The following is a 144,179-nucleotide window of genomic DNA, read 5'->3' as shown; positions in this document are numbered from 1 at the left end:
GGGTCGAAGCCTCAAGGCATATAAAGTCATTTGAAAAAGACTTTCTTATTACTCCACAGAGAGCTTTGCTCTCTCTGGACTTGGATGGAATAACCCCCAAAACAAAATACATAATTATATACTTTTTTTGGTAATAAAGAATGAAATAGCACATTGGTGGAAGAAACAGGACTCTCCCAGATTTGTCGATGTTCTCGAAAAAATACACCAACATAGCAATATTGAGTGGAGATTAGCTATCAGTAACAACGGTATCGAGAGATACCTCAAGAAATGGAAAGTGAGGAACGATCAATTCCTGACCGGCTGATCCTCCTGTATGAATAGACGATAAGCAGACTGGTTCTTTTGATGTGATTTGTTTTTCTCCAGAATATAATTTGACATCACGCGTATCATTTCTGTCGATCATATAATAACTTGGACTAATTGTTATTTTGACCAAATAGGTTTATTTGAAAATGTTATTTTGGTTTTCTAGTTGTTATCCCCCTCTTTTTCCCTTTCTTCTCCCGTCTCCTCCTTTCCCCTTCCTCCCTCCAGTCCCCCCTCTCTTTCCCTCAACCTTTCCAACTAATATAATGAAAAATCCAATAAAAACTATTTAAAAACAAAATGTGTGGCCTGTATTTTTTTTATTTTTTTGAGAAATACTGCTGTATATAAGGACAGTGACACCCAGGACAAAGAAAGAAAACTGCCGTAAACTGGCCAAACTTTGAGCATGCACAGATATGAGTTGGCACGGAGATACCACACCGAAAAATGTGTGGCCTGTATTTTTTGGCTAAATACTGCTGTTATAAGTATAGTGACACCCAGGACAAAAAAAGAAAACTGCCGTCAACTGGCCAAACTTTGAGCAGGCACAGATATGAGTTGGCACGGAGATACCACTACGACAAATGTGTGGCCTGTAATTTTTTTATTTTTTGGCTAAATACTGCTGTATATAAATAGAAGAGACAGAAGATTCGGCACTGCTCCTTAACCCCTAAGCAGTTCTATGACTGCTATTCAAGTCCAAAATCATACACCTGGACCGGCCGTCAACCTACCGTCCGAACGGGTGCTCAATCCAGGAAAGCAAACATGTAATCTGATTATGTACAAAAGAGAAAAAAAGTGATGGCACTCACCGTTCTGTCGTGAAAATTCTTTATTGATTAAAAGGCATTGGCATGGGAGGAACGTACATAGAGTGGACGACGGCCGTTTCACGCACTTGCGCTTCAACGGGCTCAGGACCAGGGATGGGATAGTACATCACAGCGATCACCGGCACCTACGTGATGAGCGCCGCTGATCGCAGCCGGGTGTCAGCTGATTATCACAGCTGACACCCGGCACAATGTGTCAGGGGTGGTCACGGACCACCCCCGACATGTTAACCCCTTGCACACCACGATCAAACACGATCGCGGTGTACCAGGGGTTAAAGGGAAGCATCGGCAGGGAGAGGGCTCCCTCCATGCTTCCCTGAGCCCCCCACAGCAGCGCAATGTGCAGCGCTGCTGCGGGGGTCTCCTTCCCTGCAGGTTCCCGAATCCAAGATGGCAACAGGGACCTTTGGGGGCCTGCATGGAGCTGGCTTCCTCAGTGCCTGCAAAGTGCAGGCAAGAGGAAGTCTTTTCAATGCCTGTGACAGATCGCTGATCCGTCACAGTGATCTGTGATGTGACAGATCAGCGATCTGTCACAGGACAGTGATGTCCCCCCTGGGACAACCTAATAAAGTTAAAAAAAAGAAAAGTGTAAAAATAATTTTTAAAAAATCGCTAAATAAATGAAAAAAAAAAATATTCCTTAATAAGTTCATTTTTTAGAAATAAAAAAAAAAACAATAAAAGTACACATATTTGGTATCACCACATCCATAACGATCTGCCCTATAAAACTGTCCCATTAGTTAACCCCTTTAGTGAACCCCTTAAAAAACAAAATAAAAAACGAAGCAAAAATAATGTTTAATTATCATACTGCCGAACAAAAAGTGCAATAACGCGCAATCAAAAAGACGCATGTAAATATCCATGGTACCGCTGAAAATGTCATCTTGTCCCGCAAAAAACGAGCTGCCACACAGCATCATCAGAGAAAAAATAAAAAAGTTATAGCTCGCAGAATAAAGTGATGCAAAAATAATTATTTTTTATATAAAATTGTTTTTATTGCATAAAAGCACCAAAACATAAAAAAAGACATAAACGAGGTATTTCTGTAACCATACTGACCCAAAGAATAAAATCGCTCTATCAATTTTACCGCACGCGGAACAGTGTAAACGCACCACCCAAAAGAAATTCATGAAACGCTGGTTTTTGTTCATTCTGCGTCACAAAAATCGGAATAAAAAGCGATCAAAAAATGTCACGTGCCCGAACATGATACCAATAAAAGCGTCAACTCATCCCGCAAAAAATAAGACATCACATGACTCAGTGGGTCAAAATATGGAAATATTATAGCTCTCAATATGTGGTGATGCATAAACTATTTTTACAATAAAAAGTATAAAAAAATATAAAAACCGCCATAAATAGTAAATCAAACCCCCCCATTATCACCCCCTTAGTTAGGGAAAAATAATAAAATTGAAAAAATTTATTTCCATTTTCCTATTAGGGTTAGGGCTAGAGTTAGGGCTAGGGTTAGGGCTAGGGTTAGGGCTAGGGTTAGGGCTAGGGATAGGGGTGTGTTCGGGTTAGGGTTGGAGTTAGAATTGGGGGGTTTCCACTGTTTGTGCACATCAGTTGCTCTCCAAACGCAACATGGTGTCTGATCTCAATTCCAGCCAATTCTGCGTTGAATAAGTCAAATGGTGCTCCTTCCCTTCCAAGCTCTGCTATGCGCCCAAACAGTGTTTTACCCCCATATATGGGGTATCAGACTACACAGGACAAATTGCAAAACAACTTTTGGGGTCCTATTTCTCCTGTTGCCCTTAGGAAAATAAGAAATTGGGGGCAAAAATATCATTTTTTGTTGAAAAAAATATGATTTTTTTATTTTCAAGCCTGGGCGTTATAAACTTCTGTGAAGCACTTGGGGGTTCAAAGTGCTCACCACACATCTAGATAAGTTGCATGGGTGGTCTAGATTCCAAAATGGGGTCATTTGTGGGGAGTTTCAATAGTTTAGGCACATCAGAGGCTCTCCACACGCACGACACCCGCAGACCATTCCATCAAAGTCTGCATTCCAAAACATCACTACTTCCCTTCCGAGCCCCAACGTGTGCCCATACAGTAGTTTTCTCCCACATATGAGGTATCAGCGTACTCAGGATAAATTGGACAACAACTCTTGGGGTCCAATTTCTCCTGGTACCCTTGGGAAAATAAAAAAATTGAGGACTAAATGATCATGTTTGCGGAAAACTATGATTTTTTTATTTTCACGCCCGGGCATTATAAACTTCTGTGAAGCCCTTGGGGGTTCAAAGTGCTCACCACACATCTAGATAAGTTCCTTAGGGGTTCTAGTTTCCAAAATGGTGACATTTTTGGGGGGTTTCCTCTGTTTAGGTACATCAGGGGCTCTCCAAAGGCAACATGACACCCGCAGACCATTCCATAAAAGTCTGCATTCCAAAACATCACTACTTCCCTTCCGAGCCCCAACGTGTGCCTATACATTAGTTTTCTCCCACATATGGGATATCAATGTATTCAGGACAAATTGGGCAACAACTTTTGGGGTCCATTTTCTCCTGATACCCGTGGGAAAATGAAAAAATTGGGGACTAAATGATCATGTTTGTGGAAAAAAATACGCCCGGGCGTTATAAACTTCTGTGAAGCACTGGGGGGTTCAAAGTGCTCACCACACATCTAGATAAGTTCCTTAGGGGGTCTAGTTTCCGAAATGGAGTCACTAGTGTGGGGATTCCACTGTTTAGGTACATCAGGGGCTTTCCAAACGCGACATGGTGTCCGATCTCAATTCCAGCCAAAAAAGTCAAATGGCGCTGCTTCAATTCCGAGCTCTGCCATGCGCCCAAATAGTCGTTTACACCCACATATGGGGTATCAGCGTACTCAAGACAAATTGCACAATAACTTTTAGGGTCCTGTTACCCTTGGGAAAATAAAAATTGAGGGTGAAAAGATCATTTTTGTTGAAAAAATATGATTTTTTAATTGTACCGCTGTACGTTATAAACTTCTGTGAAGCCCTTGGGGGTTCAAAGTTCTCACCACATATCTAGATAAGTTCCTTGGGAGGATCTAGTTTCCAAAATGGGGTCAATTGTGGGGGGTTTCCACTGTTTAGGTACATCAAAGGCTCTCCAAACGTGACATGGCATCCGATCTGAATTCCAGCCAATTTTGCATTGAAAAAGTCAAACGGTGCTCCTTCCCTTCTGAGCTCTGTCATGCGCCGAAACAGTGGTTTCCCCCCACATATCCGGTATCAGCGTACTCAGGACAAATTGCACAATAACTATTCCAGTCCAATTTCTCCTTTTACACTTGGTAAAATAAAAAAAATTGAACCTGAAGTATTATTTTGTGAAAAAAAGTTAAATGTTCATTTTTTTTTTTAAATATTCAAAAAATTCCTGTGAAGCGCCTGAAGGGTTAATAAACTTCTTGAATGTGGTTTTGAGCACCTTAAGGGGTGCAGTTTTTAGAATGGTGTCATTTTTGGGTATTTTCTATCATATAGATCCCTCAAAGTGGCTTCAAATGTGATGTGGTCCGTAAAAATAAAATGGTGTTGCAAAAATGAGAAATCGCTGGTCAAATTATAACCCTTATAACTTCCTAATGAAAAAAAATTTTGGTTCCAAAATTGTGCTGATGTAAAGTAAACATGTGGGAAATGTTACTTATTAAGTTTTTTGTGTGCCGTATCTCTGTGATTTAAGGACATAAAAATTCAAAGTTGGAAAATTGCAAAATTTTCAAAATTTTCGCCAAATTTCTGTTTTTTTCACAAATAAACACAAGTTATATGAATGAAATTTTACCACTGTCATGAAGTACAAAATGTCACAAGAAAACAGTGTCAGAATCATCAGGATCCATGGAAGTGTTTCAGAGTTATTACCTCATAAAGGGACAGTGGTCAGAATTGTAAAAATTGGCGCGGTTATGAACGTGCAAACCACCCTTGGGCGTTAAGGGGTTAAACTACCGGCTAAACGAAGAGAACCAAAATGTCAAATTAAAATTTAAAGTTTATTAATAAATAACTAAAATAAAGGTCACAAGACATGAATACAAAAATATCCAGAAGGGGGACAATGAAAAAACCTACCGAAAGTTAAGGTGCTAGTGTATGTAAGTAGCCCCAAATCAGGCAAAGATTATTACCATTAAAAAACAATGCTGATACTATATTAATTTAGAGACATAGCTCTCGCAATTAAATAAATAGCTTTGACTTGGTACAGAGAGTTAATACTGTAACTAAGTGCCAAAGGCATCTTTTTGTAAATATACCCAAGTAAAAGCTCAAATTACACAGAGGTGAGCAAGACTTAATGCAATGTTACGTATGGTATAAAAACATATTACTTGGATTATGGAGCTGTAACAGAAAGCACTGCAGAGTAACAGACAATGTGGGCGTAAAAATGGTTCCCTTGCACCCCGACGTCCGTAGTTTCTTCTGGGGGTGTGTCATAATGGGGTGGGGAGGTATAGTTAAATGAAGTAGGAGCCAATGAAATTGCTGGAATCCACCGTGCCTCCACCGGAGACAAGTAACCTCCTCAGGATGTAGTGGCGCATGCGGTCATCATTCCCCTCCATACAAATAGGACTTCCGGGAATGTGCTCGCTGGACCGCATGCTGGAACGCACGCTGTCCCAGAGCCGAGTGCTTCCGGAAGTACAAGGAGAGGTGACGCCATATGTGATGTACAATGTCTGCAAGATATGTTTTCTGTTGCAATGTGCTAACAAACCCTCCATTTTCTTTGAGAAGCTGCCTGCCAGTGTCTCAGTTACATTGCACACTACAGCAGCTTCCCTTCCCCCGAGTGCCATAAACCAATTTCCTGTCACCCCATTTGGCTTCTCATGTGCCTCGGCTGAAAGAGAAGAAAAAAAGTGCGGGAAAAACTTCTTTGTTTGAAACGAATAAAACTATGAGAGACTATACCATAAGAACCAAATACCCTAGAGATATGAAAATCATATTTTTGTAACCTGAGCGGTCCCAGCTTCGAGACCGCGTATGTTTCGAAGTTCTACCCTGTCCAGAACATGAGATAGGATTTGCGCCCAAATGGACGGTCATATCGCATAGATGTTTGATGTTTTCTTGATGGGCTCATTACGCTGGGAAACATGATACCACTGATGAGTCCATACCAGCTTCTCCCATAAAGTTATAGCTAATCTAAGTTTTGTAGCCAAAACATAACTTGGATAAGAGAGGTGGGATCAACCCAGAATGCACCTCTCTGTGATGTCACATAGGAAAGTCTATAAGGCATTTCCTGGGCAAACCAGCTCAGAACAGCTGCAGAGTCCGTGCTGACAAGAACTCAGATGAGCGGAGAAGTGCAGCTCCGCCTCCACCCACCTTAAAGCCACATGGTCTGCCTAAGGAACAATATGGAACTGTGAGTGTAATCTCTTTGTTTTCTCCACTTTTATTTTATACCTGTACTGTACATATTTTATGTCTCAATTTTATAGCAACTTTTATCTGTAATCACTGTCCTCTTTCAGAAAATAAATGAAATTATTTAGATCTGTCTCCATGCTCTAAGAATCGAACTATACGCCTTTGTTAGATAATCGCTACTAATTCAAGGGGTTTGCCACGGACCCTCTTAATTTAACACTGTGAATTAAGTAACCGTGACTGGTGGCAGCGCGTTGTGCACGGCTATTGCGGCTTGCTGGCAGTCTAGAAGGGTCTTATATTGCTGAATAAGGGTCTGCGGCCACAGCATTGATAATTCCCTTACTGCAGAAGCCTAATTGCTGGTTCACAACAGGCAGCCCGTCCGGCGACTAATTATCCTAGGTGCAGTTCCCTGACTGACCTGAGGGTAAGGGGGGCGCCGGAGAGCTGCGAGTTCCAAAGTGGAACTGAGAAAGTGGGATATACATAAATACCCGCAGTACTTGGAAGATTGATAGCAGTGGTGGGGCATCCAAATTAAACTCCCCCTGCGGCAAATTGTAGAGCGAGATTAGCTTGCTGGATATTTTTGTCACATGGTGCCGGTGGTGGGATAACTAAGATAAGCCCCAACGGTGCCTGTGATAGCCGTGTGCCGGCATTGTGTCACGTCCCTCCGTCCGCTGATACACCCGTGTCAGTGGTGGGATTGTGACATAGTGGTGACACAGGGTCCGCTGTCCGTCGCGTTTTGGTGGCAGCGGGACCCCCGTTAGTGTCGCCCGTAAGTAGACGAACGGCGGTGGGCTGTTCGTCACATATTGGTGGCAGAGCGGTGGGATAATCCTAGAGCATTAGTGATTTGGTTTGAGCAATCATTCCTCTCACTAAAAACCTGCACGGTTCCTGCGGGAATCCTGCATCATAGGTTTTGGAGAACAGACTCAGTGGTTACTAGTCCTGAGACATTAGTGTGTACTTGCAAGTATCCCCCTCCCGTTTCTTCGTTTTTCTTTTACTATCTTTTATTTGGCAACCATGGCGGCAAAAGGAGAACCTTGGTACAACCGGCAGACAAAGGAAGTTCTTGCTGCATTATGCACGTACCAAGGCCTTGACGCCACGAACAAAAACAGAGCTCAAATGATCGCGGCTCTAGTGCAGCTGGACAACGACCAGAATCCAGCGAGCGCAGAAGTTGGCCCAAGTTGCAATGGGGCTGCAGCAGAGGCTCCACTCCTGAGCGCTGGCCCCACATTCAACCAGAACGGGGTGGACCCCTATCTGCAAATGGCCTTGGACGAACTCCCCGCCGAAGACAGGGATGGGCGGGTGAGGCTGATCCAGCAATATCGGCAGGAGGCCCAAGCCGAACGTGAGCGCCAAGCTGAGGCTGAGAGGGTCGAGCATCAAGCCCAGGCTGAGAGAGCTGAGTGCCATGCAGAAGCTCAGAGGGCCCATGAGCTGGAGATGCTCCAGCGGGGGTGGAATGCCCCCACAGCCCGAAGCCGTGAGCCCAGCAGCGTCCAGACTCCTAAACCCCGGCCAGAGCATTTTCCCGTGATGGAAAAGGATGGGGACTTGGACACGTTTCTGCGAGCCTTTGAGAAAGCCTGCAGACAGTACCGACTGCCCGAAGACCAATGGGCCAGGTACTTGACCCCAGGGCTAAAGGGCAAAGCTCTGGAGGCGTTTTCTTCTCTTCCGCAAGTGCATGATGATGACTATGACGCCATAAAGCAGGCGCTGATCGCCAAATACCGTCTGACACCTGAGGTATACCGAAAGAAGTTCCGGCACCTCCAACGTGGCCCACATGATAGCTACAGTGATGTGGTGCAAGGACTCAGGACCCACTTTGACCAGTGGATCCATGGACTGTCCGTTGAAACCTTTGAGCAGCTACGGGACCTGATGATCAAAGACCAGTTCCTGCATCTCTGCCCAGCTGAGGTCCGACAGTTCATCCTGGACCGCGAACCAACGAACGCGGACAAAGCGGCGCAGATCGCCGACAACCACGAGGCCAACCGGAAGCCCGAGACGCGGAGGCCAGTCGCCACCAGCTGGAAAGGGGGTAAGCCAGCAACCAACCCCAATGCCCCAGCTGGCCGTCCCTCCGGAGGCCCTGTCCCTGTTGCCAACAACAGGCCAGCTACTGACAGTCGCCTGTGTCACCACTGCCAGCGGCCTGGTCACTTCTTTTACGCCTGTCCGAACAGGCCGAAGAACCCCCCAGCCAAGGCCCCCGGGCCCAACGCCTCTGTTCTTTTGGTGGGAGGTGTGGTTGGGAGGGCTGACGACAACGTTCAACCTGTTCAGGTGGGGGCCCGTCTTGCTACAGGCCTCAAGGACACCGGGGCTGAACGAACCCTCATCCGTCCTGGACTGGCGGCCCCTGAAGAGTTTGTTGAGGGGAAAACCCTGACTGTCACCGGGATTGGAGGCACCCGTTGTCCCTTGCCAGTGGCACGAGTTTATCTCGATTGGGGTGCTGGGAGCGGGTTGAGGGAGGTGGGAGTGTCTGAAAATTTGCCCACTGATGTTTTATTGGGGACTGACTTGGGGAGGATGGTTGCATACTATGTCCCTGACACCCTTCCCCAAACTGATAATAAGGGTAACGTTAACCCTGATGATGTTGATGTATCTGTGCCGACTGAACCCGTTAACCCTTTCTTTGAAGCGGTAGATGTGTCCACAGGTACCGAAGTGCTCAGCCCCGTCACTCTGCGGAGTGAGACGGCTGAGGAACCCCTGGCAGGAGCAAGCAACGGTGCTCAAGAGAATGGGGAGGTGCATGGGGACCATGAGGAAGGTAATGCCATGCAGCTGACCAGTGCCACCGAGGAAGGTAACTGGCCCATAAGTAGCACTGCTCCTAAAGTGTTGGGGGTGGATGGGGAGGGAGAGCCCAGGGCAGCACCGGCTGGTGGGTCTGTAGAAATCCCCAGGGAGACAGCATACATAGCAGCTGTCACACGCAGTCAGAGTGCCCAGATCGCAGGTAACGCACTGTCTTCTGGACCCTCTGCTGCTACAGGAGAGACTGAACCAGAGGTGAACCCAGAGCCGGTTCCAGAGGGTCCCAGTAAAGGAGGTACCCTGACGTCACTTCTGGCAGCCTCCAGCATGGAGTTCCAGGCTGCTCTGCACTCAGATGCCAGCCTGGAGAAATTGAGAGGTCTCGCCGAGACGCCCACCTCCAAGCCTGATAAGGAGAGGGTGTTCTGGGAACGAGGAAGGTTGTACCGGGAGACAGTACCCGGAGATCCTAAAAAGGAGTGGTTGAGGGAAAGACAGCTGGTCGTCCCCTATCAGTTCAGAACCGAGTTGTTGCGGATTGCCCATGAGATTCCACTCGCTGGACACTTGGGGATCAGCAAAACAAAGGCACGGCTGTCTCAACACTTCTATTGGCCCAAGATGGGGACAGATGTAACACACTACTGCCGCTCCTGCGCCACCTGTCAAAAAGTGGGTAAGGCGGGGCCTACTCTTAAGGCTCCCCTTATTCCTTTGCCGGTGATAGAGGAGCCTTTCCAGAGAATCGCGGTGGACATTGTAGGACCGCTGTCCGTCCCCAGCAGCTCCGGAAAGCGATACATTCTCACCGTGGTAGACTACGCTACCCGGTACCCAGAGGCAGTAGCTCTGTCTTCAACCAGGGCAGATAAGGTGGCTGACGCACTGGTGACCATCTTTTCAAGGGTAGGATTTCCCAGGGAGATGCTTACCGATCAAGGGCCCCAATTCCTGTCTCGCCTAATGGAGGTTCTCTGTGAGAAAATGCAGGTGACGCACCTGGTATCGAGTCCGTATCACCCACAGACTAATGGTTTGTGTGAACGCTTCAACGGTACCCTCAAACAGATGCTCCGCATACTGGTTGAGACCCAAGGGCGCGACTGGGAGCGGTACCTCCCACACCTGCTGTTCGCTTACAGAGAAGTTCCGCAGGCCTCGACCGGGTTCTCCCCCTTCGAGCTCCTGTATGGCAGGCGAGTCCGGGGACCCCTTGGGTTGATAAGAGAATCCTGGGAAGATGAGCCAAACCCCACAGAAGTGTCCATCGTGGATTATGTCATGCGCTTCCGTGACAAGATGCAGACCTTGACGCAGTTGGTGCATGACAACATGACGCAGGCTCAGGCTGACCAGAAGCACTGGTACGACCAGAACGCCCGGGAGCGGACCTACCAGGTGGGCCAAAAGGTGTGGGCGCTGGTCCCGGTCCCAACGGATAACCTTCAGGCAGCCTGGGAAGGCCCGTACGTCGTCCACCAACAGCTCAACCCGGTCACCTACGTGGTCACGCTTGACCATGCTCGGGGTAGGCGCAAGGCCTTTCACGTCAACATGCTGAAGGCGCACTACGAACGTGAAGCTTGCATCCTACCGGTCTGCAATCTGCCAGAGGATGGGGAGGAAGATTCCCTCCTGGACATGCTGGCCCAGGCCAAGGCCAATGGGTCCATTGAGGACATGGAGATAAGTGGTTCGCTCACCGTGTCCCAGCGGTTGCAGTTGATGGCCACCCTGGAACTCTTCCGACCCGTGTTCACCAACCGTCCTGGGAGGACGGAGTTAGCGGTTCATGAGGTGGACACCGGGAATCACGCCCCATTACGGCGAACACCCTATCGAATCTCTGAGACGGTGCAACAAGTCATGCGCCAAGAGATCGATGAGATGTTAAGGCTGGGGGTGATTCGACGGTCACAAAGCGCGTGGGCTTCACCTGTAGTCCTCGTGCCTAAAAAGGATCGAACCACCCGGTTCTGCGTGGACTACAGGGGGCTCAACGCCATCACAACCTCTGATGCCCACCCAATGCCGCGCATCGAGGATCTGCTCGAGCGGTTGACAAACGCCAACTACATATCCATCATGGATTTGAGTCGGGGATACTGGCAGATTCCCCTGAGCCCTGAGGCGCAGGAGAAATCCGCCTTTATCACCCCCTTTGGACTGTACGAGTCCACGGTCATGCCCTTCGGCATGAAGAATGCCCCTGCCACTTTCCAGCGGATGGTCAACCACCTGCTTCGGGGACTGGAGGAGTACGCAGTGGCGTACTTAGACGATATTGCCGTCTTCAGTTCCACCTGGGAGGAACACCTTCAGCACCTCCAGGAGGTGCTCAAGCGTCTTCACCAGGCAGGCCTGACCATCAAGCCGGGGAAGTGCCAGATAGGCATGCGCAAGGTCCACTACCTGGGGCACCGGGTAGGCGAGGGTTCCATGAGCCCGGAGCCAGAAAAAGTGGACGCAATCGTGTCCTGGCCCACCCCCAGGACCAAGAAACAGGTGAAGTCCTTCTTGGGCACTGCAGGGTACTATAGGCGGTTCGTACAGGACTATAGCGCCCTTGCCAAACCCTTGACTGACCTCACCAAGCAGAGGCTACCCCAAACAGTCAACTGGACAGATGACTGTGAGGCGGCTTTCCAAGCTTTGAAAGCAGCCCTGTGCAACTCTCCAGTGTTGAGAGCAGTCGACAGCCGTCGCCCGTTTCTGGTACAGACCAATGCCAGCGAGTTTGGCCTCGGTGCTGTGCTTAGCCAGGTCGACTCGGGGGACCAAGAGCACCCCGTGTTGTACCTGAGCCGGAAACTTTTGCCGAGGGAAGTGGCATACTCGACCATCGAGAAGGAGTGTCTGGCCATGGTGTGGGCACTGCAGCGTTTGCAGCCCTACCTGTACGGGCGCGCCTTCACGGTGGTAACTGACCACAACCCTCTGAGGTGGTTGCACACAGTGTCCGGAACCAATGGAAGATTGCTCCGCTGGAGCCTTGCCCTTCAACAGTACGATTTTACTGTAAAACACAGGAAGGGCAGTGAAAACGGCAATGCCGATGGGTTGTCCCGCCGGGGCGAACCCGCTGAGGTGCGCATGGCCGATTACCGAGAGGTAATGCCTCCTTAGCGCCCTCTTAAGGGGGGAGGTGTGATGTACAATGTCTGCAAGATATGTTTTCTGTTGCAATGTGCTAACAAACCCTCCATTTTCTTTGAGAAGCTGCCTGCCAGTGTCTCAGTTACATTGCACACTACAGCAGCTTCCCTTCCCCCGAGTGCCATAAACCAATTTCCTGTCACCCCATTTGGCTTCTCATGTGCCTCAGCTGAAAGAGAAGAAAAAAAGTGTGGGAAAAACTTCTTTGTTTGAAACGAATAAAACTATGAGAGACTATACCATAAGAACCAAATACCCTAGAGATATGAAAATCATATTTTTGTAACCTGAGCGGTCCCAGCTTCGAGACCGCGTATGTTTCGAAGTTCTACCCTGTCCAGAACATGAGATAGGATTTGCGCCCAAATGGACGGTCATATCGCATAGATGTTTGATGTTTTCTTGATGGGCTCATTACCCTGGGAAACATGATACCACTGATGAGTCCATACCAGCTTCTCCCATAAAGTTATAGCTAATCTAAGTTTTGTAGTCAAAACATAACTTGGATAAGAGAGGTGGGATCAACCCAGAATGCACCTCTCTGTGATGTCACATAGGAAAGTCTATAAGGCATTTCCTGGGCAAACCAGCTCAGAACAGCTGCAGAGTCCGTGCTGACAAGAACTCAGATGAGCGGAGAAGTGCAGCTCCGCCTCCACCCACCTTAAAGCCACATGGTCTGCCTAAGGAACAATATGGAACTGTGAGTGTAATCTCTTTGTTTTCTCCACTTTTATTTTATACCTGTACTGTACATATTTTATGTCTCAATTTTATAGCAACTTTTATCTGTAATCACTGTCCTCTTTCGGAAAATAAATGAAATTATTTAGATCTGTCTCCATGCTCTAAGAATCAAACTATACGCCTTTGTTAGATAATCGCTACTAATTCAAGGGGTTTGCCACGGACCCTCTTAATTTAACACTGTGAATTAAGTAACCGTGACTGGTGGCAGCGCGTTGTGCACGGCTATTGCGGCTTGCTGGCAGTCTAGAAGGGTCTTATATTGCTGAATAAGGGTCTGCGGCCACAGCATTGATAATTCCCTTACTGCAGAAGCCTAATTGCCGGTTCACAACAGGCAGCCCGTCCGGCAACTAATTATCCTAGGTGCAGTTCCCTGACTGACCTGAGGGTAAGGGGGGCGCCGGAGAGCTGCGAGTTCCAAAGTGGAACTGAGAAAGTGGGATATACATAAATCCCCGCAGTACTTGGAAGATTGATAGCAGTGGTGGGGCATCCAAATTAAACTCCCCCTGCGGCAAATTGTAGAGCGAGATTAGCTTGCTGGATATTTTTGTCACATGGTGCCGGTGGTGGGATAACTAAGATAAGCCCCAACGGTGCCTGTGATAGCCGTGTGCCGGCATTGTGTCACGTCCCTCCGTCCGCTGATACACCCGTGTCAGTGGTGGGATTGTGACATAGTGGTGACACAGGGTCCGCTGTCCGTCGCGTTTTGGTGGCAGCGGGACCCCCGTTAGTGTCGCACGTAAGTAGACGAACGGCAGTGGGCTGTTCGTCACACCATACGCATGCGCACTGTCGGAGAGGCAAGAACTGAGTTCTAAAAGTGCTAAAGATAGTGATTCTGGAGGGGACCAATGCCGTCCTATATACTAACTAAACCCGATGTGAGACTTGTAATGATAATAGGTGAATATCTGTTAAAATACATAACAGAAACAGAGCTGTGAATGATTATGAGATGAGATCACGATGTCACTGAAGAAATGGATGTGAAAACAATAAAGAAATGATAAGTAAAGTGACTGTGCAAATCTGTTATTGATACAAGACTTTATAATTCATAATGGCATATAACGTTACAATAATAAAATAATGAAAGCACTGGTATGGAAAAAGTGCCCAGTAAAAGTAAATAAATTGTATATGGACTTAAAAGGGCAAGACTACTCTTGCACAATACTAATAAGACATTGGCTAGAACCTAAAAGTGCCAAAAAGAGTGATTGGCTTACCGTCAGATAGACAACTGGAGGTAGAAAATATAGATCAATTAAAGTGCAAAACAAGTGAAAGAGTCATTATAGAAAATAGAGTAATGCCCTTACTAATAAAGAGAATTAAAGAATATAAATAAGTGACAATACTGGATAGAATGATGGTTGAGATAGTAGGTGATAATGAAACCCTTATATATAATTGGTTCTAGCCCCACCTCAAAATAAAGAACCCTGGAGAGATTAAGTCTCACTTCCTCCCCAAAACCCGTGATCCCAGGACAAGACCAAAAAATATGATACTGTGCTCTGACATTAGAGCCACATCGCCAACACAAATCTGAAATTGAAGGATTCAGTATGTGAAGGAGATCAGGAGTTTGACACCAGAACGCTAGTATTATTTACTGATTTTCCTTGTAAAAATTGCAAATAGAGGACTTGACCGCTTTTCCCAAATAACATGCCAACTTTGAGGTGATACCCCTACAGCGGGTAAGCTGTTAAGGCCCAAAGGTGGGATGAAAAATGCAGACAGGCACTGTAGGGACTCTGGAACCACGAGTGCAGATGGAACCGGCTGAACAACAGGAAAGCACTGGCAGGTGCGTGCTGGACCAGGTGTTATACAGATGGGTGCTGGCAGGTGCGATCTGAACACGCTGATGGACAGAAGAGTGCAGACAGGTATGGGCAGATGGGCAAAGACAGGTAAAAGCAGACAGGTACAGGGTAGACAAGCAGACAGATGGACCTGGGGAACCTGACAACTAGCAAGCATGCAAGGCAAACTAACAATGTTGCTCAGGCACCTTCATATTGAAGGAGAAGCCTTATATAGAAGGTGTTGCCCAGCTATAGGTTGGGAATACCTTATGTTGATGTGGGCGGTCCCTTTAAGAGGGAGGGAGCACGCGAGTGCGCCCTCTAAGCATAGTTCCTGGTCCTAGAACTGATCCTTGGTGGACACCGACACATAGGGGGCGAGATGAAGAGGTGGTGGGTGAGCGGGAGCCACTGAATGTCCTGTCTGTTAGGTACAAGGAGATCCAACAAAGGGCAAGTCTGTAATGTCAATAGATCATAAAATCTGTAGTAAGAGGGAATGGTCCACTGTGTCAAAGACAGAAGCCAGGTCCAGGAGAAGGAGAAGGACAAACTCGAGTCACTTTCATTTGGCGGTGGGTAGGTCATTGGTGACTTTAGTCAGGGCAGTTTCAGTGGAATGGTGCGATCTGAAGTCGGATTGTACACGGTCAAAGATGAAGCAAGAGGAGAGGTGGAACAACAGTTCAAAATGGACATGTTGTTCCAGTAGTTTGGTGGCATAGGGGAGAAATGATATGGCATGATAGTTAGACACAGAGGATGGGTCAAGGGTGGGCTTTTTGAGGATGGGTGTGATCAAGGTATGTTTCACTCATGATGGAAGACATCAGTTGTTAGTGACAGATTGAAGAGGTGGGTTATGCTTGTGATGAAGACTGTGTTAAAGTTTGGAATGAGGTGGGATGCTATTGTGTAAATTTCATAGGTGGTGAGGCAAAGTATTCAGCTGAGATGAGAGGAGAGTGAGAGGGAATTGGTGGAAGCAGGAAAGTATTAAAAGTACTGAATAGCTGTTGAGGGTTGTTCAGTCCTCACTAAATGAAGCACTCATGTAGCTATACAGGCAAAAAAAATACTATACCGGAGTCCAATAAGGAGACTGTGGTTGAGTCTGTGCTTTTATTGAACGTGATAGTATATTGATGCGGTGAAATGTCAATGCAATCGCAAGGGGACAGCAATGAATGAGTTCGTTCTTGGATACAAGCTGAAGGAAAATGGAGGAAAATGGAGGCTGAGCTACCATAATGCATTGCAAAATGTGGGGAGGAGATTCAGACATAGAAAATAGAAAAACAGAAAATAGGGCCGTGCACAGGACTCTGGCCACAACAGGGAGCCAAAACACTGCAAACAAATAAGTCTATGAATATGTAAGTTTCTCTATACTCTTACTAGTAAATTACTGCAAAATTATAGAAATGGATAATCAGAGATTACAAATTAGATGTTGTAGACAGAACAAGGGTTATGAGAAAGGTATGATATGAGGGACGAGAAGTTGGTTTTTTTTGCCGCAGTCAGAATTTGCGCAGCATTTTTACAACTTCTGTTACTGGAAAGGCAACTACACTCCCTTTCTTTGGCAGCCATACAATGGTACGCTTTGTAGATGAGAAAGAACATGTGCTACAGTAGATGGCAAACGCTGCATCAAGTGGCCTCTGCTCCTCTTCCTCCACCTTAACATCACACACAGTACAGCACCCCAGTTAACCTTTTAACCCCCAAATCACAACTCTCCAAGCGCCCAACTGACTGTGAGGAACCACAGATGGGCCATTCTGTAGAGCTGTTCACACATTCTATTCCATGGGTATCAGAGGTCTGCTCTAAAGATTCAGAGAGTCAAGAGGAGGAAATCATCTGCACCTATGGCCAAATTTTTTCTGACTTAGATCTATGGCCGGGACGAAGTTTTGTCCAAGCATAAACCAAACCCTCTTCAACAGACGTTAATGGGTGAAGGTGATCAATTTGTGACTAGACTCAGATATTTGAGGCACCCAGGGACTGTATTGTGATGTCAAGGCAGAAAGAGGAGAGGGTGACTCTTAGGGTGAGGAGTGGGAGAAAAGAGAGTATGACAATGAGGTAGATCACACTTGGTGTAAACCCAAAGGGATGCAGCTGAGTAGCTCAGCAGAGGAGGAGGAAGATGAGGAGTTTATGTAGACACAGTTGTGCAACCACGACAACCAATGCATCCTGAGGCCCAACTCTAGCAGTTGACAGCAGCGTTCGCGGTTTGCAGTTGCCTAGCTTGGGTCTTTTTTCAGATTGGCAAAAATTTAAAATATCAAATTTTAAAAAAAACAACCTTGTAGAGTAAAAAAATGAATTCATTTCAGTACTTCATGCATGAACTGCCACGCGTGTGATCAACATGCATTAATCTGGGAATGTCATTGTGCTAAAATATAGACTAGCGGGTTTCACCAACCACCGTCCACCCCATCAACCACATCTTCTGATTCTTCCTCCTCCCTCACCGTGGCAAGTGTTGTCACACAGGTCTCCGGCCAAAGAACCTCCACTTGTTTACCCTTTACTATTGGGGTGATTGATAACCTGTCAGCTGATACAGAATTGGACATGCCTGCTGTTTTTGACTGATCCAAGCCCACCCCATCTTCACTCCAACATATGGCACAGTTAATAGTTTGAATTTCACCATCTTCAATCTACTACTAATAATAAACTTTATTTATATATCACAAACACATTAAGCATAGCTTTACGAGTCATCAGTTCATATAAAACAGTCAAAAGTTACCAAGTTTAAGATAATCAAACGATTCAAGCAAAAATAATGACGAACCTGCTCTTCAGAGCTTACAATCTACAATGAGGTGGGGGTGACCCCAATTTGAGGAAATGGGGGGTTGATAAAGGCTGCATGAGTCTTTTGGGTATGGATGAGTTTGATGGTGAATTATGTTCAGAGAAGTAGAGAATAAGCTTTATATATATATAAAGGACTTTGATTAGGGAATGTGATAGGCTGCCCTAAACACATGTGTTTTTAGGAAGCACCTAAAAATGTCTAAGTTGTGGTTATACTGCTAGTTTCATGGGGGACAAAGGGTATGAAGTGAGCCATCTAGGTAGATTAAACTGTACCAGACAAAGTCCAGATCAGGCTTGTTACCGTTTTTGTGTGTCTCAGAGTTTGAAATTTATGAGAGGCCACGAGAATTGGCTTGAGATAGAAGCTGGGATCCAGTTGGGGAGGTGGAGCTGTTGACGTCTCCTAGGATAAGGATGTCAATTCTGAGGACATGAAGTGTGGCTGCAACACATAAAAGTGGTCAAGGAAGTTGGTGGGTGAGCCTGGGGCCCGGTATATGACTGCTACTCTGAGGGAGAGGAGATGGAACACCCTGATGGTGTGAACCTCCAAAGAAGAAAGGTGTTCTTCCTTCAGGCACACTGACACATTGTGCAATCCAGCATACAGTATAAACCACAGCTCTGTCTTCCAAAATAAGCAGACTGTTCTCTGTAGTCTAACTTGTTTATTGGTGAAGAGTACAGAACATGCGGTAAAACTGTAAGAATACAAATGACATGCATAAGTATTGGGCAGATGATCACAGCTAACACAAATACAGAAGCATTCAATGTGATGCAACCTACAAAGAAAACACAGGTGTCTAATTACATCTCTGATAAACTCTCTGCACACACTGCATTGTAAGAAAGATTAAGCTTACCAGATATGCTTTACCCGGATAGCGAACTCGAGTTGAAGAGTTAACATGGAGGACAGGTAAACACATGCATCCTATGATATACACAGAAGCAAAATGGCCCTTCTTTGTCCCAGAATGCATTGCTTCCTTCCCACTAAGCATTGCTTCAATCCTATGTGCATTGCTTCTGTTAAACTCACAGACTGAAAATTCTATCAAAGACACTGCTATAAATTCAGCCACCACTAGATGGTGCTATAACTAACCCAGCATATAGTACAAACATTCTTTGTCCTATTCAGAGGGCAGAACACTCCCTGCTTGGCATTAACTAATGCCACTTCATTTTCCAGGTTTGGAGCGGTAAAGGCGTGCTTGCAGTGGTGTCAACCTTTACAAGACTTCCGACAGGTGGGTGGTGTTGACTTGTGAGACTGAGCCACATGAATTAAGCAAGCAATGGCACTAATAAGCGAGGTCCAGGTTGAAAACCTGCTGAAATGGTGGGATATGAGGTGATTGTCTGAACTCACCATACTTAGAGCGGATACTTGAGGGTGGATTTCTTCATCTGCATCTGGATCTACCAGTTCAAAGGTGTCTGATTCGTCACTTTAAGACATTGATCGGCATAAGAATGCAGGGCCCGTAAACCAGGTTGTGTCCTTAAGGTGTCCAGATTCAACGGATCTAGTTGCGTGGTCAGCAGGATTGTGGTGTGTGGACACACAGTGCCACTGTTTAGGGCAAGTGGATCTCCTGATCCTTAGCACCCGATTGCTGACGTAAAGATAAAAGCATCGAGTTTCGTTGCAAATGTACCCGAGCACTACCTTGCTGTCTGAGTAGAACTCAATGTCCTTGATTTCCAGGTCAATTTCTGTCGAGATAAGTTCAGCTAACTCTACTGCTAGCACAGCTGCACAGAGTCCCAGTCTGGATATTGTGTGCTCCTGGAATGGCGCTAGTTTTGTCCGGCTCATAACAAGCCTTACATGGCATTTATTCCTGATGTCAGTAGTTTTCAGATATGCTACTGCTGCAATTGCTTTGTTTGAGGCATCGCAGAAGATACAGAGCCTTTGAGTCTTGAATTCTGATGATGGCACTGAAGGGTATCGTCGTGTCATGTAAAGATCTGACAAGGCTTCTAAAGATTTCTTCCATCTTACCCACAGATCTCCCTTCTCCACGGGAAGCGGATCATTCCATTCTGACATCTCTTGGGTGAAGTCTCTCAACATCATTTTACCTTGGATAGTTACAGGGGTTACAAATTCTAGAGGATCGTACAGGCTGTTTATCACGTATAGGATGCCTCTACGTGTGAAAGGTTTTCCTTCTTCATTGATCCGAAAGATAAATGCATCTCTCTTCAACTCCCAGAGCAAACCAAGGCTCCGTTGCTTGGGAAGGGAGTCCATGTCCAAATCCAAGTCTTTTAGATCAGTTAAGTAATCTTGAGAGGGAAAAGCTACCATCATTCCTTGGCCATTGGAAGCAATTTTGTGCTGCCTCAAGTTGGACAAAGCAAGCATTTCTTGTGTCCTCTTTAGGAGACTGACTGCCGATTCATCTGTGGGTGTGGATTTCAAGCAGTCGTCCACGTAGAAATCCTTTTCCACAAATGATCTAACATGTGAAGACTCACACGTCAAGGTTAGATTTCAGAAAGGCAGATTTTAAGGGATTCAGAAAGAGAATTGGAGGGATCCAGTGGCTGGATATCCTTAAGGACAAAAATGTACAGGAAGGATGGGAAATCTTGAAAAATGAAATTCTCGAAGCACAATCGTTAACAATTCCGAAAAGATGGATGAATAGGAAGCGTTTAAGGAAACCAGGAAGGATGAACACAGAGCTTAAGCACATGCTAAAAAGGAAGAAAGGAATGTTTACAAAATGGAAAGAGGGAGGAATATCTAAAGAAGAATATAATGCTGTCTGCAGAAATTGCAGGGCACAAATCAGATTATCTAAAGCTGACAGTGAATTGAGGCTTGCAAGAGATGTCAAAAGCAATAATGAAGGATTTTGGGGATATGTAAAAAATAAAAGAAAAGTCAAAGATGCTATAGGATTTTTACAGGATGAAAATGATGAAATGGTAAGACAGGATGTTGAGAAGGCCGAACTTTTAAATTCCTATTTTGCAACTGTTTTCTCTCAGAAAGGAAATGTAACATCAATGGTTCTTCACTGTCCTATTAAGGGAATAGAAGAATCCAGGATATCTATAAACAGAAAGTTAGTGAGGAAACACTTAGCTAGCCTAAATGAATTCAAGTCTCCAGGTCCAGATGAATTACACCTCAGAGTTCTGAAGGAGATAGCAGAAGAAATTTTTGAACCCCTCTCCATAATCTTTGAAAATTCTTGGAGAACAGGAGAAGTCCCAGAAGACTGGAGAAGAGCAAATGTTGTTCCTATCTTCAAAAAGAGGAAGAAGGTGGACCCAGGCAACTATAGGCCGGTGAGTCTGACTTCTGTACCAGGAAGGATCTTTGAGCAAATTATTAAACAACATGTATGTAAGTACCTGGACAAGAATGAAGTGATTAAACAGAGTCAGCATGGGTTTGTAACTAATAAGTCATGTCAGACTAACTTAATTTCCTTCTATAACAGAATCACTGATTGGGTGGATCTGGGAAATGCTGTAGGTATAGTATATCTTGACTTCAGCAAAGCATTTGACAAAGTATCTCACACAATCCTTATTGAAAAAATGGCTAAGTATGGAATGGACAAGGCAACTGTTAGGTGGATTCATAACTGGCTTAGTGATCGGACCCAAAGAGTGGTCGTAAATGGCTGCACAACCAGTTGGAAGAATGTCTCAAGTGGGGTACCACAGGGCTCTGTCCTGGGCCCTGTATTGTTTAACATCTTTACCAATGATTTAGATGAAGGAATTGAGGGTAAACTGATTAAATTTGCTGATGACACCAAAGCTAGGAGGGATAGCTAATACTAGAGTAGAGAGAGAGGATTCAAAAAGATATAAATAAACTGGAGCAATGGGCAGCAACTAACAGAATGGTTTTTAACAGGGAAAAATGCAAAGCACTACATCTTGGCAATAAAAATGAAAAAAGCATATACAAAATTGGAGGAATAGGGCTAAGCATCATCACATGTGAAAAAGACTTGGGTATACTAATTGATGACAGACTGAATATAAGTCAACAGTGTGATGCAGCAGAAAAAAGGCAAATGCAATTCTAGGATGTATAAACAGAAGCATACAGTCTAGATCACATAAAGTCATTATTGCCCTCTACTCCTCTTTGGTCAGACCTCATCTGGAATACTGTGTCCAGTTTTGGGCACCACATTTTAAAAAAGACATCAACAAACTGGAGCAAGTTCAGAAAAGAGCGACCAGAATGGTGACCGGTCTGCAAACCCTGTCTTATGAGGAAAGGTTGCAGGATTTGGGAATGTTTAGCTTGCAGAAGAGAAGACTGAGAGGAGACTTAATAGCTGTCTACAAATATCTCAAGGGCTGTCACATTGTAGAAGGATCATCTTTATTCTCATTTGCACAAGGAAAGACTAGACGCAATGGGATGAAACTGAATGGGAGGAGACACAGATTAGATATTAGAAAAAACTTTTTGACAGTTAGAGTGATCAATGAGTGGAACAGGCTGCCACGAGAGGTTGTGAGTTCTCCTTCAATAGATGTCTTCAAACAGAGGCTGGACAGACATCTGTCTGGGATGTTTTAGCGAATCTTGCTTTGAGCAGGGGGTTGGACCAAATGGCCCAGGAGGTCCCTTCCAACTCTACGATTCTATGATTCTATGATCCGACCAGTAATTTGCTTCGCCCTCTCTGGCTGAATGTCTAAGACCATAGATGGCGACAGCAGGGGAAGGGCCATTCCCGAAGATGTGTACTTTCATCCGATACTCCACGATGTCTTGGAGGGGTCATTATCACGGTACCAGAAAAACCTCAAATAGTTTCTATGTTCTTTTTTGACAAGGAAGCAATTAAACATCTGTTGTATGTCAGCCATGAATGCCACTGCATCTTTGCGGAAGCGAAGAAGTACTCCTAGAAGTCTGTTGTTGAGGTCTGGGCAAGACAAAAAGACATCGTTTAGTGAGACACCTTCATATCTGGCGCTTGAGTCAAATACTACTCTTATCTGACCAGGTTTCTTAGGATAATACACGCCAAAAATGGGTAGATACCAACATTCCTCGGAATCTTGAAGTACAGGTGTAATTTCTGCATGGCCATTCTGAAGTATTTTCTCCATGAAGGCAAAGAAATGCTCTCTCATTTCAGGTTCCTTCTGAAATTTGCGTTTGAGGGAGACAAATCGACCGTAGACAGGTTCTCTGTTGTTGGGTAAGCGTTGCCTCTGGGGCTTAAATGGTAGAGAGGCCATCCAACTCTTTGACTCATCTCTTACCATCTCTCGATCCATGATGTCCAAAAACAGTCTGTCTTCTATGGACATTGCTACCTTGTTGTCCTCTCTTGTTCTGTGGAAAACTGTGCACCCTACGTGATCTTGGTCGCTGTCACATATGTGGTCTTCACAGGAACGATCAGCTAATGGACAAGGTAGAGGAGCATTGTGTGGCAACTCTTTTACCAGGAAGCTACTCTTACATGGCTGGAAGAGAGACGGATGTCCATTTTCAAGAGTATTGGTAAGCATGCTGTCGACTAAGGCCGGCTTGTGTGCTCCTCTTAGGCAGACGTCTCCTACGATGACCCATCCAAGGTCATGCCTCTGTGCGTACGGAGCGTTCCTGGAGCCATTTATACATTCTCTAGCCTTGTGGACTTGTAGTATATCTCTTCCCAGAAGTAGAGCTATTGGGGTTCCTGGATCCATCTCAGGTATCAGGTGGGCTATACGCTTTAGATGGTGGTGATGTCTCGCCACCTCCCGTGAAGGTATTTCTGACCTGTTGTCAGGAATCTGGTGGCACTTCAGGATGGTCGGTAATGATAGGCAGGTCTGGCCATCCATGGACTCCACTTTGTATCCGGTTGCTTTTCCCCCCACCGTCTCAACGGTACCTGAACACGTCCTCAGGGTGTAGGGAGAACCAGGGCCTGCGATGCTGAAGTTGTCAAAGAAGATGGACCTAGCTAGAGACCTGTTACTTTGGTTATCCAGGATTACATAAATCTTGAAGGCTTTGTCCTTGCGGCCTGCAGGATAGACTCGGACAAGGCAGATTTTTGAACAGGACCTTCCTCCTGTGAGTCCTCTAGAGATCTCAGTACATTTAGAGCTGACCTCAGGGGTGTCTTCGTCAGTGTCCTTCTGCTTCCCATTGTGCTCCTCTGCTTGCGACAACAATCGTGGAGGTGATCCAGGGTGCAAGGCTGTATTGTGATCCATGCTGCTGCATTCTGCACATTTCATGCTAGCTTCACAGTTCCTGGCGAAGTGAGAGGTTGCGGCACAACATTTGAAGCAGATGATGTTCTCCTTGAGGAAACCTTTGTGATCCTCTAAAGACTTCTCCCTGAAGGCTCTGCATTTTAGTAGAGGATGTGGTTTCTTGTATAGAGGACAATATTTACTGACATCCTGAGGTTTGCTCTCGTCTGGAGGGGTTTTATTCACCTTGTGAGGAGGGTCTTTGGAATCAATGTTAGTTTTGTGGACTGCCACAGGTGTCTTACCAGATTTGACACCAGTGGCAGTGGAACACGACAGAGTAAAATCAAAACTAGGGTCATTTCTAATCCTAGATTGTTTGGTGACAAAATCAACAAATACAGTGAAAGGAGGAAATGATACATTATGATTGTGTTTATACTCTGAAGCACATGTAATCCACTTTTCTTGTAGGCTGTAAGGAAGTTTCTGTACTATCAGATTGACACCCTTAGCGGTGTCTAAGAATGCCAATCCGGGCAAGTCTCCTTCCTGCTGAGCAACCTGCATCTCATTCAATAAATCTCTCAGCTCTCTAAGCTTTAGATAACCTTTAGGTCCTATCTTAGGAAAATCCTCAATTCTTTTATATAAAGCATTCTCTATGACTTCTACTGAACCATAGCATTCATCAAGTCTTTCCCACACTTTATGTAGGGAAGTGCGAGGGTGCTTTACATTAATGTCTCTCAGTCTTTTGGCATGCTCGACTGACTCACTTCCTAGCCACTTTACCAGGAGATCTAACTCCTCACTACAAGAGAGGTCCAGATCATGAATGGCGTTCTGAAACGAGGCTTGCCATGACCGATAGTTCTCAGGTTTGTCAGTGAACTTTACAAGTCCTTTTGTAACCAGTTCTTGGCGGGCAAGGAACTTTGCAAGGTCCTTGATGGCTCCGTCAGTGCTGGCACGAGCCGGTGTGTAATAGTCATGTCTAGTGTGTGGTGCATCACCATACCTGTAAGATGCTTGTGACTCCGGATAGTCTGTGCGGTACCTTGTTGGAGAAGAAGGTGTCTCTTTAAGGCGGGATGGGAGCTGAACCTTCTTTTCAGTGGAACGGTAGCTGTAGTCGATATCTCTGTGCTGGACGTCTCCTTGCCTATGGTAGTGAAGCTCGGGGGGATCGCTGGTAATCGGCATGGGCTGATTGATATGATGTGCCAGGGCTGTCATCTATGCCGGAATGTTGACGGATGTACTCTGCGACGTGTTGCGCTGGATCTAGCTGCTCTAGCTCTGGTCCGAGAATGTTGCTGCGTCTTTCATAATCAGGATCTTTCATAGCTTCCAAATACTCTGCTTTAGCTATTGCAGCTGCTGTCTCTTTGTCTGCCGCAACTATTTCTAGATCTGCTTGCAAACGTGCAGTTTCTGCTTCTCTCTGCCTGCAAATGTACGGTCTCGGCTTGCAGGCGTGCAGCTTCCGCCTCTCTCTCTGCCTGCAGATGTGCAGTTTCGGCTTGCAGGCGTGCAGCTTCCGCCTCGCTCTCTGCCTGCAGACGTGCGGCTTCCGTCTCTCTCACTGCCTGCAAACGGGCAGTTTCTGCATTTTGATCTGCTTGTCTCAGCTTTAGATGCATCTCTCTTTCGGCGAAGGAGGATCTCGCTTTGGCTGCCTCGGCATCAGCGCGAGCAACAGCAGCTAGCTCTGCTAATGATGACCTGCTGGAGCTTGCTCGTGACCTCGTTTTGAGTGAGGATGTACTTTTCTGAGACATTGTGCATTTAGCTGAGTACTGCTTGGTATATTGGAGGGAAACAGTCTATGTGCGGCAGCTTCCGTGTGGCGGGAAAAATGTAGCACTTCTTGGCGGGCTGCAGTAGTGTTCTGCGGCTGTATAGCAGCTGCTGTGATACCCGTATGCGGAGCAGTGTGGGTGTTAGCGGTCCCGTACAGTCTATGCAATCACCGCGTGCGACCGACAGTCCTTTACTGAGCCCTGTGCTCTTATTCCCTGCAGCTGTGTGGCAGCTGCTGTAGTACCCGTATGCGGAGCAGTCTGGGTGATAGCGGTCCCGCATAGCCTGGGTAACCACCGCTTGCGACCAGCGGCTCCTTAAGTCTTATTCACTATTGCAGGCGTCTAGCATCTGTTTTACTGGGCCCTGGACTTGTCTCCTGCGGCTGTATGGCGGCTGCTGTAGTACCCGTATGCGGAGCAGTCTGGGTGATAGCGGTCCCTTAGGGCCCCGTCACACATAGCGACTCACCAGCAATCCCGACAACGATGTGAACTTATCAGGATCGCTGGTGTGTCGCTACATGATCGCTGGTGAGCTGCCAAACAGGCAGCTTCACCAGCGATCAGGACGGCGACACGTGGGTAACAAGCAATGCACGTCGCTTAGTTACCCACTGTGTACCTTAGTTACCAGCGCGCTGGTGCAGGGAGCTGGTAACCAAGGTACAGATCGGGTTTCTAAGCGCCTTGTGGTGACGATGCCATCATCAGCATCACTATTGCTGTCATCTAAATGCTGGCCCACACTTTAAATAATCTGGGTGAGGAGGTGGTGGTGGTCCTGGGGGAAGACGAGGAAGCAGAGGAGGATGCTAGTGATGGGCGAGCATTTAAATGCTCGGGTGCTCGTTGCTCGGGTTGAGGCAGCTATGCTTTGTTGTTCCCAGTAAAAAATGGGTCTCCTATACTGTTATTGCATATGCAATGAGTGGCAGGGCTGCCCAAAATTTGGACGCACCCCAATACCCCTTTGAAGAGACTGTAAGGTAGCGCTTGTTATTCAGGTAGGGGATACTTGCTAGGCACAGGTTTCTCATATAACACCAACAGTCCATGCAGTTTATTATGCAGCATAAACCATCAACAGCACACCAACAGTCCATGCGGTTTATTATGCAGCATAAACCATCAACAGCATATCAACAGTTCATATCAAACAGCAAAACATCCATGACAGAGCTAAGCTCTGTTAATCCTGTGGTCACACGGGCTTTGTTGTGTCTGGTACGCAGACTCTCTAGCCTCACAGTTATATCCCCTGTCCAGGTTACCTCATAGCTGCTTCTCAGTCCTGACGTTCATTCCCTCTCCTGGGAACTCTCAGACACATGCAGCCATGATACACAACGTCCCCACGTGCACTCAGGAAGGCAGACACATCTTCCTGCAGTCAGTTTGACGAGACCTTCTATACGGACCAACCAGGTTCAAGCATTCACTCATGTGACCTACCCTGGTCACCTTATATGGTCCGTAGCCACACCCACCGGATCACATGGCTATGACCTCATCGCAGGTCCTGCAACCATTCACACACATACTATTCATTATGGGCGTTTTAGACACCCAGCCTTGGGTGGATTTGTAGGTGATTGATCCCACCCGTCTCACCGATCACCTGAAGGCTTCTCCCTAACACATTGGAACAGAACATCAGCAGTAGCTCTGCTGATAAGCACATAATCAAGCCTTCATCCCAAGGCCACCCACCTTGGGATACATAACGGTCCTTTAGCACCCTACTCCTATTACCACACTGGATGTGCCCGGACACAGTGGTCACTACACCACAAGACGTACAGGAGGCCTCCTGAAAACAATGTTCCCATTATTAGGAAGTGGGTCTCCCATTCTGTTTGCCTATGCAGTGAATGCAAGGGCTGCCAAAAATTCGGAGGCACTCCAATGCCCCTTTGAAGAGACGTAGAAGAGGGACTCATGAAAAAATGTTCCCATTATTAGGAAGTGGGTCTCCCATAGTGTTTGCCTATGCAGTGAATGCAAGGGCTGCCAAAAAATTTGGAGGCACTCCAATGCCCCTAGGAAGAGACGTGGAGGAGGGCATCATAAAAAATGTTCCCATTAGAAAGGAGTGGGTCTCCTTTACTTTTAATGCCCATGCACTAATGCATGGGCTGACAAACATTTACCCCTGGGAGATACACGTGAACATACCGTATAACCATTTTTTTACGGGCATCATAAACACCCTTTAAAAAAATTTTGTGGGTGTGGCATCACAGACCACAGTGGTGGAGGATGAGGATGAGAAGAAGGAGGAGGACATGAGAGGTCTGGCCCAATCCAGCCCTTATTCATTTTTATAAGAGTCAGCCTGTCAGCATTTTCAGTTGAAAAGCAGATGCGCTTATCAGTTATAATTCCATCAGCGGCACTAAAAACCCGCTCTGAGAAAACGCTAGCGGCAGGGCAAGCCAGGACCTCCAAGGCGTAGAGAGCCATTTCATGCCATGTGTCCTGCTTGGATACCCAATAATTATAAGGCACAGGGGAATCACAGAGGACGTTGGTACAGTCAGCAAGGTACTCCCTCAGCATCTTTCAAAACTTTGCACTCCTTGTGAGAGTACCCCGCACCTCAGGGCCTGTGCGATGGAAGGATCTGAGAAAACTCTCCCAGGACTTTGCCAGTGTTCCCCTGCCTCTGCTGGATTGGAGTTGTGTCTCTCTCGCCTGTACTCCTTGGTCGTCCAACAAACTGTGACCTCTGCCACCAGGGAAAAAGCGATAGAAAGTTCTCCTTGTAGCATGGGTCTAGAAGTGTCACCAACCAGTAATGATGGTCACCTAAAATTTTGAGAACGTGAAGGTCACAGTCAAGGCAGCATAACATAAACTCAGCCATGCATGCCAGACTGCTAACAGGCAAGACTTCCGTGACCTCACCAAGAGGACGACTGACCATGCTCTCCTCCTCACTGTCCTCAGGCCATTTACGCTGAAAAGACGGCATGACAGTTGTGCAGGTAGTACTGTCTATAGCACATGAAACTAGCTCCTGTTCTTCCTCCTCCTCCTCTTCCTCATTGTCACCCAATCCATGTTGGGATGATATGAGGCTGGGTTGTGTGTAATCACCCTGTATGGTTCCTTGCTCCATCTCATCGTGCTCCGCCTGCAAAGCATCCTCTTTGATTGTGAGCAGAGAGCGTTTTAGAAGACAGAGAAGTGGGATGGTGATGATAATTATGGTGTCATCGGTGCTCACCATCTTTGTGGAGTCCTCAAAGTTTTGGAAGACCCTACATACTGTATGTCTATCATTCACGTCCACTCCTGAGGACTTATGTGTGGAGTCTGAACTAAATACCAACGGCATTGTTGATGCTGGTAGTCATCAACTGCCCTCCTCTGCTCACAAATCCTTCCCAACATCTGCAGTGTAGAGTTCCAATGCGTGGGGACATCACACACTAGTCAGTGAGCCGGAAGCTGCAAACGCTGCTCAAGCACGGACTGTGGAAGCTGTAGCTGACTTTCTAAAATGGGCACACAGGCAGTATACTTTAACAAGCAGATCCGGCAGCTCCTGGTAGGTTTTGAGAAACCACTGAACCATGAGGTTAAGCACATGGGCCAGGCATGGTACGTGTGTGAGCTAGCCTTGCCTCAGAGCCTTCACAAGGTTACGGCCATTGTAACACATGACCATGCCTGGCTCTAGGTTTAACACTGTCAGACACAGATCTGCCTGCTCTTTCAGAGCTGTCCACAACTCTTCTGCATTGTGCAGGTTGTCACTCAAGCATATTAGCTTCAACACAGCCTGCTGCCCCTTGGCAGTTCTTCCAGCTTGTGACTGTTGTGGTAATTTCGTAGATGGAGGCTGAATAGGAGGAGGAGGTGCAGGAGTTGTAGACTGTGGGGGTAACCCTGATTGAGGTAGGGCCCGCAATCCTTGGCGTCGGGAGGACGTGTTCCATCCCAAGGTCTGACTGGGTCCCGGCTTCCACTATGTTAACGCAGTGTGTCATCGAGATGTATAGTCCCTGCCCACAAGTACTTGTCCACATATCCATGGTTAGGTGCACTTTCCCAGTAGCTGCTTTGTTGAGGGCACGGTTAATGTTGTGGGACACTTGCTTGTGTAATGCGGTGACGGCACATCGGGAGAAATAGTGGCAGCTGGGGACCGAGTACTGTGGGATGGCCACTGCAATCAGGTTGCGGAAAGCTTCCGTCTCCACGAGCTTAAAGGGCAACATTTTGAGCGCAAGCATTCGCAAAAAATATGAATTTAGTAGCATAGCCTGTGAGGCGTTGGCTGCGTATTTACACTTGCATTCCATGGACTGGGGTATGGACAACTGCATGCTGTGCTGGGACAAGGACATGAACATGCTCAATGAAGGTGCTGGTTGAGTGTGTGCAATGACAGGTGCAGGGCAGGAGGCATGTTTTCATGCACCATGGACAGGGGATTGGCTTGTTCGTACAACAGCGGAAGAAGCAGTGGTGTCACCCGCAGACAGTGTTCCTGGACCCTGGGATTCAGCCCACAAAGTCGGGTGCTTTGCTGCCATTTCCCTGATGCTGGTGGTGGTCAGGATGGTAGTTTTGCTACCCCTGCTGATGTTGGCCTGGCCGGTGGTGCAAATGGCCTTTGGGGGTTATTGGCAGAGTCTTTAAAAAACAACCAGACTCGGGAAGACCCAACAGTTGTACTGACAACTTCTGTCGTGTTGGTGTTACGAGGAACGGTTTTCCGCCTTCTGTCTGCGGCAACCACACTGCTTCTTCCTGCATGTCCTACTGCCAGTTTGGGTCAGTAACTATATCATCCACCACCTCGTTTTCCACTTCCGCACCCTGGTCCTCCTCCTGACTTTCTGGCAATTGTGTCTCATCATCATCCAACTCTTGTGACATGTTCCCACCATCGCCTTTGTGTGACCGTGGCTGCTCTAATATTTGGGCATTGCTAAATGTCACCTCCTCTTGCCCCGCTTCAAGTGGACCGGGCGAGAGGCAGGAATCTATAAATGGAAAAGTGAACAGCTCTTCGGAGTGTCCAAGTGTGGGATCAGTTGTATCCGGGCACTCGGCATAGTGGGAGAAAGGAGAATCGGGGTGAGGAATATGCGACCCAGACTCATGGCTACTGAGACTTGACCGTGTGGAAGACAGGGTGGTGGTGGTGGCAAAGTGACTGGAAGCATTATCCTCTATTCAACCAACAACCTTTGGACACTGCTCTGGGTTGAATAGTGAAGTGCTGCTGCTGTCCCCTAGTAATTGGGACAGGAAGGTCGGGCGAGTAGATGTGGGTGTTTGTTGTGGCACAATTTCAGCTTGCCCATGGCCTCTACTTCGTCCTCTGCATGCACCTTCACCATCACGTCCAGTTCCCCATCCCTTGCCACGCGCCATGTCCATTTTAAATGGAGGACAATATTTTCCACGTTCACTACAAATGGCTGAATTTGGAGTGAACTTATATGTGATCCGTGTGACGACAAACCACCATTTGAAATATCTGGCCTGTAGGTAACAATTTTTTTTTCTGAAAATTAGTCTGAATAACTTGCCTATAACACTGACAAAATTAAATTGAAGCCTGAAATGGCACAATTTTTAGCGCACTGAGATGTGATCTGTGGGATGGACAAACCCCTGTTTAAAATAGCTAGATTTTTACGCTATAATATGGAAAGGATCTAGCTGTATTCTGCAGTGCCAACAAGCAAATGGAGCAGAAAAACGGTTCTCTCTGGATTTATTTTAAAGCAAATAATTAAAAAATTATTACTTACCCTTGATACCTGGGGCTATGTCTATAAATATCTCTAATAGGCAGCAGCAGACAGGACTGGAATGGACCCTCTTGCTATATGTAATGAAGTCTGCCACATACACTGCCTGCCTACCACTGATCTCTATGCACCTTTATTAGTCCTCAGAAGGAATGTTGGTTGAACTTGAGATGGATTTGTGCATTAGAGATGGTACACCCACACTTACTAATAAAATCTCTCCCTAGCTCAGCAGCAACTCTTCCTACACTGCCTGAGTCGGGAGCAGACTGTGATGAGCATGGCACCGCCTAGTCTGCTATGATGATGCTGTGTGGCCAGCCAATCACTGTAATGCCACAACCACTCATGGGGTATACAGGTGTCAAGTGGGATCACATCACAGCTGAGCTATGAGAAACTGGGATCCCAGGTTATCCATGACAATTGATCAAGAAAGTCATGGGAGTCCTTGAGGAAACCAGAAGTTCTCTGAGCTAAAGGCTGCAGAAGGGATTCAAGCCATTCACCAAAGCCCTCCATTACTGAAACAATCCTTGAGACAATGAGAGTGGGGGAAGGATTTAAGGCTTTATGTCTTGTGGAGGTCATTCATCAAAGGTAATTCTCTACTCCCAGAGAAAAATCTTGATTTATAATGGAATGTGTCTCTTTAGTATAAATCGACAATGGATTGGACGATAGCTTCTTATAGGTGGTTGCATCAGACAATAAACTCATCAATTGTTGATTATAAACATTTAGATCCATGACCACAACTAAGCTATCTTTGTCGGACATTTTTACTATTATGTTGTCCATAACATACTGGTGACTGAAACATACTGGTCACTACAGCGTACTAGTCACTACAACGAAAGTTTGCAATTTTCACAAGGCAACATTCATTGCTGCTTGTTTATGGAAAACACCCATGTAGTCAAAATCGTCACTACATCTGTAGTCAAATTCCCAAAGAGGTATAATTTTCAAAATGGGTCACTTGAGGGGGAGTCTGCTTTTCATATGGAGTCTGTAAACTATTCTAGGAAAATCTGAACGCCAGGAGACAAATAGCGCTCCATCCCACTGTAGTATGGCAGTCCTTATCTTCTGAGCTTTGCACTTTGCCTGAAAAATATTTCCCGATTACATGTAGAGTACTGGTGCACTCATGAAAAAAATGGATGTTTGTTGTAAAAAATGTCCTCTTAGCCCTTAGAAAAATTGAAATCTTGGATCTAAAACAACATTTTAGTGGTTGAAATGTAATTTATTCTTTCTTCACCATGGTATAAAATTCTGTGAGGCACAAAATAAATGGCTCAGGAATTGGTGTAGGAAGGAGTGGTTTGGGTTCCTGGAGAACTCGGCCAACTTCTCAGTTGGCTACAGGTTCTATGCTAGGGACGGGCTGCACCTCAATGGGGAGGGTGCAGCTGTGCTGGGGAGAAAATGGCTAGAAGGTTGGAGGAGTGTTTAAACTCGGGACTGGAGGGAGGGTATTCCTTTTATAGGAGGGGAAGATGGAGAAAGAGACCTTGGCACAAATAATGAAATTGGGGGTGGGGTTAGAACAATTAATAATTTAAGAAAGAATAGAGGTACAGAGCGATACATAAAGTGCATGTATACTAATGCCAGAAGCCTCGTCAACAAAATGGAGGAATTAGAATTAATTTTGTTGGAACATAATTATGACATGGTGGGGATATCTGAGACATGGCTCGATGAGAGCCATGACTGGGCTGTTAATTTTCAAGGCTATAGTCTGTTCAGAAATGACCATACAAATAAGCGAGGCGGAGGCGTGTGTTTATATGTAAAATCATCCTTAAAACCCATCCTGCGTGATAATATATATGAATCCAATGAAAATGTAGAGTCCCTGTGGGTGGAGATAAGGGGAGGGGGTAAAAATAATAAATTACTGATAGGGGTTTGTTATAAGTCTCCAAAAATAATGGAAGCAACGGAGAATATCCTCATAAAGCAAATAGATGAAGCAGTAACTCAAGGAGAAGTCATTATTATGGGGGACTTCAACTACCCTGAAATACATTGGGGAACCGAAACCTGCAGTTCCAGCAAAGGTAATGTCATGATCCAGGACGGGATTTCGCTTTGACCCGTCCTGGTTAGACTATGGGTTAATTGTGCTGCCTCTCTCTGGCAGCAGGAGGCTATTTAGTGCTCACTGGACCTGGGTCCAGTGTCAGTTATACTCCTGCCCTCGGCTGAGTTAAGTGATCTCTTGTATACGTGTGCCTTGTGCCTGATATCTTGCTTGCTTGTTCGGTTGTGATCTGGTTCTGTCCCTGTTACGAGCTCTGCCTGACCCTCTTGTACTGCGCTACCTCTCGTGTATGACTCTCTGCTTGTGACCCGACTCCTCTCTGCTCGTCCCCTTGGTACCACGTCGCCCTCTTGTGTATGACCTTTGGCTCTGTCTGACTACCCGTCTGTTTGTCCCTCTGTACCTCGTTTGCCCGTACTGCTATGACCTCTGTTTTGCCTGACTCTGAGTTGTTTGTATGGTGTCCTGTCCTATCTGAATACAGGACGCTAAGCCCCGCCCCCTTGCAGTCACATGACCATAGGTCCCGTGCAGACTATTCAGTTTCAGTGTCCGCAGGTCCTATGCATCTTTACTTTCCAGCACTGACTGGATCCTGACACTATTAGCCTGAAGCACGCCTGGTCACCTCTGCTGCCCTGCTCCCCAGGTAACTCTTAGCACTGCTTCTGTACTCAGGACACGTGCACTGGCTCTATGAGCAAGTGCAGTGCGGTGTCTCTGACATTATAACTGACCCATACCATTTTTTTTTCTCTGCTCCCATTCACCTGTGTGTGTGATGGATCCTGTGCACACTCTTTCTGAGCAGGTTAAGCACCTGACGCAGATGTCTCAGAAACTCTTTGGAGAACAAAGAGTCCTGGCTCAGTCTCAGCAGCTGATCGCCGACACTGTGCAGGGGGTTCTTTCATTGGGGGCTCGGGATGTTACATTAATTTCCCCTGAATCTCCAGTGAAGTTACCAGATACCTTTTCTGGAGATAAAAATGACTTCAGAGTTTTCAAGGAGGGCTGTAAGCTTTTTTTTTCCTTAAGACCACGCTCTTCTGGGGATGAAAGTCAGAGAGTGGGGGTCATTATGTCTCTGTTAAGGGGAGCCCCCCAAGCTTGGGCTTTCTCCCTTCCTACCACGGCCCCTGAGCGTTTGACTGTGGATGCATTTTTTGAGGCCCTGGGGCATATTTATGATGAGCCTAATAAGGTGCAGGCCATTCTCGAGTGGGTTCAACCGTGTGATTTGAAGGGTCTGCAACGTTTCCTAGGGTTCGCTAATTATTATCGGAAATTCATAAGGGGGTTCTCACAGGTGGTTAAACCCCTCACAGACATGACTCAAAAGGGGGCCGATATCAAGAATTGGTCAACCGCAGCGGTAGCGGCATTTCAGTTTTTGAAAAAATGTTTCATGTCGGCCCCGGTTCTTATCCAACCGGACCCCTCTGAACCATTTATTGTTGAGGTAGACGCCTCAGAGGTGGGGGTGGGGGCGGTATTGTCCCAGGGACCCGCCACTTTGACCAATTTAAGACCTTGCGCCTTTTTCTCAAAGAAGTTCTCCCCTGCGGAGAGAAACTATGATGTGGGGAATCGGGAACTTCTGGCCGTAAAATTGGCTTTTGCAGAATGGAGGCATTTTTTGGAAGGGGCTGTTCATCCTATAACGGTAATCACGGACCACAAAAACCTAGCTTACATTGAGTCAGCTAAAAGGTTGACTCCCAGACAGGCTAGATGGTCACTTTTTTTTTCCCGATTCAACTTCTCGATCACTTTTCGACCAGGATCCAAGAATATCAGAGCGGATGCATTGTCACGCAGTCTTGATCCGGTGTCCCCCCCGGATCCTCCATCCTCCATTCTTCAGCCTGGGGTGGTGGTGGCAGAGGTTTCTAATGTGTTGGAACGGGAGATTCGAGAAGCCCAGGCTCTTGCACCTCCAGCTAAGCCGTTGGATAAACTTTTTGTGCCAGCTCAGTTTCGTCTCAAGGTCCTCCAGGAGTTCCATGACTCAGTTCTGGGTGGACATCCAGGGATCTCAGCGACCCGGAAGGCCATTGCTAGAATATTCTGGTGGTCTTCTTTAGCCTCTGATGTTGGGGAGTATGTGTCTGCGTGTGAGGTTTGTGCCCGTGCGAAAACTCCCCATAACCGGCCGGCCGGGGAATTGGTACCACTGCCAATTCCTGAGAGACCATGGACTCATCTGTCCATGGATTTCATCACCAACCTTCCCCCTTCCAAGGGTAATACCGTGGTCTGGGTCGTAGTGGACAGGTTTAGTAAGCAGGCACATTTTGTACCTTTGGCAGCTCTACCTAATGCGGAAACATTGTCCAGATTGTTTGTGGAGCATGTGGTGCGGTTGCAAGGGGTACCCCTGAATGTGGTGTCTGATAGGTGAGTGCAATTTGTGTCCAGATTTTGGAGAGCTTTTTGTAGGAGGTTGGGTATTGGTCTGTCCTTTTCATCCACCTACCATCCAGAGACTAATGGGCAGACTGAGCGGACCAATCAGTCTCTGGAGCAAATTCTGCGTTGTTTGACCTCAGCCCGACAGGATGATTGGTGTTCTGTGTTACCATTGGCTGAGTTTGCATTTAACAACCGCACTAACCAGTCTACGGGTACATCTCCTTTTTTTTGCAATTATGGGTTTCATCCTCATTTTGGAGAATTTTCCCGCTTGAATTCTGGGTGTCCTGGGGCAGACGAGACGATCCAGCGGTTGGGGGAGGTATGGCTGGAGATCCAGAATAACATTACGAAGGCCCAGGACAAATTTAAATTTTTTGCGGACAAAAGACGATCCGTGGGTCCAGTGTTTCAGGTCGGAGATAAGGTATGGTTATCCACCAAAAATATAAGGCTCAAGGTCCCCTCTGCGAAGCTTGGACCCAAGTTTATAGGTCCCTATGTAATTACCGAAGCAGTTAACCCGGTGGCTTTTCGGTTGAGTCTTCCGCCATCTCTAAGGATCCCTAATGTTTTCCATAAGGCCCTTTTGAAACCTGTGAGGTCCAGTGGGGAGGGATCATCATCTTCCCCGACACCGGTTCTGGTAGATGGGCAGGCTGAGTACGAGGTGGAACGAATTGTCGACTCCAGGTTGGTCCGTCGCGCCCTTCAGTATCTGATACATTGGAAGGGCTATGGTCCTGAGGAACGCTCGTGGGCTCCTGCTCGATCAGTTCATGCGGATCGGTTGATCCGAGCCTTTCACGCCAAGTACCCTGAGAGACCTGGGGGTCCGGTGGCCCCCCATTGAGAGGAGGGTACTGTCATGATCCAGGACGGGATTTCGCTTTGACCCGTCCTGGTTAGACTATGGGTTAATTGTGCTGCCTCTCTCTGGCAGCAGGAGGCTATTTAGTGCTCACTGGACCTGGGTCCGGTGTCAGTTATACTCCTGCCCTCGGCTGTGTTAAGTGACCTCTTGTATACGTGTGCCTTGTGCCTGATATCTTGCTTGCTTGTTCGGTTGTGATCTGGTTCTGTCCCTGTTACGAGTTCTGCCTGACCCTCTTGTACTGCGCTACCTCTCGTGTATGGCTCTCTGCTTGTGACCCGACTCCTCTCTGCTCGTCCCCTTGGTACCACGTCGCCCTCTTGTGTATGACCTTTGGCTCTGTCTGACTACCCGTCTGTTTGTCCCTCTGTACCTCGTTTGCCCGTACTGCTGTGACCTCTGTTTTGCCTGACTCTGAGTTGTTTGTATGGTGTCCTGTCCTATCTGAATACAGGACGCTAAGCCCCGCCCCCTTGCAGTCACATGACCATAGGTCCCGTGCAGACTATTCAGTTTCAGTGTCCGCAGGTCCTATGCATCTTTACTTTCCAGCACTGACTGGATCCTGACACTATTAGCCTGAAGCACGCCTGGTCACCTCTGCTGCCCTGCTCCCCAGGTAACTCTTAGCACTGCTTCTGTACTCAGGACACGTGCACTGGCTCTATGAGCAAGTGCAGTGCGGTGTCTCTGACAGGTAATAGGTTTTTGACAACTATGAGAGACAATTACCTTTCACAACTGGTTCAGGACCCAACGAGAGGGGGGGCACTGCTAGACCTAATATTAACCAACAGGCTAGACCGCATATCAAATATAAGGGTTGGGGGTCACTTGGGTAATAGTGATCACATAATAATAAGTTTTCATGTATCCTTTAATAAAATGTGTAGTAGAGGGGGATACAAGGACACTAAACTTCAGGAAAGCAAATTTCCAACGGATGAGAGATGATCTTGGTGCAATTAACTGGGACGATATCCTGAGACATAAAAATACACAAAGAAAATGGGAGACGTTTATTAGCATCCTGAATAGGACCTGTGCACAATATATACCACTATGGTTAAATAGAGCTGTAAGGGGAACAATAAGTGTCAAAAATAAAGCATTTAGAGAGTTAAAGCAAGTAGGTAGTGATGAGGCATTAAATAAATACAGAAAATTAAATAAATTCTGTAAAAAGCAAATTAAGATAGCAAAGATTGAGACAGAGAGACTCATTGCCAGAAAAAGTAAAAATAATCCCAAAATATTCTTTAACTGCATAAATAGTAAGAAACTAAAAAATGATAGTGTTGGCCCCCTTAAAAATGGTCTGGGTGACACAGTGGATAAGGATGAGGAAAAAGCCAATATGGTAAATGACTTTTTTCAACAGTATTTACACAAGAAAATCCCATGACGAATAACATGATCAGTGATAAAAATTCTCCATTAAATGTCACCTGTTTAACCCAGCAGGTGACATGTACGGGGTTGTCTAAAAATCACTAAGGCTGGTTTCACATTAGCATTTTTTAAACGCAGCGCATCGTGCACGTCCAAGCGCATGCGCCATGCGCCCCTGTTTAACATGACGGGAGCATGGTCTAGCCTTTGCACACGTTCGTATGCATTTTCGTGCGCATGCATTTTTTAGTGTGCGCCTAGGCGCATCGGACGCAACCTGTTGCATTTTTGGTCCGTCCAACCTGTGCCACCACTACAGGGCAATGGGAATAGTAAGGCTAAGTGCCAGAAAAGGCGCATCTTATAGATGCGCCTTTTCTGGGGTGGCCGGGGGCAGATTTTTTTAGCTGGCGGGGGCAAAAATAATGGTCCCTCTCTAGGCTATTATTATCTGTCCTCACTCACTGGCTTTCCCTCTCTTGTGGAGAAATTACCGTGGGAGGCAACGCAATTTTTTTCAACAAATTAACCCCTTAATTTAACACCTACATGTCCCAAATTTTACACACATACCCTAATCTAATTATTAGTCAAAGACATATAAAAAACTAAATGAAATTAAATGGTTTACTGTATGTAAACTAAGTGTCATTTCAAGTCGGGTTTTGTATTGAGTTTACAGAAGCCGACAATTGATTTAGCAGCTATTATGCTATGTAGAACTCTATAAAATGTAAATATATATATATATGTTGCTCAATGACATGTGTATATATATATATATATATATATATATGTATTCTATGTGTCTATATCTATTCTTTCAATTCTTTATTAAACCTGTCAGTGTGATTTTACTGTATCGCAAAATGAATTGCCGGCTTTTGTTAAAGGACACCAGTGCGTATTTCTCCCAAGTCACACGTCTGGTCCATGTGTAATCTGTATTTTTCTCACCCCCATAGACTTGCATTGGCGTATTTTGGAGGAATAAGCTGACAATCGTAGCATGCTGAAAAATATACGGCTGATGGGAGCTGCCCCATAGAGAAACATTGGTCCGAGTGGAATGCGTTGTTTTTGCGCCTCTCACTCGTCCATATTTCTCTGTAGTGTGACGCCGCCTTAGAGAAGTAATACTGTGCAATGCACGACCACAAGAGGTAGTATTTGCAGAGATCATAACAGCATTTAGAAAGGGCTAGATGCTCTGCTCATAATACACTCACTGGCCACTTTATTAGGTACACCATGCTAGTAAGGGGTTGGACCCCCTTTTGCCTTCAGAACTGCCTCAATTCTTCATGGCAGAGATTCAACAAGGTGCTGGAAGCATTCCTCAGAGATTTTGGACCATATTGACATGATGGCATCACACAGTTGGCGCAGATTTGTCGGCTGCACATCCCTGATGCGAATCTCCCGTTCCACCACATCCCAAAGATGCTCTATTGGATTGAGATCTGGTGACTGAGGAGGCCATTTGAGTACAGTAAACTCATTGTCATGTTCAAGAAACCAATCTGAGATGATTCGAGCTTTATGACATGGCGCATTATCCTGCTGAAAGTAGCCATCAGATGTTGGGTACATTGTGGTCATAAAGGGATGGACATGGTCAGCAACAATACTCAGGTAGGCTGTGGCGTTGCAACGATGCTCAATTGGTACCAAGGGGCCCAAAGAGTGCACAGAAAAAATTCCCCACACCATGACACCACCACCACCAGCCTGAACCGTTGATACAAGGCAGGATGGATCCATGCTTTCATGTTGTTTACGCCAAATTCTGACCCTACCATCCGAATGTCGCAGCAGAAATCGAGACTCATCAGACCAGGCAACGTTTTTCCAATCTTCTACTGTCCAATTTCGATGAGCTTGTGCAAATTGTAGCCTCAGTTTCCTGTTCTTAGCTGAGAGGAGTGGTACCCAGTGTGGTCTTCTGCTGCTGTAGCCCATCTGCCTCAAAGTTCGACGCACTGTGCGTTCAGAGATGCTCTTCTGCCTACCTTGGTTGTAACGGGTGGCAATTTGAGTCACTGTTGCCTTTCTATCAGCTCGAACCAGTCTGCCCATTCTCCTCTGACCTCTGGCATCAACATGGCATTTCCGGCCACAGAACTGCCGCTCACTGGATTTTTTTTCTTTTTCGGACCATTCTCTGTAAACCCTAGAGATGGTTGTGCGTGAAAATCCCAGTAGATCAGCAGTTTCTGAAATTCTCAGACCAGCCCTTCTGGCACCAACAATCATGCCACGTTCAAAGGCACTCAAATCACCTTTCTTCCCCATACTGATGCTCGGTTTGAACTGCAGGAGATTGTCTTGACCATGTCTACATGCCTAAATGCACTGAGTTGCCGCCATGTGATTGGCTGATTAGAAATTAAGTCTTAACACACAGTTGGACAGGTGTACCTAATAAAGTGGCCAGTGAGTGTATATTACGGTTATAAATATTCTAGCAGCAAGTAATATATAACTGGTGAAGAAAGATTTAACTTGATGGTCCTATGTCTTTTTTAACTTATGTCAAAATAACATTTAGTCTCAGAAAGTGATGGCTAGTATGGATCATAGAGATCAGTGTACACTCTTGTGAACAGAAATATAAAGAGGCATAGCTTGAGATTAATGAACCCTAAAACAAAATATTTATTAGGTTCCGATTCTACTATGTGTCACTTATAATAGTGGTTTATTTTCTTGTGTGGCTGAGGGAACAATGGGCCCCACCTCGGGCTCCAGAGAAAGGGTGCAACTACTACATTTGGCTCCCCTATAAGTATACCCCTAGAATTCACAAGTAACCATATAAAAACCATTCACATTGAATTTATTCTTTCATTATGATTTGCTCATACCGTTTATAGCGCTGAGAATTAGAATATATTGCTACTAAACCAATAATGATACAACTTACTCAATTTAATACTAATGAAAACATATATTTGTGTTAAAATATGAGTCAATGCAAGGAAACTATTGTTTGTGCTGGTGTGCTGACCCTTGTTCTGGAAAATGATTCAGGTAATGTAATATTTTTTTATCTGGGATCCCACGGGGTCGCTTACTAAATCTTAACAAAAGTATCAGACCCAATCTTTCCTTTCATGGTTAACCCCATTAGCAGTAGAAGTGTATAAAAAGATATCTTGGGTTCACTAGGAAAAAAAGGATGGACAGAATCTGTTTTCAAGGCTTGGAATGATGTTATCTAAGGTCTAAAGCCGCCTTTATGCCACTGTATTCCATGGGAATGGTTTTCTATGACTCTTACAAGGGAATATGAGTGAATAGTGTACTGTCTTAATACTAACTCATTTCAACAGCTTTTTATTCAGTGGTGTAATGGAGCAGAAGATACGATTACGACCCCAGAAATGTCTAGTCTTTTCTTAACCCTTGGAAGCAAAACAAAAAAGTTCAGTACATCTTATACACGGTATATGCTACGATTAATACCATTATATACATGTATGATTAGTGGGTATGAAGAAGAGGACGAGGGTGTGATAGTAGATATGGTCATCTATAGAATATTATAATACGAGTATCAACCTCAATACAAGATCAGAATGAGTATAAGTAGGTAAATACCCCCTGCTAGAATACAATTAATCATCAGAAGCCAAAACTCAAAAGCACAAAGTCTACACTTAAATGATTATTTGGAATCCATAATTTGTTCACAAAGCACAGCCTGTTCACAAACGGGTTAACAAGACCCTTAAGATTGCTGGGGAGACCTTGCTTGAAGCTTCTTTCTGTAAAGTAATTTATATGAGATGGACTTACTTGGCTGACTTTAATGGGAATGCATCCAACACAGTGAGTACCAGAGAGGTACTGGAAACAGCAGATGCACCATCAGGGTTGCTGGAGTAGATTTTAGAAATCTTTTTATCTTTAATTTATCTTTGTGCATGAAACATTTGAATTAATGTGCAGTTCAGTTCAGTCAATTTTATGGTATTCTATTCTGTATTGTAAACGATTACAATTAGTTCTGGTGAATACCGAGACAAACAAGTTTTACCATTATTTCTGTTTTTAGGAGACTTTGGCAGAATATGTTAGCCCCTTAACAACCATTTAAAAATTTGTTGGTCTTATACTGGTATGGCTATTCCATGCAACTTTCCCAAATAGATGCTTGCTCACCTAGTCTTGAACATGTATTTTCAATAGAGCGAGTGCACTAAGCCAAAAAAAGTTTGCATTACTACTAGAGATGAGCGAATATTTCAGTGTTCGGTTATGAGCGCCGATTTTGCAATATTCGCCAATTAATTTATCGAATATTTGCCGAACATAGCTAAAGGCCTTTGAAGTAAATGGGAGGCAAAAACAAATGCATGAACAACACCTTCAAACAGTCCCAAAAACTGCCAAAATACATCAAATTAGGGGCAGACATCAGAAAAGTGGCCTCAATTCACCCACAGTACAAATTTTAGAATAGCACAATAGCAATAGCATGAGCAATAGCAATACATGAGTTATCAGAGTGTGGGTCCGCACTTACAGCTTAGAATTGAACTTAAAATTAAGACCAGGTGGGTGAGGCATTGGTATGCTCTGAGCCCTGATACCACGTGCAACAGTTCAACCTGTTTTTATGATCAGCCACACTCAGGTGGCACAAATATTTTCGCAGTCTACTGTTGTCAGAAAAATGTAAGGATAGTAAGATGGATAGTTGACTCAAAGATAGTGGAGGCCTGCCGGTCTCGGACTCCTACTGCTACAGGCTACACACATGAAGGAGACCGAACCAGAAGTCTACACATTTCCAAAAATTAGTGGCAGACACTACCAAAGTGGAATCCATTTCACCAGAGTAGAAATAGTGTAATGGGGACCGACACCTCTTCCACTACAGCCAACCCGCAGATGGAGACTGTAACAGGCAAGGTTGTGGAACCACTGTGCCATAGCCCTTGGAAAGTCTGGAGGGGTGTAACTAAGTGGCCTACCAAATCTGACCCGAGATAAGCGGCAGCATGTGAAAACTGCGACCATAAGAGGGACGAGAAGGTGGCACCAGGTGCTACTCCAGGGCTGACCGACTGAGGGTTGCAGCTGATCCCCCAGAGTGGGTAGACTGGTATGGCCCGAAGGAGGGATGAGGAATGAAGGCAGGCACTGTAGGTACACTGCAACCATGTTTGCAGATGGGACCAGAAAAGCACTGGCAGGTGCAGACTGGACTGGGTGTTACACAGATGGGCATTGGCAGGCGCGGGATGGACCGGGATTTAGACAGATGGGCACTGGCAGATGTGATCTTGACCAGCAGTTAGACAGATGAGCACTGAGAGGTGCGGGTTGGACTGGTTGAGGAACAGGAGAGCATGGCAGGTGCGGACTGTACCAGGTGTTAGATAGATGTGCACTTTCAGGTGCGATCTGGACCGGCAGTTAAACAGATGTGCACTAGCTGGTGTAGGCTGTACCGGGTGTTGCACAGATGGGCACTGGCAGGTGTGAATTGGACTGGGTGTTAGGCCCCTTTTACATATCAGTTTTTTGCCATCAGTTGCAATCAGTCGAATTTTGAAAAAAACGGATCCAGCGACTGATGCTGCTGGATCCGTTTTTTTCTCATAGACTTGTATTAGCGACGGATTGTGACGGATAGCCGCACGTTTCATCTGTCGTTCGACGGATCCGTCGGAAATTCTTTGTCCGTCGGCCGGAGACAACAAACATAGGAAAGTTTTTTGTCTACGTCGAAAAATCGAACATCGACGGATCCGTCGCTGTCCGATTTTTGCTAGGATGGAAGCCTTGTCCGACAAATATATCTATTGATTTCTCTATGGATATATCTATAGACATAGATAAAGTTGTGGCCAAAAGTATTGACACCCCTGCAATTCTGTCAGATAATACTCAGTTTCTTCCTGAAAATGATTGCAAATACAAATTCTTTGGTATTATCTTCATTTAATTGTCTTAAATGAAAAAACACAAAAGAGAATGAAGCAAAAAGCAAAACATTGATCATTTCACACAAAACTCCAAAAATGGGCCAGACAAAAGTATTGGCACCCTCAGCCTAATTCTTGGTTGCACAACCTTTAGCCAAAATAATTGCAACCAACCGCTTCCGGTAACCATCAATGAGTTTCTTACAATGCTGTGCTGGAATTTTAGACCATTCTTCTTTGACAAACTGCTCCAGGTCCCTGATATTTGAAGGATGCCTTCTCCAAACTGCCATTTTTAGATCTCTCCACAGGTGTTCTATGGGATTCAGGTCTGGACTCATTGCTGGCCACCTTAGAAGTCTCCAGTGCTTTCCCTCAAACTATTTTCTAGTGCTTTTTGAAGTGTGTTTTGGGTCATTGTCCTGCTGGAAGACCCATGACCTCTGAGGGAGACCCAGCTTTCTCACACTGGGCCCTACATTATACTGCGAAATTTGTTGGTAGTCTTCTGACTTCATAATGCCATGCACACGGTCAAGCAGTCCAGTGCCAGAGGCAGCAAAGCAACCCCAAAACATCAGGGAACCTCCGCCATGTTTGACTGTAGGGACTGTGTTCTTTTCTTTGAATGCCTCTTTTTTTCTCCTGTAAACTCTATGTTGATGCCTTTGCCCAAAAAGCTCTACTTTTGTCTCATCTGACCAGAGAACATTCTTCCAAAACGTTTTAGGCTTTTTCAGGTAAGTTTTGGCAAACTCCAGCCTGGCTTTTTTGTGTCTCGGGGTAAGAAGTGGGGTCTTCCTGGGTCTCCTACCATACAGTCCCTTTTCATTCAGACGCCGACAGATAGTACGGGTTGACACTGTTGTACCGTCGGACTGCAGGGCAGCTTGAACTTGTTTGGATGTTAGTCGAGGTTCTTTATCCAACATCCGCACAATCTTGCGTTGAAATCTCTTGTCAATTTTTCTTTTCCGTCCACATCTAGGGAGGTTAGCCACAGTGCCATGGGCTTTAAACTTCTTGATGACACTGCGCACGGTAGACACAGGAACATTCAGGTCTTTGGAGATGGACTTGTAGCCTTGAGATTGCTCATGATTCCTCACAATTTGGTTTCTCAAGTCCTCAGACAGTTCTTTGGTCTTCTTTCTTTTCTCCATGCTCAATGTGGTACACACAAGGACACAGGACAGCGGTTGAGTCAACTTTAATCCATGTCAACTGGCTGCAAGTGTGATTTAGTTATTGCCAACACCTGTTAGGTGCCATAGGTAAGTTACAGGTGCTGTTAATTACACAAATTAGAGAAGCATCACATGATTTTTCGAACAGTGCCAATACTTTTGTCCATCCTCTTTTTTATGTTTGGTGTGGAATTATATCCAATTTGGCTTTAGGACACTTCTTTTTGTGTTTTTTCATTTAAGACAAATTAAATGAAGATAATAATACCAAAGAATTTGTGTTTGCAATCATTTTCAGGAAGAAACTGAGTATTATCTGACAGAATTGCAGGGGTGTCAATACTTTTGGCCACAACTGTATATCTATGGCTATATCTATAAACTAGCTGAAGAGCCCGGTGCTGCCCGGGCATAGTAACTAACTGTGGTTAGTTATAGCAAATTATAATTATCCTCCATCCCATAGTCCTGTGCCCATATACCCATCATACATATCCACGATCCCATAGGCCCGTGCCCATATACCCATCATACATATCCTCATCCCATAGTCGAGTGCCCATACCCATCACACATGCTCCATCCCATAGTCCCATGCCCATATACCCATCATACATATTCTCCATCCCATAGTCCCATGCCCATATACCCATCATACATATTCTCCATCCCATAGTCCCATGCCCATATACCCATCATACATATTCGCCATCCCATAGTTGAGTGCCCATATACCCATCACACATCCTTCATCTCATAGTCCCATGCCCATATACCCATCATACATATCCTCCATCCCATAGTCCCGTGCCCATATACCCATCATACATATCCGCCATCTCATAGTCCCATGCCCATATACCCGTCATACATATCCTCCATCCCATAGTCCAGTGCCCATATATCCATCACACATCCTCCATCCCATAGTCCCATGCCCATATGCATATCCGCCATCCCATAGTCCCGTGCCCATATACGAGTCATACATATCCTCCATCCCATAGTCCAGTGCCCATATACCCGTCACACATCCTCCATCCTATAGTCAACCATTATGACATCATAATGAGCGGTGGCGGGGCTTGCAACCTATGATGACATCAGCGTCGCCATGGCAACCATTGTGACATCATAATGAGGGGCAGGGCTTGATACGCAGACACTGTTTCCCCAGTATGCAAATAGGGGCATTATGACATCATAATGAGGGGCGGGGCTTGACGTGCACACACTTTTTCCCCCAGTATGTAGATAGGGGCAAAATTGTTTGGTGAATTGGAACGCGCGGTGTTAAAATTTCACCTCACAACATAGCTTAGGAAGCTCTCGGGGTCCAGACGTGTGACTGTGCCAAATTTTGTGGCTGTAGCTGCGATGGTGCGGATGCCTATCCCGTACATACACACATGCATACACACATACATACAAACACACTTTGAGCTTCATATATTAGATATATCTTTAGATATATCTATAGATCTATATCTATGGCTATATCTATGGATATATTCATAGATATCCATAGATATATCCATAGATATATCTATGTATTCTATCTATCACATATCTATCTATCTGTCTGTGGGCATTTTTCAAAAACAGATCCGTCAACAAACAGAAGAAACGGATGAAAAAATGGATGCGGCGGATCCGTTTTTTGACGGATCCAGCTAGCGGATCCAGTGAAAAAAACGTATCCGTCGCATGAGTTTATGACAATCTGCGACGGATCTGTCTATCCAACACATTGTGACTGACACCAAAAAACTGATATATGAAAGCAGCCTTACACAGGTGGGCACTGGCAGGCGTGAGCTGGACCAGGTGTTATACAGATGAACACTGGCAGGTGCAGGCTGAACCAGCTGAGGAACAGGAGAGACCTGTCAGGTGCGAACTGGACCAAGTGTTAGACAGATGGGACTTGGCAGGTGTGATCTGGGCCAACAGTTAAACAGATGAGCACTGGCAGGTGCGGGCTGGACCGGTGGTTACACAGATGGGTTCTGGCAGGTGCAGACTGGACCAGGTGTTACACAGGTGGGAGTGGCAGGTGTGGGCTGGACCAGGTGTTACACAGATGGGATCTGGCAGGTGTGGGCTTGACCGGTGTTATAGAAATGGGCATTGGCAGGTGTGGGCTGGACCAGGTGTTAGGCAGAGGAGGACTGGCAGGTGCAGGCTGGACCGGCTGATGGACAAAAGATCCCACACAAGTACAAGCAGACGGTTACAGTGTAGACAAGCAGACAGGCAGACCTGGGGTACCTGACAACTAGCAAGCATGCAAGGCAACCTAACAACATTGCTCAGGTACCTCCATATTGAGGGAGAGCCTTAAATAGAAGTCATTGACCAGTTATTGGCTGGGGACACCTTAGGGCGATGCGCGTGATCACGTTAAGAGGGAGGGAAGGCATGCGCACACCCTAAGCATAGAGCCTGGACCTACAACTGAATCTTAGGGGACACCAACACACAGGGGGCAAGATGAAGAGGTGGTGTGTGAGTGGGAGGCACTGAATGTCCTTTCTGTTAGGTACAAGGAGATCCAACAAAGGGCTGTCTGTAATGCCAAGACATCAGAAAGTCAGTACTAAGGGGGAATGGTTCACTGTGTCAAAGGCAGTTGCCAGGAGGAGGATTACTGTAATGCCTGCTGCAGTGCAGTAGCACACAAACCTCCAGCAGGGGGTGCGGGTGAAGAAAAATAGGTACACTCACAGAGAAACCACAGAGCAGCAGGCAGGAGCCACTAGGTGGCGGAATATTCAGAAAAGCCGGAGCAGCAGCAGAGAGAGAAAAAAGTACCAGAGGTCATAGAAATACACATGGCCAGAAACAAGCCTAAGAGGTCAGAGCCAGTCAGGAGCCGAAAAGCCAGAGACGGAAGACAATAGGACAGGGGGCAAGCCAAGTCAAATAACAATGAGTCACAGGACAGAGAGCGAGTACTACGGCGAGCGAAGTCACAGAGGGAATCAGGAACAGGACCTACTTAAACGGGCAGAGGACAAGTCAGGGTATAACGGGGTCAGCTACTCAAGCCAGCGACTAGAACTATAACTGACAAAAGCCTACAGGTAACAGCGACAGATACCAAAAGGATGCAGGGAAGATTAACCCTCACATGACCATTCCGGGGAGAGAATAATCAGAAACAAACCCCGGACTGGATCATGACAGTACCCCCTCTAAATGTGGGGCCATCGGACCCCCAGGTTTCACCAGATACCGAGTATGAAAGGCCAGGACTAACAGATCCACATGGACTGGGCGCGCCAGTACCCAAGACCAGTCCTCAGGACACTAACCCTTCCAATGGACCAGATACTAAAGTGAACGGCGGAGCATCCGAGAATCCATGATCCGTTCCACCTCATACTCGGTCTGATCATCCACCAAGACAGGAGGCGGATGAGATGGAGAATCCCCTGAGGAAGACACTCACGGTTTCAAAAGAGCATTATGGAAAACACACTGGGGATCCGCAGCGCTGGGTCAAGCGCAGTTGAAAGGCAACAGGGTTAACTACCTCCAAAATTTCATAAGGTCATATAAACTTGGGGCCCAACTTAGCAGAAGGAATCCTCAACCTCATATTCTTAGTGGATAACCATACCTTATCCCTCACCTGAAATTCCGGCCCCACCAACCGTCGTTTATCAGCAAAAAATTTGTAATTACCCTGGGCCTCCCCAATGTTCCTTTGGACCTCCCCCCAGTCCTCCCCCAACCGATGAATGGCAACATAAGCTCCTGGACACCCCGAATCACCAAAATTAGGGTGAAAACCATAATTGCAAAAGAACGGGAAAGTACCAGTGGACTGATTAATACGATTATTAAAAGCGAACTCTGCCAACGGTAATGAAGAGCACCAATCATCCTGACGAGACATGGCAAGGCACCGCAAAATCTGCTCCAAAGACTGATTGGTCCTCTCAGTCTGACCGTTGGTCTCAGGATGACAGGCTGAAGAAAAGGTCAAACTGATACCCAGCCTTTTACAAAAAGCCCTCCAGAATTTAGACACAAATTTCACTCCTCTATCACAGACAACATTCACAGGCACATCATGTAGTCGCACAACACGCTCAATGAAAAGTTTCGACAAAGTTTCCGCATTAGACAGCCCTGCCAATGGTACAAAATGCGCTTGTTTGCTGAACCTATCCACCACCCAGACCACCATTTTGCCATTAGACGGGGGAAGATCCGTGATAAAATCCATTGACAGATGGGTCCAAGGTTTATCTGGAATTGGCAAAGGCACCAATTCCCCAGCTGGACGGTTATGGAAGGGTTTAGCATGGGCACATGTCTCACAGGAGGATACAAATACAGCAACATCAGAAGCCAATGAAGACCACCAAAACAGCCTAGCAATGGCTTTGTGCGTGGCCGAGATTCCCGGATGCCCACTAAGAGCCGAGTCGTGGAATTCCCGGAGCACCCTTAACCGATACTGGACAGGCACAAAGAACTTATTATCCGGTGTGGACGGAGGAAATAGAGGCTAGGCCTCCTGAATCTCCCGCTCTAATGTTGAGGAAACTCCACCCACAACAACCCCGTGCTGAATAATGGAGGAAAGAGGTTCAGGAGGAGATATTGGATACAAGCTGCGAGATAAGGTGATGGAAAACTGATGGAAAAGTGATGGAAAACTGAAATCGAGGAAAAAAAGTGACCACCTAGCCTGCCTCAGGATTAAACGTTTGGCAGACTCAATGTAAGACAGGTTCTTGTGACCCCGTGATGACCGTGATACGATGGACAGCCCCCTTCAAAAAATGCATCCATTCTTCAAAAGCCAATTTAATGGCTAATAACTCTCGGTTACACACATCATAATTCCTTTCAGCAGAGGAAAACTTTTTAGAAAAGAAGGCACAGAGTCTTAAATTGTTTAATGTGATGGGCCCCTGGGACAACACCACCCCCACAGGCACCTCCACAGCGTCCACTTCCACGATAAATGGCTCAGACAGATCAGGTTGAATCAGTACAGGGGCAGACATGAAACATTCTTTTAAAGAAGAAAATGCCACTAAAGCTGGAGCTGACCAGTTTTTGATATAAACCCCTTACGAGTTAAATCAGTGAGGGGTTTAACCACCTGTGAAAACCCCTTGATGAATTTTCTATAGAAAGTGGCAAAACCCAAAAATCTCTGAAGACCATTGCGATTTTTGGGCTGTACCCAATCAACAATAGCTTGTACCTTTCTAGGGTACATGCAAAACCCCTCAGTAGATAAAATAAAACCCAGAAAGGACAATTCTTGAACAAAAAATGAACATTTCTACAATTTAGCAAAGAGAGAGTTCTCCCTGAGCCTCTGGAGGACAGCACGGAGATGACCCATATGTTTAATTTTATCAGCAGAATATATAAGGATGTCATCTAGATACACCACCATGAAGCACCCAATGAAATCCAAAAAAACATGATTAATGAAATTCTGAAACACTGCTGGCGCGTTAGTCAGACCAAAAGGCATAACCAGGTTCTCAAACAAACCCTCAGAGGTGAGAAAAGCCGTTTTCCACTCATCCACCTCACACATGCGGGTGAGATTATATGCTCCCCTGAGGTCCAACTTGGAGAACCATCTGGCTCCAGACAATTGATTGTACAAATCAGGAATAAGTGGGAGGGGGTAAATATTCCTTACGGTGATCTTGTTTAATTCTCCAAAATTGAGGCATAGGCGTAAACAGCCATCTTTTTTCTTCATAAAAAAGAATCCCGCCCCCACAGTTGAAACAGAGAGGTGAATGTGCCCTTTACAAACACTTTAGGAGATATACTCCTTCATAGCCACCCGTTCAGGGCCGGAGAGATTGTATAAACGGGCTTTGAGCAGTTTGACACCAGGGACGATATTAACAGCATAATCGAATGGGCGGTGTGGTGGTAAAACCTCAACCTCCTTTTCGGAGAATACATCCTCAAAATCCTTCAAGTACTCCAGAATACCATCCAGACTGACGGATGACACAGACATATTAACCCCTTTCTGCCATCTGATGTACTATCCCATCCATGTGACCTGGGACTTAATTCCCATAGACAGGATAGTGTGTCATAGCGATCAGCGGCACTCCCGAGGGCACTCCTGATAGCAGGCACTGAGAAAGCCTCCAGCAGTGCCTGCAGATCGCTGATCTGACCCACTGCTGTGCAAGGTGTCAGATCAGCGATCTGACACTTTATTATATTGTCCCACACAGGGACAATATAATAAAGTTAAAAAAAAAAATCATATGTAAAAATAATTTTTAACTGTCCCACTAGTTAACCCCTTTAGTGAACCCCTTAAAAAAAAACAAGGCAAGAAACAAATGCTTTATCATCATACCGCCAAACAAAAAGTGGAATAACGCGCGATCAGAAAGACGTATATAAATAACCATGGTACCGATGAAAACGACATCTTGTCCCGCAAAAAACTAGACACCATACAGCATCACCAGCAAAAAAATAAAAAAAAGTTATAACTCGCAGAATAAAGCGATGCAAAAATAATGATTTTTTAATATGAAATTGTTTTTATTGTATAAAGCGACAAAACATAAAAAAAGATATAAATGAGGTATCGCTGTAATCGTACTGACCCGAAGAATAAAACCGCTTTATCAATTTTACCACATGCGGAACAGTGTAAATGCCCCCCCACCAAAAGAAATTCATGAAATGCTGTTTTTTTTTCATTTTGCGTCCCAAAAGCAATAAAAAAAATGTGTCCGTGTCCGAAAATGGTACCAATAAAAACATCAACTCGTCCTGCAAAAAACATGACTCTGTGGGTCAAAATATGGAAAAATTATAGCTCTGAAAATGTGGAGATGCAAAAACTATTTTTACAATAAAAAGCATCTTTTAGCATGTGACAGCTGCCAAACATAAAAACCCACCATAATTAGTAAATCAACCCCCCTTTATAACCCCCTTAGTTAGGGAAAAATAAAATTAAAAAAATGTATTTATTTTGATTTTCCCATTAGGGTTAGGGCTAGGATTAGGGCTGAGATTAGAGTTAGGGGTGTGTTGGGGTTAGGGGTGGAGTTTGAATTGGGAGATTTTCACTGTTTAGACACATCAGGGGTACTCCAAATGCAACATGGCGTCTGATCTCAATTCCAGCCAATTCTGCGTTGAAAAAGTCAAACGGTGCTCCTTCCCTTCCAAGCTTTGCCATTCACCCAAACAGTAGTTTACCCCCACATATGGGGGATCAGCATACTCAGGACATATTACACAACAAATTTTGGGATCCAATTTCTCCTGTTACCTTTGGGAAAATAAAAAAATTGGGAGCAAAAATATCATTTTTGTGGAAAAAAAAAAGATTTTTTTTATTTTTATGGCTCTACATTATAAACTTCTGTGAAGCACTTGGGGGTTCAAAGTGCTCACCACACATCTAGATAAGTTCCTTGGGGGGGTCTAGTTTCCAAAATGGGGTCACTTGTGGGGGGTTTCCACAGTTTAGGCACATCAGGGGCTCTCCATATGTGACATGACACCCGCAGACCATTCCATCAAAGTGTTATGCGAGGCTTAGGTCGAAGGAGGCTGACAAAACCCGGGCCCCTGCGGAGTCCCTCAAACTAGGGAAAACCCTGTTTGACCCTCAACCCAGGGTTTTTGCTAAAGGTGCAAATGCCTGAGCCTCCAGCCTCTCCTTATCTCCTGCTCAGCCCTAAGCTGAACCCTCCACCCTCCACCCAGTGAGTTGTCAAACCACCAAAACCCACACAGTAATGACAGACAGGGAGAACTCAAACCACACCGCGCCGCAACCACACAGGACAATACTATAATGTGAACAGGGCAAAACAAAGCACAAATATAGGAAGACGAAAAGGTAACAACGGATCATACGACACCAGCTATGAATTTCTCTCTCCAACACCTCCACTCCAGACCGTAACCACTTGGCACAAAACACAAGCTATAATCGGCGACGCCCACAGGCCAGCACGACTATTTAAAGACCGTGGGCGTGACCAAACATCCCACCTGATTTCCAGCTAGATTAACCCCAGATAACCTGAGTAAAATCAAGCCGGCGCCACTGAGGCTATAGTGGACGGAGATGGAACTACCGCTGCCTGCCGGACGCTGTGGTGTGAACAGCGTCCGACATGACACAAAGTCTGCCCACCTCCTGCACAAAGACCTGAGCCAACGTCTTCGCGTTGGGCAAGGAAGGCAACGACACAAAATGCGCCATCTTCGAAAATCGATCAACCACCACCAGGATGACCGTGTTCCCCGCCGAGGCAGGCAAGTCTGTGATAAAGTCCATGGAGATTTCTGTCCATGGCCTACTAGGTATCCCCAGAGGCTGTAGAGTGCCAGCAGGACGGGTTCTGGGCGACTTGGCCCTGGCGCATGTGATGCAAGCTGTCACGTAGGAAACCACATCCTGCCGGATTTTTGGCCACCAGAAGCGGCGCGATACCAGTTCCAAGGTGCCCCTAACCCCTGGATGACCGGCCAGGACCGAGTCGCGGTGTTCCCCCAACACTTTAAGACGAAGATGAAGGGGTACGAACGACTTATTAGCGGGAAGTCCTGGTGGTACCTCCTCCTGGGCCTCGGCAATCTCCGCCTCTACCTCAGTCGTGAGAGCCGAAACCACTACACCTTCCTGGAGGATGGGTACCGGCTCTTCCAGAGGTTCTCCCCCCGGAAAACACCTGGACAAGGCATCCGCCTTGGTGTTTTTCGCCCCAAGACGGTAAGTCACCAGAAAGTTAAAACGTGTAAAAAACAATGCCCAGCAAGCCTGCCTGGGAGACAGACGCTTGGCCGACTCCAGATAGAGCAGGTTTTTATGGTCGGTGATGACTGTGACCTGGTGGGCCGCCCCCTCCAAGAAGTGTCGCCATTCCTCAAAAGCCAATTTGATGGCCAACAACTCCCTGTTGCCGATGTCGTAATTCCGTTCGGCCGGCGACAGCTTCTTGGAGAAGTAGGCGCATGGACGCAAATTGCTCAAGGACGAGCCCTGTGACAGTACTGCCCCCACTCCCACCTCAGACGCATCGACCTCCACCGTAAAAGGTTTAGATACGTCCGGTTGCACCAGAATGGGGGCTGAAGCAAAACGGTTCTTCAGAAGCTCAAATGCACGCACCGCATCCTCAGACCAGATAGCGAGATTGGTACCTTTTTTCGTCATGTCCGTGAGCGGTTTGGCTATAGTAGAGAAATTCTTAATAAACTTCCTATAATAGTTGGCAAACCCAAGGAACCGCTGGAGCGCCTTTAGATTACCAGGCCGTTCCCATCGCAGCACCGCTTGCACCTTCGCGGCATCCATTTTAAACCCTGCGGCGGACACAATATATCCCAAAAAAGGCAACTCTTGAACAAAAAACACGCATTTTTCAAGCTTAGCATAGAGCTTATTCTCACGGAGCAGCTGTAACACCTGCCTGACATGCTCTAAATGAGTGTCCTGGTCGCTCGAATAAATAAGGATATCATCCAGGTACACAATCACAAATTTCCCCAGCACATGAGCAAATACATCATTTATGAAATGTTGGAACACAGCAGGCGCGGTTGTCAACCCAAATGGCATAACTAGGCTTTCAAAATGACCCTCAGGGGTATTGAATGCCGTCTTCCACTCATCCCCCTGACGGACCCTTATGAGGTTATATGCCCCCTGAGGTCAAGTTTGGAAAACCACTTCGCACCAGCCACCTGGTTGAACAAATCAGGGATCAGAGGCATCGGGTAGGGATCACGGACCGTAATCTGGTTTAACTCCCGGAAATCCAGACACGGGCGTAACCCCCCATCTTTCTTATTAATAAAGAAAAACCCCGCTGCTACAGGTGAGGATGAAGGCCGGATGTGCCCTTTACTTAAACTCTCCGCAATGTAGTCCTTAAGAGCTTGTCTCTCCGGACCAGAAATACTAAACATCCTCGCCTTTGGCAATTTAGCCCCGGGTTTTAACCTAATTTGACAGTCATAGGCTCGATGTGGAGGTAGTTCTGAGCAACCCCTCTCAGAGAATACGTCCGCAAAATCCAGCAATGCCTCCGGAAGGCTGGACTTCACGGCGGACACACATGTGGCCAAGCAATTTTTCTGGCAGAAACTGCTCCACTGGACTATGTCCTGGGTTCTCCAGTCAATCACCGGGTTGTGCTTAGACAACCATGGGAAACCCAGGACTATTTGTGCTGGGAGATTATTGAGTACCTTACATGTAACCCACTCAGAATGTAGGACCCCAATGTGGAGTTTAACCTCAGCTACAAACTCAGTAATCTCCCCCTGTGGGAGGGGAGCGGCATTAATGGTAACCACGCGAATAGGATGAGGGAGTTTTTCGATCTTGAAACCTGCCATGCGTGCAAACTCCTCATCCATGAGATTGGTGGCTGAACCGCTATCCACAAACACTGATATTGGTAGCTCTCTACCCGCAATAATAACCCTGGCAGGGAGCATACATTGAGATACCATCATGGAGGATATGCATACGCTCAGTTGGGCCTCCTCCATACCCTCTGAGCTTACCAGTTTTCCGCCGGTGCGACTTTCTTTGGTAGCACAGGACAAGCATTTACATAATGATCTCTTTTACCACAGTAAAAACATGCTCCATGCTTCCTGAACCCAGGAACGCGACGCTGCACATGTGATACCCCAGCGATTTGCATAGGTTCCGTGGGCTCATCTGCAGCAACCACACTGGCACCCCTGCTTTCCCCCAGAGGCAGCGTCTCCTGCGCCCCTTGACGCAAACGGCGATCAATACGGATAACCAAACTCATGGCAGATTCTAACGATGCAGGAGTCTCATACATCAGGAGGGCCTGTTTAACTCTTTCTGAGACCCCATGAATAAACTGACTCCGCAGCGCTGGGTCGTTCCACTGTGTGTCTACTGCCCAACGGCGAAATTCTGAACAATAGTCTTCCGCCATACGTTCCCCCTGACGGAGGGCGCGGATCTTAGATTCTGCTAAAGCCAATCTGTCGGGGTCATCATAAATGAGCCCGAGTGCTGAAAAAACATTCTCAATCTAATGAAATGTAGCAGAGTCGGCTGGTAAGGAAAACGCCCATGCTTGGGGGTCCCCACTCAGTAATGATAACACCAGACCCACCCGCTGAGCCTCATTACCTGAGGAGACCGGGCGCATGCGAAAGTATAACTTGCAGGCCACCCGAAAGATGACAAATTTGCTGCGTTCCCCAGAAAATCGTTCAGGCAGCGGAATCTTAGGCTCTGCACCTGCACCTGCAGAAGCCGCTTGTACATTAGCTACAACCAGGCCCTGCTGCTGAACTGCCCCCTTCAACTCAGTGACCTGTAAGGACAGCGCCGCCAACTGGCGGTTTATGGAAGTCATGGAATCCATGGAAAAATGTTGGGCCGATTATAATGTTATGCGAGGCTTAGGTCGAAGGAGGCTGACAAAACCCGGGCCCCTGCGGAGTCCCTCAAACTAGGGAAAACCCTGTCTGACCCTCAACCCAGGGTTTTTGCTAAAGGTGCAAATGCCTGAGCCTCCAGCCTCTCCTTATCTCCTGCTCAGCCCTAAGCTGAACCCTCCACCCTCCACCCAGTGAGTTGTCAAACCACCAAAACCCACACAGTAATGACAGACAGGGGGAACTCAAACCACACCGCGCCGCAACCACACAGGACAATACTATAATGTGAACAGGGCAAAACAAAGCACAAATATAGGAAGACGAAAAGGTAACAACGGATCATACGACACCAGCTATGAATTTCTCTCTCCAACACCTCCACTCCAGACCGTAACCACTTGGCACAAAACACAAGCTATAATCGGCGACGCCCACAGGCCAGCACGACTATTTAAAGACCGTGGGCGTGACCAAACATCCCACCTGATTTCCAGCTAGATTAACCCCAGATAACCTGAGTAAAATCAAGCCGGCGCCACTGAGGCTATAGTGGACGGAGATGGAACTACCGCTGCCTGCCGGACGCTGTGGTGTGAACAGCGTCCGACATGAGACAAAGTCTGCAGTCCAAAACGTCACTACTTCCCTTCCGAGCCCCGACGTGTGCCCATACAGTAGTTTTCTCCCACATATGGGGTATCAGCGTACTCAGGACAAATTGTACAACAACTATTTGCCGTCCAATTTCTCCTGTTACCCTTGGGAAAATAAAAAAAATTTGGACTAAAAGATCATGTTTGTGGAAAAATATGATTTTTTTTATTTTCACACCAGGGCGTTATAAACTTCTATGAAGCACTTGGGGGTTCAAAGTGCTCACCACACATCTAGATAAGTTCCTTGGGGGTCTAATTTCCAAAATGGTGTCACTTGTGTGGGGTTTCCACAGTTTAGGCACATCAGGGGCTCTCTAAATGTGACATGACACCCGCAGACCATTCCATCAAAGTCTGCATTCCAAAACGTCAGTACTTCCCTTCCAAGCCCTGACGTGTGCCGATACAGTAGTTTTCTCCCACATATGGGGTATCAGCGTCCTCAGGACAAATTGAACAACAACTTTTTGGGCCCAATTTCTCCTGTTACTCTTGGGAAAATAAAAAAATTGGGGACTAATTGATCATGTTTGTGGAAAAAACATGATTTTTTTATTTTCACACCGGGGCGTTATAAACTTCTGTGAAGCACTTGGGGGTTCAAAGTGCTCACCACACATCTAGATAAGTCCCTTTGGGGGGTCTAGTTTCCAAAATGGTGTCATTTGTGGGGGGTTTCCACTGTTTAAGCACATCAGGGGCTCTCCAAACGTGACATGGCGTCCGATCTCAATTCCAGCCAAAAAAGTCAAATGGCGCTGCTTCCCTTCCAAGCTCTGCCATGCGCCCAAATTGTGGTTTACCCCCACATATGGGGTATCAGCTTACTCAGAACAAATTGCACAATAACTTTTGGAGTCCTGTTACCCTTGGGAAAATAAAAATTGGGGGTGAAAAGATCATTTTTGTGGAAAAAATGATTTTTTAATTTTACGGATGTACATTATAAACCTCTGTGAAGCCCTTGGGGTTCAAAGTTCTCACCACACATCTAGATAAGTTCCTTGGGGGGTCTAGTTTCCAAAATGGTGTCATTTGTGGGGTGTTTCCACTGTTTAGGCACATCAGGGGCTCTCCAAACGCGACATGGCGTCCGATCTCAATTCCAGCCAAAAATGTTAAATGGCACTGCTTCCCTTCCGAGCTCTGCCATGCATCCAAATTGAGGTTTACCCCCACATATGTGGTATGTGCGTACTCAGGACAAATTGCACAATAACTTTTGGGGTCCTGATACCCTTGGGAAAATAAAAATTGGGGGTGAAAAGATCATTTTTGTGGAAAAAATGATTTTTTAATTTTACGGCTGTACGTCATAAACCTCTGTGAAGCCCATAGGGGTTCAAAGTTCTCACCACACATCTAGATAAGTTCCTTGGGGGGGTCTAGTTTCCAAAATGGTGTCATTTGTGGGGTGTTTCCACTATTTAGGCACATCAGGGGCTCTTCAAACATGACATGGCGTCCAATCTCAATTCCAGCCCAAAAAGTCAAATGGCGCTGCTTCCCCTCCGAGCTCTGCGATGTGCCAAAATAGTGGTTTACCCCCACATATGGGGTATCAGCGTACTCAGGACAAATTGCACAATAACTTTTGGGGTCCTGTTACCCTTGGGAAAATAAAAATTGGGAGTAAAAAGATCATTTTTGTGGGAAAAAATATGATTTTTTAATTGTACGGCTGAATGTTAAAAACTTCGGTGAAGCCCATGGGGGTTCAAAGTTCTCACCACACATCTAGATAAGTTCCTTGGGGGGTCTATTTTCCAAAATGGTGTCATTTGTGGGGGGTATCCACAGTTTAGGCACATCAGGGGCTTTCCAAACACGGCATGGCGTCCGATCTCAATTCCAGCCAAAAAAGTCAAATGGCACTGCTTCCCTTCCGAGCTCTGCCTTGCGCCCAAATAGTGGTTTACCCCCACATATGGGGTATCATTGTACTCAGGACACATTGCACAATAACTTTTGGGGTCCTGTTACACTTGGGAAACTAAAAATTGGGGGTGAAAAGATCATTTTTGTGGAAATAATATGATTATTTAATTGTACGGCTGTACGTTATAAACTTCTGTGAAGCCCTTGGGGGTTCAAAGTTCTCACCACATATCTAGATAAGTTCCTTGGGGGGTCTAGTTTCCAAAATGGGGTCACTTGTGGGGGGGTTTCCACTGCTTAGGCACATCAGGGACTCTCCAAACGTGACATGGCGTCTGATCTTAATTCCAGCCAATTTTGCATTGAAAAAGTCAAACAGCGCTCTTTCCCTTCCGAACTCTGCCATGCGCCGAAACAGTGGTCCCCCCACATATCAGGTATCAGCGTCCTGAAGACTAAGTGCACAATAATTTTTGCTGTCCAATTTCTCCTGTTACCCTTGGTAAAATAAAAAAAATTGGACCTGAAGCAATTTTTTTGTGAAGAAAATTTAAATGTTCATTTTTTTAAACATTCAAAAAAATCCTGTGAAGCACCTGAAGGGTTAATAAACTTCTTAAATGTGGTTTTGAGCACCTTTAGGGGTGCAGTGTATAGAATAGTGTCACTTTTGGGTATTTTCTATCATATAGACCCCTCAAAGTGACTTCAAATGTTGGTCCCTAAAAAAAATGGTGTTGGAAAAATGAGAAATCGCTGGTCAACTTTTAACCCTTATAACATCCTAAAAAAAGAAATTTTTGTTCCAAAATTGTGCTGATGTAAAGTAAACATGTGGGAAATGTTACTTATTAATTTTTGTTTGTGCCAGACCTCTGTGATTTAAGGGCATAAAAATTCAAATTTGGAAAATTGCGAAATTTTCAAAATTTTCGCCAAATTTCCATTTTGTTCACAAATAAATGCAAGTTATATCAAAGAAATATTACCACTAACATGTAGTACAATATGTCGCGAGAAAACAATGTCATAATCACCAGGATCCATGGAAGCATTCCAGAGTTATTACCTCATTAAGGGACAGTGGTCAGAATTGTAAAAATTGGCCTGGTCATTAACGTGAAAAACATCCTTGGGGGTAAAGGGGTTAACAAGGCAACCTTTAGAACAATTAGGACCCCAATTAACAATGCCCCGAGATTCCCAATCAATGATCGGGTTATGTAACAGTAACCAGGGAGACCCCAACACCTGTCCCGCAGGTAGATTGTCCATAATAAAACATGTAATACGTTCTTGATGACAGGACCCCACCTTAACGCCTTAGGCCTCTTTCACACTTCCGTTTTTGACCATCAGTCAAAATCCGCCAGGTTTTGAAAAAAACGGATCCGCTATTTTTTTTGCGGATCCGTTTTTTTCCCCATAGAGTTGCATTACTGGCAGATCTTGACGGATGGCCATCCGTTGGATCCGTTTTTGTGAGGATCCGCCAAATTTTTTTCATCCGCCGGCATGCTTGGATGGACCTTGCAACGTTTTTTTGTTGTTGGATCCGCATTTTCCATTACGCATGCCCGGAGAAAGGAAGTCAGGGAGAAAATTAACCCTGAAATCATTTCTGGTGGAAGAAAAAAATTCTCTCTCCTTCCCGGCCAGAGGTTCCTTTAAAATTCTTCATTCTGCGGTTCCGTCACAAAACGGATGCTGTGGCATCCGTTAACATCAGTTAGGAACGGATCCGCTTTTCCGCCTTTTAGGCGGATTTTAACTGACACAAAAAACTGAAGTGTGAAAGAGGCCTTAACGACCAGGGTATTTTTGGTTTTGCATTTTCATTTTTCCCTCCCCTTCTTTCCAAAGCCATAACTTTTTTATTTTTCCATCTATATGGCCATGTGAGGGCTTATTTTTTGCAGGATGAGTTGTACTTTTAAATGACTCCATTGGTTTTACCATGTCATGTACTCGAAAACGGGAAAAATATTCCAAGTGCGTGAAATTGCAAAAAAAGTGCAATCCCACACTTGTTTTTTGCTTGGCTTTTTTGCTAGGTTCACTAGATGCTAAATCTGACCTGCCATTATGATTCTCCAGGACATTACGAGTTCATAGACACCAAACATGTCTATGTCCTCTTTTATCTAAGTGGTGAAAAAAAATTCCAAAGTTTGCTAGAAAAAAAAAAAATTGCGCAATTTTCCGAGACCCGTAGCGTCTCCATTTTTCATGATCTGGGGTCGGGTGAGGGCTTATTTTTTCCATGCCAGGCTGACGTTTTTAATGATACCACTTTTGTGCAGATACGATCTTTTGATCACCCGTTATTGCATTTTAAAGCAATGTCTTGGCAACCAAAAAAACATAATTCTGGCGTTTTTAATTTTTTCTCGCTATGCCGTTTAGAGATCGGGTTAATGCTTTTTTTATTGATAGATCAGGCAATTCTGAATATGTGTATGTGGGATTTTTTTTTACTGTTTTATTATGATTGGGGCGAAAGGGGGGTGATTTGAACTTTTAGGTTTTTTTTATTTTTAAACATTTTTTTACTTTTGGCATGCTTCAATAGCCTCCATAAGAGGCTAGAAGCATGCACAACTCGATCGGCTCTGCTACATATGGGCGATGAGCAGATCATAGAGACCTCTGGTTGTCCAGGCAGCATGATGTCAACCCCCGATCACGTGACTGGGGTCGGCGATGAGGTTATTTCCGGCCCGGCGGCCAGAAATGCTATTTAAATGCCCGCTGTCAGCTTTGACAGCAGGATTTAACTAGTTAATAGGCGTGGGCGGATGGCAATTCCACTTGCGCCTATTGCGGGCACATGTCAGCTGTTCATAACAGCTGACATATCCCGGCTTTGATGCGGGCTCAGCGCCGGAGCCCTCATCAAAGCAGGGGAGATGTCTGATGACGGACTGTGTCTGTCATTGGACATTAAGGGGTTAAGGAGAAACACCTTGTAGGTAAACTTAACAACATTCTTAGTGAGGGGTGTTTTATCAATGGCCACAATATTAATGGGAGTTTCCAACCTAACTGTCCCTAACATTTGGCCACCAACTCAGAGTCAATCAAGTTCAGAGATGACCCACAATCCACAAACACTGAAGTGGAGGTATAACCGTTCTTGACACAAAGTTCTACTGCCAACAGCAGTTTAAGAGATGAGGAAAAAGGTACCTGAGAGTCTGGGCAACCTCCTCAACAGTTACCCAGACTTAGGCGTTTCCCAGCACCTTGGGAGTAGGAGGACAGGAGGGACAGTCCTTTTTCCAGTGTCCAGGACTACCCCAGTAGAAGCAGAGTTTCCCATCACGTCGTCGTCTCCTCTCCCTTTCCTTGACGGTGGTAACCCCCACCTCCATGGGTTCTGACTGGGGCGTAGAATCAGGGTTAATCAGATGCAAAGGACCTTCTTGCTGCATGACAACCCTCTCTCTTAGTCTTCGATCCATCCTGATGGCTTGAGTCATAGCCTCCTCCAAAGAACTAGGTGGTGGATGGAGAGCCAGAGCATTCTTCAAATGGTCAGACAGTGCCCTCCCGAACTGGCACCTGAGTGCGGAGTCGTTCCATGAGACCTCTGGGGACCATCGGCTAAACTCCCAGCAATACCACTCGGCTAACATCTTTCCTTGAGCAAGACCCATGATAGTATCCTCTGCCTCCCTGATACAGTCTGGTTCATCATAAATAATTTCTAGGGCCTCAAAAAACCTATCCACTGACATCCGTTTAGGGGCAGATGGGGACAATGAGAAAGCCCAAGATTGGAGACCTTCCCTGAGTAAGAAAATAATTATTTCCACCTGCTGTCTCTCATCCCCAGACGATTGAGATCTCAATGAAAACAATTTGCAACCCTCTCTGAACGAACAAAACTTGTCGTTATCACCAGCAAAGGTGTCAGGAAGCATGAACGAAGGTTCAAGAGAGTGCAAGGCGACATCTACAGAATCACCAGACCTGCTGACAACATGGGGGGGTGGTACCCTGCACCGTCTTAACTGTCTCTGTCAAGTCTTTCTGTAATTGAGTCTGGGAAATGACCGGGGCCCTATGTTCCACCGACAATTCCTGCATCATCTGCGTCAAACTGGACATCTGGCCAGCCAGATTGTGCAGCAGATCCATAGCCAAGGAAAAAAAATGAATAAACCCCTCTAAAGATATGGTCAGTCATAATGTAATTCCTGCTGCAGCGCATTAGCATACAAACCTCCAGCAGGGGGTGCGGGTGAAGGAAAAAAGCTACACTCACAGAGAAACCACAGAGCAACAGGTAGGAGCCACTAGGTGGCGGAAGAGTAGTCAGAAAAGCCGGATCAGCAACAGAGAGGGAAAGAAGTACCAGAGGTCACAGCAAGACACATGGTCAGAAAGAAGCCTAAGACATCAGAGCCGGTCGGGAGCGGAAAAGCCAGAAACGGAAGACAATAGAACAGGTTAGGGGGCAAGCCGAGTTAAAAGGCAAGAAGTCACATCACAGAGAGCGAGTAATTTTAATAAATGTATACCGTGGCACAGCTGAAGTGGTGCACAAAAAAGGTTCCAACACCAGAGTAATATATAAATAAATTTTTGGCACCCAACTTTGAATAGTAGATGAATTTTATTCGCAGTCACAATAGACGTTTCGGACAATACAATATGACCTTCTTCAATATGCTGCAATAGTATAAATAATATGAAAATCAATCGAAAAAAATAACATGAATATTATATCAGAGATTCAAATCAAGAAACAACAATCTCCAAAAATTGTGCACAAATGATGAAGAGATAAATGGAAAATGAAATAAGCAAAAAGAAAAGGAGATACAGAACATACCCGACTGCTCTTGTTATGTAGGAATGGGTAACCTCAAGAAGTGAGGTATAATTCGTGACCCAACAGATCCGTAAGTAAATTACGTAGGATCCAGTATGGGTCCTAAATTAACATGAAACAGGAACATTGTTGAATGCTAGAATGTATTAGAATATATTATATGATGGTAATAAGGTCTATGTGAGTGCGTATTATATATATAGTGACCAACCTGTGGTTAAACAAACAGGGGCACAGAATTCGTGTTTCATGTGGCGTGAGGTACTGGCGTCAGTTCACCTGAATGATATGTGGCAGAAATAGGAGTTAGTATGTCCAAATTATTTCTAATTTGTTATGAAACCCATTCAATAACATATCATATATACAGTTGCAGCCAAAAGTAATGACACCCCTGCAATTTTGTCAGATAATACTCAGTTTCTTCCTGAAAATGATTGCAAACACAAACTCTTAGGTATTATTATCTTCATTTAATTTGTCTTAAATTAAAAAACACAAAAAGAATTGTCCTAAAGCCAAATTGGATATAATTTCACACCAAACATAAAAAAGAGGGTGGACAAAAGTATTGGCACAGTTTGAAAAATCATGTGATGCTTCTCTAATTTGTGTAATTAACAGCACCTGTAACTTACCTGTGGCACCTAACAGGTGTTGGCAATAACTAAATCACACTTGCAGCCAGTTGACATGGATTAAAGTTGACTCAACCTCTGTCCTGTGTCCTTGTGTGTACCACATTGAGCATGGAGAAAAGAAAGAAGACCAAAGAAATGTCTGAGGACTTGAGAAACCAAATTGTGAGGAAGCATGAGCAATCTCGAGGCTACAAGTCCATCTCCAAAGACCTGAATGTTTCTGTGTCTACCGTGCGCAGTGTCATCAAGAAGTTTAAAGCCCATGGCACTGTGGCTAACCTCCCTAGATGTGGACGGAAAAGAAAAATTGACAAGAGATTTCAGCGCAAGATTTTGGATAAAGAACCTCGACTAACATCCAAACAAGTTCAAGCTGCCCTGCAGTCCGAGGGTACAACAGTGTCAACCCGTACTCTTCGTCGGCGTCTGAATGAAAAGGGACTGTATGGTAGGGGACACAGGAAGACCCCACTTCTTACCCCGAGACATAAAAAAGCCAGGCTAGAGTTTGCCAAAACTTACCTGAAAAAGCCTAAACCGTTTTGGATGAATGTTCTCTGGTCAGATGAGTCAAAAGTAGAGCTTCTTGGGCAAAGGCATCAATATAGAGTTTACAGGAGAAAAAAAGAGGCATTCAAAGAAAAGAACACGGTCCCTACAGTCAAACATGGCGGAGGTTCCCTGATGTTTTGGGGTTGCTTTGCTGCCTCTGGCACTGGACTGCTTGACCGTGTGCATGGCATTATGAAGTCTGAAGACTACCAACAAATTTTGCAGCATAATGTAGGGCCCAGTGTGAGAAAGCTGGGTCTCCCTCAGAGGTCATGGGTCTTCCAGCAGGACAATGACCCAAAACACACTTCAAAAAGCACTAGAAAATGGTTTGAGAGAAAGCACTGGAGACTTCTAAGGTGGCCAGCAATGAGTCCAGACCTGAATCCCATAGAACACTTGTGGAGAGATCTAAAAATGGCAGTTTGGAGAAGGCACCCTTCTAATATCAGGGACCTGGAGCAGTTTGCCAAAGAAAAATGGTCTAAAATTCCAGCAGAGCATTGTAAGAAACTCATTGATGGTTACCGGAAGAGGTTGGTCGCAGTTATTTTGGCTAAAGGTTGTGCAACCAAGTATTAGGCTGAGGGTGCCAATACTTTTGTCTTGCCCATTTTTGGAGTTTTGTGTGAAATGATCAATGTTTTGCTTTTTGCTTCATTCTCTTTTGTGTTTTTTCATTTAAGACAAATTAAATGAAGATAATAATACCTAAGAATTTGTGTTTGCAATCATTTTCAGGAAGAAACTGAGTATTATCTGACAAAATTGCAGGGGTGTCAATATTTTTGGCCATAACTGTATGTATGGAGCTGCCAAAATAAATCCCGTCTGGAATGAATCATGTCTGTATTACCCTTTGTCTTTTAGCACCTAAAATGGTAATTCACAATATATTGTCAGCACTATACAATCAGCAAACAGACCAAGACTCCAGTAAAAAGCTATACTGTGTGTACAAACCATGTGGTGGTTTTGCACAACAAATCGTATCTGTGTTTCTCTTTGTTCTTATCACCTGAAATGATAGTCCACAATGTGTTGTCAGCGCTATATGGTCGGCACACAGACCAGAAATGCAGTGAGAATATATATCTATATATACACACCATATAATGATTCTCCAGCGTGTACCAGACTCAAACATCTGAACACCAGTGTTGTCCATATGGAAAAGAAAGGGTCAATCAGTGCATTTTACTGGTAAAGTGACCAAATCCTAAGAGAGTAATTGCAATGTCCCTTACCGGTGGTGGATAGTGTTGTCTCCTGCCACAGGAGAACACGGCGTCCACCGCTTGTTCACGGGCAGAGAGAAAGCGTACCGTCGCCATTATATGAAGGCTGGGGGCGGGACAAAGATCCCAGCGCGAAACTGGAAATGTGTCACAAGAAGTGACATCGCGCTCTATTGAAATTTGTATGCGTTCCACAATGCACAGGAACTAGTATGCTGGTGCGTTCCACCATTGTTTGTCAAGTATATAACGATGTAGCACAAATACAAAAGTGAGAGATATTCAAATGATGATGTTTATTGAGGGAATAGTACCGCGGTATCCATATGGGACAAATATCGATGTGAACAAAGGGCAGTGGGTGAAATAGAAAAAAGAAAAAAAGAAAACAAGAAAAAAATAAAAAGGTCGGGGATGGGGGATCCAAGAAGAAGTGTCAGGAGGTGACAAATTGCATGATGTCAATTCAATAGTGGTGACTCTGTGAAAAACAAAACAATATGTCAATATATATATACATATATACACAAGCATCTCAGTAGGAATACATCAGCATATCCAATAAGTCAAATACAATCCAGAATATATCCTGCAAAAACAAATTCGTGCATCATCCATCAATCGAATATCAGTAAAGTCCTCATTACATGGTATGTTGCATCAATGCAGTAAATACATATAAACCCACATAAAAAAAGAGAGGGGGGGAAACTCCCTGTATATTACCCCCCTGTTCTAAGTAATTTTTAAAGAAAGGACAATAGGTCTAACTCCCTATTGAGACCCTTAGGGGAGAGGGTTTCAAGTTCATGTATCCAATAGGCTTCCCTCTTCTTCAGGGTCTGGATCCGGTTACCTCCTCGTCTTGGTAGTGGAATCTGTTCGATAACTTGAAACTTTAATTGGGGTATCGTATGGCCCGCATGGATGAAATGGTGGGGTAAGGGTAACAATGTGTTTTTGCATCTAATGGTGGACTTATGTTTACTTATGCAATCTTTTATAGACTGGGTTGTCTCACCAATATAGAGGAGACCACATGGGCACTTGATTAAGTAAACCACGTATGATGTATCACAGGTGGCAAAGTCCTTGATTTTATATCGTTTCCCAGAATGTGGATGATAAAAGTGATCTCCTTTGAGAACATTACTACATTGATTACAATGTAAACATGGATAAGTGCCGGTTCTTGGTTGTGATAGAAACCTCTGTGTGGAGCGTCGTGGCCCTGAGCCGATGTCAGCTTTTATCAGTGTATCACGAATGTTGCGAGGACGCTTGTAACACGGTAGGAAGTTCTGCTGAAACTCTGGTACCTCAGGGTGTGCTTCCCTTAAAAGATTCCAATGTTTCCTAATCGTGTGATGAAGGATATGGACATAAGGATGAAATGTATGAACAAAAGGTATCCGACCTGTAACAGATTGTTTGGATGATGGTTATCGTTGAAGAGCTTGATTCATTATATCTGAGGGATAACTTCTTTCCCTGAATTTTTGGAACATCTCCTTCCTCCTTTCATCAATCCTGACTGGGTCCGTGACAATACGTTCAAGTCTTTTGAACTGAGAACGTGGTATAGATATCTTTGTGGACAGTGGGTGAAAACTATGAAAATGGAGCAGACTATTACGGTCCGTGGGTTTAACATATAAGTCTGTACTCAGTGTCCCGTCCATGTATTTCATTACCATAGTGTCTAAAAAACTGACTTTATGTGTATTAGTGTAATGACAAAAAAAAAAATTTTATGAAACCATGTGCAATGGCGGAACTTTTATGGGTTATTTAAGAATAAGTATTGCTTTTTTTTGTTTTTTAAAAAAAGTTCCCCCTTTCATTCAAATGAAATAAGGCAAAAATTGTTTTTTCCCCCCAGAAAAGGACATGCAATTTTGCATTATTGAAACGATAATAGTAATAACTAAGCAACTTTTATTATTCGTTTTTTATCAAATACGGTATAAAACAGTTAATTATAAGTACAATATGTACAAAAGAAATGTTTAAAAATTACTTTTTCCTATGAATTTTAGATTCAATTTGTTTCGATTGCGCATGTAGTTCCTCCATCAGTTTTACAGCACGTTCAGCATTTTGGTTAGATCTGGGAATGTCAATTAATGACTCCTCGACCAACCAGTGCGCCTTCAAACACTTAATTGCCTTCTTCTTCTGCCTTCGCCTTTCTCGCTGTTGAACAGAAAACTGAAGTTTCCAAGAATTTGGCAGTTCGTTGGCATCCGCGTGAGATTGGAGAGCTTTTCAACATATGGAATACTTGGATCCCTTTTATGTTGAGAATAGGAGGGCAGATTCCTCGTCCAGATAGACCTGTTTGCCTTTACACTGTTGCTGGAATTTCTAGAAGACATTTTCTGAATGACCTGTCCTGCACTTCTTGATCGTAAAACTTGAAGCTTTGCACTGAAAATTAAAAGATAATACTAAATTACAAAATATTTTAAAATATTCCAGAATGTTATAGATGTGAATAAAATACCACTTTTTGTTACAACTTAGAAAGATATTTTCTTTATAGATTTAAATTAAAACACGAAAAATCTTTTTTTTGAAAATTTTGAAATGAAAAAGAGGGGGAACTTTTTTGAATATTTTACAAATTTGATGATACTAATGTCATTTGTATGGAATTGTTCCACCAATGTAAGGGGTTTCATTTTCGTTTTGCAAAATTTTTAAAATAGTCATCACCCTAATGTGTATCCATAGTAATGGAGACCAGGCCAAGCTTGATTCAATGTGATGAAAAAATCATTCAATGTCTCAGACGGACCTGTCCATATACAGAAAACGTCATCAATAAATCGATTCCACGTGATACAGTGTGTTCTAAAAAGGGGATCAGGGTACACTACCTCATCCTCAAAGGTGGCCATGTAGGTATTGGTGTACGGGGGCGCCACATTAGACCCCATTGCGGTCCCTTAAGCCTGTAAGTAAAATGTCTCCTCAAAAAGAAAGTGATTCTTAGTGAGAACTACTGTCAATAATTCTAGACACATGTCAATGAAATCATGATGTAATCCTGATCGTGTCAGTAAGTGTTTCATATTAGAACAAAACCGTTGGCACAACCCTGGTAACCGGAGGTGGTGCACAAGTAGGATCCCAATCCATGAACTTCAATTTATATAGACTTGGCACACACCAAAAAGATTCTGATGCAGAAAGGTGGTTTTAATGAATTGCAGTACATACATACAGACGTTTCGGTCTAGGACCTTCATCAATGTACTGTGAAATATAAATAAAGATAACAAAAATAAAAATTGACAAAGAAGGTATATACAACAAATTACATGGGTTTTCAAAATGAAAAATGGATAACATGCTGAGACATCGTTCACATTATAGCACAGAATAAATGATGGCACAGGGAATAGCAAGCAATCGTGAAGAACAAGGTCAAGAGAAGGAGGCACATACCAATAAGTTGTACTGTGAGCTCTTAGTGACTGGGATTTAAGGGAGATACCTATGGGAAAATGAAGCTGCTATAATGGCTGCTATGGTGGCCAGAAGTAAAGAGTAGTTAGTATCACTAATCGTATTGCCTTCGTCCATGACTACCACCCCCTTGCCTATCGTATACATTCCAGCATCAGGCGTCATTGGCACCTTTTAAAAACAGCCCACCCTAATGTAGAGGCATTTAGGGAACCTTTCCTACCTTGTTTTAGGAGACCGCGCAATGTTCGTGACATCTTAATCAAAGCTGATATTGGCTCTCCAGGTCCTCTAAAACAACAACGTTTTCTATCAAATCCTGAATTTGGCACCTTCCCCTGCCTGCAATGTATGCAGTGTAATAACGTACAGAAAGGTAATGTCTTTTACCATCCCTATACTGGAAAAAAATTCAATATTCGAGAATACTACACTTGCGTCAGCTCATTTGTAGTATACATCATTAAGTGCCCATGTGGTCTACTATATGTAGGAGAGACCACACAACATATAAGGGACCGGATATCTAAGCACAAGTCTACCATCAGGTGCAAGAATATGCTTCTTCCCATCCCGTACCATTTTATCACTGCTGGTCATACCATTGCTCAACTAAAATTTCAAGTAATAGAGCAAATCCATCCATCACGCAGGGGAGGCAACCGTATCAATTTTTTAAAAAGAAGAGAGGCCTACTGGATCCATGAGCTCAACACTTTGGCACCTAAGGGGTTAAACAAAGATTATGATATCCAGGCTTTCCTCCAGTCATAAGTTTTGACATAACCTGACACCGTTATTCTGCTTGGACATGTTGTGTAATTTTTGTTTCAATGCTGCATCATGATGTTTTCTTTCACTTTATTGTATCTTATTGTAATACTCCATGTCCTCGATACTAACTGCATTTTATCTCAATTACAGAATCAACAATTGTGAATTTTTTGAATCTTCACCACCAGAGCACTGAATAGCCACTATTTTCACTCTTGGCACTTCTGATATCAGAGCTGCAGTAGCTTCCATAGTAACAAATCCCTCCTCACTGCCCTGATCTGCGATCCAGCCTGTCAGGCTGCAGCATTCTCCTGGGGCTTTTTTTGCTGACACGCCCCCCCTTTCGTCCTCTCTTAGCATCTGGAACACATGATGCCTACAGGACTTGTCCTTCCACTTCCGGGTGCACGCTCCCGCCCCTGCTACATCTCACCCAGGACTATAAAACCCTGTCACTCTCCCTTATCACAGCACCCTTGGATTCGCCGTGGATACTGCGTCCACTTGTTATATAGAACCACGGTAAGATCCCATGATCTCTCTATGCACAACCTGACAGTCTTTATGCCTCTTGTCATGAAGTTATTTAGCATTTCCTCTCCTCCCACAGTGGGACGGCCGCAGGTGCCCCCTTGCAGTATTGGTTTGAAATGGATGTGGTGCAGCATGTGTATCCCTTTACTTTTTACTTCTGGCCACCATAGCAGCCATTATAGCAGCTTCAATTTCCCATAGGTATCTCCCTTAAAGCCCAGTCACTAAGAGCTCACAGTACAACTTATTGGTATGTGCCTCCTTCTCTTGATCTTGTTCTTCACGATTGCTTGCTATTCCCTGTGCCATCATTTATTCTGTGCTATAATGTGAACGATGTCTCAGCATGTTATCCATTTTTCATTTTGAAAACCCATGTAATTTGTTGTATATACTTTCTTTGTCAATTTTTATTTTTGTTATCTTTATTTATATTTCACAGTACATTGATGAAGGTCCTAGACCGAAACGTCTGTATGTATGTACTGCAATTCATTAAAACCACCTTTCTGCATCAGAATCTTTTTGGTGTGTGCCAAGTCTATATAAATAGTAAGTGTTTCATACACTGAATACCCTGGTTATGTGGGATCGACGTATAAAGATCTTTAACGTCAAAGGAGACTAAAAAGGACTCCTTGGGAATTGTACCGATAGTTTGAATTATATTAAGAAACTCGCCTGTGTCAAGTAAAAAAGATTGTGCTTTCTGTGTTAATGGAGTTAATATCTTCTCTAGGAAGATTGATCTGGGAGAGAAAATGGATTCGGTGGACGCAACAATGGGTCGGCCTGGTGGACACTCCAAACTTTTATGTACTTTTGGAAGCATATAAAAGACCGGTATGATCGGATTTGTTTTTGTCAGGAATTCTTTGGTTTTGGAGTCAATGACTCCCTGTTCATGGTAGGTAGTGAGGATATTGGATATAGCATCTTTGATATCCTTTGTTGGGTCATGTCTCAATGGAATGTAAACAGATTTATCGCCCAATTGGCAATGGGCTTCCTTAATGTAATCTGCTCTGTCCATTACTACTATGGCCCCGCCCTTATCGGCAGGTTTAATAATAATGTTATTATCCCTACGTAAGGACTGTAGAGCCTGAAAATCCAAGTTGGTTAAATTGGGAGAGAAATGTAGTTTACCATTCTCAGTATCCCGACGGATTTTAGAGAAGGCCTTCTCCACAAATTCAATAAAAGATTCTAAGGCATGGGAGCCCTGCGGTGGTCTATAGGAGCTTTTATTACCGAAGCCCAAATATCTGATTGAGACCAAGGGTTGGTTCGTAGTGGGAATGGGGTCTGGAACCTGATCACTCTTTGCAAAGTGAGTCAAAAGTCTTATGCGACGAAAGAAGCGCTGTAGCTCCATATCTAGTCCAAAGGTACTGAGTTTAATGATGGGCAGAATGATAGTCCCTTCTGTAGTAAATCGTGTTCTGCAATGCTGATAGACCTTGAGGAAATGTTAATAACTAAAGAGTTTGTACCTGGGAGCGTGTTACTCTGTAGAAGTCTGGACCTCTTCCTTCGCTGGCTCCGGCGGGGCCTCTTCTTCTTGGGCACCGTCTGCGTTGGTCCAAAAAATGAGATGAGCTTGTATGGGTGTCTCTCCTGTCTGTTTCAGAGCCTGAGGTAGAAGGGACGTTAGATGAACGATAATCAAACCTAGAGGAGTCAGAGCGAGGAAAAGTGTTATTACGCCAATGGTACATACTATTTTTATCGTAATCTTCCAGGTCTCTTTGGAACTTGATCCTTTTTCTATTTTCCGTGTCTCTCTTATGCTGATCAATAACTGTTTTAATTTTGGTTTTTAAGGCACTCAATTCATCTGCTGTACCAGAAGAAGACAGTTGTGATTCAATGTTCTGTATCGTGTCCCTTGAAGATGTAATGGCACCCTGAAGGTGCTCAACAGTCAAAGTCATTAAGTCAAAAGAGCACTTATTCAGAATCTGCTCAAATTTTTGGCAAAAGACCGAAGAATCACTGAAGAGGGTTGGTCGTAGTGGAACCCTAAAACCCCTTGGAATACGATTGACCCGAAGGTATTCAGTTAATGTGGCACAATGTAACTCGAGATTAATCAGATGTCATGACTCACGCTCCAAATCCCTTCCTCTTGTCTCCCTCGGAGGAGCCTTGAGGAATTCACTAGAAAAATTTGACTTAGACAATATAGCATTAGTTTCTTCTTCATTATACGAAAAAATCAACGAAGACATAGTATACAGCGTGCACACGTAAAGGTGAGTAACTATAATAAATGTATACCATGGCACAGCTGAAGTGGTGCACAAAAAAGGTTCCTGTGCATTGTGGAACGCATGCAACATTTCAATAGAGCGCGACGTCACTTCCGGAGACGCATTTCCGGTTTCGCGCCGGGATCTTTGTCCCGTCCCCAGCCTTCATATAATGGCGCCAGTACGCTGTCTCTCTGCACATGAACAAGCGGTGGACGCCGCGTTCCCCTGTGGCAGGAGACACCACTATCCACCACCGGTAAGGGACATTACAATTACTCTCTTAGGATTTGATCACTTTACTAGTAAAACGCACTGATTGACCCTTTCTTTTCCATATGGACAACATTGGTGTTCAGATGTTTGAGTCCGTACACGCTGGAGAATCATTATATGGTGTGTATATATAGATATATATTCTCACTGCATTCCTGGTCTGTGTGCTGACCATATAGCGCTGACAACATATTGTGGACTATCGTTTCAGGTGATAAGAACAAAGAGAAACACAGATACGATTTGATGTGCAAATCCACCACATGGTTTGTACATATAGCTTTTTACTGGAGTCTTGGTCTGTTTGCCGATTGTATAGTGCTGACAATATATTGTGAATTACCATTTTAGGTGTTAAAAGATAAAGGATAATACTGACACGATTCATTCCAGACGTGATTTATTTTGGCCACTCCATATATATATATGGTATGTTATTGAATGGGTTTCATAACAAATTACATATAATTTGGACATACTAACTCCTATTTCTGCCACAAATCATTCAGGTGAACTGACGCCAGTACCTCACGCCACATGAAACACGAATTCTGTGCCCCTGTTTGTTTAACCACAGGTTGGTCACTATATATATAATACGCACTCACATAGACCTTATTACCATCATATAATATATTCTAATACATTCTAGCATTCAACAATGTTCCTGTTTCATGTTAATTTAGGACTCATATTGGATCCTATGCATTTAACTTACGGATCTGTTGGGTCACGAATTATACCTGACTTCTTGAGGTTACCCATTCCTACATAACAAGAGCAGTCGGGTATGTTCTGTATCTCCTTTTCTTTTTGCTTATTTCATTTTCCATTTATCTCTTCATCATTTGTGCACAATTTTTGGAGATTGTTGTTTCTTGATTAGAATCTCTGATATAATATTCATGTTATTTTTTTCGATTGATTTTCATATTATTTATACTATTGCAGCATATTGAAGAAGGTCATAGTGTATTGACCGAAACGTCTATTGTGACTGCGAATAAAATTCATCTACTATTCAAAGTAGAGAGCGAGTAATATGACGAGCGAAGTCACAGGGGGAAACAGGAACGGGACCTAGGTAAACAGACAGACGACAAATCAAGATATAACGGGGTCAGCTGCTCAAGCCAGAGACTAAAACTGTAACTGACAAAAGCCTACAAAAGGTAACAGCAACAGATGCCAAAACGAGGCAGGGAAGATTAACCCCCGCATGACCATCCCGGGGAGAGAATAATCAGACACAAACCCCGGACTGGATCATGACAATTACAAAGCATTGCTTTGATTTGGTGGTTGGTAGGTCTTTGGTGATTTTAGTCAGGGCAGTTTCAGTGAAATGGTGCGGTTGGAAGTCATATTGTAAGTAGTCAAAGAGAAAGCAAAAGGAGAAGTGATAGGACAGTTCAAAATGGACGTGTTGTTCCTGTAGTTTGGAGGCATAAGGGAGAAGTTGGGTGGGACAATAGCTAGACACAGAGGATGTCAAGGGAGGGCTTTTTGAGGATAGGTGTGATCGAGGTATGTTTTAATCATGAGACGAAGACACCAGTTGATAGTAACAGGTTGAAAAGGTTGGTTAGGCTTGGGATGAAGACTGTGGTAAGATTAGGAATGAGGTGGGACGTTATTGGGTCAAGTTCACAGATGGAGAGACGTGATTTGTAGAGTAAAGAGGAAAGTTGATCTTCCATCATGGTGATGGTGTTTTGGAGGAGGAGAGTTGAGTACTTATGAGGAGGGGCTGTGGGGACTTTAAGCAAAAGCTTTGCCTTACAGTACCATTATTTTGCTTGAAGAATGAGGCAAAGTCTTCAGATGAGATGAGAGGGAGGGGGAGCTGGTGGATGAGGAGAGAATTGAAAGTAATGAATAGCTGTTTAGGGTTGTGAGACAGGTATGAAATGAGAGATGAGAAGTAGGTTTGTTTTGCTGCAGTGAGCAATTGCGCTGCATTTTTACAACTTCTGTTACTTGACGGGCTACTCCACTCAGTCAAGAGGGGAAAATCATCTGCATCAATGCCTAAATGTTTTTTCAGCTTGATCCAGGGCCGGACGAAGGTGGGTCTGAGCAGAATCCAAACCCTCATAACTAGACGTTAACCCCAAGGAGTGGAGGTGATCCTGATAAGATTCAGAAACTTGAGGCGCACGTGGACAGTACTGTGCTCTCAGGCAGGAAGAGGAGGAGGGTGACTCTCAGGGTGAGGAGTGGGAGAACAGAGAGGATGACAATGAGGTAGTAGATCCCACTTGGTATAAACCCAGAAGCATGCAGCTGAGTAGCACAGCAGAGGAGACTTATGCAACCACGACAAGCAATGCATCCTCAGCCTCAACTCTGTCAGCAGCATTCGTGGGTCTACAGTTGCATATCTTGTGCCCCCTGTTGTCCTTGCTAGGGAGGAGAATACAATTGAGCAGGCAGACGAACCCATGCAGGGAGGAGTTGGTTCCCAAATGGGGTTGCCTGCGGTTCGCCGTGGTGTGGGAGCATGTTTTTACTGTGGGCAAACCGGTCATTTTATCAATGTCGGCCCAGATCCCACCAAAATACCTGCACCATCTAAAAACCGCGTCCCCCTGGTCCCCCTGCTGCAGTGTGTGGTTTATGACCTAAACAGATCAGCATCAGCAGAGTGTGTTGCCACTTTGCCAATGCGCTGCTGCACAGGTCCCTGCTTGGCAGTGATGGGGAGGGTTCTTTCTCAGAGGATGAGGATCAGGAGGATGGGAGAGAGGAAGTGGAATATGAAGAGTCGGAAACCCTGACAGAGGTTGGGCCTGCTATTCTTGGCGTGGGTAGGATGCGTGATGTTCCAGTTTGCGCCTTGGTCCCACCCTCCACCAGGTTCACCTAGTGTGCCGTGACAGAAATGTATCGTCCCAGTTCACAACAACTTATCCAGGTGTCCAATTTGTTAGGTGGACCTTCCCGGTTACAGCGTTGGTGAGAGCACGGTTCAGATTGTTCAACGTGCTTGTGCAATGCAGGGACGGCACACTGGACAAAATAGTATGGAAAATGGCGTAGTGCATGCTTGGTAGCAGGTAGTAGGAAATGTTTTGACTACTGCTATGCGTAGGGCACTAACCGTCTTTTTAAGTTGATTAATGTGGACAGCAGAAGCCAGGCTTGGACCCCAAAAATAGCGGGGAAAATGGCCTGGTGCATGCTTGGTAGCAGGCAGTATGAAATGTTTGGACTACTGCTTTGCGTAGGGCACTAACCGCCTTTTTCAGTGGACTAATGTGGACAGCAGAAGGTAGGCTGTGACCTCAAAAATACCGGGGAAAATGGCCTGGTGCGTGCTTGGTAGCAGGCAGTAGGAAATGTTTGGGCTACTGCTTTGCACAGGGCACTAACCACCTTTTTAAAGGGAACCTGTCACCCCCCCAGGCGTTTTTAAGTAAAAGAGCCACCTTGTGCAGCACTAATGCTGCATTCTGTCAAGGTGGCTCTTTTATTTAGCATCCCTTCCACCGCAGAAATAATCGTTTATAAAATTGGTCAGACATACCAGAATCTTGACCGGGGGGCAGGTCTTCCCCCCTCTGACACCGACGCCTCATATCCATCACTCATTTCATTGTTATGTCTTTTCTCCGCCTCCTCTGTGTTCAATTTCAAATGCTGGCGCCTTCCCTGTAATATATTTTCTTGGGCATGCGCAGTTAGCGCTGCCCGTTCTCACGTCACTTCATGGCCTGGCTTTCGCACCTGCATGGACGCGCTGCCAGAGATCCCGCCCCACAGTCACTTATGATTTATTCACACTGCGGGACTGGGAATCTTGGGCATACGCAGTAGTTCTCTGTGGCTCTCATGTCCAAGATTCCCAGCCCCGCAGTGTGAATAAATCATAAGCGACTGCGGGGCGAGATCTCTGTCAGCGCGTCCACGCAGGCATGATAGCCATGAAGTGATGTGAGAACGGGCAGCGCTAACTGCGCATGCCCAAGAAAATATATTACAGGGCAGGTGCCAGCATTTGAAATTGAACACAGAGGAGGCGGAGCAAAGACAAAGGCAGCACTAAATGCTAGTACTTTCTGTGCTGGAAAAATATTGCTTTGCCTCTAACAAGAGCTGTTTTAAGATGGACACTGGAAGAACATATTACCCTCTCCCTACCTAATACACAATCTCTCCCTCCCTGTACTCTGACTTTGTTGTGTGTCTTCAGCTATGAAAAGAGCTATTTTTTGGTGGTATTATGGAGCTAGTGACTGGCTCCTTTAAACTGTACATACTCGAGTATCTCTCTCTCCCTGCTCTACACTGACTTAGTATACACTGCAGGTAGCCTTGAAAATGGCTTTTGTGTTATCAAGAGGCCAAAAGACTCGCCCTAGCAGCTAAGCGATCTCTCCCTATGATATTTTAATTTTCTCAAGACTTGGACACTCACCAGGAGCATGTCCGTATTGTGTTACAGAGATTGAGGAAGAACGCTCTGTTTGCTAAATTAGAGAAATGTGTTTTTTGTTTGTTTTTTTGTGCAGGAAATCTCTTTCTTGGGGTTTATCTTGTCAGCAGAAGGGTTTAAGATGGAACCTGGGAAGGTGCAGGCTATAATTGATTGGGTTCAACCTCATGATCTTAAGGCTTTGCAGCATTTTCTGGGATTCGCCAACTATTGCTAAAGAGATTGCTAAACCGCTTACTGACATTACATGTAAGGGGGCGAATCTCAAGGTTTGGTCGCCGGGTGCTATCATTGCTTTTGAAAGCTTGAAAGAGTGTTTTATGTCTGCACCAATTCTGATCCACCCTGATCTCCAGGAACCGTTCATTGTGGAGGTGGATGCTTCGAAGATCTGAGTGGGGGCAGTCTTATCGCTGGGGCCCAAAACTCTGACTATCCTGCGTCCATGTGCTTTACTTTATAAAAATTTTTACAGGCAGAGAGAAATTATGATGTTGGGAATCGGGAGATACTTGCTGTCGAATTGACCTTTGAGGAATGGAGGCATTTTTTGGAGGGGGCAGTTCATCCAGTTACGGTAATCACGGATCACAAGAATTTAACTTACATTGAATCAGCTAAAAGATTAACTCCTAGACAGTGCCAGATGGTCCTTGTTTTTCTCTCAGTTTAATTTTTCTATTTCATTCAGGCCAGGGTCTAAGAATGTGAAAGCTGATGCTTTATCTCGTAGTCTAAATTCCATTCCTCCAGAACCTCCATCCTCCATTATTCCTCAGGGTATTGTGGTGTCTATGGTAACCTCGGAGCTGGAAGAGGAGATTCGTAAAGCCCAGTCATTGGCACCTTCCTCTTCCCCAGGGTCCAAATTATTTGTGCCTGTGTACCTAAGATTGCGGGTGTTACAGGAATTTCATGATTCCGTTTTAAGTGGTCATCCTGGGGTTACTGCCACAGGAAAGCCATTGCTAGACTTTTTTGGTGGCCGTCCATGCATAATGATATTAAAGATTTTGTATCTGCTTGTGAAGTCTGCGTGCGCGCCAAAGTCAGTCATAGCTGGCCAGCTGGGGAATTAGCTCCATTGCCTATTCCAGAAAGACAATGGACTCATTTGTCCATGGATTTCATTACAGATTTGCTTCTGTCTGATGGGAAAATTGCTATTTTGGTGGTAGTTGATCGATTCAGCAAACAAGCTCATTTTATTCCTTTGTGGGGATTACCTAATGCAAAGACACTCTCCAGATTGTATATTTCTCATATTCTAAGGTTATGTGGGATCCCTGTGAACATTGTGTCTGATAGGGGAGTACAATTTGTCTCTAAATTTTGGAGAGCTTTTTTCAGTAAACTAGTGATTGACTTGTCAATTTCATCTGCTTATCACCCTGAAACCAATGGTCAGACTGAGAGGACAAATCAATCATTGGAACAAATTTTAAGGTGCTTTGTGGCGGTGCGACAGGAGGACTGGTCTTCGTTTTTACCTGTTGGTGAGATTGCTTTTAAAAGTCGAGTAAATCATTCTACCGGAACCTCAGGGTTCTTTTGTAATTAGGGTTTTCATTCCCATTTTGGTGAATTTTCTAGAATTAGTTCTGAATGCCCTGGGGTGGAGGTCATCGTGCAGAGACTTGGAGATGTCTGGAGGGAGATTCAAAAGAATATTGGGACTGCCCAGATTCGCCAAAAATGAAAGGCTGAGAGAAGATGTTCGGTGGGTCCTGTTTTTAAGATTCGGGATAAGGATTGATTGTCTTCCAGGAACGTTAAACTTAACGTGCCGTCGGCAAAGTTGGGTCCAAAGTTTATTGGTCCATATGTGATCCTAGAGGTGGTAAATCCTGTGGCATTTAGATTAAAGATTCCTCCATCCCTGCGCATCCCTAAAGTATTCCATAAATCCCTATTAAAGGAGTATGTCCCTTCTGCATTATCTCCCTCATCCACGCCTCCTTCGCTTTCAGAAGACGGTGGACTGGAGTATGAGGTTCAGATTGTGGATTCTCAGAGGGTCCATAATTTCCTCCACTACCTCATCCACTGGAGGGGATATGGACCAGAGGAGAGATCCTGGGTCCCTTCTCGAGATGTGAAGGCCGATTGGTTGGTCAGGGCCTTCCATCTAAAATTTCCTGGGAAGCCTGAGGTTCCAGTGGCCCCCTATCTGGTATAGAGGGGTGCTCTCAGAACTTTGCCAGACGTACATTCCACATGTGAGGTTTGTGCTTTGTGCTTTCCTGTGCACGGAGTTCTGTATGCTTGATCTGTTGTCTGACCTTAGACTTCGTTCTGACCATCCGCCTGTTTAACCCCTTCAGCTCTGATCGGTTATCCTCATGGTACTCTGACCTCGGAATGTTACCTGACCACACTTTGCCCCTTCCTTCTTTTTATGACGTACCCTCCTGGCTTCTGACCTTGGACTCCTTGACCACTCTGACTCATGGCTTGGCCGTGAAAAGTGACTAGCGTCACACCACTTCTGAACATCTCGAGTGCTTTATTTCCATCTATTTCTGGGTTCTTTTTTAAGTATGTTTGGGGTCATTGTCCTGCTGGAAGACCCATGACCTAGGATGCAAACACAGCATTCAGACCCCGGGCACTACATTGCAACCCAAAATCTTTTGGGAATCTTCACATTTTATGATGCCTTCAACAAAGTTTAGGCACCTAAGGTCAGAGGCAGCAAAACAAACCCTAAATTTCTTTGAACCTCTATCATATTTGACTGTAAAGAATCACATGAAAAAATGATGATCTGAAGGCAATCATACTATATAGAAGATACGTACAATTTTTATTCGAACAACATTAAAATCACATTGTCAAACACTGGAACAGATAGAAATGTACAAAGCACTCATTGCTCATAGCACTCAAAGGCCCAGGGCAAACGGCTACCATAAGCATGGCATAAAGACCGGAAGTGTGCCAATAGCTTATGCAGCTACACAGGCTTAACAGGGAGATATATACCCTCCGTCACCTAGAAAATCCCTAGAATCAAATTAGTCACACAAATTTATATCATGCTACACTATGGCACTTAATCTCCTTATTAGCCAAAAATGGACGCCATGCAACTAATACCACCCTATGTCCGTTATACAATATCCTTCATGATGCATAATACTGCATGGTAAATTACCTATTCATGACAGTGGTACCAGTTGCCAGGGAATGCCGGTTGATTATGCAGCTGCACAGACTTAACAGAAGGATAAATATCCTCCGTCACCTGGAACTCCCTATAATCTAATTAATCACATAATACTCCATCATGCTGCACAGTGGCACTTAATCTTTTTACTAGCCTAATAATAGACGCCATGCACCTAACACCACCCCATGACCAACATACAAAGACCTTCAGTTGTGTAATAATCAATAGTAAATTACCTATTAGCAGCAGTGGTACCGGGTGCCGTTCCCTCCTGGGCTAGCGCGTCTTCCCCGACACGCGTTTCGGACTCCTTTCTCAAGGGGCCTACCATTCAGACCTTGTCACCCTGATTTATATCTCCCGGCCACAGCGTACATTGCTGTGTGACCAGAAGTGATGCGTCCCACCCGGAAGTGACGTGCTATGCTGCCTGGTCAACGGTGATGCCGGCGGGTGTCGGCGTCACACAGTGGTCGGGCCCAGTTCACAGCCAGAGACACCAAGGGCCGGCGGGCATAGCAGCGATCAGGCCGCATGCGCGTACAGGACAGGAACGCGGGGACACTTCAACATACATACACATATATACAGACATAATATGATAAGATTGTGATACGCATAGTATATATATGTGTAAAGAATGTAGCCAGGAAACCAGGCTACATAATAGAAATGATGTAAAATAACCCTATAGGACACATATATATATGCAGGACTGTAAAGGGTAACTGTCAAAATTCAATAGCAACAACAAAAAATGAACGACCAACAGCCAAAAAAACCCTAAAAGATAATAACATTTTATTGGTATACATCATAAAATGAACACAGGTTCACATGTAAAGGGGGGTCAAAAGGCATAAAATGGCGAAAAAAGCCATGCATGTTGTCTACACCATACAGGAATCATATTTCAAAGAGTCAAAATAGCCATAAAATAATTGGTTCTTCAAATAGCAGTTAACATTAGTCCTATGGCCATCATATAATGGCCAATAGCATATGGTAACAATAATCACTAGAGTTGAGCGATACCGTCCGATACTTCAAAGTATCGGATCGGAATGGATCGGCCGATCTTAAAAAAAAGTATCGGTATCGCCGATTCCGATACCGGAAGTCCCATTCAAGTCTATGGGACTTCCGGTATCGGAATAAGAAAAACCCTGTTTTTGCCTTGTACAGCCTCTCTGGGGTCTGTACGGGCCTTTCGGGGGGCTGTGCCGGCCTGCCAGGGGGTCTGTGCAGGCTCCGGTGGTCTGTGCCGGCCTGCCGGGGGGCTGTGCCGGCCTGCCGGTGGTCTGTGCAGGCTCCGGTGGGCTGTGCCGGCCTGCCGGGGGGCTGTGCCGGCCTGCCGGTGGTCTGTGCAGGCTCCGGTGGGCTGTGCCGGCCTACCGTGGGGCTGTGCCAGCCTGCCGGTGGTCTGTGCAGGCTCCGGTGGGCTGTGCCGGCCTGCCGGGGGGCTGTGCCGGCCTGCCGGTGGTCTGTGCAGGCTTCGGGGGTCTGTGCAGGCATCGTCCGATGGGACTACAAGTCCCATCGGGCGATGCCTGCTACCATGACAGTGATTGACACATTAGCCAATGATGGGACAGTAGTAGTCCCATCATCCGGCTAATGTGTTGAATGTAAAAAAAAAAAAAATTTACATGCTACATACATGCTACATACATACAACATGCATACTACATACATGCTACATTCATACTACATACTACATACATGCTACATTCATACTACATATATACTACATGCAACATACATACTACATATATACTACATGCATGCAACATGCATACTACATATATACTGCATGCTACATACATACTACATATATGCTACATACATACTACATATATACTACATGCATGCTACATACATACTGCATGCTACATACATACTACATGCTACATACATACCACATACATACTACATATATACTACATGCATGCTACATACATACTACATACATACTACATGCATGCTACATACATACTACATGCTACATACATACCACATACATACTACATATATACTACATGCATGCTACATACATACTGCATGCTACATGCATGCTACATACATACTACATACATACTACATGCTACATACATACCACATATATACTACATACATACTACATACAATACATTCATACAATACATACATAGACATACAGTACATATAATATAGAGTAACATACTTACCAATACTTGTCACATTGTTCCTCGGGGAACAATGTGACAAGTATTGGTGAGTATGTTACTCTATGTTATATGTACTGTATGTCTATGTATGTATTGTATGAATGTATTGTATGTAGTATGTATGTAGTATATATGTGGTATGTATGTAGCATGTAGTATGTATGTAGTATGTATGTAGCATGCATGTAGCATGCAGTATGTATGTAGCATGCATGTAGTATATATGTAGTATGTATGTGGTATGTATGTAGCATGTAGTATGTATGTAGCATGCATGTAGTATATATGTAGTATGTATGTAGCATGTAGTATGTATGTAGTATGTATGTAGCATGTAGTATGTATGTAGTATGTATGTAGTATGTATGTAGTATATATGTAGTATGTATGTAGCATGTAGTATGTATGTAGTATGTATGTGGTATGTATGTAGCATGTAGTATGTATGTAGCATGCATGTAGTATGTATGTAGTATGTACACTCACTGGCCACTTTATTAGGTACACCTGTCCAACTGTGTGTTAAGACTTAATTTCTAATCAGCCAATCACATGGCGGCAACTCAGTGCATTTAGGCATGTAGACATGGTCAAGACAATCTCCTGCAGATCAAACCGAGCATCAGTATGGGGAAGAAAGGTGATTTGAGTGCCTTTGAACGTGGCATGATTGTTGGTGCCAGAAGGGCTGGTCTGAGAATTTCAGAAACTGCTGATCTACTGGGATTTTCACGCACAACCATCTCTAGGGTTTACAGAGAATGGTCCGAAAAAGAAAAAAAATCCAGGGAGCGGCAGTTCTGTGGCCGGAAATGCCATGTTGATGCCAGAGGTCAGAGGAGAATGGGCAGACTGGTTCGAGCTGATAGAAAGGCAACAGTGACTCAAATTGCCACCCGTTACAACCAAGGTGGCCAGAAGAGCATCTCTGAACGCACAGTGCGTCGAACTTTGAGGCAGATGGGCTACAGAAGCAGAAGACCACACTGGGTACCACTCCTCTCAGCTAAGAACAGGAAACTGAGGCTACAATTTGCACAAGCTCATCGAAATTGGACAGTAGAAGATTGGAAAAACGTTGCCTGGTCTGATGAGTCTCGATTTCTTCTGCGACATTCGGATGGTAGGGTCAGAATTTGGCGTAAACAACATGAAAGCATGGATCCATCCTGCCTTGTATCAACGGTTCAGGCTGGTGGTGGTGGTGTCATGGTGTGGGGAATTTTTTCTGGGCACTCTTTGGGCCCCTTGGTACCAATTGAGCATCGTTGCAACGCCACAGCCTACCTGAGTATTGTTGCTGACCATGTCCATCCCTTTATGACCACAATGTACCCAACATCTGATGGCTACTTTCAGCAGGATAATGCGCCATGTCCTAAAGCTCGAATCATCTCAGATTGGTTTCTTGAACATGACAATGAGTTTACTGTACTCAAATGGCCTCCTCAGTCACCAGATCTCAATCCAATAGAGCATCTTTGGGATGTGGTGGAACGGGAGATTCGCATCAGGGATGTGCAGCCGACAAATCTGCGCCAACTGTGTGATGCCATCATGTCAATATGGTCCAAAATCTCTGAGGAATGCTTCCAGCACCTTGTTGAATCTCTGCCACGAAGAATTGAGGCAGTTCTGAAGGCAAAAGGGGGTCCAACCCCTTACTAGCATGGTGTACCTAATAAAGTGGCCAGTGAGTGTATGTGGTATGTATGTAGCATGTAGTATGTATGTAGCATGCATGTAGTATGTATGTAGTATGTATGTAGTATATATGTAGTATGTATGTAGCATGTAGTATGTATGTAGCATGCATGTAGTATATATGTAGTATGTATGTAGTATGTATGTGGTATGTATGTAGCATGTAGTATGTACAGTGGGGAAAAAAAGTATTTAGTCAGTCAGCAATAGTGCAAGTTCCACCACTTAAAAAGATGAGAGGCGTCTGTAATTTACATCATAGGTAGACCTCAACTATGGGAGACAAACTGAGAAAAAAAAATCCAGAAAATCACATTGTCTGTTTTTTTTCATTTTATTTGCATATTATGGTGGAAAATAAGTATTTGGTCAGAAACAAGCAATCAAGATTTCTGGCTCTCACAGACCTGTAACTTCTTCTTTAAGAGTCTCCTCTTTCCTCCACTCATTACCTGTATTAATGACACCTATTTAAACTTGTTATCAGTATAAAAAGACACCTGTGCACACCCTCAAACAGTCTGACTCCAAACTCCACTATGGTGAAGACCAAAGAGCTGTCAAAGGACACCAGAAACAAAATTGTAGCCCTGCACCAGGCTGGGAAGACTGAATCTGCAATAGCCAACCAGCTTGGAGTGAAGAAATCAACTGTGGGAGCAATAATTAGAAAATGGAAGACATACAAGACCACTGATAATCTCCCTCGATCTGGTGCTCCACGCAAAATCCCACCCCATGGGGTCAGAATGATCACAAGAACGGTGATCAAAAATCCCAGAACCACGCGGGGGGACCTAGTGAATGAACTGCAGAGAGCTGGGACCAATGTAACAAGGCCTACCATAAGTAACACACTACGCCACCATGGACTCAGATCCTGCAGTGCCAGACGTGTCCCACTGCTTAAGCCTGTACATGTCCGGGCCCATCTGAAGTTTGCTAGAGAGCATTTGGATGATCCAGAGGAGTTTTGGGAGAATGTCCTATGGTCTGATGAAACCAAACTAGAACTGTTTGATAGAAACACAACTTGTCGTGTTTGGAGGAAAAAGAATACTGAGTTGCATCCATCAAACACCATACCTACTGTAAAGCATGGTGGTGGAAACATCATGCTTTGGGGCTGTTTCTCTGCAAAGGGGCCAGGACGACTGATCCGGGTACATGAAAGAATGAATGGGGCCATGTATCGTGAGATTTTGAGTGCAAACCTCCTTCCATCAGCAAGGGCATTGAAGATGAAACGTGGCTGGGTCTTTCAACATGACAATGATCCAAAGCACACCGCCAGGGCAACGAAGGAGTGGCTTCGTAAGAAGCATTTCAAGGTCCTGGAGTGGCCTAGCCAGTCTCCAGATCTCAACCCTATAGAAAACCTTTGGAGGGAGTTGAAAGTCCGTGTTGCCAAGCGAAAAGCCAAAAACATCACTGCTCTAGAGGAGAACTGCATGGAGGAATGGGCCAACATACCAACAATAGTGTGTGGCAACCTTGTGAAGACTTACAGAAAACGTTTGACCTCTGTCATTGCCAACAAAGGATATATCACGAAGTATTGAGATGAAATTTTGTTTCTGACCAAATACTTATTTTCCACCATAATATGCAAATAAAATGAAAAAAAAAACAGACAATGTGATTTTCTGGATTTTTTTTTCTCAGTTTGTCTCCCATAGTTGAGGTCTACCTATGATGTAAATTACAGACGCCTCTCATCTTTTTAAGTGGTGGAACTTGCACTATTGCTGACTGACTAAATACTTTTTTTCCCCACTGTATGTAGCATGCATGTAGTATGTATGTAGTATGTATGTAGTATGTATGTGGTATGTATGTAGCATGTAGTATGTATGTAGCATGCATGTAGTATATATGTGTTATGTATGTAGCATGCATGTAGTATGTATGTAGTATGTATGTAGTATATATGTAGTATGTATGTAGCATGTAGTATGTATGTAGCATGCATGTAGTATGTATGTAGTATGTATGTAGTATATATGTAATATTTATGTAGCATGTAGTATGTATGTAGCATGCATGTAGTATGTATGTAGTATGTATGTAGTATGTATGTGGTATGTATGTAGCATGTAGTATGTATGTAGCATGCATGTAGTATATATGTGTTATGTATGTAGCATGCATGTAGTATGTATGTAGTATGTATGTAGCATGCATGTAGTATGTATGTAGTATATATGTGGTATGTATGTAGTATGTATGTAGTATGTATGTAGTATGTATGTAGCATGCAGTATGTATGTAGCATGTATGTAGTATGTATGTAGTATGTATGTAGTATGTATGTAGCATGTAGTATGTATGTAGCATGCATGTAGTATATATGTAGTATGTATGTAGCATGTAGTATGTATGTAGCATGCATGTAGTATGTATGTAGTATGTATGTAGTATTTTTTTTTTTTTTTTTTTAACATTTAACACATTAGCCGGATGATGGGACTACTACTGTCCCATCATTGGCTAATGTGTCAATCACTGTCATGGTAGCAGGCATCGCCAGATGGGACTTATAGTCCCATCGGACGATGCTTGCACAGACCCCCGGACATCAGCACAGCCCCCCGGCAGGCCGGCACAGCCCCCCGGCAGGCCGGTACAGACCCCCACAGGGTGCACAGACCACCGGCAGGCTGGCACAGCCCCCCGGCAGGCCGGTACAGACCCCCACAGGGTGCACAGACCACCGGCAGGCCGGCACAGCCCCCCGGCAGGCCGGTACAGACCCCGGGCAGTCCACACAGCCCCCCGGCAGGCCGGCAGAGACCTCCGGAAGGCCCGAAATGATGGCGCATCATGATGCGCACACACCGCGCATCATGATGACGTCATTTCGGCTGTCAATCAACTTTGAACTTCCGATTCCGATGCCGACTTCCGATATTGAAAAAATATCGGAAGTCGGTATCGGAATTCCGATACAGCAAGTATCGGCCGATACCCGATACTTGCGGTATCGGAATGCTCAACACTAATAATCACATAAAAATCACACAATCACTACAGTTGGTCTGTCAGTCACCTAGAGGCAATAGAGCATATATACAGCACCAGTGTGCATAAACATCCATATGGACCGACCTGACCCACTGCAGATAAATGAATAGAGAACCAAAATAATGGCATGTATAAAGTATAACAGCGTTACCTGAATGGATGGGAGACAGACACGCAGGCTAACCCCGACGCGCGTTTCGGAGCAGGGCAGCTCCTTCCTCAGGGGGCGTTATTGAAGCGCAACTGTGATAAGTTTATATAGCGCTAGACAAGAGAATTATTGGACGCGCAATCTGTCCGTCATGCACAGGGCCGCGCCTCCCCAGAAGAAACCGGAAGCACGCGGGCCCCACGTGATCCGGCGCATCTGAGAGAGGAAACAGCCACTGGGCCGATTGGACAGTGCACAGGGCGCATGACAGGAAAGATACTGTCAACCATATTGGAGGAGGCAATAGCAGACCGAATAGGGAGAGTACTACCAACCATATTAAAGGAGGCAATAAAAATAAAAACAATTTAAACAATTTAAACATGCTCCATAACCTAAATATCATAGAGCGATCATACTAGATAAACAAAAATAGAAAAATAGAGAATATAGGATATATTAATATATTGATATCAAAGCATCCATAGATAAATAGATACACCGTAGACAGCAGAGATAGACAAAGCAGAAGCCAGTGTCCGTATTGAAAATGAAATAGCATATGTATTTATAGAAGTGCAAGAATTATACATCATTAGAAAATATCCGAATATACGGCAATTGTTCAGTATAGCTAACCAGGTATGATATAAATATATCCATATAAAGAGAGAATAATATAGTAGTATATAATATTATAATATGTAGTAATATATAGGATGAACCACTTCTTTATAAACAGTATATACAAAAAGCATTTCAAATATCTTCATATATAGAGAACTGGCAGCTTGATCAGGAAGACGTCACTGGCATACTTCACAAAAATACATATTGTCATGCGGAACAACTGAAAGAAAAAATAATAAAATTAGAAACAATAACAGCATTAAAATAAAGCCATATTGATGCCAATGTCCAGTGAACGGGGACTACAAAAATGGGGCATAGGATATATTCTCATTTAGGCCATCCGGATGTAGCGTACCTAATGTCCAAATCCACCTGGTCTCTAATTGAGCCAGGCGGTTGGAGAGTCTACCACCTCTTATATTCATTTTAAGGGCATCAATGCCACGGATCCTCAGTAACGCACTGTTGCATTGATGAAACTCTTTAAAGTGTCTCGGCAACGTTTTAAGAAGAGAATCATCCGTGCAAGTTAGTGCGGCCTGTATTCCTAGGACATGTTCCCTAACACGGACTTTCAACTGCCTCGTCGTCATGCCCACGTAGATTAAACCACATGGACATGTCGCATGATAGATTGTATAGCGAGTGGTGCAGGATATCCGATATCTAATTGCAAAGGATTTTGTACCATCACAGTTAGTAAAAGAGGTACAACGTTCAATGTTAGGGCAGGCCACACATTTACCGCACGGAGAACATCCATACCTAAGCCCAAAATTATCCAAAAAAGTTCGTGTAGAACGACTCGCATAGTGACTAGACACCAGCTTGTCACGTAAATTGCTAGCTCGCCTAAACGTAATGGAGGGCTGGTCCGGGAGAAGTCTACCCAAAATGGGATCGACCTTAAGGATCGGCCACGCCTTTATCATCACCCTCCGCATCATCTCATGAGAAGAATGGTATGAAGTGATGAACCTCACTGTATTATCCATTTCTAGTCCACTCACAGTAGAGTTCTTATACAGAAGCTCATTACGGGCAATATGTTTAGCTCGATTATAGGCTTTTTTGACACAGCGCTTGCTATAGCCACGTGACTAAAACCGTGCCTGTAATTCCTTTGCTCTTATTTGAAAATCAACGTCAGATGAGCAAATCCGACGTAGACGTAGGAATTGACCTACCGGAATGGATTTAATGAGGTGATGCGGATGGCAAGAAGAGGCGTGGAGAAGCGTATTAGTGGCAGTCTCTTTACGATAAATATCCGTCTGGATGAATCCATCCGCAGCTTTCTTAATAGTTACATCAAGAAAATTAATTTTTCCCATATCCCATGCTAAGGTTAATTTGATGTTTAGATCATTGTGGTTCAAGAGAGAAATGAAGTGCAGGAGGTCGACGGAGCTACCCTGCCAGACAAAGAAGATATCGTCAATGTAGTGTGCCCATAATTGGACACGCTCAATCGACCCCTGTTTGTCCGACAGGAAGAGATCCCTCTCCCACATCCCCAGGAAGAGGTTTGCATAGGCCGGCGCAAAGGCCGCACCCATGGCAGTCCCCTGGAGCTGCAGGTAAAAGGACCCCTTAAACACAAAAAAGTTATGTGTAAGAGTGAACTCGAGAAGCTCCAGGATGAGGTCCCTGAGTGACACTGAAATGGTAGATGTATTAAGAAAGAATCGGACCGCCGTCAGTCCATCCTGGTGTCTAATGCTGGTATACAGGGACTCAACATCAACAGAAGCTAAAAGAGTATCACTCTCCATGTAGAGTCCATCGACCTTCCGCAACAAATCACTCGTGTCCTTCAGGAATGAAGGGAGGCAGGTCACCAGCGGTTGGAGATGATGATCAATCCACTTGTTCACGTTTTCGAGAAAATTCCCCTTGCCTGATATAATTGGTCGTCCTGGTGGACAATTGATGTTTTTATGGATTTTAGGCAAAAGATAAAACGTAGAGATGGTGGGTTCCTTTACAATAAGTGCTAAAGATAGCTGTTTAGTGATAGTCCCATTAGTAATAGCTTTATTAAGAATGTGATCTAATTTGGTAACAAAAGCCGAGAGAGGATTATAAGTTAACTTTCTATAGCACAACGGATCATCAAGTTGTCGGAAAGCCTCTTTCTCGTACATTTGTGTGGGCCAAATCACCACATTGCCACCTTTATCTGCCGGTTTTAAAACCACATCAGACAGATATTGGAGGTATTGTAATCTCACCCTCTCATCTCTAGATAGATTATCTGATTTGCCAAATCTAGGGATTCTTTTAAAATCCTCAGAGACCACCCGCACAAACAGATCAATACTTGGGCAGGATGCTAGAGGGGGAAATTTAGTCGAGCGCGACCGAATGGATGAAGGTATTATACCTATCTCGTCATGTTCAGTCGCCAGTTCCTCTAGGACTTTTAAAGCCTCCTGTTCTTCCGCTGTTGGAAAGAGATGTTGAGAATCTTTATTAAAAAAATATCTCTTAAACAACAAGGATCTTGCAAATAGATTAAGGTCCTTCACCGCATTAAAAATATCAAAACTGGGAGTAGGTGAAAAGGTGAGACCCCTCCCCAAAAGAGATAGATCCACCTCAGTTAGATTGTGGTTGCTCAGGTTAATCACCTTATTATCTCGCCGAATAGTCCCAGGTTGATTTGGTAACTGTCTTTTATAAGGATGGAATGAATGATCCCTCAGGATATGAGTCCCACCAAAGCCATGGGAGGAGGTAGAGGTCTAAGATGTATCTGATAGACCACTTAATGAAGTAACAGAAGCATTAGAGGTAGTACGATGTAATTTAGGATTACTCATATTCCTCCATAGATAGACACGCCCATTTCGATAATCTTTTAAATCCCTATTGAATTTAGACAATTGATTTTCCTTGATCTTTTTAACCAGAGAGTCCATAGCCTTATCCAAATCAGATTCAAAAGTTTGAATCTTATCGTTCGGGCAGTCTTTACGTATTGCTTCCTGTGCTGCATCAATGGATTCATCTAGTGTATCAATATTGGTAGTATAGAAAGTAACCAATAATTGTAAAAATGTCTGAGAACATAAATTGCATGCTTCTTCCCAATTCCTAGTAAATGAGTCATCATCAAGTGGAAAAGTAGGTATCACTTTCACTCGTAATCCACGTGGTATCATTTTGGTAGAGATATATTTCTCTAGGAACAGCCTATTCCACCATAGTCTTGATCTTTTAAGTAATAGTAATTTAACATTTTGTAATTTGTTATCCCAATCAGAGTCACTCGTCCGCTGGACATTGTTCCCCCCAGAACCGAAAACCTGGTCCACTTGGTCGAGCCAGATTTTTTCTCTCGCTCGAAAGTCCATTCTGTCAACAACCAGGCCACCTGTGCATAACACAGCAAAAATATAATATGATAAGATTGTGATACGCATAGTATATATATGTGTAAAGAATGTAGCCAGGAAACCAGGCTACATAATAGAAATGATGTAAAATAACCCTATAGGACACATATATATATGCAGGACTATAAAGGGTAACTGTCAAAATTCAATAGCAACAACAAAAAATGAACGACCAACAGCCAAAAAAAAACCCTAAAAGATAATAATATTTTATTGGTATACATCATAAAATGAACACAGGTTCACATGTAAAGGGGGGTCAAAAGGCATAAAATGGCGAAAAAAGCTATGCATGTTGTCTACACCATACAGGAATCATATTTCAAAGAGTCAAAATAGCCATAAAATAATTGGTTCTTCAAATAGCAGTTAACATTAGTCCTATGGCCATCAAATAATGGCCAATAGCATATGGTAACAATAATCACATAAAAATCACACAATCACTACAGTTGGTCTGTCAGTCACCTAGAGGCAATAGAGCATATATACAGCACCAGTGTGCATAAACATCCATATGGACCGACCTGACCCACTGCAGATAAATGAATAGAGAACCAAAATAATGGCATGCATAAAGTATAACAGCGTTACCTGAATGGATGGGAGACAGACACGCAGGCTAACCCCGACGCGCATTTCGGAGCAGGGCAGCTCCTTCCTCAGGGGGCGTTATTGAAGCGCAACTGTGATAAGTTTATATAGCGCTAGCCAAGAGAATTATTGGACGCGCAATCTGTCCGTCATGCACAGGGCCGCGCCTCCCCAGAAGAAACCGGAAGCACGCGGGCCCCACGTGAACCGGCGCATCTGAGAGAGGAAACAGCCACTGGGACGATTGGACAGTGCACAGGGCGCATGACAGGAAAGATACTGTCAACCATATTGGAGGAGGCAATAACAGACCGAATAGGGAGAGTACTACCAACCATATTAAAGGAGGCAATAAAAATAAAAACAATTTAAACAATTTAAACATGCTCCATAACCTAAATATCATAGAGCGATCATACTAGATAAACAAAAATAGAAAAATAGAGAATATAGGATATATTAATATATTGATATCAAAGCATCCATAGATAAATAGATACACCGTAGACAGCAGAGAAAGACAAAGCAGAAGCCAGTGTCCGTATTGAAAATGAAATAGCATATGTATTTATAGAAGTGCAAGAATTATACATCATTAGAAAATATCCGAATATACGGCAATTGTTCAGTATAGCTAACCAGGTATGATATAAATATATCCATATAAAGAGAGAATAATATAGTAGTATATAATATTATAATATGTAGTAATATATAGGATGAACCACTTCTTTATAAACAGTATATACAAAAAGCATTTCAAATATCTTCATATATAGAGAACTGGCAGCTTGATCAGGAAGACGTCACTGGCATACTTCACAAAAATACATATTGTCATGCGGAACAACTGAAAGAAAAAATAATAAAATTAGAAACAATAACAGCATTAAAATAAAGCCATATTGATGCCAATGTCCAGTGAACGGGGACTACAAAAATGGGGCATAGGATATATTCTCATTTAGGCCATCCGGATGTAGCGTACCTAATGTCCAAATCCACCTGGTCTCTAATTGAGCCAGGCGGTTGGAGAGTCTACCACCTCTTATATTCATTTTAAGGGCATCAATGCCACGGATCCTCAGTAACGCACTGTTGCATTGATGAAACTCTTTAAAGTGTCTCGGCAACGTTTTAAGAAGAGAATCATCCGTGCAAGTTAGTGCGGCCTGTATTCCTAGGACATGTTCCCTAACACGGACTTTCAACTGCCTCGTCGTCATGCCCACGTAGATTAAACCACATGGACATGTCGCATGATAGATTGTATAGCGAGTGGTGCAGGATATCCGATATCTAATTGCAAAGGATTTTGTACCATCACAGTTAGTAAAAGAGGTACAACGTTCAATGTTAGGGCAGGCCACACATTTACCGCACGGAGAACATCCATACCTAAGCCCAAAATTATCCAAAAAAGTTCGTGTAGAACGACTCGCATAGTGACTAGACACCAGCTTGTCACGTAAATTGCTAGCTCGCCTAAACGTAATGGAGGGCTGGTCCGGGAGAAGTCTACCCAAAATGGGATCGACCTTAAGGATCGGCCACGCCTTTATCATCACCCTCCGCATCATCTCATGAGAAGAATGGTATGAAGTGATGAACCTCACTGTATTATCCATTTCTAGTCCACTCACAGTAGAGTTCTTATACAGAAGCTCATTACGGGCAATATGTTTAGCTCGATTATAGGCTTTTTTGACACAGCGCTTGCTATAGCCACGTGACTAAAACCGTGCCTGTAATTCCTTTGCTCTTATTTGAAAATCAACGTCAGATGAGCAAATCCGACGTAGACGTAGGAATTGACCTACCGGAATGGATTTAATGAGGTGATGCGGATGGCAAGAAGAGGCGTGGAGAAGCGTATTAGTGGCCGTCTCTTTACGATAAATATCCGTCTGGATGAATCCATCCGCAGCTTTCTTAATAGTTACATCAAGAAAATTAATTTTTCCCATATCCCATGCTAAGGTTAATTTGATGTTTAGATCATTGTGGTACGAGAGAAATGAAGTGCAGGAGGTCGACGGAGCTACCCTGCCAGACAAAGAAGATATCGTCAATGTAGCGTGCCCATAATTGGACACGCTCAATCGACCCCTGTTTGTCCGACAGGAAGAGATCCCTCTCCCACATCCCCAGGAAGGGCCCAGTTCACAGCCAGAGACACCAAGGGCCGGCGGGCATAGCAGCGATCAGGCCGCAGGCGTGTACAGGACAGGAACGCGGGGACACTTCAACATACATACACATATATACAGACAGTGCGACCACCAAATCTAAAATCGTCTGGCGTATCAGGAACCCATGCATGCATCATAATACTATACAGTACCCATAATTATGGTAAATGTCTTACTAATATACTAAATAAAACCCATAATTATAAAAAAGATAACATACAGGTATAACGCATTAAGCAAGAAAATTTCAAATAGTCAATATTTATAAAGACACAATGCCCACACTTAAATAATACTACCACCTGCTATAAATACATAAATACATGCATAAATATATATTAACACATGAAATGAGTGGTATTAATATATTTTTTCAAAAATACACATAGTTTAGCAAGGTTCAAATATTTGAGCGTTTAGATAACAATAAACAGCTTGTGTCTCCATATTTTATATAATCAAAAATATACTGAAGTATATCTTAATAATTTGCTCACGCAGATCTTCCTTCATCATAGTCTGCACGTATACCCGGAGAACATCTTCAGCCGCAGGGTATCCTGGCACACCAGAAATAGTGCATCAATAACTAAATGAATAAGAATTAAAAAATAATAAAAGTTAAAAATGAGCCTATTAAGCAAAAAGCACAACCCCGAGAATAATGGTGTGGGAAATAGATAAGGGAAATTATATAAATGGGGCATAACTGATGTTTTCATTGAGTCCAGATGGATGGACCGTACCCAAAGTCCATATCCACCTAGACTCAAGCTGGGCCAACCTCTTTGAGATATTGCCCCCGCGTATCCCCACATCCAACATGTCTATGCCCCTAACCCTGAGGAGGCCACCATCACAGCCATTTTGTCACCTGGTTGTCATATAGTGGCCAAAAAGGCAATTACCATTGGTAACATCATTTCACCTAGTTTATTTTTTCCAGATAAAATTCAAAAAACATGGCTTAACTATTCAGGTTTTTTTAAGTGCGGTTCTATGCGTTGTAGAACATGCGCTCACTCTGTGGTGACTCATGAGGTTTCTAACTGTGACAATTCCAAACAATACAGGATCTCTCAATATATCAATTGTAACTCCAGGAATGTTGTGTAATTGATTAACTGCATGATATGTAATCTTAGTTACATTGGGTGTACTCTAGATATCTAAAAACCCGCATTTCCGAACATATTACGGATATTATTTCGGTAGGGAGCCTCAACCGCAATGTTTCTTCAGCTTCTAAACATTTTATTTCTCACCATCAGAGAAACATTTCATCTCTCAGAGTAACAGGCATTGAAAGAATTATGACGCAACCGTGAGGAGGGAATGTCAGAAAACGCTTATTGACTAGAGAAGCTTATTGGATCTTCTGTTTGGGAACATGCACACCGAGCGGTTTAAATGCACGAAAGGAGATCTTATATCATTATTAATGTGCAGACATTGAATTGTTAAATTATACAAACAATTATGGTGGTGGTTTTTTTTTGTTTTTTTGTTTTTTTCTTGTTATTAATGGTGGTTAACTGCTAAATGCTTTTCTATATGTCTTAGCAATTGATATATGCTTTTCTACATGTCTTAGTAATTCTTACCCATATGGGGTTATTTTAATTAATTGTATGTGACACATGTGTATCATCATTTTCTATTGGCTATAGCTGTGTACAAAAAGGCATTTGCCAGCATTGTCGTCAGCTTTTTTGATAAAGAACACAGTGTGGGTGTTCGAAACGCATAATAGAGACAATCATGTGAACTCTGTCTTACTTTTCACTCAATAAATCAATCTTATAGTAGCTGGAATTTTTTTGTTTTTTCTGGAATCACAGCTATGATACCTCCTAAAATGGCGGGGAATGGTTTTTAGAGATGCTATATCCTCGGTGGCTGCTGCTGCCTCGATACCAAGCACATGTTCGCTAAGACGTATTTTAAATTGCCTAGTCGTTATGCCAACATAGATCTTACGGCATGTGCATACCGCATAATAAATAACATTTTTACTACTACAAGTAATATGCTTCCTGATTTTAAATTCGCGGGATCCATCCTGATTCAAAAAGGAATCCGCACGATCTATGTTGGCACAGGCAACACAGCGGTCACACGAGGAGCAGCCAACTGGCATCGCCCCTTGATCCAGAAAAGATTTTACTGGGACCCCAGCATAGTGACTATGCACCAACCAGTCCCGCAAGTTTCTCGATCTTCGAGCTGCAATTGCAGCCCTCTCAGGGATAAGTCTAGAGATGACTGGATCCGCCCTTAAAATATGCCATGATTTATTCAGAATCCTCCTCATTTGAGCGAATTGTGAATGGAAGTCCGCCACAAACCTTGTTACATTCTGATCCTTTCTCCTTTTTGGACCATATAGGAGATTGTTCCTAGAAGAGTACTTAGCTCTATTAAAAGCTTTTTTAATCATGCGGTTACTAAAACCGCGTTCCACCAGCCTATCCTTCAGATCCTCGGCTTGTTTAAAGAACTCTTCATCTATGGAGCATAATCTCCGTAGTCACAAAAACTGCCCAGTGGGAACTGACTGAATCATATGGCCTGGATGGGATGAAGTAGCATGCAGCAACTTATTGGTTGAAGTCAGCTTCCTAAAAATTCTTGTCTGTACCTCGCCATTGTCATCAGTACAAAGTAACACATCCAAAAATTCAACTGTCCGTGGGTGATACTTGTAGGTAATGAAGATATTTAACTTGTTGTCATTAAGAAATAACATAAATATCTCCAGTCCATCCAACGAACCCTGCCAGATCAAAAAAATGTCATCGATGTACTGCATCCATGATAGGACACGGCACATCGGCGACAACTGATCCGGCAGGGAGAGGTCTCTCTCCCACAGCCCCAGGAGCAGGTTAGCATACAAAGGTGCAAATGAAGCCCCCATAGCTGTTCCGTGGAGCTGCAGGAAGAAAGACCCCTTGAAAACAAAAAAATTATGAAATAATGTGAATCTAAGGAGTTTGATGATCAAATTTCTGATCTCCAGGGGCAGGTTTGACATACTAAGGAAGAATTCAGCTGCTCGAATGCCATATTCATGCCGGATGCTGGTGTACAGGAACTCAATGTCACCTGACACCAGCATCATATCATCCTCTAATTGCAGGCTGTTAACCCGCCTCAACAACTCTCCAGTATCTTTAAAAAAAGATGGCAACCCCTCTATCAACAGCTGTAGCTTAGAGTCAATCCACTGATTCATGTGTTCGAGGTAATTCCCCTTCCCTGAGATGATCGGGCGGCCAGGGGGAGTCTGCGCATCCTTATGAATTTTGGGCAATAAGTAAAAGGTCGGGATAGTCGGTTTGGGTACGACCAATGCCATTGCCAACTCTTTAGTTATCACACTGCCTCCTTAGCCCGATTTATGATGTTATACAATTTTGTAGAATAAGCAGACAAGGGGTTAAATGTGAGTTTCTTATAACAGGTGTTATTGTTAAGTTGGCAAAAGGTCTCCTTCTCGTAGAGCACATTAGGCCAAACTACAACATTACCCCCTTGTCTGCAGGTTTATACACTACATCGGGTAAATTCAGAAGGACGCGCAGACGCCCCCGTTCCTCCCCCGTCAATTTGTTACAGTCATATTTGACTGTAACTATTGTGTTCTTTTATTTGTAGACTTCTATTCATTTACAGTAAACAGTATAAAGATCTTGGTCTCATCTGTTCACAATATGCTTGCTTTATAAATTGCAAGGGCCACCTGCAGGCTCTCTTAGTTTCAACTTTTACAGTTTTAATACGAAAAAGAAAATATGCCCACCGCAGAAGGATAAATTATACTGCAGTAGCAATATACGGTTATGCAAAATCATAGCAATCTGCTGGCCATCAAAAAATGCCTAGTGAGCACTGGCTGCTGGCCATCTAAAATTAGAGTGAGGACTAACTGCTGGCCCTCTAACAATAGTAAAGGCCATTTGATGGCCTTCTACAAATATTGATGGCCACCTAATGACCCCGAAAAAAAAAACATTTGTGACTTTCAGAGTCTCTCCTTCTTAAATTAAACAGTATATGTCTGATCATGTCTCACACACCACATGGCCAGATAAGGTATTGAAATGATAAGATTACATTTCCTGTAGAATGGTTTTTTTTCTCCATTAAAAGCAATGCAAACGTACAACAATGAAGCAAAAGCACTACATGTGAACATAGCCCAGGTGTGGAGAATTTTTTTTCCTGTTATTTATTTTGCGTTATATGCAAATCATTTTCCTGGAAAGAATGTTTCTTAACATTTTTTTCCGTCAAATCAATTTTAACTGCAGTTTTGTAAGTTTTATTGTCAGTCTGTAAAAGTGACATGCTAAAAGCAGTGGTGTCCTACACCAGGCAGCTGTCCACTGCCTAGTGTCTCAATTTCACCAGTGTCTGCATCCTCAGGATACAGATACTGGTGATCACAATAATGGAACAGAAAGCCATCAGCTCCCTCTTCCACTATTCATCCAGTATGAGAGGCTGTGGGGGGCTTTGTAAAAACATCAAACTGTGTGGGAGGGACATTATACTGTGTGGGGTCTTTGTGGAAACATCATACTATGTGGAGAGTTTTGAGGGATCCTCAAACTTTTTGATGGGCTGTGTGAGGACATCCTACTGTGTGAAGTGCCATCATACTGTGTGAGGAGCTTTGTGAAAATATACTGTTCGGAGGCTTCATAGGGACATCATATTTTTTAAGAGGCTGTGTAAGTACTGTGTGTGGGGGAATATGGGTGCATCACATTGTGTTGGGAGGTGTCGAATAATGTCAAGGGCTGTAATAATGGGAGGTGTATGATTTACTGTTTTTTAGAAACATTTTCAAAACCAGTAAATTATATGGTTCTGATTTGCTGTTTATTGTAAGATGCTGTAAAGACACACTGACTGTGTGTCTTTAAGTGTACGCACCAGAAGGAGAGTTGTAGAGGGGGCAGCAGTCTCGTGTAGGAGCGTGCAGCCGACACTGTGTGCAAAGCCACACCAGAGCAGGACCTGGCGGGAAATATGACCACCGAGGGAGTGGCCTGAGGTGGAGCCAACCCCCGTATGAGAGAGAGAGAGAGTGAAAGCCGGCAGCGCTGGGAGAATAGTCAGGACAGCCGAGGTCATTAACACAGGAGTCTAGGGATGAGACAGGAGAATAGTGCAATATGAGTCGAAGTCAGAAGCCAGATGGGAACGCAGTAACCAGGGACACAGACGAGAGGGAAGTCACGAAACAAGCCAAGGGTCGAAACCAGAGAGATATCAGTAGTACAGAATCACGATACATATACAGAAAGAGGGACAAGCCAAATCATACATGGTACAAACACAAAGAGGAACAAACGGTATACACAAGTATAACCTGGGTCAGCTGCTCAGCTGAAGAACGGAAGTATCACTGACAAAGAGCCTGGCTCAAAGTAGGTTTAAATAGCCCTCCCCAAACCAAAGAGAGGTCATACAAAGTCAACCCCAACAAATCCAGGATGGGGAAGGAAATCCCGTCCTGAACCATGACAGATGCATTAGAAATTGCAGCAAGTAAACAATCACATGTAAAGCGCAATGGAATAAATGGCGCTATAATAATAAATAATAATAATAGTAATTTCTGCTCAATATTAAAAGATAAAAAGAAATGTAAAACAATAATAATAATATTGAGCAGAATTAAATACGGCCCTCCACAACAGTCACGGTCTCTCATCTGGTCTCTTGGGAAAATTAATGGACCAGCCCTGCTGTAAAGGAAAACAAGCCATCCAAAGTATTAGCAAAAAGGATTGCTTTGCTATGCGCTGTCAGCTACAGGGTTATGTTGAGTCATTTCAACTGCATGTCTTATTGTCTGTGAACCAAGGTCATTTGTCCTTCTAACATCTGGTGAGTCAGTGAGTTATTTTAGAAAGCCATCACAGGAAATATTAGTTCACATGAGGATTAGAGAGATGCAGGGAGATGCATCTCATTCTAACCCTAGAGCATCATTTTTCTCCCTGCTTGCCTGTGACAGGTGGGAGGCATAGAAATAATCCTGACAAACACTCTGCATTTAACGTAAGAGATTGGATTACCGAGCCTCCTATGTGTGACGCAGAGACCTGCAGAATAAGATTTTCTTGTGCTATGATACATTGCTTTGCCATACCTCCTCTCACCCCCTCTTGTTTTCCTGTATTACATGTCAAGCATACTTGCCTTTTTATTTTATGTCTTGCCCATTCAACATTAAGTTCTATCATTGCACTTACCACTTATGTACAGTACTATCTGTAGCATTAATCAAGCATTTTATCCTAAATTCTTATCACTTTACCAAATTGTCATACTTGTCACCTTTTATTCTTATTTTCATTTTATTATTTTATCCCAGTTGGAGTCAAGCAACAGTAAAAATTTTGAGGTCCAGGATAACCTGATCTGAGGCTAACTGTGAAGAAGATTGCATGTGTTTTCTGATACAGATTTCTTTTTGTTTTTCCAGGCATGGCTGAGCTCAAAATAAAAACTGTGGCATACGCACCTTGCAGTGCTTCTGCAGATCGAGCATGTCCTGCTCCTGATGGCTACTACTTGTAGCTGCGCCAGTCCATCAAAGGTTTTCATCAATGGAATCGTGCTATGGAGAGTCCTGATATGTTTACTCATAACTAGAGATGAGCGAACCTGATTGACTTCAGTGGGAGGCAAAACCAAACTCATAGACAAACACCTTCATTGGGGCAAAAAGCTGATGAAACAGCTAAAATTAGGGGCAGACACCCAGTGGCATCAATTGACCCATCAATTGTGCTATAAATAAATGATTAAGAAAAAAAAATTGACATAGGTTCCCTTGTATTTTTGATAACCAGCCAGGCAAAGCCGACAACTGTTGGCTGCAACCCTCAGCTGTCAACGCTAACAAGGCTGGTTATCAATAAAAGAGTGGTCCCCACACTCTTTTTTTAATATTTAAATAAACCAACCAACCTAAAGCTGACAGCTGGGGGCTGGTACTACAAGGCTGGCAAGTGGCCATGGATATTGCCCCCCAGTCTAAAAATAGCAGCCCGCAGCCACCCCAGAGAAGTCGCAACTATTAGATGCTCCAATTCTGGTGCTTTACTCAGCTTTTCTCACTTTTCCTGTGGCAGTGGCAAGTAGGGTTCATATTTATGGAGTTGGAGTCACCTTTGTATTGTCCAGTGACATCAAGCCGTCATAGAGCATGTCACCCAGTTTCAGGAGAGGATGGCAAAGGTAATGCCTATCATTAAGGCCTATCTTCTCCAGGCACAGGAGGCACAGGCAAGGGTGTATAACCGATCAGCGAGGCTCAGGCAGTTCCAGCCCAGAGACGGCGGGTTAATACTTATTCCCACAGTAGAGAGCAAGTACCTAGCCAAGTGGAAAGACTCATTTGAGGTGGTGGAAAAACTGGGCGAAGCGAACTATAAGGTAAACCAGCCAGGTCGAAGGAAGTCGCACCAAGAATATCATGTAAACTTGCTCAAGCCATGGCAAGATCAGGAATCACTGGAAGCCCCTTGCCTGGGAGCCCATTTCAAAAGCAAAGTGGATGATGTCCCAACTGCAGAGACTGTAACACCAACCAAGAGACAACAGTGGCAGGAGCCATTGCAGTGGAACCGTGACCTATTCTCGAAGTTGCTAGGGCATACGCAGGTGGCGGAGCATGACGTGTTGACAGAACCATATATAATGGTGAACCTCAGGCCCTATAGAATTCCCGAAGCACGTTGGCAGGTATTATCAAATGAGGTGCAGAGGATGCTAGACCTCGAGGTGATAAAGGAGTCAAAAAGAGGATGGTCAAGTCCCATTGTCCTCGTGAAGAAGCCCGCCAGTGAGTGGCGGTTTTGTAACTATTACCGCAGGCTGAATGAGGTCTCCAGTTTTAATGCGTATTCAATGCCCTGCGTGGACAAACTCATTAACTCATTGAGAGACTTTGACCAACGAAGCACATTACAACACTCGAAATAACGAAGGGCTAAAGGCAGATCCTCATATCCCATAAGGCCAAGGAGAAGACGGCCTTCTCGACGCCTGATGGATGTGTTCAATACACAAGAATACCCTTCGGACTGCAGCAGGCTTCAGCAATTTTCCAGAGGGCTATGGATCAGATTCTAACCTGTCTGTGGTAGTCATCTACCAAAGGTACAGGCGATTCTGGAGGCTTTAAGAAATGCGGGGTTCACCATAAATCCCCCCAACATGTTTCACCGCATCTGCACCGTTATCATGGGATGGGACACTCGCTTCCTAATCTGACAGATAAGGGTTGGCACCTCAAGGTGCTACCAAATGTGCATAAGAAAGATTTAATAATATTAATTTGGGCAGATTAGGGACATAATTTTTTATATACTCTAAACAATTTTTAATAGGTTAATAATAAAAGTTATATTTTAGGCTTTCTAGTGAGGGTTTATTTGGGGTTCTCCCCAATTTTTTAATAGTTCCATACATCTGAATTTGTTAATAGTTCCATACATCTGAATGAGGTTTGTTTCTGCAGTATGAGCTTCAATTTTATGAAGATCATTTATGATTGAGTAGGACAATTGCTTAAATGATTGTAACATCTGTCAACCTACCCTAATAAGAGATACAGTATGTCATAATTTCTATCAGTTCTATATCATTGTTTTTCATGCACACACCCCAGGGTCTTTGGAATGCAAAGTGGTGCTGATTATGACTTTACTTACTCCTCTTATGCCTTCCTCCACCTGTTTATTCATTTATCATTTTCTACTTCTCTTTCCTCCATTGCACTCTTTCAGTATGATATCTCTGCACCTTTTATCTACCATCCTTTTCTTCAGCCTCCCCCCTTTTCCTCTGTCGCTGTCTCATACCCAGCTTTTCGCTCACAATATTTACTGAGGCTGTCAGTTCTAGCTCAGCAGGGAGCACTTTACATTGCCTAGCTGCCTTTAGGGTAAAGAGTCTTTTCCTTTGAGAAGAAAGATGAAACTTATTATCTGTAGTCTGGATGAAGCTTCTGATTATAGTATTACCAATTTCTTACTGTAGGGTTTACAGTGCTGCAAAGGCCAAGAAAACACCTTCTATATTCAATAATATCAATTGCCCTATAACAAAAAATTGCTGATTACTTTGACATGAGGCTGTAAGGTTCCAATGTAATGGTATGGAATTCTTACGTAATTTGTTATGCAATGCTAATACTAAACACAATAAATACTCGAAAGAAATGTTCCAGTCAGATATTAAAGAAGAGTATGTTCTTTGTGCCTATGTATGTATGGGTTTCCTCAGGGTACTACAATTCTTCCATGGATTTTCAATGTAAGCACACTAGCCATATCAGGTCTAAGAGATCTATTCATAATTTATTCAACTCATTGTGAAATCTGATGACAGATCTGATTTAATGACCTGATTGATTTGTGTATATATTCTAAGTGATCTGATGTCTTTTTTTTTAATAATGGACCCAGTATAAAATTCAAATATTTTTAAAAGTTGTTTATGGACTTCATTTTCTTGTCTATTAATTGCCGTAATAGTGATCCAAACCTATCTCAAGTCTACGGGTTCTTTCTCCTCTAATGTGAGTACATTTGCCTAATCTATGAACTGTTCAATTTGAAAGATTATGCTATTTTGGGGAACATGATGTAGATTTTTGTTTTGTTTTTTAAAAATAAGGTGCAAATTGGGTATCATATTTGATATGTGGGTGAGTGTCAATGATTTGCACAGCAGCACAGGAAGCATGTCTTCTATATTTTACCTCAAAGCCATAACCATTGTTTCATGCCATGCCCCTCTTTGCCACATCTGCATGCCTTCTATATATGGCAAGATTCAGATTTTTTTTGTAATATAGAGAGTAATATGGAAAATTAAAAACATTATTCACAATTTCATAATGTGTAGTGCGGTGGCACAGGCACAGTGATTAGCACTGTTGCTTTGCAGCGCTGGCTTCCTGGGTAGAGGTGATACCTAGTATATGCAGGGCTGGTTTTAGGCAAATGGGGCCCTAGGCAAAGTTTAAAATGGGGCCCCTAATGCTAACATATTGCACATCACACAGAAGCATTTCGATTGTATTTACATACACTGAGTTCACCACAGATAAATTGTAGTCATACACATCAGGCACTTAAACAAGCATTTATAACCTTCAAGAAAAAGAGTGTCAAATCTCATTATGGACAGTCTAAACGGTTTCGTACAGAGCAATGACATCCAAGAGAAAAAATGTACACAGAAACCAGCTTTGCAAATAAATCATACATATGCTGGTGTCTTAAACCCCATGTAGAACAAAGTTTACTAAAAAAGTAGCATATAGCTAACTTGTAATACATAGCAAAGGCTTCGTGCAGATAAACCTTACCTCCCGTGGGTGATAGTGCCATATGTATAGCATTTTTTGGACATTCAAAACATGTGCAGGCTCCTCATAGAGTTTATGTGGGCTATGGTGCCATTTTTCTGTGGTTTCCCACTTTTTAATGAGTCTTGTCTTTTTAACTTGTCTCTATGTGTATTACTTTAAAAAAATTCATAAGTCTTTGTTTGCAAAGCTGGTTTCTGTGTACATTTTTTCTCTCGGATGTCATACGCTGAGTTCAGGACGCTAAATGAGTGTGATCGACAATATTGAAGTCGTTCAACACTTGTTTCCCGGTCTCTTTCCACCTTCTGAGAAAGAATGATGGGGACAGAACGATCACTAATGGATCACTAACAGATCACCATACAGTATCATGTTATCAGCAGCACATCTACAGTTTACACCCCATAGTCCTCCATATAATATAATCTGCCCCATAGTCCTCCATATAGCATAATACACTCCTCAGTCCTCCATATAGTATAATACACTCCCCATAGTCCTCCAAATAGTATAATACACTCCTCATAGCCCTCCATATATTAAAATACACTGCTCAGTCCACCATATAGTATAATACACTCCTCATAGTTCTCCATATAGTATAATGCACTGCCATAGTCATCCATGTAGTACAAGTCATTTCCCATAGTATAATGCACCCCATAGTTCTTCATATAATGTATTCCCCATAGTCCTCGATACAGTATAATGAAGCCCACATATAGTATAATGCAGCCACCCCATAGAGCATAATGCAGCCAACCCACAGAGTATAATGCAGCCCCGCCATACAATATAATGTAACCCCCCATAGAATATAATGCAGCCCTTCTCTAATAGTATAATGCAGCCACTCCTTAGAGAATAATGCAGCCACACCACAGAATATAATGTAACCCCCCATAGAATATAATGCAGCCCCCTCATATAGTATAATGCAGCCCCTCCATAGAATATATGGCAACCCCCTCATAGAGTATAATGCAGCCCCTTACAGTGGGGAAAAAAAGTATTTAGTCAGTCAGCAATAGTGCAAGTTCCACCACTTAAAAAGATGAGAGGCATCTGTAATTTACATCATAGGTAGACCTCAACTATGGGAGACAAACTTCGAAAAAAAAATCCAGAAAATCACATTGTCTGTTTTTTTTTCATTTTATTTGCATATTATGGTGGAAAATAAGTATTTGGTCAGAAACAAAATTTCATCTCAGTACTTTGTGATATATCCTTTGTTGGCAATGACAGAGGTCAAACGTTTTCTGTAAGTCTTCACAAGGTTGCCACACACTGTTGTTGGTATGTTGGCCCATTCCTCCATGCAGATCTCCTCTAGAGCAGTGATGTTTTTGGCTTTTCGCTTGGCAACACGGACTTTCAACTCCCTCAAAAGGTTTTCTATAGGGTTGAGATCTGGAGACTGGCTAGGCCACTCCAGGACCTTGAAATGCTTCTTACAAAGCCACTCCTTCGTTGCCCTGGCGGTGTGCTTTGGATCATTGTCATGTTGAAAGACCCAGCCACGTTTCATCTTCAATGCCCTTGCTGATGGAAGGAGGTTTGCACTCAAAATCTCACGATACATGGCCCCATTCATTCTTTCATGTACCCGGATCAGTCGTCCTGGCCCCTTTGCAGAGAAACAGCCCCAAAGCATGATGCTTTACAGTAGGTATGGTGTTTGATGGATGCAACTCAGTATTCTTTTTCCTCCAAACACGACAAGTTGTGTTTCTACCAAACAGTTCCAGTTTGGTTTCATCAGACCATAGGACATTCTCCCAAAACTCCTCTGGATCATCCAAATGCTCTCTAGCAAACTTCAGATGGGCCCGGACATGTACAGGCTTAAGCAGTGGGACACGTCTGGCACTGCAGGATCTGAGTCCATGGTGGCGTAGTGTGTTACTTATGGTAGGCCTTGTTACATTGGTCCCAGCTCTCTGCAGTTCATTCACTAGGTCCCCCCGCGTGGTTCTGGGATTTTTGCTCACCGTTCTTGTGATCATTCTGACCCCACGGGGTGGGATTTTGTGTGGAGCACCAGATCGAGGGAGATTATCAGTGGTCTTGTATGTCTTCCATTTTCTAATTATTGCTCCCACAGTTGATTTCTTCACTCCAAGCTGGTTGGCTATTGCAGATTCAGTCTTCCCAGCCTGGTGCAGGGCTACAATTTTGTTTCTGGTGTCCTTTGACAGCTCTTTGGTCTTCACCATAGTGGAGTTTGGAGTCAGACTGTTTGAGGGTGTGCACAGATGTCTTTTTATACTGATAACAAGTTTAAACAGGTGCCATTACTACAGGTAATGAGTGGAGGAAAGAGGAGACTCTTAAAGAAGAAGTTACAGGTCTGTGAGAGCCAGAAATCTTGATTGCTTGTTTCTGACCAAATACTTATTTTCCACAATAATATGCAAATAAAATGAAAATAAAAACAGACAATGTGATTTTCTGGATTTTTTTTTCTCAGTTTGTCTCCCATAGTTGAGGTCTACCTATGATGTAAATTACAGACGCCTCTCATCTTTTTAAGTGGTGGAACTTGCACTATTGCTGACTGACTAAATACTTTTTTTCCCCACTGTATATAGTGTAATGTATCCCCTCCATAGAATACAATGTAGCCCTCCTCATATAGTATAATGAAGCCCCCATACAATATAATCTAGCCCCCCATAGAATATAATACAGCCCCCCATACAATACAATGTAGCCTCCTCATATAGTATAATGTAGCCCCCTCATAGAGTATGATGCAATCACCCCCCATAGAATAAATATACAGTAATACAGCCCCCATAGAATATAATGTAGCCCCAAATAGAATATAATACAGCACACCTCCCATAGAATATACTGTAGCCCCTCATATTATATAACACAGCCTCCCCCATAGAATATAATGTACCCCCCATGGTATATAGCACAGCCACATAGTATATAGCACAGCCCACATAGTAAATAACACAGCCCACACAGTATATAACACAGCCCCACATGGTATACAGCACAGCCCCACATGGTATACAGCACAGCCCCACATGGTATACAGCACAGCCCCACATGGTATACAGCACAGCCCCACATGGTATACAGCACAGCCCCACATGGTATACAGCACAGCCCCACATGGTATACAGCACAGCCCCACATGGTATACAGCACAGCACCACATGGTATACAGCGCAGCCCCCCTCCCCAGGACATCACCGTGGTATACAGCCCAGCATGGTGTACAGCCCACCATGGTGTACAGCCCAGCATGGTATACAGCCCACCATGGTATACAGCCCAGCATGGTATACAGCCCAGCATTGTATACAGCCCAGCATGATATATAGCCCACCATGGTATACAGCACAGCATGGTATATAGCCCCCCCCCGAGAATGGCCCCATAGTCCAGTACTCACACTGATTTTTAAAAAAAACTCTCCTCACCTTCTCTTCATGCCCGCGCTGCTCCCGTCTCCTGTCTCCTGCTCTGCCTGGCACACAGTGAGTGCACGATGATGTCATCGCGCACCTGCTGTGTCAAAAGCAGAGCGGGGAATGATGGAAGAGGAAGCGCTGACGCTCTCTCCTCCATCATTGCTTTGAACTGTACCGGCGTCTATGACGCCGGTATAGTTCAATGCGTGGCAGTGGGGGGAGTTAGCGTTGGCACAGGTGGACCCCCCTGCCTCAAAGACCCCATAGCGGCTGTGTGATGTGCCGCTAGCTGGGGGCCCCTAGGGGAGCAGGGGCCTTAGGCAGCTGCCTGTTCTGCCTTCCCCTAACGCCGGTCCTGAGTGTATGGTGCACAGGAAAATAAGTATGCAGGAGAGCACTTGTTTAGTCTTATCTCCTCTGACTGGGTAAAGTGACCACAGACAGTAGCTATGACCGAAGCTGCTGCTTCACAGCACTTTACAAGAAAATCATGTCCCAGTCCCAGTGTGGGTTGCATCAAACTCACGTGTAGGTCACAGGCCTCCACTGCTTCCAGCCCTCCATCTTCCGGACCCTCTACACATAACTCAGGTTACACACAGTTCTTATTAACCATCAATATTATACTGAACAGTTCAAGTTCATCAGATTGTAACATGCAGTATCGGGCACAACAATTCTTGTTCCTTGTTTCCTTCACACAAAAGTTTCCTTAACACAGTCCATTTCCAGCATTACTATCTGTTCCTCTTGGACTATCAATACATTGAATATTCCTCTATGCAACAGGGATTTCCTATCCAGTCCCGCAGTGCACCCGAGATCCGATACCTTCCCTTCTCGCGGTTCTGCGTCCATTATCCCCTATACGCCAGAGGATAAGGCACTCCTCCTAGTACTTATATCGAGCCCTGAGCTTCAGTCATTGCAGGGATTCTAGTAAGACCTCCCACTGCACTTAAACTTGACCTTGGTTACTGTACTTTCCTATCTGACTAACTATCAGAAAGTAGTCTGCTTTATACTTTCCCCCTCTCACTGTGGGCTAGATACAAACATTAAGGCTATGTGCACACGTTGCGGAATTGCCGCAGAAATTTCTGCGGGAATTCCGCAACTTCCTGCCGCGGGAAATACTCTAGAATTCCGCATGTGTATTTCCCACGTTTTAACTAGTGTTTTGCAAGTGTAATTAGCTTATGGAATGCTAGCGTTTTCCAAGCGATGTGTAGCATCGCTTGGAAAACTGATTGACAAGATGGTCACACTCGTCAAACAAAGTGTTTGACTAGTGTGACCAACTTTTTACTATTGAGGCTGCCTATGCGGCATCAGTAGCAATAATAATAATCTTTATTTTTTATATAGCGCTAACATATTCTGCAGCGCTTTACAGTTTGCACACATTATCATCACTGTCCCTGATGGGGCTAACAATCTAAATTCCCTATTAGTATGTCTTTGGAATAAAAAGATATAAAGTTAAAAATAATAAAAAAAAATTTAAAAAATGGTGTTTTTCTCACCTTCCAGCGTCCCGCACAGCGTCCCCGATCCTCGTGATGCTCCCAGCAAGTTCCGTTCCCAGCAATGCCTTGCGACAATGACCTTTGATGACGTACCGGTCTCACGAGACCGCTGCGGTGTGGCGAGACCGTGACTTCATCAAAGGTCATTGTCGCAAGGCATCACTGGGAACGGGAGTTGGCGGGAGTATTTCTGAGGCCTGGGGATGCTGTGTGGGACGCCGGAAGGTGAGAATATCACCATTTTTAATTTTAATTCTATTTTTTACAGCGATATGGTACCCAGAGCCTGGAGGAGAATCTCCTTTCCTCCAGACCCTGGGTACCATCCGCACATTTTCTGCTTACTTTGCGCATGGTGGGCATAGCCACATGCGGAAAGTAAGCGGAACAATGTTTTCCTATGTGTGCGGAATTCCCACGATTCCGCACAAAGAATGAGCATGCTGCGTATTTTTCCACGATGTGATTTTGCCGTGGACAAATACTCAGCATTAGCTCAGCATGTGCAGAATGCCATTAAATACAATGGCTTGCTTATTTAATGTGTTTTTGCAGTGTTTTTGCCGCAAAAACGCTTAAAACCCTTGGGAATTCCGGACGTGTGCACACAGCCTAACTGTATCATATCCTATGTTTTAACTAACTACAGTTACTCTTCTCATAACAGTATGTACTAAGCCTATTGGCCTTATCTTATGTTCTAGATCCTAATTTATATTTTACACTATGCTGTTCACTACTATATCACAATCTGTTGAGAATAAACACTTAGTTGACATTTCACATAACACAATTGATGTATAAAATGCATGACATATACATGACATAATTCGTGTCTTCAGTGGTAGGAATGTGACAGTACAGTCCACCACACATACAACTCCTTTGTGGAGGTGACTGTGTGGAGAATGATGTCCCCTCAGCATGTACTGAAATAAATTCCAGGAGTAGTGGAGCTTACTTGTTCTTTCTTGAAAATGGAGTCAGGAAATTACAAGCCAGTGAGCCTTACTTCTATACCAGGAAAGATTTTTTAACAGATTATTAAACAGGATGTATGTAAGTACTTGGATAAGAATACAGTAATTAACCAGAACCAGCATGGGTTTGTAGCAAACAAGTCATGCCAGATTAATCTAATTTCCTTCTACGATGGAATCATTGACTGAGTGGATAAGGGATGTGGTAGATATTAGCAATGGATCACGATTGCCAAATTTGCAGTATTCGCCAATTTAATCATCGTATTTAATCACCAAATATAGCCAAACACCATATACAGCACAAAAACCGATGTTTCCCACGCTGTGTGACAGCATGGGAAACACTGGCGTAGCGCTTCTGATAGGTGGTAATGCGGGGTCACGCCGACATCTGACAGCATGAGATGGTGATCCACGGTAAAAAGCTTACCACAGGTCAGCAGGCATCGGCTCATGAGAGACTACTCCTCCCATCAGGCTATGTCTGCTGTCACTGATAACAGTGATAGCAGAAGCCGCTGATGGGAGATGTAGACTCTCGTCAGCCGGCACCTGTGCTCAAAGCTAAAGAAAAAAAACAAACATGCAAATTAATTAAATACATATTCAAATAAAAATGAAAAACACATTATACTCATCTAACACCAAATCCCTGATGCCCTTGTCTCCTTTGCAAAATGTAAAATAAAAATATATACAATTCCAATGCCCATGTCTCCTATAAAAAATCAAAAATAATAAACCACCATATACTCATCTGTCTGCCGTAGTCCACATAATCCCGAATGTCCCGCGGCAATCTCATGTATAGATATCGGGAGATATGACTGCTCTACCTGGCTGCCAGCGATACACTGACAAGAGGTAATTGCTCCCGCAATGTAAATAGCTGAACAGCTGTGAGAGAGGACACACGTCTTCATTATGAACTCCGGTGAACTTTCTCATGCAGCGGCAGTGCCGTAAGTGAGATCACTAGAGCTCATCAGCTGATTAACTCATCTGACCTCTCTCATGGCAGTTCAGTGCTATACACTGCAGGAGCGATTGCCTCCTGTCAGTGTATAGCCGGTTTGGTAACAGCCTATGTAGGTTCATTCTGTTAACACTCTTACATAGGCTGGTTACAGTGTGTGCATGTGCATATGTGTGTGAGCATGTGCATGCAAGTGTGTGTTAAATTACCAGCTTAGTAATTAGGTTGTCTGGCTGACACCTTTTCATTCCTAAACAGCTGCTGACACCCTAATCCCATTACCCTGATGCTACTGCATCAGAATGAAAAAGAAGGTGTTGAACTAAGAAATTGCATCACAAAACTTTTTTTAAAACATCTTTAGCTTAAAAAACCATCATTGCTGTAAAAAACGCATACAAAACCGAGACAAAAAGGCGCCAAAAAACATGGCAAAATGCACATTTCTTCCGCACTGTTTTTGCTGCAAAGAGATTCAAAAACCTTGCAGAAATTTCTGCAAGCAAATACTCAATGTGCACACAAACACTAAGGCTGTAGTCACAATTTTAAAATCGGTCTGATTTTTTTCCTGCAAAGTTGGACGAGTGTAATGCAAGTGTCAAGCCTTTTTCATGCAAGTACAATCCGATTTTTCACACCTAGCATCCAATATACATCCTAAGGCCGGTTTCACAAGTCCTGATATTTCCAGTACAGGAAAAAAATTATACCAGAGATGTCACTGTCCCTGTGTAATACTGTATGTGTGGCACATGTGTGGTTACCGTGTGCCACCCGTATGCCACATCAGTACCAAACGATAGGTGCCAGGGAAGCAGTGGTGCAGTAAGAAATGTTCAGTGCCGGGTGCTGAAGACGACTTTGATCATTCTCCTCTGCTCTTCCGGTGATCAGCGCAAGCAGGGGAGAATGATGAGAGTTGCATTCAAGTGAGAACAATGACAGCAGGTGGTGGCTTTTGGGACTTACTCGCATCAGCCTACAGCTGCTGCCGCTAATAACAGTGATAGTAGGAGCGGCTGATGGGAGTATACCTCACCCACCGCCTGCGCTATAAATAAATAAATGAATGAAAAAATGGCATGGGTTCCCCTTTATTTTTTAACTAGCCAGGCAAAACTCACAGTTGGGGGCTTCAGCAATGCTGGTTATCAAAAAATAGAGGGGTCCCCACCCTGCTTTTTTAACTTATTTAAATAAATAATTTAAAAAACTGGCATGGAGTCCCTCCCCATTTTTGACAACCAGCCTTGCTAAAGCTGACTGCTGGGGGCTGGTATTCTCAGGCTGGTAAGGAGTCATGAATATTGACCCCTTCAGCCTAAAAATAGCAGGCCACAGCTGCCCAGAAAAGGCAACATCAATTAGATGTGCCAATTCTGGTGCTTTGCCTGGCTCTCTCCACTTGCCCTGTAATGGTGGCAAGTGGGTTTCATATTTGTGGGGTTGATGTCACCTTTGTATTGTCTGGTAAAATCAAGCCCACGGCTTAGTAATGGCGAGGGATCTACAATAGGTACGGAAAGCATTCAGACGCCTTTAAATTTTTAACTATGTTTATTATTTTTAAATAAAAATGTAAAAGTGGGTTTTGTTTTATTTCTAATAAAAGACTTTATTCTGTCTATAACTATAGGATTATTAATGGATGTCTTATACACCTTAGGATTAAGGTGTCTTATACAGTGGGTACGGAAAGTATTCAGACCCCTTTAAATTATATAAGTTTCATTAAATACAGCTGGACTGCAATGAAGGAGTAGAACCATCTCAAGGAGGATCACAAGGAAATAGACAGCATGTGACTTAAATATGAGTGTCTGAGCAAAGGGTCTGGATACTTATGACCATGTGATATATCAGGTTTTTCTTTTTTTAATAAACTTGCAAAAAATTCTACATTTCTGCTTTTTTTCAGTCAAGATGGGGTGCAGAGTGTACATTAATGTGAAAAAAATGAACTTTTTTGAATTTACCAAATGGCTGCAATGAAACAAAGACTGAATAATTTAAAGGGGTCTGAATACTTCCCGTACCCACTGTATAAGACACCTATCCATTAATAATCCTATAGTTATAAACAGAATAAAGTCTTTTATTAGAAATAAAACAAAACACACTTTTACATTTTTATTTAAAAATATTAAACATATTTATACTCACCTAATGCCTAATTCCACTGAATTCTTCATCTCTTGTATTAAACCAAAAATAATAATATCCCTCACCTCTCTGTCATTCTGTGCCATGCTGTAATCCATGTAATCCAACCTGGACAGTGACAAGATGCGACCGTCCAGGCTGGCAACCACTGGTGAATGAGCTGCTGTGAGCGCAGCCTCAGTGACTAGCAGTGACGTCATCGAGGTTACCACAGGTCACTGAGGGAAAAAGTCAGTGACGAGGTCAGCGCAGTTCAAGCTCAGTGACTTCAGCGCAAATAACCGTGAGAAGTCACTGAGCTTGAACTGTGGTGAACTCAGTGATTTTTTTTCATGGTGCCATTGTCACTGCAGTTCAGCCTGGCTGGGAACACAGCCTCAGTGACCAGCAGTAACCTCGATGATGTCACCACTAATCACTGAAACTATTAATTCCCAGACATGGATTATGGTGGGGGACAGAGCAACAGATAGGTGAGCGATACTGTTGTTTCTTATTTTTGGTTTATTACGGAAGATGAGGGATTTAGTGGAACGAGGCATTAGGTGAGTGTAACTGTGTTTGTTATTTTTAAATAAAAATGGAAAAGTATAATCCATTACAATTCGTGTGCTTGATGTCACCTGACAATACAAAGGTCACATCAACCTCACAAATATGAACCCCAAAAGGAGTCAAAGGAGCTCTCCATGCAGGTGAAACAAGCCATCCTTAAGCTGCAAAAACAGAAAAAACACATCCGAGAAATTGCTACAACATTAAGAGTGGCAAAATCTACATCCTGAGAGAGGAAGAAAGCACTGGTGAACTCATCAATGCAAAAAGACCTGGGTGCCCACGGAAGACAACAGTGGTGGATGATCGCAGAATAATCTCCATGGTGAAGAGAAACCCCTTCACAACAGCCAACCAAGTGAACAACACTCTCCAGGAGGTAGGCGTGTCAATATCCAAATCTACCATAAAGTAAATACAGAGGGTTCACTGCACGGTGCAAAGCACTCATAAGCATCAAGAATCAAAGCCTAGACTGGACTTCGCTAAAAAACATCTAAAAAAGCCAGCACAGTTCTGGAAAAACATTCTTTGAACAAGTGAAACCAAGATCAACCTCCACCAGAATGATGGAAAGGGAAAAGTATGGCGAAGGCGTGGTACAGCTCATGATTCAAAGCATACCACGTCATCTGTAAAACACGGCGGAGGCAGTGTGATGGCTTGGGCAGTGCATGGCTGCCAGTGGCACTGAGTCACTAGTATTTATTGATGATGTGACACAGGACAGAAGCAGCCGAATTAATTCTGAGGTATTCAGAGCCATACTGTGTGCTCACATCCAGCCAAATGCAGCCAAATTGATTGGTCGTTGTTTCATACTACAGATGGACAATGACCCAAAACATAAATTCAAGGCAACCCAGGAGTTTATAAAAGCAAAGAAGTGGAATATTCTTGAATGGCCAAGTCAGTCACCTGATCTCAACCCAATTGAGCATGCATTTCACTTGTTAATGACTAAACTTCAGACAGAAAGGCCCACAAACAAACAGCAACTGAAAACCACTGCAGTGAAGGCCTGGCAGAGCATCAAAAAGGAGGAAACACAGCGTCTGGTGATGTCCATGAGTTCAAGACTTCAGGCAGTCATTGCCAACAAAGGGTTTTCAACCAAGTGCTAGAAATGAACATTTTATATACAATTTTTTAATCTGTCCAATTATTTTTGGTCCCTTTAAAAAAACAGGGTGGCACATGTTAAGGAGCTGAAACTCCTAAACCCTTCATCCAATTTTAATGTGGATACCCTCAAATGAAAGCTGAAAGTCTGAACTTCAACTGCATCTGAATTGTTTTGTTTAGAATTCATTGTGGTAATGTCTAGAACCAGTATTAGAAAAATATTGTCTCTGTCCAATTATATATGGGCCTAACTGTATATTGTAAGAGCCCCACACAGTCCTCTGATGTCCAGCATATGAGGCCTCCACAGTCTCCACATGTCCAGCATCTGAAGCCCACACAGCCTCTCCATGTCCAGCATATGAGGCCCACACAGCCTCTCCATGTCCAGCATATGAGACCCACACAGCCTCCCCATCTCCCCATGTCCAGCATATGAGACCCACACAGCCTCCCCATGTCCAGCATATGAGGCCCACACAGCCTCCCCATGTCCAGCATATGAGGCCCACACAGCCTCCCAATGTCCAGCATATGATGACCACACAACCTCCCCATGTCCAGCATATGAAGCCTACACAGCCTCCCCATGTCCAGTGTCCAGCATATGAGGCCCACACAGCCTACCCATATCCAGCATCAGTCCCGCACAGCCTCCTCATGTCCAGCACATGAGGCCTACACAGCCTTCCCATGTCCAGCATATGAGCTCCGCACAGTCTCCCCATGTCTAGCATATGAGCCCCACACAGCCTCCTCATGACCAGCATGAGGCCTACAGAGCCTCCCCATGTCCAGCATATGAGCCCCACATAGCCTCCCCATGTTCAGCATGAGCCCCACACAGCCTCTTCATGTCCAGCATGAGCCCCTTCACAGCCTCCCCATGTCCAGCAAGACCCCGACACAGCCTCCCAATATACTGCATGAGCCCCACACAGCCCCCCGATGTCCAGCATATGAGGCCCACACAGCCTCCATAGGTTCAGCATATGAGGCCCACACAACCCCATGTCCAGCATCAGCCCCACACAGACTACCCATGTCCAGTATATGAGGACCACACAGCCTCCTCTTGTCCAGCATATGAGGTCCACACAGCCTCCCCATGTCCAGCATATGAGGCCCACACAGCCTCCGCATGTCCAGCATATGAGGCCCACACAACCTCCCCATGTCCAGCATATGAGGCCCACACAGCCTCCCCATGTCCAGCATATGAGGCCCACACAGCCTCCCCTTGTCCAGAATATGAGCCCCAGATAGCCTCCCCATGTCCAGCATATGAGCCCCACACAGCCTCCTCATGTCCAGCATGAGCCTCTTCACAGCTTCCCCATGTCCATCATGAGCCCTACACAGCCTCCTTATATACTGCATGAGCACCACACAGCCCCTTGATGTCCAGCATATGAGGCACACACAGACACCTCATGTCCAGCATGAGCCCCACACAACCTCTCCATGTCCAGTACATGAGACCTACACAGCCTCCACATATGTTATGCATATGAGACCCACACAGCCTCTCCATGTCCTGCATATGAGGCCCACACAACCTCCCTATGGCAAGCATGAGAGCCCAATAACCTCCCCATGTCCACAGTAAGACCCCTATAGCTTCCCCATGTCATGATCCCAATGCAGGTTTTTGAGCTGCACACCGGGGGGTTAATGTCTGGAGCTCTGTGCAGGTTTTGACCTGCACACTTGGGGTTAATGATTGTGGCCTCTTTCTGGTTCTGGGAGAGCTTCATAAACCTCTGGGTAGCTTCAATCCCTGCCAGTTATACTTTTGCCTTTGGCCTAGTGTGCTGACCCCCGTGTGCCTGTGTGTTGCTATAGCTTGTTTATATGGTTCTGACCCGATTCTGTTTCCCGTTGTGAGTTTGCCTGTTGATTTTGTACTGCGTTATTATCTGTGTATGACCCATTGCCTGTGACCTGATTACTCTCTGCTCGCCCCTCTGGTACCTTGCAGCTATCTCTGTGTGTGACTCATTGGCTACGTCCTGACTATTCTCCCTGTCTATGCCCCTTGGTAATTTTGTCTCGCAGTTACTCTGCTAGGAATTGTCTTGCAGCTCCTAGCTCTGTGGAGTTTAAGCCACGCCTCTAGCAGTCACGTGCTTCAGGCCCTGCAGCTCTGAAGTACACATCTATTCGGTTGCTGCTCGCTCCACAGGTAGCTTTGAGCACGCTTTCGCTTTACTCAGGACACGCGCACTGGCTCAGTGAGCAAGTTCAGTGCGGTGTCTTTGACATTATAACTGGCCCACAATTTTTTTTTCTCTCCTCACTTCTGCAGCATGGACCCAATGTGTGCTTTATCTGAGCAGGTGAGAAGCTTGACTCAGTCACTGCAGAAGCTTAGTTTGGAACACCAAGCTCTGGCCCAGTCCCAACGGCGGGTTGAGGACTCAGTTCAGGGGGTATTTTCCGCTGGCTTCCAGCAGGTGGGGAATAGAGATGTCATTTTAGTCCCACCTGAATCCCCGGTTAAATTGCCAGATATATTTTCTGGTAACAAGGATGATTTCAGGGCATTTAAGGAGGGCTGTAAGCTTTTTTTTTCTTTGAGACCCCGCTCCTCTGGGGATGAGAAACAGAGGGTGGGGGTGGTGATGTCCCTGCTTAGGGGTTCCCCACAAGCCTGGGCATTCTTGCTTTCCTCTTCTGCCCCTGAGAGAATGTCTGTGGATGCATTTTTTGAAGCCTTAGGGCTTATTTATGACTAGGTTATGGCCCGATGCTATGGCATCGGGAGGATGCGATAGCATCACACCTCTTGCCATGTTAACCCTCAACACACATACTCCTCTCACCATCTCCACTCACTCTTTCACTCCACATACGACCCCTTCTCTCACTCCGTCTCTCATACTCACGCCGTCATCGCCGCTGCTCCACGATCCCCGACATCATCTTCCGCCGGCGCCATCCTGGATCCAGACGTTGTCCACGCCGGCGACATGTTCTTGCGGGGACGCCATCTTGAGTATCGTGAAATCGCGAGTTTTCGCCGACGCCATTTTGGATCCCGACGTCGTCCTCGCCGGCGACATGTTCTTCCGGCGACGCCATCTTGACTATCGCAGGATTTCGCCGATCCAAAATGGCGTCGCCGCAAGAACATGTCGCCGGCGTGGATGCCATCGGGATCCAAAATGGCGTCGGCGAAATCTCGCGAGATTTCGCCGACGCCATTTTGGATCCCGACGTCCTCCACGCCGGCGACATGTTCTTGCGGCGACGCCATCTTGACTATCGCGGGATTTCGCCCATCCAAAATGGCGTCGCCGCAAGAACATGTCGCCGGCGTGGAGGACGTCTGGATCCAGGATGGCGCCGGCGGAAGAAGATGTCGGGGATCGTGGATCAGCGGCAATGACGGCGTGAGTATGAGAGACGGAGTGAGAGAAAGGGTCGTATGTGGAGTGAAAGAGTGAGTGGACATGAGTGGAGATGGTGAAAGGTGAGAGGAGTGTGTGTGTTGAGGAGGAGTGGTGTGTTGAGGGTTAATGGAAAGAGGTGTGCGGTGACGTCACCGGTTACAACTGGACGGAAGTTGTTACAACCGGAAGCTGCTTAGGGCATTTATTATTATAGATGAGCCTGATAGAGTGCGGTTGGCTGAGGACAAAGTGATGAGTGTCTGTCAGGGGGAGCACTCGGCCGAATGGTTCTGTACTGAATTCAGACGTTGGGCAGCGGAAATTTCCTGGAGTGATGCCGCCCTGCGGGGGCTGTTCCACAGAGGCCCGTGTGAATGTCTGAAGGATGCTTTGGCACTTCATCCTCCGCCTGACTCCCTGGAGGATGCCATGGTCCAAGCGGTTCGCATGGATCGCAGGCTGCGGGCTAGAGGCATTATGCAACGGGAAACGCCCTTATTCTTCAGTGGAGATGAGACCCAGACTCTTCCTATGGCTATGGAGGTGAACGCTGTCACCTGTGAGGGAAAGGAAAGAAGACGCCGCCGGGAAAAGCAGTTGTGCTTCTATTGTGGGAAATCTGGACATTGGAAGAAGGACTGCCCCTCCTGTCCGTCATCCTCCAAGATGGCGGGAAACGACTAGGTCTGGGTAGTATTCGAGGAGGCTACCCTGACCTTCAGGTACAATTTTCCTCATGTGCAAAAATGGTGCTGCAGGTGGAACTGGAACTTGGTTCCTGTTCAGACTACTGCTTTTATTGACTGCGGTTCGACTGTGAACCTGATTGATACCAAGGTTATGACTCTTTATAAGATAGGGACAGTCAGGCTTCACGATCCTGTTAAACTTGTGGCAATTGACTCATCTCCTCTTACCCAAGACGGTATCTGTTGCAGGTCTGAACTTTTTTCTCTAAAAGTGGGTTCCACTCATGTGGAGAAACTAAGTTGTCTGGTGGTAGATAACTTGCCTGCAGGACTGGTACTGGGGATGCCTTGGCTTCAACGCCATAATCCTACCATTGATTGGGTTACAGGGGAAATCACTCAATGGGGATGCAATAGTAAATGTGGTAACCGGGGACATCTTGTTAACGCTGTTAAATCAGTGTCTGTGTCATCTGTCGATCTGGAAGGTATTCCGGAGTACCTGAAAGATTTCGAAGACGTTTTTTCCGAAAGTGAGGCTGAGGCGCTGCCACCACATAGACCCTATGATTGTGCCATTGATTTAGTACCCGGAGCCAAGTTACCTAAGGCTCGATTGTTCAATTTGTCTGGGCCTGAGCGCCAAGCCATGATGGAGTACATAGCTGAGAGTCTCCGCAAAGAGCATATCAAGCCTTCTGTGTCACCTGTGGCAGCAGGGTTCTTCTTTGTGAAGAAAAAAGATGGTGGTTTGCGGCCGTGCCTCGACTTTCGGGAACTGAACAAGATAACGGTTAGGAACTCTTACCCACTTCCCCTCATCCCAGACTTATGTAACCAGTTAGCTGGGGCCCAATGGTTCTCCAAGTTGGATCTGCGGGGGGCCTACAATCTGATAAGGGTTCAGGAAGGGGACGAGTGGAAAACGGCATTCCTCACATCAGAGGGACTCTTCGAGAACCTGGTAATGCCATTTGGGTTAACTAATGCACCCGCTATTTTCCAAAATTTCATCAATGTTGCGTTTTCTGATCTGATAGGCCGTTTTGTTATTATTTATTTGGATGATATTTTGGTGTATTCCCCGGACAGTCAATCTCACTTGCAACATCTAAAAACAGTTCTCCAGAGACTCAGGGAGAACCAATTGTTCGCCAAACTGGAAAAATGTTCGTTTTTTGTACAGGAGTTGTCTTTTTTGGGGTTGATTGTGTCCTGTGAGGGGTTTCGTATGGATCCTAAGAAGGTGCTGGCGATCGCTGACTGGGTTCAGCCTCGAGATCTCAAGGGGCTCCAGCGCTTCTTAGGATTTGCGAACTATTACCGGAGATTCATTAAAGGTTTCTCACAAGTGGTTAAACCACTCACGGATCTTACCCAGAAGGGAGCTGATGTAAAAAATTGGTCTGTACTCGCTAAGGAATCCTTCTCAGCTATTAAGAAATGTTTTATGTCTGCCCCGGTGTTGGTGCAACCTGACCCGTCCAAACCATTCATTGTGGAGGTGGATGCTTCTGAAGTGGGGGCTGTGCTGTCCCAGGGTCCGGCCACCCTTACCAATCTCAAACCCTGTGCCTTCTTCTCCAAGAAGTTCTCTTCAGCTGAGAAAAACTATGATGTAGGCAATGGAGAACTTCTTGCGGTCAAGCTGGCATTTGAGGAATGGAGGCACTTTTTGGAAGGGGCGGCTCACCCTATCACGGTTGTCTCGGATCACAAAAATTTGGCATACCTTGAATCTGCTAAGAGGCTTACTCCTAGACAGGCCCGTTGGTCACTTTTTTTTTCACGATTTCAGTTCTCAATTACTTTTCGACCAGGGTCCAAAAATGTTAAAGCGGATGCCCTGTCCAGAAGTTTTGATCCAGTGTCTCCCCCTGAGCCGCCGTCCTCCATTCTTCCCCCAGGCGTGGTAGTGGCGGGGTCTCAACTGAGTTGGAACAAGAAATCCTAAGGGCTCAGGCCCTAGCTCCGGCAACCAGGCCAAGTGATAAACTGTTTGTTCCAGATTCATTGCGGCCTAGACTTCTGCAGGAGTTTCATGATTCTAGGCTGAGTGCTCATCCAGGTATCACGGCCACTAGAGAGGCAGTAACCAGAAGTTTTTGGTGGCCTTCATTAAGGGCCGATGTCAAGGAATTTGTTTCTGCTTGTGGCATGTGTGCCCGTTCCAAAAGCTCGCATAACCGACCGGCTGGGGAACTCATACCTTTACCGGTTCCTGATAGGCCATGGACTCATCTTTCCATGGATTTTATTACCGGTCTTCCACCTTCCAGGGGCAATACCGTGATCTGGGTGGTGGTGGACAGGTTTTCTAAACAGGCCCATTTCATTCCCTTGGCAGCATTACCTTCAGCAGAAACATTGTCAAGGTTGTTTGTGCAGAATGTGGTCCGATTGCATGGTGTACCCCTGAATGTTGTGTCTGACAGAGGTGTGCAGTTTGTGGCCAAATTTTGGAGGGCGTTCTGTATGAAATTGGGCATCTCACTCTCCTTCTCGTCGGCATATCACCCGGAGAGCAATGGTCAGACGGAACGCACCAATCAATCCCTGGAACAAATTCTCAGGTGTCTGACCTCCGCCAGACAGGAGGATTGGTGTGATGCGTTACCGTTGGCTGAATTTGCTTTTAACAACCGGGTTAGTCAGTCCACCAACATGTCCCCATTCCTGATTAACTATGGCTTTAATCCGCATTTTGGGGAGTTTTCTCGGGTGGATTCCGGTTGCCCAGGAGCAGAGGGGTCTGTTCAACGGTTAAAAAACCTCTGGGCTGAAGTCCGGCGTAATATCTCTCGGGCCCAGGGGAGATACAAATATTTTGCGGACAAAAAGAGAGCCTCGGGAGACATGTTTCAGGTGGGAGAGAAGGTTTGGCTCTCCACGCGTAACATCAGCTTGAAGGTACCATCAGTTAAGTTGGGACCAAAGTTCATTGGTTCGTACGAGATTATGGAGATAGTCAACCCTGTGGCATATAGGTTGCGTCTCCCCGCCTCCTTAAAAATATCTAATGTGTTCCATAAGTCTCTGTTGAAACCAGCAGGATCTGTCAAAGAGAACTCTGAGACTGTTGTTCCTCCAGTGCTGGTGGAGGGTCAATTGGAGAATGAGGTCGGACATATTGTGGACTCTCGGCGGGTGCGCCGTTCTTTGCAGTACCTGGTCCACTGGAAGGGATATGGACTAGAAGAGCGCTCATGGGTCCCTGCTCATTCGGTACATGCGGATCGCCTGGTTCGGGCATTCCATGCCAAGTACCCAGGGAAGCCTGGGGGTCCAGAGGCCCCCCGTTGAGAGGGGGGTACTGTCATGATCCCAATGCAGGTTTTTGAGCTGCACACCGGGGGTTAATGTCTGGAGCTCTGTGCAGGTTTTGACCTGCACACTTGGGGTTAATGATTGTGGCCTCTTTCTGGTTCTGGGAGAGCTTCATAAACCTCTGGGTAGCTTCAATCCCTGCCAGTTATACTTTTGCCTTTGGTCTAGTGTGCTGACCCCCGTGTGCCTGTTTATTGCTATAGCTTGTTTATATGGTTCTGACCCGATCCTGTTTCCCGTTGTGAGTTTGCCTGTTGATTTTGTACTGCGTTATTATCTGTGTATGACCCATTGCCTGTGACCTGATTACTCTCTGCTCGTCCCTCTTGTACCTTGCAGCTATCTGTGTATGACTCATTGCCTGTGACCTGACCACTCTCTGCTCACCCCTCTGGTACCTTGCAGCTATCTCTGTGTGTGACTCATTGGCTACGTCCTGACTATTCTCCCTGTCTATGCCCCTTGGTAACTTTGTCTCACAGTTACTCTGCTAGGAATTGTCTTGCAGCTCCTAGCTCTGTGGAGTTTAAGCCACGCCTCTAGCAGTCACATGCTTCAGGCCCTGCAGCTCTGAAGTACGCATCTATTCGGTTGCTGCCCGCTCCACAGGTAGCTTTGAGCACGCTTTCGCTTTACTCAGGACACGCGCACTGGCTCAGTGAGCAAGTTCAGTGCGGTGTCTTTGACACCCCATGTTCACAGTATGACCCCCATAGCCTCCCCATGTCCACACTAAAACCCCATAGCCTCCCCATGTACACAGTAAGACACCCATAGCCTCCTCATTTCAACAGTAAGACACACATAGCCTCTCCATGTGCAGCGAAACATCCCATATACATAAATAAATTTAAAAAAACACATACTCACCCCGTTCCCGTTCCCCGGCGCTCTGCTTCTGCTCCTGTCTCGGTGTCTCCGATGTGCTGTCTCTCCGCAGTACACAGCTGACGAAATGAATTGATCTCATCGCATCAGCTGTTTCCCACGTTGATTGGTGGAGGAAGTGGTCTGAGGCCCCTCCTCCACCAATGCAGTCAGCGTGGATATAGACAGCGGAGAATTGCTTCTTCCACTTCCACCACTGCTGCTGCTGCTAATGTTTTGGCGAATTGATGGGCCGGAGGTTGTTAGTCTACAGCTGCGATGCGAACTGTGTGCTTCACTTCTGTCTTGGGGAAAAGCTCTCTTAAGGTTGTATAAAAGCATGTTTCGATACTCCATCATTCGCGGGTCCCTTTCTAGGGCGGGAATCATTTGGCAAAATTTGGCATAACGTGGCAACCCAGTAGTCAGCATTATTCTAATCATTCCTATACGGGGATCATGTTGCAGATAGTGCAGCAAGAAGGCACTCATATGTCGGGCTTTACCGTGAGGTCCAAGCCCATGCTGTGTTGGTGGCTGTGTTATGATTGAGTCACCGTAGGAGGCAAAAACAGAAATGCTAGCTAAGTCCTGAAAACCAGAGAAGTTGGCAACTATCAGATTGCAGACCCCTGAACCTATCAACACAACTAGCAGTAGCCGTGGGGGGTTCCTACGATGACCTAGACCCCTCGATCACAGCCGGAGAGATACATAGGCCTAAAGAAGGAAAGGGGAAATCTAACTGCCCCAGAGCAGACCCCAAAGCAATAGGCAGCCCCCCACATATAATGACGGTGAAGCAAGATGAAAACACTTACACAGACAGAAAGACAGGCTGATCAAAGACGGGGCCCAAAAACTACCTAGATAGGAACGGATAGGAAGGCTGCTGTCTGCAATCTGCCAAAACCCTATCAGAGACAAAAGCCAACAAGCTGATATAAAAATGGCCCTGAAGCAACTAAGCTTCAAAAACTAAATCAGCACTCAGGTACTTTCAGAAGACAGAGCTCAAGGAACACTGCACATTCCAGCAGGGAGTGGCAGAATCCAAAAAGCAAGAAAAACAAAAACAAATCTTAGATGCAAAAAGGCAAAACAGAAAACTTAGCTTTAGGAGAGCAGGAATCAGACTGGTGTCCAAGAGTCCACAGAGAAATCACCTGCAGGGCAGAAAGGGCGTAGGCTGCCTTAAATCCAGTCAGTGACTCCACTCAGCCAATCGTCTTCATTAGTCCCAGGTGCCTGATAATCAGGCTCACTACCTTCCTTCACTAGAATAGGGAGTTCACCAGGCCTCAGTGACGGAGGGGAAAATGAACTCACAACAGGCTGGGTAACAATTAGGCTCGTTTCCTCCATCCCCTCCCGCCAACCCCGAACAACAGAGAGGGGAGGATTATCATCATTATCATCCGACAGTTGCTCACCTATCACCTCTTCCGCCTCTGTTTGTTCCTTGGATCTTGCACCTTCAATAACAGTTTGTCTGTTATCACCAGCCCCCCTTGATCGCAGTAATCCATCCTCCCTTGGCACTCGCCTGTGTGACTACAGTCTTGAACTTCGAGACAATGTTATCACTTCTTCAGCCTCCTCTGCTTCCTCCTCTTCTTCTGGGACCACCATCTCCTCCCGCAGGCTATTCAAAGTCTGCTCCAGAATATAAATTACCAGAATAAATGACCAAAATAGTGATGCGTCATCAGCGCTAACCATCTTAGTAGCCATTTCAAAACTGTGCAGAAGGGTGCAGAGGTCTTTAATCTGTGCTCACTCTGTAAACATGATATGCGCCACTTCCGTACTGTGTTGGCCCAGGCTATACGACATGACATACTGCATCAGGGCTCGTTGCTGCTGCCACAATCGCTGCAACGTGTGCAGAGTGGAATTCCACCGTGTCGTTGGAGCGCCCCGCGGGGCCTGGGGGTACTCGGTACCGGGCCCGTCGACTTTAATGGGGGACGGTGTCACGGCGGCGGCGACCCGGTCCGTGGCCCAGAGGCATCCAGTAGTAAAATAGGGGAAAGTTGTGTGGTATTTATGTGGTAAAAATGAAAATAAAGTTATTAGATGATGAAATACGTGACGCTACCTGTGGTATTCTAGTCAGAGGTGACCAGCGCTGCGGTGTTGCTTCTCTGGGATGGATGTTGGGTGCAGCTATGATGTTGTAGCCCTCCACAGGTAGGGCTGTAGTCCCAGGGCAAGGATGTTAAATAAATAGTAAAAATGGCTGTAAATGTTGGGGTGCAGATAAATGAGAGAAAGACACAGCGAGGTGTAGTTTCTTTACCTTTTACTGGTAATAGGTTGCAGTTCGGAGTACCATATTCAGGTGATCGAATGAGTCCGGCTCGCCTGGAGGCATTCAGGGGATCCTCCTTGCCAGGTGGGGATTTAGGACCTTCCTTTCTGCGCTATGTGTGTGGGTCTCCGCTGTATATAACTATGCTGCGACCCTCTATTCGTGATGGTTTCACTAACCTGTACGGCTGTCAGCGTGAGCCTATTCCACGGGTACCATTCTCTTCACCGTCGGCCCCAGGCTCCTTATCAGCTGCCGTGCCCTCAGGTGTTCAATGTGCACAGGAATTTACAATCCCCTGTACTTTGAGATTCGGCTATCAGGGCGTACAGCTCCTGTCAGCCTAGGACTCTGATGTCCCTTTTCTCTTTATTAGCTCTTCACTCAGGGGTCTGCTATATGCAGTATTTTAGCTTCCCTAGAGTTTCTCAGTCTCTGCTCTTGTCCTTTCCCTCTTCACAGATCAGCTGCCTGTCTTTATCTGACAGGATCTTCCAGAAAGATCTTTTTACTTCACATCCTCACGTTTAACTGTCATTTCTCCTCACAGCTCACAGCTGTTTCATTTCCATGACAACCCCTTCAGCTGATTTCTAGCTGACTCACCAATCCCCTCTGCTGGCCAGAATTTATAGGGCATCTCCCTTTTCTAACCTGCAGCAGGAAATTGTGATTAAATCTATGCTCCCTGGCATGGGGGTCCCTTTTCTGCCTCCAAGCATGACTTTACCCATTAGAGGGAGGTAATGTCACTGTGACAACTGGACTCTTGGGTGTCACATTGGCACATCACATATCAACCTGTTGACTGGCATAGACAAAGACCTCTGCATTGATGCAAGTTGATGAGCAGAGGGGTGCGAATGGCGGAAATGAGCACACAACTTACATGCTTTCTGGAGCAGGTCACCCAGACCAAGATACCGGCTGAGAAAATGCTGCACCACCAAGTTGAGGACATAAACTACGCAAGGCACATGTGTGAGCTTGCCTTGCCGTAGGGCCGCCACCAGGTTCGCACCATTATCGGACATGGCTTTCCCTTGAAGCATGTTCAGTGAAGACAGCCATTGATCAAATTCAGCCTGGAGAGCTGTCCACAACTCTTCAGCTGTATGACTGCGATCTCCAAAGCATATCAATTCTAAGACTGCCTGACTGCTGTGAGCCCTGGCTGCGCAGAATGGAGGTGGTGGGGTTTGTTATACACTGTTGGAACGCATATCTTGTGAAGGAAGAGGTTGAGGGTGCAGCTGGAGGCCCTAGAGGAGATAGAGGAGGCAGAAGCAGTGGAGGAATTGTTAAATGTAGAGGTTTGTCCTGCAAGCCTTGGGGATTCCATGACTTGTGGAGCAGCTCCTGTCCCCTCAGCCACCAGTCACCCAGTCAACGAGATGTAGCGCCCTTGGCCATGCTTACTCGTTCAAGTGTCTGTGGTGAAATGCACCCTGGCGGACAGAGATTTTGTCAAGGAATGGGTGATGTTGTCTGCTACATGCTGGTGTAGCACAGGCTCAGCTTTCTTAGGGAAATAATGGCGACTGGGTAATTGGTACTGGGGGATTGCGACGGACATAAGCTTTCGGAAACCGTCGGTATCCACCAGGCGGAAAGGCAGCATTTCCATGGCCAACAAATTGGAGATGGTGGAGTTCAGCCTCTTAGCTTTGTCATGCATAGGATGAAACAATCTTTTCTGTGACTACAACTGCGGAACCGTGGGCTGGCTGCAGTGCTGTGAGAGGGCGGAGTATGGTGAACTGGACAAACTGCTGGACCATGAGAGAGGTGCAGGCAGAGATGTTACTGTGGATTGAAAAACTTGTGGTGTGGTTCACTTCCATTACAGCTGTAGGTGGCCTCTCAGTCAGCGTGACTTGATTGGGTAAAGAACCTGAGGTTCTACAGTCAAAGACCTGCGTCGCAATAGTCGGCCTGGTAACACAGGAGGAGGAAGAAGCAGCAGATGCGATTAATGGGACAGCTGATGGTGTTTGATGACCACTGGTATGCATTTTTGCACAGTGGGATTCCCACACTAAAGCATGTTGATTGTACATGTGAAGGTTCATACATGTAGTAGTCAAATTATTGCAGTTTTTACATCGACTCAGTTTTTTTTTATTTGCAAAGTTGGCAGATTACTTGAGTTGGCTTATCCTTTGCAGTGTCAAAAAAGGCCCAGGCTAGGCAACCCTTGCCACCCCTGCGAGCTGCAGACCCACAGATGGTGCTAGTCACAGGCACAGTTATGGCTGAGGATGCATAGCTCATCGTGGCTGCATCAGTACGTCTGCGAGGGACGGCACAACGTAACCTCCTCATCTTCCTCCTCAGATGACCTACTCAGCTGTGTGCCTCTATGTTTACGCCAACTTGGATCTAACACCTCATCATTAACCTCTGTGTTATCACATTCCTGGCCATTGGAGTCACTCTCCTCCTATCCTTGCCCTGACAGCATAGTGCAGTCTGCTTGAGCTTCAGATATCTGAGTCTCATCAGGATCACCTCCCCTCAGGGGTTAACGTCTGATGACGAGGGTCAGGATGCTGTTGGGACCATACTTCTTTCTGCCCCAGATCCAAGCTAAAGAAATTTTGTGCATCGGTGCAGATTTCTTTATTTTGACTCTGCAATGCTTTTGAGTACATTTCTGATGAACATGGCATAGAATGTGTGAACAACTTTTCAGAATCACCCATCTGTGGTTCCATTCAGTCAGTTGAATGTTTGGATGGTTGGTACAAGGGGGAAGCAAGGGGAATTTGGGTACCACATCTGTGGACTGTTCTGGATGTGATGTTGAGGTGGAGGAAGAGGAAGAGAGGCCACATGAAGCTGTACTTGCCATCCACTCGAGTACATGCTCTTTCTGGGCATCATCGACAAGGCGTACCACTGTGTGGCTGCCAAAGAAAGGTAGTGGTGTAGCCTGTCCAGTAATATCAGTTGTCAGTTGTCTTTGCATAGGACTTGATATTGCTTCACTAGTGCTTTCACCAACATTATGTCCTACCTCACGTACACCTTGAACACCAAGCCTAATTCCCCTTCCACCACGGCCTTGCTTTTTCCCAGTCAGAGTGTGGTAGGAGCACACAGGGCCGCCATCAGGGCATTACAGCCGTTACACCTGTATGGGGCCCGGTGATTAGGGGGGCCTGAGCACGATGGCAGCCCGGTCCACGCTCGGGCCCCCCTACATTTTGTTCAGGCTTCACCAGCGCTTCATTCCCAAGCCTGCTGGGCCCCCTCTCCCCCTCCCCCGATGCACCTTGGTCCAGCCAGCACCACCCTCACCACCCTCACGTGACATCACACGCTGCTCTGCTCCACTTCCTCATTCTGGAGGAGAGCAGCGTGCGGTGTGTGCGCACCACGTGGTGGGACAGGGAGCAGAAGACGGTGACCATGGACGGCAACAAGACGCGGACGGCAAGGCGCAGACGGCAGGCACTGGCAAACCAGTCACGAGGCGGCAGTGAGCGAGCAGGGTGAGTAGTCTGTCTGTCTCTCGTTGACGTCTCTGTGACTCCGTCTCCAGTGGTGTAGCAGCAGTGCCCAAGGAGCCATGACAGGAGGGGGAACAGAAGCTGGGGATCTCATGGGGGGTTCTATTACATTGACGTAATATGTGACCAACCTAATATAAGAACTGCGTTTTTTACCTTGCTGGAGTAGGTTAGAGTTAGACAGGCACTGACACAGTATCATCTGGTCATTGTCTGAAGATGGATGCACAATAATGGTCAATGCCTTGCTGTCGATTGAGATCAGCGGGTCTGAGGATAAAATCGTAGCTGAGAAAAGACATGAGGGAGCTACAGATGGATGCGACGGCTGCCAGTCTGGGAGGTCTACGTGGAGGACCCTGGCATTGTAGTGCAGAGCCTGAGGACCATCACCTTAATATATGACCCTTAATATTGATAATGATAATGAATTAATTGCAGCCTGTAGATTCTCTGAGCAGGTTGAGATTGAAAAATGTTATCCAAATAACTCAGCGAAGATCATTAGTTTGCTGTTTTTGGGATTTAATGCTATTAATTCAAAAGTGGTCTCTAATTCTCAACAGCTATTTCTTCTTGAGATGATTCATTGGAGGTTCTGTGTGATGTGTGCATGTTCATATCAACCTCATACATTAACAATGCATGAGATGTACGGTACATATAGTGCCACTAATGTATATAAGGGGAGCGATGACTTTGAGGATGGCACTGTATAAGGGGTGGACTGAGGATGGCACTGTATAAGGGGTGCACTGAGGATGGCACTGTATAAGGGGTGCGCTGAGGATGGCACTGTATAAGGGGTGCGCTGAGGATGGCACTGTATAAGGGGTGCGCTGAGGATGGCACTGTATAAGGGATAGACTGAGGATGGCACTGTATAAGGGGTGGGCTGAGGATGGCACTGTATAAGGGGTGGGCTGAGGATGGCACTATATATGTGGTGCGCTGAGGATGGCACTGACTGTATAAGGGGTGCACTGAGAATGGCACTGTATAAGGGGTGGACTGAGGATGGCACTATATAAGGGGTGCACTGAGAATGGCACTGTATAAGGGGTGGACTGAGGATGGCACTGTATAAGGGGTGCACTGAGGATGGCACTATATAAGGGGTGTGCTGAGGATGGCACTGACTGTATAAGGGGTGCACTGAAAATGGCACTGTATAAGGGGTGGGCTGAGGATGTCACTCTATAAGGGGCAGGCTTAAAAAATCTTTTGGTCAAAATAAAAGCTGATGGCTATGTATGTGATATGGTGTTAATGTGTGATTGGTGAGGGCGTGGTGCAGAAGTGAAGTTTTTCCAAGAAAGAGTGGAGGGATTTTGGAAGGTTTGTGTGGTGGAGGAGGAACTAGGGTGGAGGCGGAATAGGGGTGAAGCCTGGGCGGAGTCTCAAGGGGGCCCCATAAACTTTGCCAGTATCGGGCCCCAAAATTCCTAGTGGCAGCCCTGGGAGCACAGTATTAACAACCAAAAATTAGATTTTAAACTCTGCACCACCTCTGTAAACAGCTGAGTTTCAGCAACAGTACCGTATATACTCGAATATAAGCCGAGATTTTCAGCCCAAAAAATTGGGCTGAAAGTCCCCCTCTCGTCTTATATTTGAGTCATATACAAAGGGGGTCGGAGGGGGAGGGGGGGCGGGAGTGTCAGGTCATACTTACCTGTCCTGACGCTGTGTCTTGAGCCCCCAGCTTCTCCCCGTGCTCTCTCTTCCTGCCTTCAGCGGTCACGTGGTGCCGCTCATTAAAACTCATGAATATGCGCATATTCATGAGTTTTAATGAGCGGTACCACATGACCGCTGAAGGCAGGAAGAGAGAGCGCGGAGAAGCTGGGGGCTCAAGACAAAGTGTCAGGACGGGTAAGTATAGCGATACTCACCTGTCCTGCGTCCATGGCTGCTTGCTGCTGTCTGTCATCGGTCAGTGACTTCAGACAGCAGAGGGTGCGGTGACGTGGTTAGTGCGCGCCGCGCCCCCTGCAGTCTGTACGTCACTGACTGATGACGTGGCAGGTAGCGGTGAGCAGCCATGGACGCAGGACACGTGAGTATCTCAGGTGCCAACAGTGACACCGGCACCTGACACCCAGCGACGGAGAGGTGAGTATGTCATTTTTTTTATTTTTACATGCAGCAGCAGCATGGGGGCAGTATATGGGGGAATAATCTATGGAGCTCCTTCTGGGGTCAGCATATGGGGGAACAATCTATGGAGCTTCTTATGGGGGCAGCATATGGGGAAACAATCTATGGAGCTTCTTATGAGGGCAGCATATGGGGGAACAATCTATGGAGCTTCTTATGGGGGCAGCATATGGGGGAACAATCTATGGAGCTTCTTATGGGGGCAGCATATGGGGGAATAATCTATGGAGCTTCTTCTGGGGACACCATATGGGGGAATAATCTATGGAGCATTTCCCACCCTAGGCTTATACTCGAGTTAATAAGTTCTTCCAGTTTTTTGTGGCAAAATTAGGGGGGTCGGCTTATACTCGGGTCGGCTTATACTCGAGTATATACGGTAAATTCAGAGTTGAAATATGCGTGCTGCATTGTGTTAGGCTAGTTTCACACTAGCATATTTTCCACGCAGCACTTGGCGCCGCTAAGCCCCGCCCCCTGCCAACTCCCTGCCCGCCCCTTCCGGTCATCACCGCCTACTATCGCACATGGCTGCATGCGATCTGCGCACCCTATCTTTAGCATAGGGTGCGCAGACCGTGCCTGGCCGTGCACTAGTAGGATTTTAGCGTGCGCTGCGCACTTTTGAAGGTGCGCCGAGCGCGCCAAAATGCAACATGGTGCGTTCGGCGCACACCGGCGCACCTTCAAAAGTGCGCAGCGCACACAAAAATCCTACTAGCGCATGGTCTGCGCACGGTCTACGCACCCTATGCTAAAGATAGGGTGCGTAGATCGCATGCAGCCGTGTGCGATAGTAGGCGGTGATGACCGGATGGGGCGGGCAGGGAGCCGGCAGGGGGCGGGGCTTAGCGGCGCCGAGCGCTGCGTGGAAAATAAGCTAGTGTGAAACTAGCCTTAGTTACAGAAAAGAGATTTTACCTTTGGACCAATGATCAGGCCTCTATAACACACTAGATGCTAAAAACTATTATTCAAGTCAGGTCCCTTACTGTATGATGTTAATAACAGAAGTATTTTTTTTTGGACAAGGACCAGGGCTCTAGAACAAAGTAGATTCTTCAAACTATTTTTAAACTCTTGTCCCTTACTGTAGGATGTTAATAACAAATGAATTTTTTTTGGACCAAGGCTCAGGATTCTGTAAACTACCCTATATACTTGTGTATAAGCCCCTCTCGGCTTATACACGAGTCATTGCTGGCAGGGGATGGGGGAGCAGAAGACATCATACTCACCCTCCTGGCGTCATCGCTGCATATCAGTCCCTGTATCTCAGTCCGGGCACCGGCATCTCTCTTCCTGTCTTCTTACTTCCAGTGCTGAGCAGTCACATGGTACCGCTCATTAAAGTAATGAATATGCACGCGTCTCCACTCCCATAGGCGTGGAGCGCATATTCATTACTTTAATGAGCAGTACCACCTGACCGCTCAACACTGGAAGGAAGACAGGAAGAGAGATGCTGGCGCCCATCCCGGATTGAGATGTAGCAGTGACAGGAGGGTGAGTGGGACTGGGGGAGAGTGAGCCATGCAATATTCACCTGTCCCCATTCCACTGCCACGCTGTGCTGTCTTCCGCGTCCTCTGGCTGTGACGTTCAGGTCAGAGGGCGTGATGACGTGTTTAGTGCACACCGTCTGCCTGAACAGTCACTGCAGAGAGACGCAAGATACAGCGGGGTGCGGGAGTGGAACGGGGACAGGTGAATATTGCTGGGGGCCTGAGCCATCGGCGACACCGGTAACTGGCCCCCATAGCGCGCCGGTGTTCCCACCTGCTCAGGAAACTGGCACCTGACCCCCAGCGACAAGAGGTGAGTATGTCATTTTTTTTTTTTAAACACAGCAGCAGCATTATATGGGGACATCATGAACGTCACCGGGGCCCGCAGCTGCCTCTGCATTCTGTAATGCTGTAGATAAGCCCCTGATGTAACCTGAAAAAGAAGAAAAACGAGTTATATTATACTCACCAAGGGGCGGTTCGGGTCCGGAGGGTGTCGTGGTCCGGTCCGGCGCCTCCCTTCTTGTAGCGATGACGTCCACTTCTTTGCTTCCTGGCACAGGTGCACTGCTCTGCCCTGTTGAGAGCAGAGTACTGCAGTGCGCAGGCGCTGGACCTCTTAGTTAGGAAAAAAAAATTACTGCTGTGCTTACAAAAACGCCGTACATGTGAGCTCTGCAAACCCCTTCCCCCTCAAACACGTGCCAAATGCTCATGATACACCACCATTATCGTTGTTAAAGTGCAGAAAATATTTTGGTGGCAACGCAAATATTTTCCTGCACTTTCACTGAATGTTAAAGATTTTTTTACCGATTTTATGAAATTTTGCTAGGATTTAAGATCAGGAATCTGAATGTGCCTTATTCGTGACGAATTCATGTTAGGTGATCATTTTCTGAACAAATTCGCTCATCTCTAGTTGTGGATAGGTTCACTAAAATGGTTTATTTTTTCACTTTACCAGCACTTCCGAATGCCAGGACTCTTGCTCAGGTTTTTGTCAATGAGATCGTGAAGCTTTATGGGATTCCCTCCAATGTGGTGTCAGATCGGGGGATCCAATTTGTTTCTATGTTCTGGAAGGTGTTCTGTACTCGACCGGGGGTGCAGCTGTCCTTTTCTTCTGCTTTCCATCCTCAGTCAAATGCACAGATCGAGCGCACTAATCAGAATTTGGAGGCTTACCTCAGGTGTTTTGTCTCTGAAAAGAATGAGGATTGGGCATCTTACTTACCGTTGGCCGAGTTTGCTATTAATAATCATCGCCAATAAATCTACAGGCAGGTCACCATTCATTGGTGCATACAGTTTCCATCCACAGTTTGGTACTTTTAATGGGGGAGGGGCTTTGGGAGTTCCTGAGGAGGAATGTTTTTCTTCGTCGCAAACTTCTGCGTGGGATAGGGGTTCAGAGTAATTTGAAGGTCATGGGAGACAGTTACAAAAATGTATGGCTGACAGAAAACCCTTGCCAGGTCTGGACCTAAGTGTGAATGACTTTGTGGGACTGTCTACCAAGAATATAAAGTTGAAGATCCCATCCTGGAAACTGGGACCTAGGTGTATTGGATCCTATTGAATAACCGCCATCATTAACCCTGTAGCTTTTCATCTTGTGTTATCCCGGGCTCTTAAAATTTACAATGTGTTTCACAGCTCAGAAAGTATGTTGAATCTCTAGAGTCCTCTCCCCTGTCTCCGCCCCAAATCATTATTGTTGGTAATTTGGAGTTCCAGATTTTGAAGATTGTTGATTCTTGTCTTCAGCATCGTACCCTGCAGTACTTGGTGCACTGGAGGGGTTATGGTCTAGAGGAGAGGATGTGGGCTTCAGCATTAGAGGTGAATCCCCCCTAGACTGGTCCGGTCGATCTATGCCTCTCATCCTGAGAAACCAGGTCCCAATGGTCCAGAGTCCATTCGTAGAAGGGGGTGTGGAGACACAGAGGTCAGTGGGTTCTCTTGTCTGCTGGCCCGGTTGCCTTTAGAAACACTGCATGGACCAGGGCTCAGACAAGACAGGGTGAGGGTAAAACAGTGTGGCAATAATTTATTGAACCACCAACACACAATAGCATATGGAACAGTCCCAGCAAATACCCAGGATGGAGCAAATTACAGAGTCTCATCCTTCCGCTGACGCACCAGGATTAGTGCTGCTTCCAGTGTCGCTGTTCTGTCCTCACTAAATGAAGCAGACTTCAGGTAGCTTATACAGGCAGCTAAACCGCTACACCAGGGTCCAATAAGAAGACTGTAGGTTGAATCTGTGCTTTATTGAACATGATGGTATATTGGCGCAGTGAAACTACAATACAAACATACATGCATAGAATCAATACTGGGTTCAGCAAGAATACATATTACATGATACATGGTAAATCAACATCTGCACTAATAGCTGAGCAGGGGAGAACTAACTGAGCAGGTTGATCTGAGACAGGAATTAGATACAGGAAGCATGTTTACATACCAGCGATGCTGTCATAAGGGGAGAAGAGGAATGAGATGTTTCCAGGATGCAGGCTGAGGGAAAATGGAGGGCTGGAGGGAAAATGAGGGCTGGACTAACCATAATCCTTTGCAAAGCTTACCAGGGTGCCTTGCAGGATTCCCAGAATGCATTGTGAACAGAGGGAAAATAGATTCAGAAAGTAAAACACACAATAACACTGCGGTTATGACTATGGTCAATAGATGGAGCCAGAAACAATGAAAACATTAAATCTATGGAAGAAACTGAACATTCTGGATATTCACTAGTAATATTATCAGATAGACAATCAAAGATTATGAATTAAATGTCGGAGACAGAATATTCGCAATCCCCCATCAGTGGCTCCCCACTTTTGATGGGCCCCCACAGCGAGGAGGTAATGACAAGCTTAAGAAACTAATCAAGAGCATTGAGGTATGTGGCCAGGTGACCCAATTATCCCAACCTGGATTCTTTAAGACTCTCTGAGGTTTCAGTGGTGGTCAATGAAGCAGTCCTTCCAGCCGGGTCCATAGGACACTAAGATGGGATAATGAAGAGTCACACTGACCAGAAGAAAAAGTCTCTTTATATAGTTCTCATCTAGCCTTCAACCAGCATCCAGAGCTCATAGAGAGATGTATATGAGGCCAACCTGCATTGTTTAATTATATAAGCTATTTGTATAGTCTTTCCTCCTGTTTGGGAATGCCAATAAACTTGATGGTATAAGCAATATAAGTAATCAACATATCAGCACACATCATTGTACAGTGGCCATGCCTTACTGTTTTGCAAAGATAACAGAAGATAAATTGTTGGAGATAATATATTAGAGGTAAATATTCATCCTACAAGAAGAGTCAAAACTTCAAACAACAGTTTATGATTCTGGGCCTACTCAATTTACGTCTGGCATAATTAAAGGGATCCTGTCACCCCCCCCAGGGAGTTTTTAAGTAAAAGAGCCACCTTCAGCAGCACTAAGGCTGCATTCTGTGAAGGTGGCTCTTCTGTTTCTGACCCCTAGTAACGCAGAAATATTGACTTTTATAAATAGGTACTCATACCTGTAATGCATCCCATAGGTATGGTGTGTCCCCCTGTATCAACCGCTTCCCAGCCATCCATCATGCCCCTTTTGTGCCTGGGCGCTGCCTCCCAGCCATCCATCATGCTCCTTGTCTTGCGTATGGGTGCCACCTCCCAGCTATCCCTCATGAACACACTGTTGGGCTGGATCGGGGGCCTCTGCAACACGCAGGAGCGATAGTCTGATGTCAGTTCTCGGGCAGGTGCCGGCATTCTACACAGGAGGAGGCAGCGACGCACAGGGGCATGATGGACGGCTGGGAGGCGGCGCCAACACGCAAGACAAGGAGCATGATGGATGGCTGGGAGGCAGCGCCCAGGCACAAAAGGGGCATGATGTGACCCAGTCTCCCGGTACTTACCTGCACGCAACTTCCGATCCTCACAAGATCTTCTTCTCTACTCCCCTCTTATCTCCTCTAACCACAATCTCTTACTAGATTTCTCCTGTGCATCCCTTTTACCCTCACCTCTTGTATCCTCACACATCCCTTGGAAACTGTAAGCGCTCACAGTCTCCAAGGGATGTGTGAGGTACTCTCTTCCAGTACCAGTTGGTGACTTGTATGGTATAAGATTATTGTGCTTGTTTTTATTATGTATAGCCTTTTCATATGTAAAGTGCCATGGAATAAATGGCGCTATAACAATAAATAAGTCAAGAAGCCTGTCCAGTAACAGCTGTCAAAATGCTGAGCAATTATACTATTTCTACTCTGAGGAAATTGATGTCACTTTAGTGGTGTGTGGTAATAATATTAGGAAATGTTTGTACTCCAAGTTGTGTCTCCTTCATGTGTGTTCCCTGTAGCTGTAGAGTTATCAGATCGGCAGGCCTGCACTTTCTTTCCATCAACTACTTGTGTTACTATCCTTAAATGTTTCTAATAGAAGTCGACAAAGCTGATATTTGTGACACGTGAGTGTGACTGAGCAGTTTGAGCAGTTTGAGCTGGAGCTGTTTGAGCAGTTTGAGCTGTTGCATGAGGTTTCGGGGTTCCCAGTAAAACAGGCTTACACCAGTCCCTCAACCACCTCATCTTAATTGAAACTTAAATTCAAAACTGTAAATGCTGGCCCAGACCCTGAAATCTGATGCATGGCCCGTGGCTGACTGCTGTTGTGCCAGTATCAAATTTCTACTGTGAGTCGAGTCAATTGATGACAATTTTTCTGGGGTCTGCCCTTAATTTTTGTAAATGTTTGGACTCTAATTTGGGTCTCCTTCATACGAGTTTCCTAAATTTGGCAGGCCTCTCAGACACCAGGCCTATACCTGTCACTCATCCACCTGTTACTGATCAATGTTTCAGCTAGAGATGCTGGTCCAAGCCTTGTCCCAGGCCCTATTCTATGCATCTATGCTTGTGCAATTACACTATTTTTACTCTGGGTCAATTGATGTCACTTTTACTTCTGTGTGCCCCCAATTTGATCTGTTTGGGAAGCTTTTTGACCCCCCGTAACTTGTTAGCTATGCGTTTGGTTTTGCCTCCCATTGACTTCAATAGGGTTCGAGTCTGTTTGACAAACATTTTGGCGGACATCTTGCATAAAAGCACAAGTCACTGCTTTTCCTTTATTTATATCCTCAAAGGGTGCAAGTTGTTCAGCCTCTTTGTGCCCTTTACGTCTCCGGCGATGGGAGGAAGACTTGCCATTTGTACCCGGGTCAATCTTACTACCCTCTCTTCCCCTTGTGTCACCACTGCTCAATCTGTCATCCTGGAACCAGCAGTCCTCTCTTCTAATGGTTGGGCCCATCCATCATTTTCCTTGGTCATGCGTAACTTAGGACTATCAACTCTAGGGGGCACATTCTTCATATTATTACCTCCGACACACATCAATTCTACAGACACCTTTCCCTATATCCACCAGTCCCACAGGACTTCCAAGTCCTGAACTATTACCAAAGTATACAGCAAGTACGGGACTATTGTCACTTCGTGGAACGTGGACCCCTCAGTTGCGTCAATGTAGAGGTAGGCTGTCAAAGGCCCTTTTTCATCCCCACCGGAGCCATTCACTCTTGGCCTCGTCCCAGGCGACACAGAACGTTCAGGAGGGGTGGGTTCTCAGCAAAGACACTCCATTCCCCGGGTCTATCAGTCCCATCACCCATTCGACATCCAGCCAGAAGGGTCACTGTTGTGTCAGTTCATTGACCGAGCACTCCACAGTATGGGATGGACCTGCACAGCAGGAACTACGCTGCTCCCGGCTACAGTCCAATGGCGCATTCACCGCTGCCTCTTTTTTGCCATGACCTCTATTTGGGTCACCGCCCCCTTTTGGAATGCCACCCTTTTAGGGTCACTGCCCCCTTTTGGGACTCCACCCTGTTCTGGGCAACCATCCCTGTTTGGGTTACTGCCCCCTTTTGGGACTCCATCCCTTTTTGGGCCACCATCCATGTTTGGGGTACAGCCCGTGGACTCCCCCATGGCACATTCAAGTCCCATTTCACACAGTACACTACTATATCTCTCTGGGCTTGTACTGACCTTTTAAGAGTTTGTACGACCTGGACCACCAATGTCCTTACGACACCTCACCAGTTCCTGCTGGCACTGCCACAGCTCCTACTGCAGCCACTGGCTCTTCTGGCACCTCTGGCTGCCGATCACATGCTGCTGCAGCCACTCCACAAGGCTCCGCACCATTCTGCCAGGCTCTGTCTGGCTCCGCAAGGTTCTGCATGGCTCTGTACAGCAAAGCTCTGCACCGCTCTACACGGCTCCAGACTACTCTGCCAAGCTCTGCATGACTCCAGTCGGATCTGCGGACATCCAGGAGGCTCTGCAGACCTCCAAACAGCTCTGTGGACTTGGTGGACCCGCTGATCCACAGCAAATCTTCGTAACCCCGCCGAGTTACTACCAGAAGCTTTTAATCTTCGTGGCCCCGCCAAGCCAAAGCAAGCTGTCTCGAAATATTTTTTCATGGACCCGCCAATCCACAGCATTCACCTCCACACGTGCTTCCTGGACTATTGCCTGCAGTCTAGCACCATATGTAAGACAGCGCTTACTGCATGTGATGGGGGTCAATAGCTTGGCAACGAGATTAAGGCACACAGGGACTTTTTTTCCACGCAAACGGTTTATTATGCACTCATAAACCACTTGAGAAAATGTTACATATCACAGGCCTAACATATAGTCCACTATCAACTTCATCGTTCATGGCTTTAACTCGCAGTCACTAAACACGCCGGACTTCTCTTTGTCCAGTCACTGTGGGCGACCACAAGCCGTGCCAATGACTCTCACAACTTTACTACACAACACACATTAGGTTGCAGTCTCTAAACACACTGGACCTCACTTCGTCCAGTTACCGTGGGTGACCGCACAGTTCATTACATCCATGGAACACAACAAGCACCAACAGTCTGTTCCAATGGCAGATACTTGACGTTACCATAACCCCCATGTCTGGAGTTACCTTACAGGAGCTGCTGCTCCAAACTCTGACTCCTTGTCAGTCCTCTCTCCCAGGAAAGCTGCCTGACTGGAATCACCGTCCATGCGACCAGGACACTCCCAACAGTTCCAGACCCTCAAAAGGTCGGTAGGTTCCCCAACGCAGTGCCGTCACAGACTCTGCACACACATGGTCTCACCCTGTGCTCTTCAATAATCCAATCCCCTCGTGGGACCTTCCAACACAGCGACCATCCCGATCCACTGCCTCACCATGTGCTCTTCAGGAAGTCCGTCCACTCATAGGACCTTCCAACCCACAGGCCTGACCTCATACAGGACCTTACAACCTAGACCATGTCACCCAAACCATGGTCACAATAGGTAGCTGAAACTACTCCCATAGGTGGGAGGTGTATGTGGTTAGCCAGTCCCACCCAGCTCTCCGGCTAACCCTGTAAGCCCCCCTTTATAAACAAAACAAAGCTCATGAAACTACAGGTCCCAGATCAACATTTCAGGCTTACAGCACAGAGGATCTCCTCCTCTGCGAAACATACCAGCCATTTACAACAATGCTGGTCACTGTGTCACAGTCACCATGTAGGAAGGTTGTTTTGATGTCAAAATGTCTCAATGTCATCTGTTGAACTGCTGCTATGGACATTAAAGTTCTGAATGTGGTTTGCTTCGCAACTGGAGAAAATGTAGTATCATGATCTTCACCATACTATTGCGACCAATCTTGCCTTAAACTGGTGAACTTTACCTTCTGAGTCATATTTGATTTCGAAGACCCACTTACATCCGATAGCTCTTTTTCCTTGTGGTAGCTCAGTAAGCTCCCATGTCTGGAGTTGGTGAAGGGACTCCATCTCTTCATTAGCGGCATTTATCCACTTCTGCTTTTCGTGGGCAAGCAGTTTTTGCATCTCTTGCCATGACTATGGCTCTGTTTCAGGAAGTGTTTTGACCATATAAGAGAGGTGTCTAGCTGGAATACCATTGTTTGGCCTTTAAGATCTCCTGACTGAAGGTTGACTTGGTTCTTCTGTGTCTTCCTTGGTGGCTTCAGAGCTTATCTACACTTCAGGGTTTTCCTTTTCAGTGTCTGGGTTTGGTGATTGAGATTTTTGTTCTTGCTTCTTATGTTGAATAACTGGTGTAACTTCATGGAATTTACGCAATACAGAGTTTTCATCAATCACTACATCTCTGCTGATTGTTACTGTGTTGGTCTCTGGGTGCAGGATTCTGTATCCCTTTTGAGTTTCGCTATAGCCCACCAGGACCTCCTTCCTTTGCATGGGATTCCCACTTGGAAACTATTTCTTTGGGAACATACACAAACGTTTTTCTTCCAAATATCCTAAGGTGCTTCAGGTTAGGCTTCTTGAAGTTCCATAGCTCATATGGAGTTTTATTTGTGGTTTTAACTGGACCTCTGTTTTGAAGATAGGAAGCTGTCATGATGGCTTCTCCCCAATACGTTGTAGGTAGATTTGCATCAAACAGCATACTTCTTCCACTTTCACAGATAGTATGGTTCTTTCTCTCTGAAATGCCATTTTATTCTGGGTTGTATGGAATGGTAGTCTGGAACAAGATTCCATCCTTTTTCAAAATGGTTTGCACCTTACCACTTGTATATTCGGTTCCATTATCTGCACACAGGGCTTTTTGCATTCTTCCAAATTTGTTAAACACTACAGCAAGATATTCTTCAAGTTTCTGTGGAATTTCATCCATACTGTGAAGCAGGTAGGCAACTGTATATCTGGAGTAGTCATCAATAAATGTGAGAAAATATCTCTTCTTGCTAGGAGTTTGAACACTCATTGGACCACATACATCTGTATGTTTCAGGTCTAGTGGCTGTGCAGATCTAGTGGTGCTTATTTTAGGAAAGGATTTTCTGGACATTTTCTCTTTAAGACAGCTAGTGCACTTCATCATTTGACTACACTGGTTGATTTCAATACCATTTGCAAGTTGAGCTAGCTTCCTTACTGCTTCTGTGCCCAAGACGTCTGTGCCATACATGGATATAGTTCCTATGCAGATCTTGTCTAGCACTGTACACTCTTTCTTTGCATTTTAGCTGATAAAGTCTTGGATTTTTCTTTCTGCAAGAGTGTGACCCTTCTTTAAGATGATGCAGCCGTTATCTCTAAAAGTAACTACATTCCCCTTTTGCATGAGCTTCTTTACTGACAGAAGATTGCTTTCAAGACTGGGAACATAAAGAACATCCTTTATTGGGATCTTTCTGCTTTGTGCTGAGGAAACTGGACAGTGGAGGTAGATGTCTCCTACTCCTTTGGAAGTCATAGAGTGACCATTAGCTAAGATTACCTTTTCTGACTTGCTTTCATTAAGGTCAGTGAAGAAATCCTTGTTATTTGTCATATGAATGCATGCACCAGAATCTATACACCATATATGTTTTGCAAATGGGCCTTTACTGGCATTAAATGCAGTTTCAACACATGCAGAATCTTCCTTTACAGCTGTTTTAACCCTTTGATGTCGGTTTTTCTT

The 144,179-nt window shown here is 45.0% G+C and overlaps 1 long non-coding RNA gene across 10 annotated transcripts; it reads left to right on the top strand.

Moving 5' to 3' along the window:
• The first annotated feature begins 71,449 nt into the window (after nucleotides 1-71,449).
• On the top strand, nucleotides 71,450-105,212 carry LOC141085659 (uncharacterized). 10 transcript variants are annotated; one of them, XR_012231351.1, is made up of 12 exons: nucleotides 71,450-71,629; nucleotides 71,843-71,891; nucleotides 72,084-72,193; nucleotides 72,381-72,484; nucleotides 73,275-73,356; nucleotides 73,469-74,292; nucleotides 74,384-74,438; nucleotides 74,524-74,601; nucleotides 74,682-74,749; nucleotides 74,859-74,960; nucleotides 75,124-75,256; nucleotides 102,194-105,212. It is a non-coding gene; the product is annotated as an uncharacterized lncRNA (long non-coding RNA). The 10 variants fall into 10 exon arrangements; XR_012231348.1 differs by having other exon boundaries at nucleotides 71,718-71,891; XR_012231353.1 differs by having other exon boundaries at nucleotides 71,718-71,891; nucleotides 75,124-75,344.
• Nucleotides 105,213-144,179: the final 38,967 nt, after the last annotated feature.

The sequence above is a fragment of the Dendrobates tinctorius genome, unplaced genomic scaffold (assembly GCF_039654945.1).
Source record: "Dendrobates tinctorius isolate UK_male_01 unplaced genomic scaffold, ASM3965494v1 ptg000028l, whole genome shotgun sequence".
NCBI lineage: Eukaryota > Metazoa > Chordata > Amphibia > Anura > Dendrobatidae > Dendrobates > Dendrobates tinctorius.
This window is presented reverse-complemented; position numbering and strand designations above follow the sequence as displayed.